Here is a 135408-nt window from a genome sequence, read left to right as displayed (position 1 = left end):
ACTGGCCTCCCGCCCGTGGGCAGAGCTCCCCCGCCGGGCACTGGCCTCCCGCCCGTGGGCAGAGCTCCCCCGCCGGGCACTGGCCTCCCGCCCGTGGGCAGAGCTCCCCCCCCTCCGGGCGCTGGCCTCCCGCCCGTGGGCAGAGCTCCCCCCCCCTCCGGGCGTTGGCCTCCCGCCCGTGGGCAGAGCTCCCCCCCCGGGCACTGGCCTCCCGCCCGTGGGCAGAGCTCCCCCCTCCCAGCCTGCGTGTGGCTTGTGTCCTCGCTGCCAGAGCCGACTGTCTCCTCTTGCTGTCCCGTCCCATTGACCCCCCACCCCGTTGTGCTGCAGCAGGGGCAGCCGGCAGCCCTGGACCTGCAGAAGTTGGTCAGCACTGTGGCTGCTCAGAAGCTCGTCCTAGAAGCTGCGCCAGGTATGTCTGCAGGGCGAAGCAGCCGGCCGCCCTGCTGCCTGCTCAGACCAGTGCTAAGCCTGTGTCCAGCCCAGGGCCTGCTGGGCAGGGTCCCCTGGGAGCTGAGCGCATGTGTGGCTGCCCAGCAGATGCCAGTGCCACCTAGCCGCTTTGCAGTGCTCACAGCTAGGTTGTGTCTCTGCTGTGGTGCACATCCCACGGGCCTCAGAGCACAGAACATTATTCCTCGCATGGGTGGGAAAGGTTAGGTGGCTCATTGCCTGTGGGACGGGCACTCGGGTACTTTGCCCTTCCCCAGTCAGCCCTCGGCCTCTGCAGCTGTGGGTGCAATGTGTCTCGGCTCCAGCCACCATGGACTCCCACAGCAGTGAGTTCCCCAGTTATCATGTGTGACGGCGAGTCGGGGTCCCCTGGTCCTGCAGCCCCGTAGCAGCCAGAACAGACCCCACCAGCCAGTAGAACAGGGGGGTTTATTGCTTCTCCAGGATACAGCATAGATATGTGTGATGTGGCTACCGGAGTCAGGGCCAGGACGCCTCAGACCCCTTGGGTTAGGGTTCCATCACCTCCCTCAGGGTATGTCTACACTACCCCGCTAGTTCGAACTAGGAGGGTAATGTAGGCATACCGCACTTGCAAATGAAGCCCGGGATTTGAATTTCCCGGGCTTCATTTGCATAAGCCGGCCGGCGCCATTTTTAAAACCCCGCTGGTTCGAACCCCGTGCCGCGCGGCTACACGGGGCACGAACTAGGTAGTTCGGACTAGGTGTGGAACGAGGTGTACCAGTAGTTCGGACTAGGAAGCCTAGTTCGAACTAGGAGGGTAGTGTAGACATACCCTTAGACCCTCAGCTTAGGCTGTTTCCTTCATGTTTCCCAGCCAACAACTGCCCAGCTCCCAGCCCTGCCCCCAAACCAGGTGCCCCCCTCCGCCCCCCCCTTTGTCTCTCCCCGGGAAGAGCCTTGTTACCTGCTCAGGCCGGGCCTGGGTGTGTGGGCCGATGCCACGTGGGACTCGCACCTCAGCGCAGGGCCCCGGGCACAGAGCAGACAGCCCCCAGACGTGCAGCTGACCAAGTGGGTCTTCTGCTCCAACACTTCGGTTAGTGCCACAGGACTCCTCGCCGCCTCTGCAGATTCAGACTAACACGGCTCCCCTGATACTTAGCCCCCCGCTGCGCCACAGCTCCCCCTCCGAGAGCGAGCTGAGCAGGGTCACTCCGCTTGTGACCTGGGGAAGGTCGGGGCCCCTGCCTGGGAAGCCTCAGCAGTAACATGGGTGCCCCCCTTGGCTCAGGCCTGCCACGCGCTGCCCTGCAGAAGCCGGCTCCGCCCTGTTCGGCTGCTGCACGGCTGGGAGGGGCCTGCGTGGGCCCCCTCTCTGCGGTGGTACCAGCCCTTCCGCTCCCTTGGGCTCTGGCCAGGGTCTCTCTGGCCGAGGAGCCTTTCTCAGGAAGCCAGGACGTCTTCCACCCCCGACGCTCCATCCAGGGAGGTCTCCCCCTCCCAGAACTCTCTCAGCAAGCCCAGGGGGTCCTTCCCCCTCTTCACCCTGGCTCCATCGGGGAGACCCTGGCAGACCCTCAGGGCACCTCCCTGTGCAGACAGCGGGGGGCAGGTACTCGTCCCAGTCCTGCGGGTGCTGGTGCATGGAGGCCTCCAGCATCTGCTTCAGGGTCCCCTGGAACCTCCCCACCAGCCCCGCTGGGCCGGGCGCCCTACACGGAGGCCCAGGTGAGCCGGGCCCCGTGCGTCTCCCACAAGCACCGGAGCGGGGCCAACGTGAAGTGGGGTCCCTGGTCCGTGAGGACTCCTGGGGGACCCCCCCCCACTGAAAAGGGCCAGCAGTGGGTCTGCCCCCGTGTCTGCTCGCTAGGGGGCAGGGCCAGGGCCCCGGGGCAGTGGGGAGCCGTATCCATGGCTACCAGGGTGTATTTGCTCCCCGTCCGGGTGGCCTGGCCGACAGGCCCCGCTATCTCTAATGCTGCCGTCTGGAAGGGCCCCTCTAGATGGGGTAGGGGCCTCCAAGCACCTTTCCTCCCATCTTGGGCCTTCCCCCCCCTCTGGCAGGAGTCGCAGGCCTGGCCGTCCCGCTGCACGGCTGTAAATATCCCCGGCCAGTACAAGGCCTGAAGCAGCCTCAGCCGGGTGCGCTGAATACCCCGGTGCCCCGCGAATGGGACATCAGGGGCCAGATACAGCAGCTTGCAGCGATACTTTTGGGGAACCACCAGCTGCCTCTGGACCCCCCCATACCCTCCCCTTCCCGGGGGGGGAGCCATTCCCGGAACAGGACTCCCACAGGAATCTCTCCTGGATGCCTCTCCCCAGGGCTGAGCTGTGCCGAGGCCAGTCCAGTCCCTCAGCAGCTGCAAGGAGGGATCTGCCTGCACCTCAGCCTGGAATTCCACAGCTGGGGCAGGGATCGGGACCCCCGCTTGCCTTGTTCTGGGGCTCTAGCCCTGCTGGGCCCCGTGTCTGCTGGGATGGGGCCCTGAGCCCGGGCTGGCTCTGGCTACGGGCGGTGACCTGTGGGGTCCGTCTGGCCACTCCTCTAGGTCACCCCCCATCAGCACCTCCATGGGCAAGTGCTGGTGACCCCCACTTCCTTGGGGCCTCCTTAGCCCCCCATTTCAGATGCACCCAGGCTACAGGCACCTTAAACGGGGACCGTCTGTGCCCCTCAGGGTCAGCTGAGTGTTAGGGATCATGTGGTCTGGGGCCACGATCTCGGGCCAGGCCAGCGTCACCTCCGCCCCCAGGGCCCAGCACCTCCCTGCCACCCACCTGCAGGGGTACGAGGCAGTCGCTCCTCAGGGGCCGCCCTGCCCCACCCGGTACACAGAGAAATCCGCCTCCCGAGGGTCAGACCTCCCAGGGAGGGGCACTGAGCATCCCCCCCCCCAGCTGGGGTTTGCCTGCTGGCCCCTGCCCCAGGGCAGCTTGCTCCTCCCCCAGCCCCAGCCAGTTAACCCTGGAAAGTCTCCGGTCAAGGGACCTGTCCTGGTGCCTGGTGCACTGAGCCCTCTTGTGGCCCCTTTGGCTGCAGCGCTGGCAAGTTCCGACCTGTGGGCCCTTTTGAGCCGGCTCCGCCCGGGTCCTCGCTGCTTCTCGGGGGCGCAGACGGGGTCCTTGCCTCTGGGTTCGCCCCGCAGCTGCCTCTCTCCGTCGCTCAGCCGAGACCCGGTCTCTGCGCGATTCCCTCTCTCCAGGACTCCCGTTCACCCCCGGACCGGCTCTCTGTGGACTCGTCTTGTCAGCTTCCCGGCCTCCTGGGGGTCCTCTGGCCTCAGGCTGGGCGGGCAGGCTCCATAGAACTGCTCCAGCATCATCAGCTTAAGCAGCTCCTCTGCGCTCTGGGGCCCGGCCCCGCACACCCACGTGCGGCAGGATTGCGCCAGGCGGGAGGCCAGATCCACATCGGTCTCCTGTGGCTCCTGCACCCCCCGGAACTTCCTCCTGTGCGTCTCAGGGGTCAGCCCGGACTTGTGCAGCAGGGCCTCTCTGCCCCGTTCGGAGTCGCCTGGCTGCAAATTCTCCAGCTGGTTGAGCCCCCTGCGGCCCCTGATCCAGCAAGGGGGGGAGCTGCTGGAGCCGGTCCGCTGGGGGATCCGGTGCAGCTCACAGGAGCTAAGGAACCGTCCATGTCCCCCAAGAACAGAGTCCGCCAGCCAGTAGAACAGGGATCTGTTGCTTCTCCGGCAGTGGTGGTGCCATATCATTGGGTTTGGAGGGCGGGGCGCCGACTGCACAGCTCGCCTGGGGCGCCAGTTACTGGCAGCTAGTCCAGGGCCGCCCCTGTATCTCCGGGACACAGCCCAGCACAGACGTGTGTGGCTACAGGAGTCGGGGCCCTTGGGGCGGGGGGGTCCACGGCCTCCCTTAGACCCTCACTTCCCAGCCAGCAACTGCCCTGCTCCCAGCCCTGCCCCCCAGCCAGGTGCCCATCTCCCCCCCCCTTTGTCTCCCCCCTGGGAAGAGCCTTGTTACCTGCTCAGGCCGAGCCTGGGTGTGTGGGCCGATGCCCACGTGGGACTCGCACCTCAGCGCAGGGGGCCCGGGCACAGAGCAGACAGCCCCCCATCATGGCAGCGATGGCGGGGCTGGCCTGCCCCGTCCCCCGGGGAGGGGCCTGCGGCCTGACGGCTGCGGTGCTTGTGTTGCAGAAGAGACAGCGCCAGGCCCCGGTGACGCTGCTGTGCCTGCATCCCCCGGGCAGCACAAGGTGAGTCCTGGCCTGCGAGGAGCTGAGGGGCGCCCCAGCGAAGGGCCGGGCTGGCTTTGGGTGTGCCGGGGAGGGCTTGGGGCCAGGCCAGCGCTGGGGCATCGCTGTGCCTGGACGGGGCGCAAGGTCTCCCTGCTGGCCTGGGATTGCTGGTTCTCTCAACCTGCTCCCCCCAGGACGGCGCCCCCACGGGCATGGAGCGGGAAGCAGACGGGTTGGCAGAGGTGCCCTCCTCCGTCACCAAGTCCAGGCCAGCAGCCCCGAGGAGCATGAACCGGTGCACGTACGACTTGGAAGGTGGGAGCCTGGCATCCACCATGCTCTTCAGTAGCCCCATGTGGGGGTAGGGACCTGGGGGACAGAGCACATCCCTGCTGTGTTCAGTGTCGGAAGGAAAGGGGGGAAGCTCTGGGGGAGGGGCGTCTTAGGGCAGGAGGGGGCTGTGGGGTGGGGGAGGGCTGTCTGAGGGCAGGTGTGGGAGGGGCGTCTGAGGGCAGGAGGGGGCTGTGGGGTGGGGGAGGGCTGTCTGAGGGCAGGTGGGGGAGGGGCGTCTGAGGGCAGGAGGGGGCTGTGGGGTGGGGGAGGGCTGTCTGAGGGCAGGTGGGGGAGGGGCGTCTGAGGGCAGGAGGGGGCTGTGGGGTGGGGGAGGAGCGTCTGAGGGCAGGAGGGGGCCTGGGATGGATCCTGGGGTTTCTGGGGCAGCCTGGCTCGGCCCGTGACCCTGCTGTCCCTGGTTCCTGCAGGGCTGGTAGAGCTGCTGAACCGGGCGCAGGGCTGCCGGGCCAACGACCAGCGCGGGCTGCTCTCCAAGGAGATCCTGGTCCTGCCCGACTTCCTGCAGCTCCCGGGACAGGACGTGTGCCCTAGCGAGGGCTCTGAGCAGCCCCACGGCTCCTGCAGGGCCAGCCCCATGCCAAGGGAGGCCGGGGCCACTTGTCCCCGGGATTCAGCCCTGACGCAGCCACCGGTTCCTTCAGAACTGCACTGAGGGGCCACCCTGCACTTCCTTCAGCCTCGAACTGTGCTCAGCCCCGGCCCTGCCGAAGTCCGCCTCCATGAACTGCCCTGGTGGAGTCAGGCAGCGCCACCTCCCATCCCCACTGCTGTGTCGCGGTGCTGTGAGTGGTGCAGCGGCTGCCAGGTGCCACCCACCAGGTGGCTGCATCTCGTCACAAGCACAGCGTGGCCTGTACATGGTGAGCCTGTACGCAGCGTGGCTGTACTCAGCGTTGCCTGTACATGGTGAGCCTGTACGCAGCGTGGCTGTACTCAGCGTGGCCTGTACATGGTGAGCCTGTACGCAGCGTGGCTGTACTCAGCGTGGCCTGTACATGGTGAGCCTGTACGCAGCGTGGCTGTACTCAGCGTGGCCTGTACATGGTGAGCCTGTACGCAGCGTGGCTGTACTCAGCGTGGCCTGTACATGGTGAGCCTGTACGCAGCGTGGCCTGTACGCAGCGTGGCCTGTACATGGTGAGCCTGTACACAGCGTGGCCTGTACATGGTGAGCCTGTACGCAGCGTGGCTGTACGCAGCGTGGCCTGTACAGGGTGAGCCTGTACGCAGCGTGGCCTGTACAGTGTGGCTGGCGGTCACGCTCAAGCACTTTTTGATGTAATATAGCCCCGACTGACGACCTGCCTGGCCCCGAGCTCTGTCCTGCCACTGGGATGCGGCACAGGGCCCTGCAGAGCTGCCTGTGCCTGCACAAGGCTATGGAGAGATGGCAGCTGCCTGGGGCAGGCTCCCAGGGGCGCTGTGCCGCGGGGAGCGGGGTCCGTGCGGTGGCGGCACTGGGGGCGCTGTGCCGTGGGAAGCGGGGTCTGTGCGGCGGCGGCACTGGGGGTGCGGTGCCGCGGGGTCCGTGCGGCGGCGGCACTGGGGGCGCTGTGCCGTGGGAAGCGGGGTCCGTGCGGCGGCGGCACCGGGGGCGCTGTGCCGTGGGGAGCGGGGTCCGTGCGGCGGCGGCACCGGGGGCGCTGTGCCGTGGGGAGCGGGGTCCGTGCGGCGGCGGCACTGGGGGCGCTGTGCCACGGGGTCCGTGCGGCGGTGGCACCGGGGGCGCTGTGCCGCGGGAAGCGGGGTCCGTGCGGCAGTGGCACTGGGGGCGCTGTGCCGCGGGGAGCGGGGTCCGTGCCGCGGGGAGCGGGGTCCGTGCCGAGGGGGTGCTGCCCTGTGCTGTTCTGGGAGCTGCGGGGAGGCTGCTCCTCTGGCTGGCAGGGACCTGCATCCTGCCAGCCTGGGGCCACTGTGGGACCAGCCCCCTGCTGAAGAAGCTGCTTTCAGACTGAGCTGCACCTTGGTCCCAAGGATTGTCCCCCCGCCCCGCCGAGCCGCAGCCCCGGCCTCATCCTCCTGCTCCCCCCGGGCCGGAGATGCCCAGTGCCCGGGGACACGGGCCTGGCAGCACTCCCAGCCCTTGTAACTTTTGCAGCAAGCTCGCTCCCCACTGCAGCCGCCACCTGGGCTCCGCCAGGGTCCGCCCCCTCCCGCCTGCCCCACGCTGAGCAGTGCTGCGGCGCTGGGCTCCTCGGCCTGCGCACTCCAACCGCGCCAGCAAGGAAGGGGCCAGCTGCCCCTGGAGGAGACTTCAGGCCTGGCTGAGACTCCTACGCGCTCTGCTGGGCCCCTCCCTCAGCCTGGGGCATCGGCCACAGGGCTGCTGCTGGGTGAGGACGCCGGGGGCATGGGCTGTGCTGCCCCCTTGCATGCGCAGCTCCCTGCGTGGGCGGGGGCACAGCTGGGATGGAGCAGGCCAGGGCCCCCGACTGCCCTCAAGTTGTCTGGAAACAGCAGCAGAGGGCAGCCCCACACTGCCCCATGGCCTCAGCGCTCCTCCTGCCGGGGACACCGGCCAGCCCTGCAGCCCCTCTTCCTGGAGTCCCTGGCTTCGGCACATCCTCGTCTCCTCGCCCACGAGCTGCTGGGCTCCCGGCGCTTCGGCAGCCCCTGCGCCACCTCTACCCGGCTGCACGCTCTGCACACGGCTCCCATCGCGCCCCTGCGCGCTCGGCCTGGGCCGCCTGGCGCAGCCTCCACAGGAGCCCAGCTGATGCCGTCGGGGCCCTCGCTGCCCTCATCTTGGTACGTGCCGGCCTCCTGCACCGCCTCCTTTGCCCCGGCCTTGTCCTGCTGGCTGTGTACGGCCAGGTTCACTGCCCCTCCCAGCCCTCTCCGCCTGCCTCCCTCCTGCGCCAGCTCTGCCCCGAGCACCGGGGAGCTCCCACGCTGGGCCAGCCCCTCTCTCTGGAGGCGCCAATGCCAGCTCCAGGCCCGGGCAGCCTGTCTGGGCCTTGCCTGAGGCCCCCTGGCAGCAGAGGAAGCAAAAGAGCTTGTCCGTCTCCAGGTCCACCCTGCTCCTGGCATGGAGATCAGCATCTCTGTCCTGGGCGGGTTCCCCTTCTGCACCTGCAGCCTGGAGCCGCGGGGCTGGGCCTGGCACCGCCCGCCTTAGCCAGACTGTGCCAGTGCCCTGGGCTGGGCCTGGCACCCCCCCCGCCCTTAGCCAGACTGTGCCAGTGCCCTGGGCTGGGCCTGGCACCCCCCCCGCCCTTAGCCAGACTGTGCCAGTGCCCTGGGCTGGGCCTGGCACCCCCCCCGCCCTTAGCCAGACTGTGCCAGTGCCCTGGGCTGGGCCTGGCACCCCCCCGCCCTTACCCAGGCTGCGCCAGTGCCCTGGGCTGGGCCTGGCACCCCCCCGCCCTTAGCCAGGCTGCGCCAGTGCCCTGGGCTGGGCCTGGCACCCCCCGCCCTTAGCCAGACTGCGCCAGTGCCCTGGGCTGGGCCTGGCACCCCCCCGCCCTTAGCCAGACTGTGCCAGTGCCCTGGGCTGGGCCTGGCACCCCCCCCGCCCTTAGCCAGACTGTGCCAGTGCCCTGGGCTGGGCCTGGCACCCCCCCGCCCTTAGCCAGACTGCGCCAGTGCCCTGGGCTGGGCCTGGCACCCCCCCCGCCCTTAGCCAGACTGCGCCAGTGCCCTGGGCTGGGCCTGGCACCCCCCCGCCCTTAGCCAGACTGTGCCAGTGCCCTGGGCTGGGCCTGGCACCCCCCCCGCCCTTAGCCAGACTGTGCCAGTGCCCTGGGCTGGGCCTGGCACCCCCCCGCCCTTAGCCAGACTGCGCCAGTGCCCTGGGCTGGGCCTGGCACCCCCCCGCCCTTAGCCAGACTGCGCCAGTGCCCTGGGCTGGGCCTGGCACCGCCCCCGCCCTTAGCCAGACTGTGCCAGTGCCCTGGGCTGGGCCTGGCACCGCCCCCGCCCTTAGCCAGACTGTGCCAGTGCCCTGGGCTGGGCCTGGCACCCCCCCCCCCCTTAGCCAGACTGTGCCAGTGCCCTGGGCTGGGCCTGGCACCCCCCCCGCCCTTAGCCAGACTGCGCCAGTGCCCTGGGCTGGGCCTGGCACCCCCCCGCCCTTAGCCAGACTGTGCCAGTGCCCTGGGCTGGGCCTGGCACCCCCCCCGCCCTTAGCCAGACTGTGCCAGTGCCCTGGGCTGGGCCTGGCACCCCCCCGCCCTTAGCCAGACTGTGCCAGTGCCCTGGGCTGGGCCTGGCACCACCCCCGCCCTTAGCCAGACTGTGCCAGTGCCCTGGGCTGGGCCTGGCACCCCCCCGCCCTTAGCCAGACTGTGCCAGTTCCCTGGGCTGGGCCTGGCACCCCCCCCGCCCTTAGCCAGACTGTGCCAGTGCCCTGGGCTGGGCCTGGCACCACCCCCGCCCTTAGCCAGACTGTGCCAGTGCCCTGGGCTGGGCCTGGCACCCCCCCGCCCTTAGCCAGACTGCGCCAGTGCCCTGGGCTGGGCCTGGCACCCCCCCGCCCTTAGCCAGACTGCGCCAGTGCCCTGGGCTGGGCCTGGCACCACCCCCGCCCTTAGCCAGACTGCGCCAGTGCCCTGGGCTGGGCCTGGCACCCCCCCCGCCCTTAGCCAGACTGCGCCAGTGCCCTGGGCTGGGCCTGGCACCCCCCCCGCCCTTAGCCAGACTGCGCCAGTGCCCTGGGCTGGGCCTGGCACCCCCCCGCCCTTAGCCAGACTGCGCCAGTGCCCTGGGCTGGGCCTGGCACCGCCCCCACCCTTAGCCAGACTGTGCCAGTGCCCTGGGCTGGGCCTGGCACCGCCCCCGCCCTTAGCCAGACTGTGCCAGTGCCCTGGGCTGGGCCTGGCACCCCCCCCCCCCTTAGCCAGACTGTGCCAGTGCCCTGGGCTGGGCCTGGCACCCCCCCGCCCTTAGCCAGACTGCGCCAGTGCCCTGGGCTGGGCCTGGCACCCCCCCCGCCCTTAGCCAGACTGTGCCAGTGCCCTGGGCTGGGCCTGGCACCCCCCCCGCCCTTAGCCAGACTGTGCCAGTGCCCTGGGCTGGGCCTGGCACCCCCCCGCCCTTAGCCAGACTGTGCCAGTGCCCTGGGCTGGGCCTGGCACCACCCCCGCCCTTAGCCAGACTGTGCCAGTGCCCTGGGCTGGGCCTGGCACCCCCCCGCCCTTAGCCAGACTGTGCCAGTTCCCTGGGCTGGGCCTGGCACCCCCCCGCCCTTAGCCAGACTGTGCCAGTGCCCTGGGCTGGGCCTGGCACCACCCCCGCCCTTAGCCAGACTGTGCCAGTGCCCTGGGCTGGGCCTGGCACCCCCCCGCCCTTAGCCAGACTGCGCCAGTGCCCTGGGCTGGGCCTGGCACCCCCCCGCCCTTAGCCAGACTGCGCCAGTGCCCTGGGCTGGGCCTGGCACCCCCCCGCCCTTAGCCAGACTGCGCCAGTGCCCTGGGCTGGGCCTGGCACCCCCCCCGCCCTTAGCCAGACTGCGCCAGTGCCCTGGGCTGGGCCTGGCACCCCCCCGCCCTTAGCCAGACTGCGCCAGTGCCCTGGGCTGGGCCTGGCACCCCCCCCGCCCTTAGCCAGACTGCGCCAGTGCCCTGGGCTGGGCCTGGCACCCCCCCGCCCTTAGCCAGACTGCGCCAGTGCCCTGGGCTGGGCCTGGCACCCCCCCCGCCCTTAGCCAGACTGCGCCAGTGCCCTGGGCTGGGCCTGGCACCCCCCCGCCCTTAGCCAGACTGCGCCAGTGCCCTGGGCTGGGCCTGGCACCCCCCCCGCCCTTAGCCAGACTGCGCCAGTGCCCTGGGCTGGGCCTGGCACCCCCCCCGCCCTTAGCCAGACTGCGCCAGTGCCCTGGGCTGGGCCTGGCACCCCCCCGCCCTTAGCCAGACTGCGCCAGTGCCCTGGGCTGGGCCTGGCACCCCCCCCGCCCTTAGCCAGACTGCGCCAGTGCCCTGGGCTGGGCCTGGCACCCCCCCGCCCTTAGCCAGACTGTGCCAGTGCCCTGGGCTGGGCCTGGCACCCCCCCGCCCTTAGCCAGACTGCGCCAGTGCCCTGGGCTGGGCCTGGCACCGCCCCCGCCCTTAGCCAGACTGCGCCAGTGCCCTGGGCTGGGCCTGGCACCCCCCCGCCCTTAGCCAGACTGCGCCAGTGCCCTGGGCTGGGCCTGGCACCCCCCCGCCCTTAGCCAGACTGCGCCAGTGCCCTGGGCTGGGCCTGGCACCCCCCCCGCCCTTAGCCAGACTGCGCCAGTGCCCTGGGCTGGGCCTGGCACCCCCCCCGCCCTTAGCCAGACTGAGCCAGTGCCCTGGGCTGGGCCTGGCACCGCCCCCGCCCTTAGCCAGACTGTGCCAGTGCCCTGGGCTGGGCCTGGCACCCCCCCGTCCTTAGCCAGACTGCGCCAGTGCCCTGGGCTGGGCCTGGCACCCCCCCGCCCTTAGCCAGACTGCGCCAGTGCCCTGGGCTGGGCCTGGCACCCCCCCGCCCTTAGCCAGACTGTGCCAGTGCCCTGGGCTGGGCCTGGCACCCCCCCGCCCTTAGCCAGACTGCGCCAGTGCCCTGGGCTGGGCCTGGCACCCCCCCGCCCTTAGCCAGACTGTGCCAGTGCCCTGGGCTGGGCCTGGCACCCCCCCGCCCTTAGCCAGACTGCGCCAGTGCCCTGGGCTGGGCCTGGCACCCCCCCGCCCTTAGCCAGACTGCGCCAGTGCCCTGGGCTGGGCCTGGCACCCCCCCGCCCTTAGCCAGACTGCGCCAGTGCCCTGGGCTGGGCCTGGCACCGCCCCGCCCTTAGCCAGACTGTGCCAGTGCCCTGGGCTGGGCCTGGCACCCCCCTGCCCTTAGCCAGACTGTGCCAGTGCCCTGGGCTGGGCCTGGCACCCCCCCCGCCCTTAGCCAGACTGCGCCAGTGCCCTGGGCTGGGCCTGGCACCCCCCCGCCCTTAGCCAGACTGCGCCAGTGCCCTGGGCTGGGCCTGGCACCCCCCCGCCCTTAGCCAGACTGCGCCAGTGCCCTGGGCTGGGCCTGGCACCCCCCCGCCCTTAGCCAGACTGCGCCAGTGCCCTGGGCTGGGCCTGGCACCCCCCCGCCCTTAGCCAGACTGCGCCAGTGCCCTGGGCTGGGCCTGGCACCCCCCCCGCCCTTAGCCAGACTGCGCCAGTGCCCTGGGCTGGGCCTGGCACCCCCCCGCCCTTAGCCAGACTGCGCCAGTGCCCTGGGCTGGGCCTGGCACCCCCCCGCCCTTAGCCAGACTCTGCCAGTGCCCTGGGCTGGGCCTGGCACCCCCCCGCCCTTAGCCAGACTCTGCCAGTGCCCTGGGCTGGGCCTGGCACCCCCCCGCCCTTAGCCAGACTCTGCCAGTGCCCTGGGCTGGGCCTGGCACCCCCCCGCCCTTAGCCAGACTCTGCCAGTGCCCTGGGCTGGGCCTGGCACCCCCCCGCCCTTAGCCAGACTGCGCCAGTGCCCTGGGCTGGGCCTGGCACCCCCCCCGCCCTTAGCCAGACTGCGCCAGTGCCCTGGGCTGGGCCTGGCACCCCCCCCCCCCCTTAGCCAGACTGCGCCAGTGCCCTGGGCTGGGCCTGGCACCGCCCCCGCCCTTAGCCAGACTGCGCCAGTGCCCTGGGCTGGGCCTGGCACCGCCCCGCCCTTAGCCAGACTGCGCCAGTGCCCTGGGCTGGGCCTGGCACCCCCCCCCCCCTTAGCCAGACTGCGCCAGTGCCCTGGGCTGGGCCTGGCACCCCCCCCGCCCTTAGCCAGACTGCGCCAGTGCCCTGGGCTGGGCCTGGCACCCCCCCGCCCTTAGCCAGACTGCGCCAGTGCCCTGGGCTGGGCCTGGCACCGCCCCCGCCCTTAGCCAGACTGCGCCAGTGCCCTGGGCTGGGCCTGGCACCGCCCCCGCCCTTAGCCAGACTGCGCCAGTGCCCTGGGCTGGGCCTGGCACCCCCCGTCCTTAGCCAGACTGTGCCAGTGCCCTGGGCTGGGCCTGGCACCCCCCCGCCCTTAGCCAGACTGCGCCAGTGCCCTGGGCTGGGCCTGGCACCCCCCCGCCCTTAGCCAGACTGCGCCAGTGCCCTGGGCTGGGCCTGGCACCCCCCGCCCTTAGCCAGACTGCGCCAGTGCCCTGGGCTGGGCCTGGCACCGCCCCCGCCCTTAGCCAGACTGCGCCAGTGCCCTGGGCTGGGCCTGGCACCGCCCCCGCCCTTAGCCAGACTGCGCCAGTGCCCTGGGCTGGGCCTGGCACCGCCCCCGCCCTTAGCCAGACTGTGCCAGTGCCCTGGGCTGGGCCTGGCACCCCCCGCCCTTAGCCAGACTGTGCCAGTGCCCTGGGCTGGGCCTGGCACCGCCCCCGCCCTTAGCCAGACTGTGCCAGTGCCCTGGGCTGGGCCTGGCACCCCCCCGCCCTTAGCCAGACTGTGCCAGTGCCCTGGGCTGGGCCTGGCACCCCCCCCGCCCTTAGCCAGACTGTGCCAGTGCCCTGGGCTGGGCCTGGCACCCCCCCGCCCTTAGCCAGACTGCGCCAGTGCCCTGGGCTGGGCCTGGCACCCCCCCGCCCTTAGCCAGACTGTGCCAGTGCCCTGCGCTGGGCCTGGCACCCCCCCGCCCTTAGCCAGACTGTGCCAGTGCCCTGGGCTGGGCCTGGCACCCCCCCGCCCTTAGCCAGACTGTGCCAGTGCCCTGGGCTGGGCCTGGCACCCCCCCGGCCTTAGCCAGACTGTGCCAGTGCCCTGGGCTGGGCCTGGCACCCCCCCCGCCCTTAGCCAGACTGCGCCAGTGCCCTGGGCTGGGCCTGGCACCACCCCCGCCCTTAGCCAGACTGCGCCAGTGCCCTGGGCTGGGCCTGGCACCGCCCCGCCCTTAGCCAGACTGCGCCAGTGCCCTGGGCTGGGCCTGGCACCCCCCCGCCCTTAGCCAGACTGTGCCAGTGCCCTGGGCTGGGCCTGGCACCCCCCCGCCCTTAGCCAGACTGTGCCAGTGCCCTGGGCTGGGCCTGGCACCCCCCCGCCCTTAGCCAGACTGTGCCAGTGCCCTGGGCTGGGCCTGGCACCCCCCCGCCCTTAGCCAGACTGTGCCAGTGCCCTGGGCTAGGCCTGGCACCGCCCCCGCCCTTAGCCAGACTGTGCCAGTGCCCTGGGCTGGGCCTGGCACCCCCCCGCCCTTAGCCAGACTGTGCCAGTGCCCTGGGCTGGGCCTGGCACCCCCCCGCCCTTAGCCAGACTGTGCCAGTGCCCTGGGCTGGGCCTGGCACCCCCCGCCCTTAGCCAGACTGTGCCAGTGCCCTGGGCTGGGCCTGGCACCCCCCCCGCCCTTAGCCAGACTGTGCCAGTGCCCTGGGCTGGACCCAGCCCCCATCCCCCACAGCTGGGCCCTTGCTAGAGCATTTCCAGCAGGGTTCTGGACCTCGTAGCACAGCCTCGGGGAGGAGCCCTGGGATGCTGGGGTGGGTGGCCCAGGCAGTGGGCAGGCGGGCTGGAGATTGGCTGCCAATTGCAGTTTGCAGGAGTGCTCAGCACTGCTGCTTTGGGGTGTTTTTAATGAACGAGCGTCAGGGGTCGCCGAGTTCGTCTGCGACAGAGAAAACCCGCCAGCCGGGGCGGGACGCGCCGGACAGACGAGCAGCTCGCGAGCGTCCGCGGTGCCGCCCAGCTCTTCGCATGAGCCGCATTGAGTGGGCCGAGCCCAGGGAAGCGCGTGATCCCAGCGACGTGTTTTGTTTGTCTCTAAAGTGCAACCAGGCCATTTGCTTAATAAGAGGGACGCACAGGCCGGGACAGACTCTGGCCCCGGGGCCTGCTCTCCACAGTCCGCTCTGGGCTGGCTGGGGCTGCTTCTGGGCCAATGGGGCCCGTGGGCCCCAGGCCATGGCTGAGCATTGCTGTGAGCAGCCCTGGGGGACTAGTGCCATGGCCGGCCAGCAGAGGCAGCCCCAGGCCGGAGCTGTTTGCCCTGGCAGCAGGACACAGGGCAGGTTGTGCCCCCCCCCCCCAGCCCTTGGACTCACAGTCCCAGGGTGGAGTCCGGGGGCTGTGACAGGGCGTCTGCCCCCACTGGCCCTGTAAGGGTTAAACCCAGCTCTGGGCGAGCCTGGAGCCTGCTGCTGGAGCAGATACAGCCAATTCGGGCCTGGCTGGGGCTGTATAAATAAGGATCCAGGCGGGAGGGAAGCAGACACGCAGGCTACGTCTACATTGGCAAGATTTGCGCAAATACTCTTTAATGCAGGAGTTTTTGTGTTCAAGCAAGAGAGCGTCTCCACTGGCATGTGCCATGCGCAAGAGATGTGCCTTGCACTAACGCGTCTGTGCCAGTGTGGACGCTCTCTTGTGCAAGAAAGCTCTGGTGGCCATTTTAACCATCGGGCTTTCGAGCGCAAGAAATTCATGTTGCCTGTCTGCACTGGACTCTTGCGCAAGAAATTCATGTTGCCTGACTGCACTGGCCTCTTGCGCAAGAAATTCATGTTGCCTGACTGCACTGGCCTCTTGCACAAGAAATTCATGTTGCCTGACTGCACTGGCCTCTTGTGCAAGAAATTCATGTTGCCTGACTGCACTGGCCTCTTGCGCAAGAAATTCATGTTGCCTGACTGCACTGGCCTCTTGCGCAAGAAATTCATGTTGCCTGACTGCACTGGCCTCTTGTGCAAGAAATTCATGTTGCCTGACTGCACTGGCCTCTTGTGCAAGAAATTCATGTTGCCTGACCGCACTGGCCTCTTGCGCAAGAAATTCATGTTGCCTGTCCGCACTGGCCTCTTGTGCAAGAAATTCATGTTGCCTGTCTGCACTGGCCTCTTGTGCAAGAAATTCATGTTGCCTGACCGCACTGGCCTCTTGCGCAAGAAATTCATGTTGCCTGACTGCACTGGCCTCTTGTGCAAGAAATTCATGTTGCCTGACCGCACTGGCCTCTTGTGCAAGAAATTCATGTTGCCTGACCGCACTGGCCTCTTGTGCAAGAAATTCATGTTGCCTGACCGCACTGGCCTCTTGCGCAAGAAATTCATGTTGCCTGACCGCACTGGCCTCTTGTGCAAGAAATTCATGTTGCCTGACCGCACTGGCCTCTTGCGCAAGAAATTCATGTTGCCTGACCGCACTGGCCTCTTGCGCAAGAAATTCATGTTGCCTGACCGCACTGGCCTCTTGCGCAAGAAATTCATGTTGCCTGACTGCACTGGCCTCTTGCGCAAGAAATTCATGTTGCCTGTCTGCACTGGCCTCTTGTGCAAGAAATTCATGTTGCCTGTCTGCACTGGCCTCTTGCGCAAGAAATTCATGTTGCCTGACTGCACTGGCCTCTTGCGCAAGAAATTCATGTTGCCTGTCTGCACTGGCCTCTTGTGCAAGAAATTCATGTTGCCTGACCGCACTGGCCTCTTGTGCAAGAAATTCATGTTGCCTGTCTGCACTGGCCTCTTGTGCAAGAAATTCATGTTGCCTGACTGCACTGGCCTCTTGTGCAAGAAATTCATGTTGCCTGACTGCACTGGCCTCTTGTGCAAGAAATTCATGTTGCCTGACCGCACTGGCCTCTTGTGCAAGAAATTCATGTTGCCTGACCGCACTGGCCTCTTGCGCAAGAAATTCATGTTGCCTGTCCGCACTGGCCTCTTGTGCAAGAAATTCATGTTGCCTGTCTGCACTGGCCTCTTGTGCAAGAAATTCATGTTGCCTGACTGCACTGGCCTCTTGTGCAAGAAATTCATGTTGCCTGACCGCACTGGCCTCTTGCGCAAGAAATTCATGTTGCCTGTCTGCACTGGCCTCTTGTGCAAGAAATTCATGTTGCCTGACCGCACTGGCCTCTTGTGCAAGAAATTCATGTTGCCTGACTGCACTGGCCTCTTGTGCAAGAAATTCATGTTGCCTGACCGCACTGGCCTCTTGCGCAAGAAATTCATGTTGCCTGACTGCACTGGCCTCTTGTGCAAGAAATTCATGTTGCCTGACCGCACTGGCCTCTTGTGCAAGAAATTCATGTTGCCTGACCGCACTGGCCTCTTGTGCAAGAAATTCATGTTGCCTGACTGCACTGGCCTCTTGCGCAAGAAATTCATGTTGCCTGTCTGCACTGGCCTCTTGTGCAAGAAATTCATGTTGCCTGACTGCACTGGCCTCTTGTGCAAGAAATTCATGTTGCCTGACCGCACTGGCCTCTTGCGCAAGAAATTCATGTTGCCTGACTGCACTGGCCTCTTGCGCAAGAAATTCATGTTGCCTGACCGCACTGGCCTCTTGCGCAAGAAATTCATGTTGCCTGACCGCACTGGCCTCTTGTGCAAGAAATTCATGTTGCCTGACCGCACTGGCCTCTTGTGCAAGAAATTCATGTTGCCTGACCGCACTGGCCTCTTGCGCAAGAAATTCATGTTGCCTGACCGCACTGGCCTCTTGCGCAAGAAATTCATGTTGCCTGACTGCACTGGCCTCTTGTGCAAGAAATTCATGTTGCCTGACCGCACTGGCCTCTTGCGCAAGAAATTCATGTTGCCTGACTGCACTGGCCTCTTGCGCAAGAAATTCATGTTGCCTGTCTGCACTGGCCTCTTGTGCAAGAAATTCATGTTGCCTGACTGCACTGGCCTCTTGTGCAAGAAATTCATGTTGCCTGTCTGCACTGGCCTCTTGTGCAAGAAATTCATGTTGCCTGACTGCACTGGCCTCTTGCGCAAGAAATTCATGTTGCCTGACTGCACTGGCCTCTTGTGCAAGAAATTCATGTTGCCTGACCGCACTGGCCTCTTGCGCAAGAAATTCATGTTGCCTGACTGCACTGGCCTCTTGTGCAAGAAATTCATGTTGCCTGACTGCACTGGCCTCTTGCGCAAGAAATTCATGTTGCCTGACCGCACTGGCCTCTTGCGCAAGAAATTCATGTTGCCTGACCGCACTGGCCTCTTGCGCAAGAAATTCATGTTGCCTGACCGCACTGGCCTCTTGCGCAAGAAATTCATGTTGCCTGACTGCACTGGCCTCTTGCGCAAGAAATTCATGTTGCCTGACCGCACTGGCCTCTTGCGCAAGAAATTCATGTTGCCTGACCGCACTGGCCTCTTGTGCAAGAAATTCATGTTGCCTGACTGCACTGGCCTCTTGTGCAAGAAATTCATGTTGCCTGACTGCACTGGCCTCTTGTGCAAGAAATTCATGTTGCCTGACCGCACTGGCCTCTTGCGCAAGAAATTCATGTTGCCTGACTGCACTGGCCTCTTGTGCAAGAAATTCATGTTGCCTGACTGCACTGGCCTCTTGTGCAAGAAATTCATGTTGCCTGACTGCACTGGCCTCTTGTGCAAGAAATTCATGTTGCCTGTCTGCACTGGCCTCTTGTGCAAGAAATTCATGTTGCCTGACTGCACTGGCCTCTTGTGCAAGAAATTCATGTTGCCTGACCGCACTGGCCTCTTGCGCAAGAAATTCATGTTGCCTGACTGCACTGGCCTCTTGTGCAAGAAATTCATGTTGCCTGACCGCACTGGCCTCTTGCGCAAGAAATTCATGTTGCCTGACCGCACTGGCCTCTTGCGCAAGAAATTCATGTTGCCTGACCGCACTGGCCTCTTGTGCAAGAAATTCATGTTGCCTGACTGCACTGGCCTCTTGTGCAAGAAATTCATGTTGCCTGACTGCACTGGCCTCTTGTGCAAGAAATTCATGTTGCCTGTCTGCACTGGCCTCTTGTGCAAGAAATTCATGTTGCCTGACTGCACTGGCCTCTTGCGCAAGAAATTCATGTTGCCTGACCGCACTGGCCTCTTGCGCAAGAAATTCATGTTGCCTGACTGCACTGGCCTCTTGTGCAAGAAATTCATGTTGCCTGACCGCACTGGCCTCTTGCGCAAGAAATTCATGTTGCCTGACCGCACTGGCCTCTTGCGCAAGAAATTCATGTTGCCTGACCGCACTGGCCTCTTGCGCAAGAAATTCATGTTGCCTGACCGCACTGGCCTCTTGTGCAAGAAATTCATGTTGCCTGACCGCACTGGCCTCTTGCGCAAGAAATTCATGTTGCCTGACCGCACTGGCCTCTTGCGCAAGAAATTCATGTTGCCTGACCGCACTGGCCTCTTGCGCAAGAAATTCATGTTGCCTGACCGCACTGGCCTCTTGTGCAAGAAATTCATGTTGCCTGACCGCACTGGCCTCTTGTGCAAGAAATTCATGTTGCCTGACCGCACTGGCCTCTTGCACAAGAAATTCATGTTGCCTGACTGCACTGGCCTCTTGTGCAAGAAATTCATGTTGCCTGACTGCACTGGCCTCTTGTGCAAGAAATTCATGTTGCCTGACTGCACTGGCCTCTTGTGCAAGAAATTCATGTTGCCTGACTGCACTGGCCTCTTGCGCAAGAAATTCATGTTGCCTGTTGCACAAGAGGGCTTATCCCTGAGCGGGTGCATCATATTTCTTGAGCACAGGGAGCCCTGATTTCACACAGTAGAACGGCAGGGTTCTTGCGCTGAACTCCCTGCTGGTGTAGACAGGCAGCAAGTTTTAGCGCAAAATCATGCCAATGTAGACAGAGCCTCTGGCTGTGCTTGGGGAGCAGCAGGGAGCTGGGTGCCAGGGAGGTGTCCCAGGGTGTGTCTGGGGAGAGGCTGGCTCTGTCCTCACTCCAGGTTGCAGGGGCCTGAGGCAAGGCTGTGAGCGGATGGGCTGCAGGAGGACAGCCAGGAGAGAAGGCAGCCAGTCCACACCCCTGCCAATGCTGAGTGGCCATTTTAGGCTGCGGGTTGCTCCTGAGGTGGGGCCAGATGATGACTGAGGCAAGGTGGGTACAGGGCGACTGGGGGGTCCCTGGGAGGGGAGGGCCCCAGTGGGTGGGGCACTGCCCTAGGACACTCAAGGGACCAGGGGCTCTGAGGCAGGCGTGGAGATCCCTGCATGACAGTGGGGGGTGCTGTGACGGGCACCTTAAAGACTAAGCTGCTTGCTGTGGGCCGGGGCTTTTGTAGGGCACCGGGGGTTCCCAGGGCAGGGGCGGGCACTGGGGAGGAGCAGGCTCAGGGACAGGCGGAGGAGCCCCCTCCCCACAGTGGGCAGGTAAGGGCTAAAGGGGCCGGGTCTGGCGCAAGCCGGCTTGTGGCTCAGGATAGAAAACTCCCAAACTCAAACCAGCTGCTGGGCTCCTGGAAGTGGGGTGCAGCAGGGCAGCTCTGGGCCAGGGCCCAGCCCACAGGGAGCTTCCCCTCATGGGCCCACAGAGCCAGGCGCAGCGAGACCCCCATGGCTGGGGGGGTCAGAGCCGCCAGGCGCAGTGAGGCCCCCACTGCACGGGGGGGGTCAGAGCCGCCAGGCGCAGCGAGGCCCCCACTGCACGGGGGGGGTCAGAGCCGCCAGGCGCAGCGAGGCCCCCACTGCACGGGGGGGGTCAGAGCCGCCAGGCGCAGCGAGGCCCCCACTTCACGGGGGGGTCAGAGCCGCCAGGCGCAGCGAGGCCCCCACTGCACGGGGGGGTCAGAGCCGCCAGGCGCAGCGAGGCCCCCACTTCACGGGGGGGTCAGAGCCGCCAGGCGCAGCGAGGCCCCCACTTCACGGGGGGGTCAGAGCCGCCAGGCGCAGCGAGGCCCCCACTTCACGGGGGGGGTCAGAGCCGCCAGGCGCAGCGAGGCCCCCACTGCACGGGGGGGTCAGAGCCGCCAGGCGCAGCGAGGCCCCCACTGCACGGGGGGGTCAGAGCCGCCAGGCGCAGCGAGGCCCCCACTGCTGGGGGGGTCAGAGCCGCCAGGCGCAGCGAGGCCCCCACTGCACGGGGGGGGGGGGGTCAGAGCCGCCAGGCGCAGCGAGGCCCCCACTGCACGGGGGGGGGGGTCAGAGCCGCCAGGCGCAGCGAGGCCCCACTGCACGGGGGGGGGTCAGAGCCGCCAGGCGCAACGAGGCCCCCACTGCACGGGGGGGGTCAGAGCCGCCAGGCGCAGCGAGGCCCCCACTGCACGGGGGGGTCAGAGCCGCCAGGCGCAGCGAGGCCCCCACTGCACGGGGGGGTCAGAGCCGCCAGGCGCAGCGAGGCCCCCACTGCTGGGGGGGTCAGAGCCGCCAGGCGCAGCGAGGCCCCCACTGCACGGGGGGGTCAGAGCCGCCAGGCGCAGCGAGGCCCCCACTGCACGGGGGGGTCAGAGCCGCCAGCGCAGCGAGGCCCCCACTGCACGGGGGGGGTCAGAGCCGCCAGGCGCAGCGAGGCCCCCACTGCACGGGGGGGTCAGAGCCGCCAGGCGCAGCGAGGCCCCCACTGCACGGGGGGGGTCAGAGCCGCCAGGCGCAGCGAGGCCCCCCACTGCACGGGGGGGTCAGAGCCGCCAGCGCAGCGAGGCCCCCACTGCACGGGGGGGTCAGAGCCGCCAGGCGCAGCGAGGCCCCCACTGCACGGGGGGGTCAGAGCCGCCAGGCGCAGCGAGACCCCCACTGCACGGGGGGGTCAGAGCCGCCAGGCGCAGCGAGGCCCCCACTGCACGGGGGGGGTCAGAGCCGCCAGGCGCAGCGAGGCCCCCACTGCACGGGGGGGGGTCAGAGCCGCCAGGCGCAGCGAGGCCCCCACTGCACGGGGGGGTCAGAGCCGCCAGGCGCAGCGAGACCCCCACTGCACGGGGGGGGTCAGAGCCGCCAGGCGCAGCGAGGCCCCCACTGCACGGGGGGGGGTCAGAGCCGCCAGGCGCAGCGAGGCCCCCCACTGCACGGGGGGGTCAGAGCCGCCAGGCGCAGCGAGGCCCCCACTGCGCGGGGGGGGGTCAGAGCCGCCAGGTGCAGCGAGGCCCCCACTGCACGGAGGGGTCAGAGCCGCCAGGCGCAGCGAGGCCCCCACTGCACGGGGGGGTCAGAGCCGCCAGGCGCAGCGAGGCCCCCACTGCACGGGGGGGGGTCAGAGCCGCCAGGCGCAGCGAGGCCCCCACTGCACGGGGGGGTCAGAGCCGCCAGGCGCAGGGAGGCCCCCACTTCACGGGGGGGTCAGAGCCGCCAGGCGCAGCGAGGCCCCCACTGCACGGGGGGGTCAGAGCCGCCAGGCGCAGCGAGGCCCCTACTGCACGGGGGGGTCAGAGCCGCCAGGCGCAGCGAGGCCCCCACTGCACGGGGGGGTCAGAGCCGCCAGGCGCAGCGAGGCCCCCACTGCACGGGGGGGTCAGAGCCGCCAGGCGCAGCGAGGCCCCCACTGCACGGGGGGGTCAGAGCCGCCAGGCGCAGCGAGGCCCCCACTGCACGGGGGGGGTCAGAGCCGCCAGGCGCAGCGAGGCCCCCACTGCACGGGGGGGTCAGAGCCGCCAGGCGCAGCGAGGCCCCCACTGCACGGGGGGGTCAGAGCCGCCAGGCGCAGCGAGGCCCCCACTGCACGGGGGGGGTCAGAGCCGCCAGGCGCAGCGAGGCCCCCACTGCACGGGGGGGTCAGAGCCGCCAGGCGCAGCGAGGCCCCCACTGCACGGGGGGGTCAGAGCCGCCAGGCGCAGTGAGGCCCTCACTGCCGGCGGGGGGGGGACACGGACGGACGACAGAGCCACCCAAGAGTACAGGGCCTAGTTCCAGGGAGGGGGTGGAGCTCAGCCCTGGCCGAAGCTTGGGGGAGGTTTGCACCCACATGCCCTCCTCCTCCTCCTGCCCCACTGTGGGGGCCCTTTCAGGGCAGGGGTGGCTCCGTCCCTCCCTGAGTCCCAGCCACCGCAGGGCGCAGGCCCCGAGCCGGGAGACGCAGAGACCCAGCCAGGGGTGGGCAGGTTTATTGCGCGGGCGCCTGGCCGAGGTGGGCCTGGATCCAGGGCAGGTAGCGGGCCACGTTGGTGTAGACGCCAGGCTTGCTCTGCTCTCCACAGCCCACGCCCCAGCTGATGATCCCACGCAGCGTGGCCCGGCCCTGCTCCTCGCACACCAAGGGCCCGCCAGAGTCTCCCTGCAGCACGAGGACAGCTCAGTGCCGGCCCTGCTCCTCCCTCGCAGCCGGGCTGGGCCGGGCCGGCACTGGGGGTGGCAGATGGGGGGGAGCTCCCAGTGTAGGGGGCCCTGCTGGGGGGGGTGGCAGATGGGGGGGAGCTCCCAGTGTAGGGGGCCCTGCTGGGGGGGTGGCAGATGGGGGGGAGCTCCCAGTGTAGGGGGCTCTGCTGGGGGGGTGGCAGATGGGGGGGAGCTCCCAGTGTAGGGGGCCCTGCTGGGGGGGTGGCAGATGGGGGGGAGCTCCCAGTGTAGGGGGCCCTGCTGGGGGGGTGGCAGATGGGGGGGAGCTCCCAGTGTAGGGGGCCCTGCTGGGGGGGTGGCAGATGGGGGGGAGCTCCCAGTGTAGGGGGCCCTGCTGGGGGGGTGGCAGATGGGGGGGAGCTCCCAGTGTAGGGGGCCCTGCTGGGGGGGGGTGGCAGATGGGGGGGAGCTCCCAGTGTAGGGGGGCCCTGTGGGGGGGGTGGCAGATGGGGGGGAGCTCCCAGTGTAGGGGGCCCTGTGGGGGGGGGTGGCAGATGGGGGGGAGCTCCCAGTGTAGGGGGCCCTGCTGGGGGGGGTGGCAGATGGGGGGGAGCTCCCAGTGTAGGGGGCCCTGCTGGGGGGGGTGGCAGATGGGGGGGAGCTCCCAGTGTAGGGGGCCCTGCTGGGGGGGGTGGCAGATGGGGGGGAGCTCCCAGTGTAGGGGGCCCTGCTGGGGGGGGTGGCAGATGGGGGGGAGCTCCCAGTGTAGGGGGCCCTGTGGGGGGGGTGGCAGATGGGGGGGAGCTCCCAGTGTAGGGGGCCCTGTGGGGGGGGGTGGCAGATGGGGGGGGAGCTCCCAGTGTAGGGGGCCCTGTGGGGGGGGTGGCACATGGGGGGGAGCTCCCAGTGTAGGGGGCCCTGTGGGGGGGGTGGCAGATGGGGGGGAGCTCCCAGTGTAGGGGGCCCTGCTGGGGGGGTGGCAGATGGGGGGGAGCTCCCAGTGTAGGGGGCCCTGTGGGGGGGGTGGCAGATGGGGGGGAGCTCCCAGTGTAGGGGGCCCTGTGGGGGGGGTGGCAGATGGGGGGGAGCTCCCAGTGTAGGGGGCCCTGTGGGGGGGGTGGCAGATGGGGGGGAGCTCCCAGTGTAGGGGGCCCTGCGGGGGGGGTGGCACATGGGGGGGAGCTCCCAGTGTAGGGGGCCCTGCTGGGGGGGGTGGCAGATGGGGGGGAGCTCCCAGTGTAGGGGGCCCTGCTGGGGGGGTGGCAGATGGGGGGGAGCTCCCAGTGTAGGGGGCCCTGCTGGGGGGGGTGGCAGATGGGGGGGAGCTCCCAGTGTAGGGGGCCCTGCTGGGGGGGGTGGCAGATGGGGGGGAGCTCCCAGTGTAGGGGGCCCTGCTGGGGGGGTGGCAGATGGGGGGGAGCTCCCAGTGTAGGGGGCCCTGCTGGGGGGGGTGGCAGATGGGGGGGAGCTCCCAGTGTAGGGGGCCCTGCTGGGGGGGGTGGCAGATGGGGGGGAGCTCCCAGTGTAGGGGGCCCTGCTGGGGGGGTGGCAGATGGGGGGGAGCTCCCAGTGTAGGGGGCCCTGCTGGGGGGGTGGCAGATGGGGGGGAGCTCCCAGTGTAGGGGGCCCTGTGGGGGGGGTGGCAGATGGGGGGGAGCTCCCAGTGTAGGGGGCCCTGTGGGGGGGGTGGCAGATGGGGGGGAGCTCCCAGTGTAGGGGGCCCTGTGGGGGGGGTGGCAGATGGGGGGGAGCTCCCAGTGTAGGGGGCCCTGTGGGGGGGGTGGCAGATGGGGGGGAGCTCCCAGTGTAGGGGCCCTGTGGGGGGGGTGGCACATGGGGGGGAGCTCCCAGTGTAGGGGGCTGTGGGTGGACGCAGTGGGAAATCAGCCGTGGCCTGTCTCCCGTGGGTGGGTTCCCCAGAGATGAGCCCGGTGTTTCACCTGGCAGGCGTCGGTCCCCCCCTCCAGGTAGCCGGCACACAGCATGTCCGCGGTGACCCGGGCCCCATGCAGCCCGGGGGAGCAGCACAGCTCATGGGGGACAATGGGGAGCACAGCTTCCTGCAGCTCCCCGGACAGCGCCTCTGCCCCTGCGGGGAAGAGAGGCAGGTGGGCAGCCCCGACCGGCCCCCGGACCCTGGTGCTCCGGAGCCGCAGCAAGGGGCGCGGGCTGGAGTCCACCGGCACCGCGGGGAGCAGCTGGGCTGAGTGGGCGGGGCCTGGCAAAGCCCCCACTCACCTTCGTACAGGTGGCCCCAGCCGGCGATCTCGCAGGGCCTGCTGGCGTTGAGCGGCTCCCGGGGGCTGGGCAGGCAGGCGGGCAGGATGGAGCGGGAGAGCTCGGCACAGCGGCCGGGGGCCTGCTCCCTCAAGCGCACCAAGGCTAGGGAAGCAGCAGGGAGTGAGGCCAGGGGAGGGGCCGTGGTGTTCACCACTGTCTGCCGTGGGGTGGGGTGGGCGTTGCGGGGGATGGGTGGTCACTGATGGGGGGCATGGGCGCAGCAGGGAATGGGCGCTCACCGATGTCGTGGCACGGGGGGATGGGCTCTCACCAATGTTGGGGGGGATGGGTGCAGCGGGGGATGGGCGCTCACCGATGTTGGGGGGATGGGTGCAGTGGGGGATGGGCGCTCACCGATGTTGGGGGGGATGGGTGCAGCGGGGGATGGGCGCTCACCGATGTTGGGGGGATGGGTGCAGCGGGGGATGGGCGCTCACCGATGTTGGGGGGATGGGTGCAGCGGGGGATGGGCGCTCACCGATGTTGGGGGTGGATGGGTGCAGCGGGGGATGGGCGCTCACCAATGTTGGGGGGGATGGGTGCAGTGGGGGATGGGCGCTCACCGATGTTGGGGGGATGGGTGCAGCGGGGAATGGGCGCTCACCGATGTTGGGGGTGGATGGGTGCAGCGGGGAATGGGCGCTCACCGATGTTGGGGGTGGATGGGTGCAGCCGGGGGATGGGCGCTCACCGATGTTGGGGGGGGATGGGTGCAGCGGGGGATGGGCGCTCACTGATGTTGGGGGGATGGGTGCAGCGGGGGGATGGGCGCTCACCGATGTTGGGGGTGGATGGGTGCAGCGGGGGATGGGTGCAGCGGGGGATGGGCGCTCACCGATGTTGGGGGGATGGGTGCAGCGGGGGATGGGCGCTCACCGATGGGGGGATGGGTGCAGCGGGGGATGGGCGCTCACCGATGTTGGGGGGATGGGTGCAGTGGGGGATGGGCGCTCACCGATGTTGGGGGGATGGGTGCAGCGGGGGATGGGCGCTCACCGATGTCGTGCCTCTGGGTGACCTGAGAGTAGTTCTCGTGCAGCACGTAGCTCTGAGCGCCCAGCTCCGCAGAGCCCTGGGTGCTGCTGTTGTAGTGGATCCGCCCCAGCCCCACGGAGATGTGGGAGACATTCGGCCTGCAGGGCATGACCAGTCAGCAGCCAGGAAGGGCCACCCGGCGCGGCTCCCCTCCCCCCCCGGCGCGGCGCGGCTCCCCTCCCCCCCGGCGCGGCGCGGGGCCTTGCCTGTGCTGCAGACAGTGCGCCGCCGTCAGCACCCAGCAGGAGGCGATGAGGGTTCCCCCGCAGAAGCGCTGCCCCAGGTGGAGGGCTGCCAGGTAGGGGTGGGAGGCGGCCAGGGCCACCAGGCCTCCCACAATGCGGCTCCGCGCCGACACGCTCTTCTTGTACTGCTGCCCGCAGGCCTGGGCAGGGCTGGCGCTGCTGCTCGTGGGCACGGCCCCCGCCTGGCCGCCTGCTTCCACAGCCCCTGCGGGGAACAGCCAGTCACTCCAGGCTCCCCCCCCCCCCCCCGAGATCTGCAGACCTACCTGCATGAGGCTCGCAGGGCGGGACGCTGCAGAACTCCCACAGGAGCTGCCCCTCCCTCAGCATGTAGCACCAGGGACGGGTGTCGTTATCGGGGTTCCTGCGGGGAGACCCCCATCAGCGGGCTCCAGCAGGGCAGCCCAGCACTTAGCACCCTGCCTGCCGGCTGCCCGCCCCACTCACCTGCAGAAGGCGTGGCTGCCCAGGCCCCAGCGGCGGGCGTGTGGCATGGAGCGGGTGGAGAACTCGTGGGCCAGCAGGTCGGAGTCCCAGGGCAGGCACTGGGCCCCTGAGAGGGTGGTGTTGGCCATGCCCCGGTACAGGAGCCCGCGCCCGCTGTAGCAGGCCTGCCCCTGGACTGGGGAGGAAAGAGCCCATCAGCGGATGCCTCTCCACGCGGCCCTGCCCTGCCCCCAGGCTCTGGGAGGCCGGCTGCCCGGAGTGCTGCTTCTGGCTCCGCGGCCCCGGCCCGGCCGTGCTGTGCGCCCTGGGGCAGGCTCTGGCTGCCAGTACCTGTGTCGCAGAACGGCCCGAGGTAGCCGCTCGGGCAGCTGCAGACCTGCTCCCGCTTCACTGCCACACAGAGCCCACCGTTGGCACAGGGGTTGGTGGCACACGCTGCGGAGCAGAGACCGAGGTCAGGGCTGCCTCCAGGGGCTGGCACTGCCCAGCCTACAGCGTCCTGCCCCACACCCTGGGCGAGCCTCCCATGTGGGGACAGCTCTCACCGGTGCCGTGGGCTGGCCGGCAGACCGCCTTCCCGCCTGCACAGTGGCACTCCTCCACTCCGGGGGGGCGAGACCGCAGCCACCTCGCTCCGGGGGGGAAATACGCCAGCAGCTGCTCTTCCAAACAGCTCTCTGCAAAAGCTGGGGGGCCAGTGGGTGGATGAGCCTGGGCCCCGCCCAGTCCCCCCTTGCCACCTGCTTTGGCCAGTCCAGCTCCTGCCCCCGGTTCCCAGGGCTGCTTCTGGACCAGCCCGGTGAGGCAGGGCTGGCATGAGGCAGCTGGGCCCGGTAGGGGGCTGTGCATGGGTCTCACGTGTGGGGGGCTCTGTCCTTCAGCCAGGTCCTGCTGCGAGCGTGGCCTTGTGACGGTGCAGCGGGGAGCCCCCGGCCGCAGCCAGCTGGGACTGTCGGGCAGCACGTAGAGCAGGTTTACTGGGTCTCCGGGACGCGGGCGATGGCAGCAGGATGCCCTGGGGGTGGACAGCCCGATCCCTCCTGGGGGAGGGGTTCAAGGGCCCCTGACCCCCCCCCAGCTCATCCTCCTCCCCAGCCGGTCACTCACCCCCCAGGCAGCCCCACCCCTTCCCGGGCCAGGCCAGTGCCTACGAGGCTTGGCTCAGGGGCCCGTCCCCCGCTGGGCCCCACTCACCCACAGAGCAGCCCCCCCACCGCGTCACGGGCCTGGGCTGGCAGGCCAGGGGCTGTGGCGGCAGCTGGCCCGGGCCCCCACCCCCTGCAGTGGGCCGGGCCCACTCACCTTTCTGGCAGTGCCGGCCGTGGAAGGGGGCAGGGCACACGCAGCGGTAGCCGCCCCCGGTGCCCGTGCAGGCCCCTCCGTTCTCACAGGGGTTCGGCTTGCAGGGATCTGCAGACAGAGAAGGCCCAGCAGGCCAGGGGCACTAGCTGGGCTGGGCGGAGCCGGGGGAACCCATGGTGGATCCAGGGCTGGCTTGGTGGGGACCACGCAGGGCACCAAAGCCCCGGCTGCCCCTCGCTGGCAGAGGGGCGCCGGGGGGGAGCTTTCTCCAGGGGGCGCCCAGGGGCTGAGTGGTGGTGCACGGAGCAGTACCAAGCGCCCCGGCTGCCCAGCGCACCCTGCCCCGCCCCAGCCCCCCTCGCAGCCTGCAGGGCGCATGCCGGGGCAGCACTCGGGCATGGGGGCAGCCCCACATGGGCACAGAGGTTCTAGGCACAAGGGAGGAGGCGCCCAGGGGCATGAGCCAGGGTGCACAATACTGGGTAGCCCAGGGTGCCAGCGGGTGCAGCACCCCAGGGGGCTGGCACAGGGAAACCATATCCCTTGCCCCGCAGCGGGTTGTCTGGGCTCCCATTGGACACCGCACCTGTCACTCTCTTGTCCTCCCCACAGAGAGTCCACTTGTGGTCCCAGTCGTAGTTCGGGGTCGTGGCGCACCTGCCAGGAGGCAACAGTGAGGCAGGGCCCAGGGCCCAGGGCAAGCCCGGCCGGCGTGAGGGGCCGTACTGGTCCCAGCTCCCCAGCGCGCTCTGCTCCCCCTGCTCTCTACCTGTGCGAGTCGGGGGCACAGAGGGGGGGCTGTCTGCTCTGTGACCGGGACCCCCCCGGCTGCGCTGAGGTGCGATTCCCACGTGTGTATGGCCCAGACACCCAGGCCCGGCCTGAGCAGGTAACAAGGCTCTTCCCGGGGGGAGACAAAGGGAGGGGGGCGGAGGGGGGCACCTGGCTGGGGGCAGGGCTGGGAGTGAGGCCGTTTGGGACTAGGAAAAACATGAAGGGAACAGCCTAAGCTGAGGGCCTGGGGGCGATGGACCCCCCACCCCAGGGGGCTGAGGCTGCCTGGCCCTGACTCCTGTAGCCACGTCCCGTCTGTGCTGGGCGGGGTCCTGGAGGAGCAATAAACCCCCCTGTTCTACCGGCTGGTGGGGTCTGTTCTGGCTGCTCCAGGGGGGCAGGACCAGGGGACCCCGACTCGCCGTCACAGCCATCCTGCCCTGCCCCCGCAGCCTGCCCGAGAGCGCTGCCGGCTGCCCCCTCCTGGGGCCGGGGCGTGTGGGGCTGAGGAGGGGCAGACGGCTCTCACCAGGGCCGGGGGCCGTGCGGGCCGCCCCACAGGCAGGAATGGTGCATCTTGCGCTGGTAGCGGAAGGGGAAGTGACAGGGCTCTCCATCGGCTGCTGTCCCTGCAAGGCAAGTGCAGAGCGGGGGAGCTGCCCAGGGGGTGGGACGTTTCCCTCCTGCCCCCATCACACCCAGCAGAGGCCAGTTCCCTGCTGCCTCTCCTGCCCTGTGCGGCGTGGGCCAGCGACGCCTCGGCCAGGCAGGCACGCGCCCGGCACCCCCCGCCCCCGCCGGACACTCACCCTCGCCCTTTGTCCTCGGCGGCTTGGCGGGCCGATCCTGCGGGACAGACCCCAGTGAGCATGGGCAACGCGCCAGGCCAGGCCCTGCCTCCTGCCCAGGGCTCCCTGCTCTCTGGGGCCACGCAGCCCTTCCCTGGGGGCCAAGCCAGGCCCCTGCTGTGATAGGAGCCCCCAGGGGCTGCCCCAATCCCTCTGGGCTGAGCCCCCCAGCACAGCGTGCGGGGGAGGGGTCCAGTGGGGCCCAGCAGGGAGAGCTGAGTGGGCCGCAGGCTCTGGGGCGTATCCACACTGGACGGGCAGGCCCAGGAGAGCAGCCTCCTAGCACCAGGGCGGGAGGCTGAGGGGGACGCGCCTGGGCTCGGTGGGCTTAGGAACGGGTCCCTTCGGGGTCACACTTGGGGGGGAGGGGAGGTCCCACTCAGTGGGGCAGGGGCGGGTCCCGTGGGCTCTGTGCTTCACACTGAGTGTGTGAGCCCATAGACCCTCCCCTGCCCCACTCAGAGCAGGCTGGGAGCCAGGGCAAGCCAGTGCCCACTGGGATACTCCGGGGCTGAAGGGTGCACGGAGCAGGAAGGGGCTGGGGCAGAGGGAGGGGACGGGCTCCGGAGCTGGAGGAAGTTGAGGCAGAAAGCTGCTCTGATTCTTGGGGGGAGGCTTACCGGGGGGGCTGCCCCAGGGCTGAGCAGCAGAGCCAGCAGCAGCAGCCGGGCCATCCTGGTGCTGTGAGGAGTGGGGCTGTGCCTGCTCCCAGGCAGAGCAAACAGTCCCCGATCGATCCGGCCCCAAGCAAAGGTCCTCCAGGGCTGGGGGTAGGGGCAGGGTGTACACACGTGTGGGACACAGGGCCAACTGCCGGTTTTACCTGGGCCCAGCACCCGCCTTGCCGTGGCCCCGTGCCCAGGACAGGCCGGTCCGTGGCTGTCTGGGGCTTCTGGCTGGGCCACTCCGCTCGAGTGGCCGCTCCTGGCTGCGCCCGCTATCGTGCGTGGGCGCCCCCCCGGGCAAGCAGCTGGAATGAGAGACGGCGCCAACGCTCAGCCCTTCACGTGCACACGTGGCTGCTAGAAACTGCCCCCGGCCAGCCAGTCCCTTGGCACACACAGAACAGCGCTCGCAGCCACTCTGCGTGGCCACAGCTACTCGGGGGCTGCCCCTGACAGCACAGACCTGAACCCCGACCCTCTTGTCCCCTGTGCACCACACCACTCCCTTCCTCCTTTGCTGCCTCAGTTTCCCCACCAGTCAAAAGAGAGTGCTGGGCCTGGAGGATGAGCTGAGAAAGGGCCAGGGACAGGAGCACAGTCTGTACTGCATGGCTACTGAGGGCAGGCTGGGGCCCCTCCTGGCCCACTGCCCAGCAACCAGACAAGGACTCTGCCCACTGGTTTAGTGAGGAGGGGAGTGACGCTGCCCCCTCCCCAGGGCTCCTTGTGCTGGAGACCAGCTCGCTCTTTGGGGCAGTGGGGGGGGGGCACTGCCAGGCACAGTGCAGACTCCAGGCCTATCCCACGGCCTGGGCAGGGCTGCTGTGTGCAGTGATGGGTGGGTGCCACCTGCCCAACCTCCCTCCCTGTGGCTGTGCGGGCCAGGGTCCCCCTCGTACGCTAGCAGGGCCCCGTCCCGTAGGCCTGGGTGCGGGCGCGCTTGCAAAGGGGCCGTTTCTGCCTTACGGCGACTGGCACGGCAAAAGTTCAGCCTGAGGCCCTGGGCTAAGGCCTTCCGTGTCCGTAGCCCGAGCCCGCCCAAGCCTGCGAGCCAGTCTCTTGTGGGTGGGGTCGGGACCGTGGGCCCTCGACTCCCAGCCCAGGACCCTAACGGGGAGGGGCCTTGGTCTTACCCGAATGGCGCGTGGCAGATCGGCACTCACCACCCCTCTCGGGGGTTTGGCTGCGTTACTGCCCCGTCCTGGGCTGCTTCCTAGGACGCTTAAATGCTTCTGCGGCGCTGCCGCCCGCCGGCCCTGTCGCGGTGCTGGCGGCCCGTTCTCGGGGGCAAGGTGGGGGGGTCGACACCTCTGGTGGGGCCCCGGGCGATCGCATAGTCCCACCGCCGGCCTCAGCTCTTCCGGCCTTGGCGGGGCTGCCAGAGCATGTGCTACAGCACGGGGGGGCGCATCCGCTGATGCGGGGCCGCCAAGAGTGGATGGGCACGCCCCATCACAGTGGGGTCAGGGAAGTGTGGAGACAGCACCCCAGAGGGGGGGACACTCCCCGAGTCCTGGGCCCAGCCTCCGCAGGGGATTATAGCGAAAGAGGGAAGATCTGAGCCCTCACACAAAATGCAGGTTATCCAGGGACGCAAGGGCATGGGGAGAAGAAATTCTTGACTTGCCTCTACCCCGGGGCTAGGAGTGTGGGCAGCTAATCCGAGGTGCTGGAGTGAGTCGGTCTTGCTGAGCCTGGCGGGCCAGGTCACACCGCTGGGCTGGTAAGAAGGGGGAAGAGGGGCAGTAGCACAGCATGGGGCAGGGCCCGCAAGAGCCCACATCACACTAGGAAGGGGACCCGGCGCGCCTGACTGCGCAGGGAAAAGCTGCCCGACCACCCAGGACGTGAGGTGGGGGATGGGTGCTGGAGGGCTCCTGCTGCCAGGACTGAAATGTCCTTGCAAAAGCCACGGTCCCGCATTGGCTAAACGCCAGTCGGGGTTAGTGGGGAAGTGACGACAGCTACAAAACGCAACCAGCGAACACTAGGCCTGACGGGACCTCGAGCCGCCACCGAGTCCAGTCCCTGCCTGGCCCTCACGGCAGGGCCAAGCACCATCTAGACCGTCCTGCACAGGTGTCTGTCTAAGCTGCTCTTGACTATCTCCAGGGACGGGGATTCCACAACCCCCCTCGGCAACTAATTCCAGCGTTTAACCACCTGACAGGCAGGAAGCTTTTCCTCATGTCCCACCTAAGCCTCCCTTGCCGCAGGTTAAGCCCCTTGCTTCTTGTCCTGTCCTCAGAGGCCAAGGAGAACAATTTCTCCCTCCTCCTTGTGACACCCTTTCAGATACCTGAAAACCGCTCTCATGTCCCCTCTCAGGCCTCTCCTTTCCAAACTAAACAAGCCCAGTTCTTTCAGCCTCCCCTCATAGGCCATGTTCTCTGGACCTTTCATCCTTTTTGTTGCTCTTCTCTGGACCCTCTCCAGTTTTTCCACACCTTTCTTGAAATGGGGGGCCTAGAAATGAACATAATACTCCAATTGAGGCCTGATCAGCGCAGAGCAGAGCGGGAGAATGACTCCTCATGTCTTGCTCACAACACTCCTGTTCATGCAGCCCACAATCATGTTTGGGTTTTTTTTGCAACAGTGTCACACTGTTGACTCCTATTTAACTTGTGGGTCCTCTATAACCCCTCGATCCCTTTCTGCCGTACTCCTTCCTAGACAGTCACTTCCCATTCTGAAAGAAAAAATAGGACTATGCAGCACTTTACAAGATATACCATCCTGTTAGTCTGGTCTTGCTGAAACAAAAGACAGGACTATGCAGCACGTTAAAGACTAACACGGCTACATCTCTATCACTATTCTGCTTCCCATTCTGTGGGGCTGTGTCTACATTGGCACCCTTTTCCAGAAAAGGGATGCTAATGAAACACTTCAGAATTGCAAATGCTGCGGGGGATTTAAATATCCCCCGCAGCATTTGCATGAACACGGCTGCCGCTTTTTTCTGGCTCGGGGTTTTGCCGGAGAAAAGCGCCAGTCTAGAGGGGATCTTGCGGAAAATAAGCCCTTTTCTGGAAGATCCCTTATTCCTACTTGAAAGTAGGAATCCCAGGCAAAATAATGAGGAAGTTGATCTAGGACTGGAGGAGTAAAGAACTGAAGGAGGGTGACATAATTAACCCCTATCAAATGGGGTATGGAAATTAGATGCCATCAAACTAACTTGCTATCTTTTTGAGATGAGACTGCACATTTGTTTAATAAAGGAAAGAGTCACTGTAATAGACTTGGACTTTTGCAAGACTTGGCACTACAGAACATGTCGGTTTAAGAAATGGAAAGAGATGGCATTAACATGGCTGCCAAGTCTCAAAATGTAATTGTGAATGTGTACGTAGGTTTCCAGTGAGCCTTTGACAAGGTCCCTCACCAAACACTCTTAAGCCTACTAAGCTGTCATGGGATAAGCGCGACATGAATTGAGAACTGGTTTAAAGATAGGAAACAAAGGGTAGGAATAAATGGTCATTTCTCAGAATGGAGAGAGGTAACTAGTGGGGTCCCCCAGGGCTCTGTACTGGAACCAATCCTATTCAACATATTCGTCATGATCTGCAGAAAAGCTACGTCTATACTGCACCCTTCTTTTGCAAAAGCTTATGCAAATGAAGCACGGAGTAGAATATTGCCGTGCTTCATTTGCATCATTAATTAGGGGCCGTTTTTGCAAAAGAGGCTTTTGTGCAAAAAGGAGCCGTGTGGACAAAAACCCTCTCTTGCGCAAGAGCCGTTCTTCCTCATTTTTGCAGCATAGAAGGGTGCCTGAGGTGGCAAAATTTGCAGATGATACTAAACTAGACCATGTGGTAAGCTGGTTGCAATCACACGATAGGCATTTTAATTTGGCTACATGTAAAGAGAGCAAAGAACGTGAGCCATGATTACCAGTGTGGGGGGGAAGAAACCTCTAGTCTGGGGAGCAGTGACTCTGAAAAGGATTTTTGGGGCATGGAGGACAATCAACTGACTGTGCGCACCCAGTGTGATGCTGGGGCCAAAGGGGCTAAGGTGAGCCTGGCATGCACCAAAAGGGCTATCTTGAGTACAAGGAGAGAGGATGTTTTCCCTCTGTGTTTGTCACTGGTGTCACCATTGCTGGCCTGTGCCCTGTTCTTGGGCTACAGGTCAAGAAGGATGTTGCTAAATTGGAGAGAGTTAGCGAAGAGCTGCAAGAACGGTCAAAGGAGGACGAAGGAGGCCTTGTAGCGATAGACGCAGGAAGGTCAATCTATAGCTGAACCCCGTTTTGCTGATCTAAGCCGGACTGGGGCCAGATTGGGTCACCAACATGTGGGTAATTGGTAGAATGGGAAAATGTGAGCGGCAGTGCCATCTAGAGGCCACAGGAGAGGTCTGCTTCTGGTCCCTGTGCGCTGCTGGTTCAGTTACTGGAGGGAGCTGGGTGAGGGAGGGGCAGAGGAACGGCTCTAATGCATGTAACCGAGCAAAGAGATGGGAAGGGCCTTGGTCAGTCACTGTGCGGGGAGCAAGTAGCCCAGGGCAGGCCCTACACTCTGGCAGACAGAATTGACGCTAGATACAAACAGCTTGGCTGCGTCTAGACTGGCAAGTTTTTCCGCAAAAGCAGCTGCTTTGGCAGAAAAACTTGCCAGCTGTCTACACTGGCCGCTTGAATTTCCGCAAGAACACTGACTTCCTACTGTCTGAAATCAGTGCTTCTTGCGGAAATGCTATGCTGCTCCCGTTCAGGCAAAAGCCCTCGTGTGCAAATGCTTTTGTGCAAGAGGGCCAGTGTAGACAACGCGGTATTGTTTTGCGCAAAAAAGCCCTGATGGCGAAAATGGCGATCAGGCTTTCTTGCGCAAAACCGCGTCTAGATTGGCACGGACGCTTTTCCGCAAAAAGTGCTTTTGTGTTAAAGCGTCCGTGCCAATCTGGACGCTCTTTTCCGCAAATGCTTTTAACGGAGAACTTTTCCATTAAAAGCATTTGTGGAAAATCATGCCAGTCTAGATGTAGCCCTGGAGAGTGGCTGCACATTGTAACAGAGGGAGGAATGGCTGAACATTGTAACAGCACATTGCAACAGAGAGCAGAGACTGTACATTGTAACAGAGAGAGGATGGCTTTACATTGTAACGGAGAGAGGAGTGGCTGCACATTGTAACGGAGAGAGGAGTGGCTGTACATTGTAACAGAGAGAGGATGGCTTTACATTGTAACGGAGAGAGGAGTGGCTGTACATTGTAACAGAGAGAGGATGGCTTTACATTGTAACGGAGAGAGGAGTGGCTGTACATTGTAACGGAGAGAGGAGTGGCTGTACATTGTAACAGAGAGAGGATGGCTTTACATTGTAACGGAGAGAGGAGTGGCTGCACATTGTAACGGAGAGAGGAGTGGCTGTACATTGTAGCAAAGACAAGAGTGGCTGCACGGTGTAACAGAGAGAGAAATGGCTGCACATTGTAACGGAGAGGGGAGTGGCTGCACGGTGTAACAGAGAGGGGAGTGGCTGCACGGTGTAACGGAGAGGGGAGTGGCTGTACACTGTAGCAAAGAGGGGAGTGGCTGCACGGTGTAACAGAGAGGGGAGTGGCTGTACATTGTAACAGTACGAAGGGTGGCTGCACGGTGTAACGGAGAGGGGAGTGGCTGCAACGGCGGATATAGGGCAGGGCGAGCGGGGCGGCTGACCCGGGCCCCGCGCTTCAATAGGCCCCGCACCAGCCCTGCTCACCCTGCCGTGTATCTGCTGCTGCTGCCCTCACTCCCCGGAGCTGCCTCTGCCGCTGCCTTTCTCTGCGAGTCCAGGAGCGACTCCATCAGCCAGTGGCGCGCGCAGCAGCGGCTCGTTGCCAGCGAGGCGAAGGGCGCCGCCTGGCCATGGCGCCCAGGTAACCCGCTGCTCCACCCTCCTGCCCCGCACAGAGAGAGGCTGGGGGTGGCGCGGTTTCTCCCCCCGGGGGAGCCCAGACCCCTTTCCCACCGCGCCCGGGGGCAGAGCGGCCCCGCCCGCCCGGGAGACCCCTTCTCCTCCCGCCAGTCCCCACCTCCCACCACTCCTGGGCGCAGCGCAACCCAGCTCCACAGACAGCCCCCCCACCCCGCCCACACGTCCCTGGGAGCAGGAGGAGTTGGCAGCTGCCCCCGCTCAGCCAGGAGCTGGTGGAGAGGCAGAAATGGTCATTTTGGCCTGTCTGATGAGTCAGACACCCCTGCCCGCTGGTCCTCCCTATGGCCCATCTGTGCGCCATCCTCTACATAGGCGCACCCTTCCTGCCCTCCAACCCGAGTGCCCACACGCTGCCTGCCCCCCAAATCTCAGCATCCACACACTGCCTGTCCACCCCACATCCCAACACCTAATTCTGTTTGGCCCCCCAAGTCCCAGCAGCCGCATGCTGCCTACCCAAAGCTGCCTGCCCCCCAAAGCATCAACACCCACACGCCCCCTGTCCCCCTCCAAGTCTCAACACCCACACTCCACCAGGCTCCCCCCCCCCCCCAAGTCCCAGTGCTGCCTGGCAAATACCAGCCACGGGCAGCCAAAGATAATCTACTGTGAGCCAGGAGCGTTTTGTAGGTCTTTCGATTATAGCCATTGAAAACGACCTGTGTAAAGAAATGGACTTTACTGACATAATTGAAGAATGTGCTGCCAAGAGAGCTAGACAGCTAGACTACACTTAAATACAAATTAAAATGTTTAATTATTAATGCAGAATTGTGTTTAAGAATGAATTACAATATAATTAAAATAAAAATTATCCAACTAAATTAAGTTTCTATCAAATTTACCCAATTCACATGTAATATGAACAATAGCCTTCAGTTTGCACATTTGACTCCTTTTTTCTATTTTGTCTCCAAAGAGGGGCCCAAAATTGTGCTGCCCTGGGCCCCGCAAAACTCTCATCCGCCCCTGAGTGGCTGCACGGTGTATCGGAGAGAGGAGTGGCTGTACACTGTAGCAAAGAGGGGAGTGGCTGCACGGTGTAACACAGAGGGGCGTGGCTGCACGGTGTAACGGAGAGGGTAGTGACTGTACATTGTAACAGTACGAGGGGTGGCTGCACGGTGTAACACAGAGGGGCGTGGCTGCACAGTGTAACGGAGAGGGGAGTGGCTGCAGGGTGTAACACAGATGGGCGTGGCTGCGCGGTGTAACGGAGAGGGGAGTGGCTGTACATTGTAACAGTAGGAGGGGTGGCTGCACGGTGTAACGGAGAGGGGAGTGGCTGTACATTGTAACAGTAGGAGGGGTGGCTGCACGGTGTAACGGAGAGGGGAGTGACTGTACATTGTAACAGTACGAGGGGTGGCTGCACGGTGTCACGGAGAGGGGAGTGACTGTACATTGTAACAGTACGAGGGGTGGCTGCACGGTGTAACGGAGAGGGGAGTGGCTGTACATTGTAACAGTACGAGGGGTGGCTGCACGGTGTAACGGAGAGGGGAGTGGCTGTACATTGTAACAGTACGAGGGGTGGCTGCACGGTGTAAAGGAGAGGGGAGTGGCTGTACATTGTAACAGTACGAGGGGTGGCTGCACGGTGTAACGGAGAGGGGAGTGGCTGTACATTGTAACAGTACGAGGGGTGGCTGCACGGTGTAACGGAGAGGGGAGTGGCTGTACATTGTAACAGTACGAGGGGTGGCTGCACGGTGTCACGGAGAGGGGAGTGGCTGTACATTGTAACAGTACGAGGGGTGGCTGCACGGTGTCACGGAGAGGGGAGTGGCTGTACATTGTAACAGTACGAGGGGTGGCTGCACGGTGTAACGGAGAGGGGAGTGGCTGTACATTGTAACAGTACGAGGGGTGGCTGCACGGTGTAACGGAGAGGGGAGTGGCTGTACATTGTAACAGTACGAGGGGTGGCTGCACGGTGTCACGGAGAGGGGAGTGACTGTACATTGTAACAGTACGAGGGGTGGCTGCACGGTGTCACGGAGAGGGGAGTGGCTGTACATTGTAACAGTACGAGGGGTGGCTGCACGGTGTAAGACAGAGGGGCGTGGCCGCACGGTGTCACGGGGGGGGGGCGTGGCTGCACGGTGTCACGGGGGGGGCGTGGCTGCACGGTGTCACGGGGGGGCGTGGCTGCACGGTGTCACGGGGGGGGCGTGGCTGCACGGTGTCACGGGGGGGGGCGTGGCCGCACGGTGTCACGGGGGGGCGTGGCCGCACGGTGTCACGGGGGGGGCGTGGCTGCACGGTGTCACGGGGGCGTGGCTGCACGGTGTCACGGGGGGGGCGTGGCTGCACGGTGTCACGGGGGGCGTGGCCGCACGGTGTCACGGGGGGCGTGGCTGCACGGTGTCACGGGGGGGGCGTGGCTGCACGGTGTCACGGGGGGCGTGGCCGCACGGTGTCACGGGGGGGGCGTGGCCGCACGGTGTCACGGGGGGGGGCGTGGCCGCACGGTGTCACGGGGAGGGGCGTGGCCGCACGGTGTCACGGGGGGCGTGGCTGCACGGTGTCACGGGGGGCGTGGCTGCACGGTGTCACGGGGGGGCGTGGCTGCACGGTGTCACGAGGGGCGTGGCTGCACGGTGTCACGGGGGGGGCGTGGCCGCACGGTGTCACGGGGGGCGTGGCCGCACGGTGTCACGGGGGGGGCGTGGCCGCACGGTGTCACGGGGGGCGTGGCTGCACGGTGTCACGGGGGGGCGTGGCCGCACGGTGTCACGGGGGGGCGTGGCTGCACGGTGTCACGGGGGGGCGTGGCCGCACGGTGTCACGGGGAGGGGCGTGGCTGCACGGTGTCACGGGGGGCGTGGCTGCACGGTGTCACGGGGGGGCGTGGCTGCACGGTGTCACGAGGGGCGTGGCTGCACGGTGTCACGGGGGGGGCGTGGCTGCACGGTGTCACGGGGGCGTGGCCGTACGGTGTCACGGGGGGCGTGGCTGCACGGTGTCACGGGGGGGGCGTGGCCGCACGGTGTCACGGGGGGCGTGGCCGCACGGTGTCACGGGGAAGGGAGGGGCTGGGGCACGTGACAGCAGCCTTCCGCTCCCCGACAGGCGGGGTGGGGTCGCAGCCTCGCTCCGCCCACAGCCCCGCCCCTACGGAAGAAGGCCGTGGGGCCTGGGGCGCCCTCTCCTATCACCGCTGGCATCGCCGCAGAGTGGCAGCTGCTTCTCCAATCAGGTGCCTGCTCCGCCAAGTAGGCGGGGCCCGCTCCTTCTGGGCTCAGCGCATGACGGGTCAATCCGCTCGAGCGCCGAGATTCCGGGAGGTTGATTGGCATCTTCCTGGCCTATCAGATTGTACTGAATTTCTACGTCCCAGTTTAGCCAATCACCGCTCGCTAACGCGCAATTCTCGGTCTCCGCCCCTCCACCCCTCGCTCGCCTTTGCACCAATAGGCGTGGAGCAGCGCGGAGAGGGCGGGGCCCGTGCGCCGTGCGGCCCAATGAGAAGGCGGCGCGGGAGGAGAGTGCGGGCGGATTGGATAGCCAGGTAAACAGTGGGCGTGGCGAGAGGGCGGGGCGGGGGCGCGGAGCCGGAGGCCGCGCAAGCCCGGCCGGGCAGGAGGCGGCGCCGCCCCGGGCCCCATGGAGCTGGAGAACATCGTCGCCAACACCGTGCTGCTCAAGGCGCGCGAAGGTGGGGGCGGGGCCCTGGGGGGGCGGGGGATCCCGCGGGGGGGGCCGGGGCCCTGGGGGGGCGGGGGATCCCGCGGGGGGGGCCGGGGCCCTGGGGGGGGCGGGGGATCCCGCGGGGGGGGCCGGGGCCCTGGGGGGGCGGGGGATCCCGCGGGGGGGGCCGGAGCCCTGGGGGGGGCGGGGGATCCCGCGGGGCCCTGGGGGGGCGGGGGATCCCGCGGGGGGGGCCGAGACCCTGGGGGGGGGCGGGGGATCCCGCGGGGGGGGCCGGAGCCCTGGGGGGGGGCCGGGGCCCTGGGGGGGGCGGGGGATCCCGCGGGGGGGGGCCGGGCCCCTGGGGGGGGCGGGGATCCCGCGGGGGGGGCCGGGCCCCTGGGGGGGGGGCGGGGGATCCCGCGGGGGGGGCCGGGGCCCTGGGGGGGGCGCCCTGTTCGCATCCTGGCGGGGCACGGCGGTGCTGGGCACGTGGCTGTGGGGGCGCAGCGGGCTGGGGTCGCTGGGGCGGCGCTGGGAGGCCTGGGGGAGGCGGGCAGAGTGGCTGCCGGGGGGGGGGGGGGGAGCTCCTGTTGCACAAGAGAAATTCTGCCGGTGCGATGCCGAGCAGGAAGCTTAACCGCAGCGCGAGCTGCCATGGCTGGGGCGCAGTGAGGGGCCCGCAGGAGGCTGAGGAGAATTGGGGAAGTTCTCGGGGGGGGGGGCTTAGGGCTGTAAGGACTAGTCGACTAACCAGTAAGCAAATGCTTATGGGATAGTCAACATGCTATTCGCCGAGTCACTCCCCTCAGACGCGGCGGGGGGGAGGGTACTTCAGTGGCAGCATAGCTTGAGGCCTGGGGCTAGACCCCGGGCTCCACTCGTCGCTGCTGCTTGGAAATGCCGTGAGCAGCCTGGGGCTGGCTGTGGTGTCCCCAGCTGACCCCGGGTTCCCGGCAGTTCCCCTTTGAATCACACGGATGCATGGTTTAAGAGGACATCTGCGCAATTCAAAGGAGCTCCCTGGGAAACGTTGTGGAGAGCCCAAGATCAACTGGGGAGTCTCCAGCTAACACTGGGCTCCTAGCGGCATGCAGTGGGGCACCGGCCTGCAGCCTTGAGTCAGGGGTTTTCTCTGAGTTCCGCATTTCTCCTTTGAAATGTACAAGAGCCGTAGCAGGGGCTCTTGTACATTTCAAAGGAGGAATGCGGAAGTGCCTGTCCACTAGTTGATGGAAATTCCATTGACTAGTCAAACTGCATTTTAATATCCTTAGGGTGCACGCAGCATTTCAAAGCGGCAGCGCTGTGTGGAGCCCAGGATCAGCTAGTAAGACCCCACCTGGTCCGGGGCTGCAGGCAGGCTTTCACCTTTGAAGTGTAGCAACAGCTTTAGGGCTGTTGCTACTCTTTAAAGGCAGAATTGCCCTATCGACTATTGGAATAGTAGATGCAAAATGCATCAACTATTCGATTAATCAATTAGTTGATACTTAACATCTTTACTAAGGCTACTGTGAGGTCAAGGGAGTGCCTTGAATGAAACATCTTTGCTAGTAAGAAGAGGATGATTGTGCTGGGGAAATCTGAGTCCTGTACCAAAAAGCCAGTCAGAGCTGGTGAGAGGGTGGTGCTCAGCACTGGGACATGGGGTGAATAGTGGCACATACTGAGAGCTGGAGAAGGCTCCGAAGGCCAAGGAGTTGTTAGTGGACACAGAGTAGGAAGAGCCAGTTGTGTTTCCATGACAGGAGAGGGAAGGGAGACATGAATGGATTCTGTTGGGAGTCACTGAGCATGTGCAATAGGTAGGCATGTATCTGAATAGGCTGGGTGAGAGTTACGGAGACATTTGTGCGAAGGCCCCAGATGTCGGTGTCAGTCAGTCAGCCTGGCACTTGCTATCTGGGTTCACAGCCTGGCAGATCCTTCACTGCCGCTGCATGGCCAGGTGCCAGTCGAGAGAACCTTTCCTCCCTTTTACCTGGAGTCTAGGTAAGGGACTTAGCAGGAGGTAGCAAGATTTGTCACCTCAGAGTTGGGTCACTGCGATGAGCTGTACATGGGCTACATTATCAAAGGAGCCTCTTTTGTGTTCAACCCAAACAAGTCTGAGACAAGTGGATATGTTTCACATCCGACCTTGAGAGAGCGAGCCCAGTCCCCTGCTCTCGCCAATCACGGTCAGATCATCCCTGACAGGTGTCTGTCTGTCCTGCTCTTCAATGTCTCCAGGGATGGACATTCCACAACCTCCTTGGGCAACGTATTCCAGTGTTTAACCCCCCTGACAGGCAGGAAGTTTTTCCTAATGCCCAATCTAAACCTCCCTTGTTGCAGTTTAAGCCAATTGCTCCTTGTCCTGTCCTCAGAGGCCAAGGAGAACAATTTTTCTCCTTCCTCCTTGTGACACCCTTTTAGATACTTGAAAACCGCTATCACGTCCCCTCCCAGTCTTCTCCTTTCCAAACTAAACAAACCAAATTCCTTCAGCCTTGCCTCCTAGCTCATATTTTCTAAGCAGTTAGTCATTTTTGTAGCTCTTCTCTAGATCTTCTCCAAATCTTTCTTGAAAGGGAATGCCCAGAACTGGACACAGTACTCCAGCTGAGACCTGACCAGTGCAGAGTAGAGCGGCAGAATGGCTTCTCGTGTCCAATGGAACACATTGCTTTTAAACACAAACGCTTCTCCGGCAGCATCTCACGCTGGTGTTCTGTGGCCTGCGAGGCCAGCAGCGCATTTCCATGGGACATTTATAGTGCTGGCTTTGACCTTAAGCCTGGATTGTTTGGGCTGTTCCTCCTTTAGCGACTGCCTTTCCCCCTGTGTGTTTCCACAGCAGCTGTGCTCTCCTGGGCTACGTCTAGACTGGCATGATTTTCCGCAAATGCTTTTAATGGAAAAGTTTTCCGTTAAAAGCATTTGCGGAAAAGAGCGTCCAGATTGGCACGGACGCTTTAACACAAAAGCACTTTTTGCAGAAAAGTGTCCGTGCCAATCTAGACACGGTTTTCTGCAAGAAAGCCTGATCGCCATTTTCGCCATCGGGGCTTTTTTGCGCAAAACAATACCGCGTTGTCTACACTGGCCCTCTTGCACAAAAGCATTTGCACACGAGGGCTTTTGCCTGAACGGGAGCAGCACAGCATTTCCGCAAGAAGCACTGATTTCAGACAGTAGGAAGTCAGTGTTCTTGTGGAAATTCAAGCGGCCAGTGTAGACAGCTGGCAAGTTTTTCCGCCAAAGCAGCTGCTTTGGCAGAAAAACTTGCCAGTCTAGATGCAGCCCTGGAGTGTACAGGCCCATGGCTTAAGCCAGAGAAGCCTAGGGTAGGGACTTCTGCTGCTAAGTCCTTGACTCCTGACTTCCAGCCTGCTCTGCCAAGTCCTGGACTAGATAGCTTGTCTATTCCCAGGGTCATCATGGGGGGTTTTAGGTGGTGCTGCGCCTACTTTTCATGCTGTCTTCAGTGTTTGAGTGAGCCCTAGAACGTTCTAGCCACTGCGGTTTTGGTGACGGTACGCCCCAGGATGGCGTCCCAGCCCCTCTTTCCTTGGGGCGGCACTTTGGCCCCCATGTGGTGTTTGGTTTTTTGGGTTTTTTTCTCGACAACTCCCCCTCTTTCCCCCCCCCCCAGCTGTTTTTTTTTAAACTCAACAACTTTCCCCCTGGAGTACCGGCACCTTTTTTCTTACAAAACAAAGCTCGGGTTATATCTAAATGCCCCAAATGCCTGGGGTGGCTAAGGAGGGAACAGTGGAGGAAACCCCACCAGGAGTTAGGTGGAAGTCAGTGTTGGAGAAGGAAGGCAACTCCTTTTCTGGTCAGGTGACTGTAGAGAGGAGACTGAGGCGGACAAGCAGCAGGCATTGGCAGCGCTCTCCATAATGGTCTCTCTGCTCTGAGCTGGTAGTCCTACAAGCAGAGAGGCCTCTGTCCCTGGTAGCCCACGGGCAGCATGTGCCTTCTCAGTCAGCATTGCAAGCCACCTGTTCATTCTCCCTCACCAAGCTGAGGGCCAGGAGACCCCTTTCTAATCTTCTCCCCCCTCCCAGTAGGTTTTCTGCCCTGAGCTGCCAGGGCTGGGATGTCTGTCAGGTCAGTGCTTCCTGGCTCACAGTGCAGCTGTGGCCCAGCATGTGCACAGCTGCTAAGGAGCTGCAGCGGTGGCACAGGAGAAACCTGCACACAGTGCCCAGGATTGACTCTCGCCCTTCCCACGGCTGCTCTTCACCACTTTGGCCTTGATGCTCAGAGCAGCTTCAGCCACATTCTCGTGCTGGGCAGTCCCCTCCCCTTGTTTACAATGGCTCCACCTCTCCATCTGCATCCTGTGGCAACTGCCCGGACTCTCCGCCTGCTGGCTGTGCAGCGGGGCGCTGGAGAGGCCGGGGCAGGTATTCTCCTCTGGAGCCCAGCTGGCTTTAGTTTCTTCACTTCCGTCTGAATCTCTTACGCTGTGGATTGCTGCCGGGAGCGCCCTGGGGTGCTTGCTGAAGGAGAGGAGCATTCCAGCTACTGGTGCTGAGGAAAGCCTCCTTGGCAAGAGCCGGGTATGGCTGGCAAGAGGAGGTAGCATAACAACAGCTGATGCACGCAGAGTTGGGAAGAGAAAAACCCGTTGAGGGATACAGCTGTTAGGGACTAGGATGGGAGGTAGTTTACTTCACATCTGCTACTGCTGGGTTTCTTGCAGTTTCCCTCAGGCATCAAGTGTTGGCCTGTCAGAGGCAGGGATGTTAAATATCGGTTAATTGAGTAGTCGAGTAACCTCATGAGATTTTACCGGTTAGTCGACTAGTCTATAGTCCCCGGGGGCGGGGCTGGCAGCTAGTGTACCAGAGGCAGCAGTGTGGGGTGCCAGGAGAGAGTTGGTCCACAAGGGGAGCCAGTTTAAAAACCAGCTCCCCTCATGGACCAGCTGCTTGTCGCCCTGTGCTGCTACCTCTGATAAAGAGGCAACAGCGCGGGGCAGCAGCAGCAAGTCTGGGGGGTTCTGAGCTCCCAGACCAAGCATGAGCCAGAAGTGAGCCGGGCTGCCTCCCCACCCAGCTCCTAAGACACTTGAAATGCAGAGCTGCAGCGGGGGTAGGTCCCGGACCCGGCGGGAGCCAGGCTGCCTCCCCACCCAGCTCCTAAGACACTTGAAATGCAGAGCTGCAGCGGGGGTAGGTCCCGGACCCGGCGGGAGCCAGGCTGCCTGCCCACCCAGCTCCTAAGACACTTGAAATGCAGAGCTGCAGCGGGGGTAGGTCCCGGACCCGGCGGGAGCCAGGCTGCCTCCCCACCCAGCTCCTAAGACACTTGAAATGCAGAGCTGCAGCGGGGGTAGGTCCCGGACCCGGCGGGAGCCAGGCTGCCTGCCCACCCAGCTCCTAAGACACTTGAAATGCAGAGCTGCAGTGGGGGTAGGTCCCGGACCCGGCGGGAGCCAGGCTGCCTCCCCACCCAGCTCCTAAGACACTTGAAATGCAGAGCTGCAGCGGGGGTAGGTCCTGGACCCGGCGGGAGCCAGGCTGCCTCCCCACCCAGCTCCTAAGACACTTGAAATGCAGAGCTGCAGCGGGGGTAGGTCCCGGACCCGGCGGGAGCCAGGCTGCCTCCCCACCCAGCTCCTAAGACACTTGAAATGCAGAGCTGCAGCGGGGGTAGGTCCCGGACCCGGCGGGAGCCAGGCTGCCTGCCCACCCAGCTCCTAAGACACTTGAAATGCAGAGCTGCAGCGGGGGTAGGTCCCGGACCCGGCGGGAGCCAGGCTGCCTCCCCACCCAGCTCCTAAGACACTTGAAATGCAGAGCTGCAGCGGGGGTAGGTCCCGGACCCGGCGGGAGCCAGGCTGCCTCCCCACCCAGCTCCTAAGACACTTGAAATGCAGAGCTGCAGCGGGGGTAGGTCCCGGACCCGGCGGGAGCCAGGCTGCCTCCCCACCCAGCTCCTAAGACACTTGAAATGCAGAGCTGCAGCGGGGGTAGGTCCCGGACCCGGCGGGAGCCAGGCTGCCTCCCCACCCAGCTCCTAAGACACTTGAAATGCAGAGCTGCAGCGGGGGTAGGTCCCGGACCCGGCGGGAGCCAGGCTGCCTGCCCACCCAGCTCCTAAGACACTTGAAATGCAGAGCTGCAGCGGGGGTAGGTCCCGGACCCGGCGGGAGCCAGGCTGCCTCCCCACCCAGCTCCTAAGACACTTGAAATGCAGAGCTGCAGCGGGGGTAGGTCCCGGACCCGGCGGGAGCCAGGCTGCCTGCCCACCCAGCTCCTAAGACACTTGAAATGCAGAGCTGCAGCGGGGGTAGGTCCCGGACCCGGCGGGAGCCAGGCTGCCTCCCCACCCAGCTCCTAAGACACTTGAAATGCAGAGCTGCAGCGGGGGTAGGTCCCGGACCCGGCGGGAGCCAGGCTGCCTCCCCACCCAGCTCCTAAGACACTTGAAATGCAGAGCTGCAGCGGGGGTAGGTCCCGGACCCGGCGGGAGCCAGGCTGCCTCCCCACCCAGCTCCTAAGACACTTGAAATGCAGAGCTGCAGCGGGGGTAGGTCCCGGACCCGGCGGGAGCCAGGCTGCCTCCCCACCCAGCTCCTAAGACACTTGAAATGCAGAGCTGCAGCGGGGGTAGGTCCTGGACCCGGCGGGAGCCAGGCTGCCTCCCCACCCAGCTCCTAAGACACTTGAAATGCAGAGCTGCAGCGGGGGTAGGTCCCGGACCCGGCGGGAGCCAGGCTGCCTCCCCACCCAGCTCCTAAGACACTTGAAATGCAGAGCTGCAGCGGGGGTAGGTCCCGGACCCGGCGGGAGCCAGGCTGCCTCCCCACCCAGCTCCTAAGACACTTGAAATGCAGAGCTGCAGCGGGGGTAGGTCCCGGACCCGGCGGGAGCCAGGCTGCCTCCCCACCCAGCTCCTAAGACACTTGAAATGCAGAGCTGCAGCGGGGGTAGGTCCCGGACCCGGCGGGAGCCAGGCTGCCTCCCCACCCAGCTCCTAAGACACTTGAAATGCAGAGCTGCAGCGGGGGTAGGTCCCGGACCCGGCGGGAGCCAGGCTGCCTCCCCACCCAGCTCCTAAGACACTTGAAATGCAGAGCTGCAGCGGGGGTAGGTCCCGGACCCGGCGGGAGCCAGGCTGCCTCCCCACCCAGCTCCTAAGACACTTGAAATGCAGAGCTGCAGCGGGGGTAGGTCCCGGACCCGGCGGGAGCCAGGCTGCCTGCCCACCCAGCTCCTAAGACACTTGAAATGCAGAGCTGCAGCGGGGGTAGGTCCCGGACCCGGCGGGAGCCAGGCTGCCTGCCCACCCAGCTCCTAAGACACTTGAAATGCAGAGCTGCAGCGGGGGTAGGTCCCGGACCCGGCGGGAGCCAGGCTGCCTCCCCACCCAGCTCCTAAGACACTTGAAATGCAGAGCTGCAGCGGGGGTAGGTCCCGGACCCGGCGGGAGCCAGGCTGCCTGCCCACCCAGCTCCTAAGACACTTGAAATGCAGAGCTGCAGCGGGGGTAGGTCCCGGACCCGGCGGGAGCCAGGCTGCCTGCCCACCCAGCTCCTAAGACACTTGAAATGCAGAGCTGCAGCGGGGGTAGGTCCCGGACCCGGCGGGAGCCAGGCTGCCTCCCCACCCAGCTCCTAAGACACTTGAAATGCAGAGCTGCAGCGGGGGTAGGTCCTGGACCCGGCGGGAGCCAGGCTGCCTCCCCACCCAGCTCCTAAGACACTTGAAATGCAGAGCTGCAGCGGGGGTAGGTCCCAGACCCGGCGGGAGCCAGGCTGCCTCCCCACCCAGCTCCTAAGACACTTGAAATGCAGAGCTGCAGCGGGGGTAGGTCCCGGACCCGGCGGGAGCCAGGCTGCCTCCCCACCCAGCTCCTAAGACACTTGAAATGCAGAGCTGCAGCGGGGGTAGGTCCCGGACCCGGCGGGAGCCAGGCTGCCTCCCCACCCAGCTCCTAAGACACTTGAAATGCAGAGCTGCAGCGGGGGTAGGTCCCGGACCCGGCGGGAGCCAGGCTGCCTGCCCACCCAGCTCCTAAGACACTTGAAATGCAGAGCTGCAGCGGGGGTAGGTCCCGGACCCGGCGGGAGCCAGGCTGCCTGCCCACCCAGCTCCTAAGACACTTGAAATGCAGAGCTGCAGCGGGGGTAGGTCCCGGACCCGGCGGGAGCCAGGCTGCCTCCCCACCCAGCTCCTAAGACACTTGAAATGCAGAGCTGCAGCGGGGGTAGGTCCCGGACCCGGCGGGAGCCAGGCTGCCTCCCCACCCAGCTCCTAAGACACTTGAAATGCAGAGCTGCAGCGGGGGTAGGTCCCGGACCCGGCGGGAGCCAGGCTGCCTGCCCACCCAGCTCCTAAGACACTTGAAATGCAGAGCTGCAGCGGGGGTAGGTCCCGGACCCGGCGGGAGCCAGGCTGCCTCCCCACCCAGCTCCTAAGACACTTGAAATGCAGAGCTGCAGCGGGGGTAGGTCCCGGACCCGGCGGGAGCCAGGCTGCCTCCCCACCCAGCTCCTAAGACACTTGAAATGCAGAGCTGCAGCGGGGGTAGGTCCCGGACTGAGCCAGGCTGTTGGCCAGTCTGCTAAGAATGTTACTGGCAGGGACGGGGCATGCGTGTAGTGCGTAGCATTACCCGGTGAGCTCTTACTTATCGGTTAGTCCGCCCCACTAGTATTAGAGGTGGCTACTGGACTAGTTGAACTGCAGGTGCCATCTGGCCTGATGCTAAAGAACAGCCGGGACCCTGGGGGAGCACAAGCTGAATAGGGACCTGGACCTGCAGAGAAGCTCCACAAGGTGCTTGACAGGTCAGGCTTGGGGCAGAGCCCAGGCCAGGCGAAGGCTCCCGGTCCGCCATGCTGGCGAGGTCCGAAGCGGCAAGCCAAGCGGCCTGGGTCTTGGCTCCGGTGTTTGAAGGGAGATGCTGGCAGCCTTCAGAGGGAAGGCAGTTCTCCAGTGCGCCCAAAGAGGCTCTGCCCCACGCTGACCAGCTTCAGTGGCTGGAGCCTCTTCCTCGCACGTGAGGGAATGGAGCCGCTGCACCAGTGTTGGGCAGCTGTCCGGCAAGGAGCTCAGCCGGTGGCTGCTCTTGGGGGTCCCTGTGATGCCGCTAAGCATGGCCACGGGGTTTATGTGCTGGATCTGGGGGAGGCACCCCTCCCGGGTTGGCAAGAGCTGTGCTTTGAGAATGGACGGTGCTGGCCTGGGTGCTTGGGTGGGCCCGAGCAATAGGCAGCTTTGCCACCTTTCTGCATCCCCCTCTTCTGGGGCCAAATAGCAGAGCTCTGTGGGGGGGAGAGCAGCCTGCCGCCCAGCCCAGCCTGGACCGACACCGTGCCCAGTGCTGCGGGCGGCTGCAGGGACTCCTCAACCAGGAGACAGGAGGGGCGCAGCTGTGGCCCCCAGGCTGCGAAGCTCTCCCCAAGGAACTCCTCACTCTTGCTCCAGAGGCATGGCCTGCTGCTCCCCCTGGAGACTGGGCAGCCCTGGCTCCTTCCTCTGAAGGCAGGGGCTGTTGGCTGAAGTGCCTCCGTGGTTGGCTCGCCACCAGGCTGCCACGTGCTTGCTGCCACTGAGGGCAGGCTACAGGGAGCCAGCGCCCTGCTGCTGCAGTTCCTCCTCTCGAGCAGCCAGGTGGAAGAGTTCTGCAGCTCTCCTCCCCCCAACGCCCGTGTCTGCCCTTCCTGCTCTGGGCCCACCCCCATCGCTGATTGTCCTTGGTCTACCACTGCAGGCTGGAGCTGAGAACAAGGTGCTTCTGGCTGCTTCTGGCTCCTTCCCATCGCTGTTTGCCCTGGGCCTTGAGTCATTTCCTTCCTGGGTTTGTTCGGTTGCACAGCAAAGCTGCAGCTATTGGGCAGGCGCGGTGCTCAGCAAACTCGCATGGGCCCCGGGGCTCCGGCCTGCATGTGTTGGGCGGCTAGACGAGGTGCTCCGGGCTGGGATTCGGCTTTATCCAGGGCTGGCGGGCATGGCCTAGGGCAGGGGTTGCAATGTCTCCTCCGGATGGCTGCCCCCAGCTTTGAGTGTTGGGGAGGGGTGAAGGGAGCCGTAGCTCTCTGCCCCAAAGGAGCAAGCTGAGTCAACAGCCCTTGTGGAGAGCAGCAGTGCCAAGGGCTGGCCAGAGCTGGAGTGCTTGGTCCTGCTCTGAGCCTGGGGATTTTCCATTGGGTACAGTGTCCCCCGTGCCCCCTCCCGCCCCGGGCTCCTGTCCCTTGGCCCCGTCCAGAGGGGTCCTATGGGCTCCCTACTGGCAGGGCAAGGATGTGAATGTTTAATGGGTGAGGCTTACTGGCCACGGTTAACCAGTGGGGCCCCGTGGGGGGGGGTGCTGCTCCCAGCCCAGCTGGAGCAGGCCCAGTCTGTGGCTGGTGGGAAGGTTGGGCACTCCAGCCCAGGAGCAGAGGGCAGGGGACTATTCCAGCCAGGCAGGAGCATGCCCATGGGTAACCCTTGCTGTGCCTGAGTCGGTGGGAGGAGCTGTGCCAGCTGGGTGGGAGGAGAGACGGCTGTGCCGGGGGGTGTCCCACCCTGCAGCTCTTGGACACTTGCTGGGTGCACAGTGCTGGAGTGCTCTCCCTTGGGCTCTTACCAGGGCTGAGGCTGGAAGGGCGCCTGGCACCAGGACCTGCTTTCCAGACACTGACCTACCCTGCTCCCTGCCTGGGCGTGGGTCCCGGTCTGCAGGAGTGCAGGCTGGAGCACCTTGCCCAAGGCTCCCCGGTGAGTCGGCCGCAGAGCTGGGATTAGAGCAGGAACTCTCGTGTCTCCGTCCCAGGCCCTGCCCTTTCGTCCCTGGAGGGGAAGCCTGGGCTCTAGGTAGCCTCACGCCTCGTGTGCTAGGCAGGAAACGTCACAGTGCCAGGGAAACGTTACCCCGCGGCCGGGGATCCGTTCCGAGATGGCGTCGGCGCTCGGCCTGGGAGCTAGAACTCGGCTGACACACACTGGGCGGCCTTAGGTGCTCTTAGGCCTTTCCCAGGCCTGGCTGAGATTCCCCTTCAGTAAATGCAGATAGCGCCTTGGGAATGCTTAGCCAGAGGAGCTCGTGACTTCCTGCTCCTCTCTGGGGGGCCGGAGTAATTTCTCTTTCCCTTAGCAGGAGGTGGGGTCTGTCATGCAGGCTGCCAGCTGCAGCCGGGACTCCGAACCCCAAGGTGCCTTGCCTTGTGACTGTCCCAGTGTGTCTGGGCAGTGGGGTGTGTCTGCTGCCGCGTCTGACGCTGGCTGGGCCTGCTCCTGACTGCCTCGGTGCCATGTCTGTTCTGTCTTCTGCAGGCGGCGGCGGGAACAGGAAGGGCAAGAGTAAGAAATGGCGCCAGATGCTGCAGTTCCCACACATCAGCCTGTGTGAAGATCTCCGGCAGATGCTCGGTGAGGTGGCTGTTTGCCGGGTGCTGAGTGCTGGCCTCTCCCCTCTCGCACGTGGGGTGGGTGGAGACTTGGGGTGCTTATTGGTTACCCGGCTGGCAGTTCATCCATGCTGCTGCTAGCTCTGTCTGATGCATTTGTGAGTCATGTGTCATGGGGTACACTGGGCGCGCTGCTCTGTGGTGGGCCATAGGTCTGCCAGATGTGTGCCGAGCAAGGGGGAGTGTGCAAAGGATGCTTCCTCTGAGCCCCTTGGACACATCCCGCAAGGTCCTTCAGGGCCCCCAACCTCTCCAGGAGGCTGGTGTACCTGGGGGTTCGCCAGACACATCTCACTTGCTTCCGAAGTCTGATAGAAAACCGAGCGCACTCGCACGGGGAAAGGCTGGCTTCCCTTGGCCATGGAGTGCAGTAGCTCTCTTGGTGCAGACGTATCGTCTGTCCGTTCCAGATGCATCGCACCCAGAGCCGTATAAACGAGTCATGGCAGGGAATTGTAGCTGGGACTGACTCCACTAGGGTTTTTATGCAGCCTGTGATAAAATGAGGCAAATCTCTCGCCGAGCTGCTTTAGCCCCCGGAAGGTCTCAGCATCCCGTAGGGGTACGTACCCCTGATGGAGAACCATTGCCCCACTGTGGGAATCCAGACCTCCCTGCCCCTTGGCTCTCTGCTCCAGGATCATCCGTGGCCGTTGCTGGGCCATGGAGTTACGCTTTAGGGAGGTACAACCTCTACTCCCTTTTGTTTTAAACCTGCTGCTTCTTTCTTTAATTTGGTGACCCTAGTGCTGGTGTAGTGGGAAGGAGTAAACAGCACTTCCTTACCTGCTTTCTCCACCCCGCCGTGATTGGCTAGACCTCGGTCATATTCCCCCGGAGTCTCTTTGCCAAGCTGCAGAGTCCCAGTCTGATTCGTTGCTCCTCATGCGACCGGTTCTTTGCATTCCCCTTTTCTGATTCCATTCTCTGTTGAGATGCAGTGACCCCATGTGCTCAGGGTGGGCATGTCGTCCGCTGTGTGTCTGGCTGCTCAGGAACTGGCCCACCCCCTTCCGACAGTGCTTCCTCTGATCACTTCAAAGCAACAGGAGGGTTGGCTGGACCAGGGCAGTCAAGTCATCGAACCAAACAAAAGAGACTTGCCAGGCAGGTGAAAGGGGCTGGCTGGGGGTGTTTTCCTGCAGCCCCGAGCCTCCCACTCCCCCAGGGGCCCTTTTGGAAAGTCTCGCCCCCGCCCCCGATTCACTCGGGCTCAATGCAGGCCTTTCCCCTTTGCCAGGAGCCAGGGGAGAGGGCCCAGTCTGCTGCCTTCCTGGCTCTGGCAAGCAAAAATACCCTGGACAGAATTAACATTTAAAAAATGTTGTTCAAAACAATGTGAACAGCCCTTTAAGAAATCCAAGATAACAAGGAACTTCGTGAACAGCCCTGTGTTAGAAAATCGCTCATTTAAACCAAAGCCGCTCATGAGTTAGGGGCCCGAGCAGCGCTGGGTTCGCAGGCTAGTGCATTTAGAGGCCATAGGAGATCGTCTTATTCTCTCCCTTCTGTAACGGTGCCCAACGTTCTGTTTGATTTTTCGCCGCGGGCTGTTTTCAGAGGGTCTCTCGAGCGGTAATAGCTAGTTCAGCCCCATCATGTGGGGATTCTGGGGTCCCATGTGGACCGGGACGGTGGCACGGGGAGTGGGTGGAGCTTCCTTATCGCAGTGTGAAGTGAGCCACAGTGGCCTACTCCAGCTTGTAAGCTGCTGGCTCAGCCCCCCATGCCCTGCCCAGCCCAGCCTGCTCTCGCTGGGCAGGGAGGGTGCAGCTGCGATTCTGGGGCAGGCAGGGCGTGTGGCTCTGAGGATGGCGGCCGAGCCGGCTCCATGGCCATGCCTGTCCTTCAGCTGGCCTCCGGGTGCTCAGCCCTCTGGCCAGTGGGCTCGGAGAGCAGTGCATTCCATCTGCTGCCGCACTGCCTGTCGACAGGGAACTGTCCCATCCGCTCCCCCGGGCCCCGCCACTGCCTTGCTGGGCTCCATTTTCCGTTCAAGGGCAGCTCCGCATCCTGGCTTCCCACAGGGCTTTCCCCTCTGGCTACAGTGCCAGGTGTAGGCATTCTGATTCCCCACCCCCCGCCCCAGGGGGGTGCTGGCCCCTCGGCATCACTCAGCTCAAACCCCCACGGCACAAGTCGGGCTCTCAGCAGGCCTGCACCGCGCTGGGGCCGTGGGGGCAGCAGGGGTCTGACCTTACCAGTGGTGAACCCTTCACCTTCCCCCTGGCGGAGGAAATGGCGTTGCTAGCGAGGCAGTGGTGGGGCCCCCTCAGCTGGAGCTGCTCTCTGAGCTCTGCACCGCTCCGGAAGCCACAGCTTCCTCAGAAGCAACTGCTGCTTGGGGGTGAACGCCCACAGTGTGTCGGGCGGGGCGGGGCTGCCAGCCCTGAGAGCCGTGTGGGGACCCCTGGCCTGAGGGGCAGTGGAGTGCCTCCTGGGCTCCCCACGCCCATAGTGGGGGAGCATGTCCCTTCCAAAGCCACCGGTGGTGTGAGCAGTGAGGGCCGGCTGCTCTGCCAGCGGGGGACGGAGCCCCTGCGGCTGGCGGGGCCAGGTGTCTGGTCCCTGATGTAGACTAAGGCCCCAAACCAGGGGTGGCCAAGCTAAACCGAGAAGGAGCCGGAATTTACCAGTTCTGTGTCCCCAGTCATGCTCATCTCCCCCTGGGATCAGCTCTCAATGGAGACACTGGAGGGGGAAGCAAGGGGGTGCCAGGCTCAGTGGAGAGGGTGGGAAGTGGCAGGATCCTAGGGGAAGGGCTCTAGGGCAGAGCTGGGGGTTGAGCAGTGAGCACCCTCTGGCCCAGTGGAACGTGGGCACCTGCAGCTCCAGCCCTGGATTTGGTACCAATGCGAGGAGCAGCATAGGCTGGCTGGCCACCCCTGCCCTAGACCAAAGCGAGTCATGGGAAGTGAGCAGCCTGTCAGATGGAGTGGGCAGGAATCTGTTCTCTGTGCACCCCGCCGAACGTTTACCACTGAGCTGAAACGGCCTTGGAGGCTGGAAAAGGAAGCACGCCCCTGCCTGGGGGGGCAGGGCACGGTTGCTGAGCGCTCTGGGAAGCGGAGCACGAGCACGTGGCAAATGCAAAATCCCACCTGTAGGAATGACCCGTCGGCCATGTCTCCCCGGGAGGCGGCTGAGCGCTCTCGCCACGCTTGCGCGTACAAGCGGACATAGTGAGGCGGCATTACCATCATGTCCCGCTCCGGAGCCCACCCGTTACGGAGCAGGCTGGAAAATCGGGAAGGCTGCAGAAGAGCTCCGAGAGCAGCGTGAGGGCAGGAGTTCAGTAGACACAAGCTAGCAAAGAGAAGGGGGGTGCCTGGGCCGTGGCCAGCCCATGTCTCCCTGGGGGATGGAAGACAGACGCCAGCCCCGCTGGGACGTCTGCATAGTGAGGCTACCCACATCAGGTTCCTGGAGGAAACTAGGCCCAACGTTCTAGCGGTGAAGAGAATGGCCCATGGGCCCATGGCAGGCGGGTCGAGCCGGGACTGGCGGTCCGGTCTATGGCCACGCTCTAGTTCCGGGCACCGCAGAGGGGAGATTCTTCGCCTGCATAACCAGCTCAGCCTAGGGAGTCCCAGTGCTCTCGGTTGGCCTGGTCCGTGGACTCGCTTTGCTGAGGAGCCTGAGGGGCGTGTCCTTCAGCAAATCATACAGTGGCGTGAGCTCTCGTGGGCGCGTCCCTACGCTCACTCCCCGCTTTGCGCCCACAGAGCGGGACTATCGCAGCCTGTGTGAGAAGCAGCCTATCGGGCGCCTGCTCTTCCGGCAGTTCTGCGAGACGCGGCCCGAGCTGTCGCGCTGCGTCTCATTCCTGGACGCCGTGGTAAGTGCCAGCTGCCGGCACCGCGCTGCCCCGCTCCGGAGAACCCGGGGCCAGTTGGCCGAGAGCCCTCCCTGCCACCTGCTGTCCAAGGAAGAGCTCGGGAAAGCTTGGGGCTGCCCTGAGATCTGGACTCCCTGGGGGTCTTGTTGCTGGCAGGCAGCCCTGCCACCTCCCTGACCGAGGGGCGCACTGCCAGCCTCGCTCTCTTTGCACAGGCCGAGTACGAAGTGACTCCGGACGAGAAGAGGAGGGAGTGTGGGCAGCACCTGATGGACAGATTCCTGAACCCCCAGGTACAGCAGCGACCCGAGCAGGCTGCTCCCTGCCCGCTGAGCTTGAGGGAAGCAGGTGCCTGCATTAGTGCCTAGGAGAAGCACCCCTCCATAGGGGCGTGCCCGTGTAGCCAGGGCGGAGGGAGCAGAGCCCCTCCCCTGCCCCAGGTACAAATGTGCCTGACGTCACTGTGTCCTGGGAGCAGGCCGAGACCGCTGGTGGGCTCCTGCGGACTCCGTTCTCCGACTGGCGGGGCCCCCGTGTCTGACTCGCTCCTCCTCTCCCAGAGCGTGGCTCACGTGCCTGAAGTCTCCTTGCCGCTGGTGGGCGCCTGTTCTGAGAGGCTGGAGCAGGAGCCAAGCAAGGAGCTATTCAAGGAATCAACCAAGTGAGTTGGGGCAGCGGGGGCCTGGCTAGAGGTTACGCTGGGCAGTGCGTGCTCCCGGAATGGCCCCCGCGGGTGGGCTGGGCCAGTGGCCCTCGCAGGAGCGCTTTGGGTTGTGCCGGGGCTTTGAATCTCGCTGCAAGGGGCGGAACGTAGCCAGCCTGGAGGGGAGGGGGCGTGAGTGCAGCCTGGGGCTGCTCCCCTGCGTTTCAGGGGGCGCTGAAGGCCACATGGTGGATCAGGACTCTGTTCTCGTGTGGCGTACTCCCTGTGTGAGTCCCCGTTGGGCCGTACAGCCCTGCTCGAGGGCGCGCTCTGTCTCGGGGTTAAGCCTGCCTGTGTCTCGTGGGCCACTGCGGGGAGTCCCCTGCCTCTGGCTCCGAGGGAGCAGGCCCGGAGCGACTTCCAGCCGGACCCAACAGGAGGGGTTACTAAGCATCGTGGAGGTTAGGTCCGTAAAAGGCGATTAGCCGGGGGATAAAATGGTGTCCCTGGCCTGTTTGTCGGAGGCTGGAGAGGGATGGCAGGAGACAAATCGTCTTCGGTCCACCCCCTCCGGGGCACCTGGCGCTGGCCACTGTGGGCAGACAGGACACTGGGCTAGATGGACCTTTGGGCTGCCCCAGTCTGGCCGTTCTTATGAACCCAGTCCAGGAAACTCTCTGGGCGCTCAGGCCTGGCCTCCCAGAGCGCAGCACATCTAGGTCCTCCCTGCAACCAGGCGGGCTGTGCCTGCTCTCTGCCCCGTCCAGCAGCTTTCTCCTTCCAGGGGGGCGTCCTCTCGCTGGCCCAGGTGAACAGGTCACTGGGCCCGGGCCCTCCCCCTTGAATGGAACTGGCTGGCCAGGTCACCAGGGTCCCCTCTCCTCAGCCTTTGTCCTCCCACGGGCTGGAACAGGCTGCCTGCCGGTCCCTCGGCTCCTCCCTCCCAGCCATTGGCCTGGGTCCCAGCCGCCAGGCTAGGTCACCTCAGTCGCTCCCCCCGTGCTGGAGATGCAGCGCACCGGCCTCCCTGCCCTCACAGGCATGGTGCTAAGGGGCAGCTGGCACCACGGCCTGTGTGCAGCACCAGCCCACGGGCCAGGCCCTTCCCGGCCCTGCACGTCTGGAGCAAAGGGCCCTCGTGGAGGCAGGGGCACTGGAGCAAAGCCTGGCTGCCCTGGCAGGGCCTGCAGCGACTGGGCGGTGAGCCGCTCTCCTCCGGGAAGCATTTCCAGCAGCCTCCGGCCCACCCCTCTCTCCCAGGCTCATCCATGACTTCCTGAGTGTGGCCCCCTTCGCCGACTACCTCGACAGCATCTACTTCAACCGCTTCCTGCAGTGGAAATGGATGGAGAGGTAAGTCTGACTGCCCGGGGGCTGCCCGAAGGGGCCCTCCAGCCCTTCCTGGCCTTCTGGCTGAAGCCAGGCCGGCGGGAGCAGAGGTGCTGACCCCTCACTCAGCACGGCACCCCCGGAGCCCTGCAGGCCTAGCCCTCTGAGGTCAGGGCAGCCCGGGCCCTCCCCGCCCCCTCTCATCTCATGCCAGCCTCTTCTGCCTTTCCGCAGGCAGCCAGTCACCAAGAACACCTTCCGCCAGTATCGTGTCCTGGGAAAGGGAGGCTTCGGTGAGGTGAGTTGTCAGTGTCCTCACCTGCCTTGGAGTGTGTGGGAATTGGTGCCAAAGCCTCGTCCTGCCAAAGGGCCCTAGGATGGCCTGGCCTTTGCTTTCTGACCTAGCCCCCAGGAAGGACTCCCGTGGAAGATGCTCTCTGCTCTTGCTCCCCATTTCAAGCACATGCTGGACACTGGAGCTGTGCTTAATGGGGAGCAGGGGCTGGCGCGGTGTGCGCTGGGGACAGGCGGTGCTCGGTGGGGAGCGGGGGCTGGCGCGGTGTGCGCTGGGGACAGGCGGTGCTCGGTGGGGAGCGGGGGCTGGCGCGGTGTGCGCTGGGGACAGGCGGTGCTCGGTGGGGAGCGGGGGCTGGCGCGGTGTGCGCTGGGGACAGGCGGTGCTCGGTGGGGAGCGGGGGCTGGCGCGGTGTGCGCTGGGGACAGGCGGTGCTCGGTGGGGAGCGGGGGCTGGCGCGGTGTGCGCTGGGGACAGGCGGTGCTCGGTGGGGAGCGGGGGCTGGCGCGGTGTGCGCTGGGGACAGGCGGTGCTCGGTGGGGAGCGGGGGCTGGCGCGGTGTGCGCTGGGGACAGGCGGTGCTCGGTGGGGAGCGGGGGCTGGCGCGGTGTGCGCTGGGGACAGGCGGTGCTCGGTGGGGAGCGGGGGCTGGCGCGGTGTGCGCTGGGGACAGGCGGTGCTCGGTGGGGAGCGGGGGCTGGCGCGGTGTGCGCTGGGGACAGGCGGTGCTCGGTGGGGAGCGGGGGCTGGCGCGGTGTGCGCTGGGGACTGGCGGTGCTCGGTGGGGAGCGGGGGCTGGCGCGGTGTGCGCTGGGGACTGGCGGAGCTCGGTGGGGAGCGGGGGCTGGCGCGGTGTGCGCTGGGGACAGGCGGTGCTCGGTGGGGAGCGGGGGCTGGCGCGGTGTGCGCTGGGGACAGGCGGTGCTCGGTGGGGAGCGGGGGCTGGCGCGGTGTGCGCTGGGGACAGGCGGTGCTCGGTGGGGAGCGGGGGCTGGCGCGGTGTGCGCTGGGGACTGGCGGTGCTCGGTGGGGAGCGGGGGCTGGCGCGGTGTGCGCTGGGGACTGGCGGTGCTCGGTGGGGAGCGGGGGCTGGCGCGGTGTGCGCTGGGGACTGGCGGAGCTCGGTGGGGAGCGGGGGCTGGCGCGGTGTGCGCTGGGGACTGGCGGAGCTCGGTGGGGAGCGGGGGCTGGCGCGGTGTGCGCTGGGGACTGGCGGTGCTCGGTGGGGAGCGGGGGCTGGCGCGGTGTGCGCTGGGGACTGGCGGTGTGTGCTGGGGAGCGGGGGCTGGCGCGGTGTGCGCTGGGGACTGGCGGTGCTCGGTGGGGAGCGGGGGCTGGCGCGGTGTGCGCTGGGGACAGGCGGTGCTGGCAGATGGGGAATCAGGCGCACAGCTGGATTTTCCTGAGGCAGTGGCAGAGCCGGGTTTAGAACCCAGGTCTTCCAGACTCCCAGTCCCTAGCTTACGCCATTAGCATCCCTTCCTGGTGGTCCATGTGCCAGAGGCTTGTTGGGACCTGGTGACAGGTCTCCAGGAGTCACTGCCATGTGCTCGTTCAGCCGCAGGTAAGCAGACAAGTCAGGTGGGCAGGCCCCAGGGGGCAGCCGCAGGGGAAAGCCAGGGGCCCATCCCGGGAAAGGAGGGAACCTGGTGGCTTGCTGGACTGGCCCTGCACGGGAACAGTTTGCCTCGGGTTGGAGTCGAATCTCTGGGCCCGGGTGTAGGGCTTGGCTTGCCGGCTGACGGCCTGCGCCCTGCAGGTGTGTGCGTGCCAGGTGCGAGCCACTGGGAAGATGTACGCCTGCAAGAAGCTGGAGAAGAAGCGGATCAAGAAGCGGAAGGGGGAGGCCATGGCCCTGAACGAGAAGCAGATTCTGGAGAAAGTGAACAGTAGGTTTGTAGTAAGTACATAGGAGCCACTTTCCCTTTGCATCAGGGCAGAGTGGTGGGCTGGCCAGCCTGCAGCTCGGGCGCCGGCTGTGCTGGAAAGGTGCCCTCTCCCTGCCTGTGCACGAGCTGGCCTGGCAGCAGGCGGTGCCCAGCTGATCCTCGTCCCCTCTAGGCCAGGGCCAGGATCCAGCAGGACCCTGCACTGCGTGCGGGACAGGGCACCGGACTGGATGGTGTCACAGCAGCCGTCTGCCCGGTTTATGGCTTTCTTCCTGCCCCAGCTGGCTAGCATGCCTTTAGGAGAAGGGAGACGTGGCCTATGCAGCTGGCCTCGGACCTGCTGCAGCTTGGGGGCGTGTGGCAAAGAGCTGCTGGGCACTTGTGGTGCACATCCCTGTGCCAGAGGAAGCAGCAATGCACAGTGGGGAGGTGGCTCCTCCAGCTGCCTGGCGCTGAGCGATGCACCAGGTAGGACTGTGGGGTGACCCCAGGCCAGACTCCTCTCCTGCACCACAAGCCCCTTGCCCCAGGTCACAACCTCTCAGACCCCACACTCGCTCCTGCACGCCAGCCCCCTACCCTGCACCCCTCCATAGGAAAGCGCGGCCCTTGGCAACTTACCAAAATCTTGGAGTGCCCCCCCCACCAAAAATCCCCCCCCCCCACACCCGACCTAGCTGTTTGCTGTCCCGGTTTCTTGTGGGTAGCGGCTTTGTTCTGGTCTCTTCCTGGAGGCTTCCCAGCTCCTTGTGGAGACAAAGTAGCTCCAGGCTGCACCTCTGAAAACTGGCGCTCTGGTCTGGAGCACCCGTGGGCCGGCAGCCTGGCCAGGGACAGTGGAGCTGGACGAGCCCCACAGCAGTGCTGGGGCCAGCGACTGGAGAACCCGCGCGGCAGCCCAGAGCCGGGGGGCCGGGAAACCCCAGGTGCCCCCAGCAGCATGGGGCCAGGGGCCGGAGAACCCCCGCAGCCCGCGGCAGCCCAGAGCCGGGGGGCCGGGAAACCCCAGGTGCCCCCAGCAGCATGGGGCCAGGGGCCGGAGAACCCCCGCAGCCCGCGGCAGCCCAGAGCCGGGGGGCCGGGAAACCCCAGGTGCCCCCAGCAGCATGGGGCCAGGGGCCGGAGAACCCCGAGAGCCAGCAGCAGAGTGGAGCTGGGGGCCAGAGCGGGCTGGGACTGGCAGCAGCAGAGAGGGGGCCAGAGCAGGGGCACCTCCCCTGGTCTGGCAAATCCCAGCGAGGTCCTGACCGTGCTGGACCAGGGAGGTCCTCGCTGGGTCTGCGCTCAGTGCGCAGTCAGGAGGGGATCTCCTGGCCGGGCCCACTAGCTGCTGCCCCCTGTAGGGCTGCCAGGTGGTTTAACCAAAAATACCGACACCCCCTCAAAAATGGGGACACGTTTTGTTGAAAATAGTGGGGGGGGGGAAGCGGCAAAGTTGTTGAGCAAAAAAAAAAGGACCCAGTAAGAACAGGAGGGGCTGGGCTCCGCCTCCCCAACAGGCTGCCTCCCTGCCTGCTCCGGGCCGGACAGCTCCCCTGCAGACCCAGGTGAGCGGCGTGGGGCAGGGGGCTGACTGTGCAGGGTTGCCAGGTGGCCGGTTCTGACCCCGACAGTCTGGTATTTTCGCCCCTGGCCGGGAGAAGATCCGAAATCCCAGGCATTCCGACTGTCTGGTATTTTCTGAATGTGTTTACCGGGCAGGAGCCGAAAATACTGGACTGCCCGGGTCCGTACTGGACACCTGGCAACCCTACCCATGGGAGACGGGGCTGCCCTGGCTGGCTGAGGGTGAGCGAGAGTCCCTGGCTCTGGTAGCTGCAGGGTATGAAAGCGCTGGGACCTCGCCGTGCAGGGCCTCTGCCACAGCCTCTGCCCTGTCTCGCAGGTGAGCCTGGCCTACGCGTACGAGACGAAGGACGCCCTCTGCCTCGTGCTGACCCTCATGAACGGAGGGGACCTCAAGTTCCACATCTACCACATGGGCGAGGCCGGCTTCGAGGAGCCGCGGGCCGTGTTCTACGCCGCCGAGATCTGCTGCGGCCTGGGCGACCTGCACCGGGAGAGGATCGTGTACAGGTAGGGGAGGCCTCCCTGTGCCCCAGCAGGGCCCGGCTCTCCCGGGCTGGGAGCAGAGGCCCGTGTTGGGCACAGTTTGCCCTTCAGTGGGTAGTTCACTGACTAGCTGCAGAGGCAAGAAGGCTCAGAGCTCTGCGTTCCCCAGCTCCTCTCCCCTTCCTGCGCCGGGCGGGCCCCGGCCTGGCTGGCGGGAGCAGGGAAGGCCCGAGAGGAGGCTCTGGGTGGGCTTGGCTGCGCTCGCCACAAGAAAAGAGGGACTGGCTGAGGCTGGGCTCCGAGCTGCGGGCCCCAGAGGGAGTGGGCACCAGCAGAGCCTGGGCATGTTGCTAGGACTGAAGCTGCTCCAGGCCATTTCCAATGCAGTCTTCTCCCTCCTGCTCCAGGGACTTGAAGCCAGAGAACATCTTGCTGGATGACCATGGTGAGTTGGGCTGCTGGTAGCAGAGAGGCCAGAGTGTGTGGGGTGCTCTGGCCCCCGGCTTGGCCTGTGGGTGTCTCTTGGGCTATTCTGTGCGGCCAGGGCCGAGCCCTGTGGGCCGGGTCGGGGGCTCCCCGGCGGCGGCCAGGGCCGAGCCCTGTGGGCCGGGTCGGGGGCTCCCCGGCGGCGGCCAGGGCCGAGCCCTGTGGGCCGGGTCGGGGGCTCCCCGGCGGCGGCCAGGGCCGAGCCCTGTGGGCCGGGTCGGGGGCTCCCCGGCGGCGGCCAGGGCCGAGCCCTGTGGGCCGGGTCGGGGGCTCCCCGGCGGCGGCCAGGGCCGAGCCCTGTGGGCCGGGTCGGGGGCTCCCCGGCGGCGGCCAGGGCCGAGCCCTGTGGGCCGGGTCGGGGGCTCCCCGGCGGCGGCCAGGGCCGAGCCCTGTGGGCCGGGTCGGGGGCTCCCCGGCGGCGGCCAGGGCCGAGCCCTGTGGGCCGGGTCGGGGGCTCCCCGGCGGCGGCCAGGGCCGAGCCCTGTGGGCCGGGTCGGGGGCTCCTAATGTGGGGTTCCCATCTCCAGGTCACATCCGTATCTCAGATCTGGGGCTGGCTGTGCATGTGCCTGAGGGCCAGACGATCAAAGGCCGGGTGGGGACAGTTGGCTACATGGGTGAGTATCTCCTGCGACTGGACATCTGGAGGCTTTATGTAAATAGTCCCCGTTTGCATAGAGCCTCCCTCTTCCTGCCCCCCCGTTTCCTTCCTGACCCCCCGGATCCTGCCGAGTGTCTGGCCTGCAGCCTGCCAGTGGGCAGAGGCAGGGTCTCGCCATCTCTCTGCACAGGGGCTCTCAACCTTCCCAGGCGACTGTACCCCTTTCGGGAGTCTGGCTTGGTGTGTGCGCCCCACTGGGACCACTTGCTGCCGCAGTCAGACAGAAATACAAGTGTGGCCGCACGCTGGCACTGGACATGGCTCCCTTCCTCACTGCCACCATAGGATGCACAGAATCCCGCTGGAATACGTTGGGATGTGTGTCAGTGCGCGGGGTGCAGAGAGCAGCATGCAGCGACTTCGCTAGTGCTTTGTGGCTGGGTTACTGGAGCCCTGGGAAGTACCCTGGGGGTACATGTGCCCGGGGCTGAGACCTGCTGGCCGGTGCCGTGCCTCGCTTGCAGCTGCAGGGCGGGCCCGGGCTGGGGGCTGCACGTCTGTGGGCAGAGCCCTGGGAGTCTTTAGAGTCTCCACAGTCCCTGAGACTGCGTGAGCACTGGGCCCGGTGCCTCCCACGCACAGCCCCTGCGCTGCCAGTGAGCCTAGGAGAGAGAAGCAGGGGGGTGCCCCAGCTCTGGTGGCCTCAGCAGGGTGCACAGGGTGAGGGGCGGTGTGTGCGTATGAGTGAGGTGCTGGTTCGATGCTCCCCCGTGAGAGCAGACTGCCCATCTGGTGGTTAACACTGGTTAGATTCACACACCAAAGCGTGGTTCTCACGACAAATCCCTCGGAGCAGCAGCGCGCAGGCGTTTCCAAGGCTGCTCCCCGTGCGCTGTTCTGTCTCCAAGGGGCACCGCCCGCCCTTTGGGAGCTACGCCTGACGGGCCCCAGGCGAAAGGAGCGACGGCGGCTGAGCGTCACAGCAGTGGTGCACGCCAGGTTCAGGGTTCCCCCGCGCCCGGAACACGCCCAGAGGGCTGCGCCCGTCCGCCCTCCGCAGTTACATCACACGCCAGCTCCCAGCCTTGAGCTGGGCAAAGCTCCCTCCAGGCACTGCTGGCCGTAGGCATGCGGCCCCTTGCTGGGATCGCTGCCCAGCGCAGGCTCCGACTAGCGACTGACGCCGCGCGCTGGCCGTTCCTCTCCACCCACTTGCCCACCGGGGCTGGCTGCCCGGGCCCTGCGGCATTGCAGTGGAGGTGGCTGGCTGCCCTTTGCCCGTGCAGCGGCCCGCCTGCCTCTGAGCCCGTCACTGGCTGCCCAGAGCCTCGTGGCTGCACAGGTCTCCTGCCTCTTGGCTGGTCACACGCGTCTCGCTTTTCCTAGCACGACTTTCCTCTTCTGCAAGAGACGGGCAGGGTGCAGAGAGCCAGTGGGCCCAACGGCACCCTGCGTAAGATGGAAACCGCCCACTGCCTGGAGTGCTCCCTCTGGGCTGTCCTGCGAGCGCCGGCTGGAGCCGGGAAGGAGCCCCTGCCCAGCCCTTCGCTCAGGTGCACTTGTTTGCCCCCGCAGCTCCGGAAGTGGTGAAGAACGAGCGCTACACCTTCAGCCCCGACTGGTGGGCGCTGGGCTGCCTGGTGTACGAGATGATCGAGGGCCAGTCCCCCTTCCAGCAGAGGAAGAAGAAGATCAAGCGGGAGGAGGTGGAGCGGCTGGTGAAGGAGGTGCAGGAGGAGTACTCGGAGAAGTTCTCGCCGGGCGCTCGCTCCCTCTGCACCATGGTACCGAGGCCACAGGGGCCCCAGCGAGCAGCGTGGGGGGCGCGAGGGCAAGGGCCGGGCCGGGCGCTCGCGGGACATGAGGCAGCGCATCAGTGGCCTGCTCTGTGCTCCGGCCCGCTCGGCTGGGCTGAGGCTGCTGGGCTTGGCCGGAGGGCAGGGGCTGGCGGGAGCGCTGCGCTCTGGGAGGCTCGGCCTAGCCCGCCAGGGGCCTCTCTGCCCAGCCTCTGTGCGTCTCACGGGCTGTCTGCCTCGCAGCTGCTGTGCAAAGACCCCGCGGAGCGGCTGGGGGGCCGCGCGGGCGCCCAGGAAGTGAAGGGGCACCCGCTCTTCCGACACCTGAACTTCACCAGGCTGGAGGCCGGCATGCTGGAGCCCCCCTTCAAGCCAGACGTAAGTGCCTGCTGGCGGCTCGGGGCCCTGGCCCTGTGGGCGCTGGGGGGCTGCTCTGCTGCCGTGTGACTGTGGCCTCTGCCTCCTTCCAGCCCCAGGCCATCTACTGCAAGGACGTGCTGGACATTGAGCAGTTCTCCACCGTCAAGGGGGTGGAGCTGGAGCCCACGGACAACGACTTCTACCAGAAGTTTGCCACGGGGAGCGTGCCCATCCCCTGGCAGAACGAGGTGGGGGCTGCCTCCTCGCACGCAGGCCTGGCCTCGTCGGGGGGGCTTTTGGGATGCCCCGAGATCCTGTCACCTGGGGGGAGAAGGTCTCGCGCTAAAGCCGCCTCCTCTCCCTAGATGATTGAGACAGAGTGTTTCACGGAGCTGAATGTCTTGGGCCCGGACGGCTCGGTGCCCCCGGACCTGGACTGGAAAGGGCAGCCTTCTCCACAGCCAAAGAAGGGCTTGCTCCAGCGCCTCTTCAGCAGACAGGTACGCTCCCCACCACCTGCCCTGGGCCAGCGCCCTGCCCTGCCCTGCCCTGCCCTGCCCTGCCCAGCGGAGTCAAAGGCAGGAGCCAGGCCTGAGGGCCACCAGAAGACCAATGTCTCCCAGGTGGCACCAACATGGCTGCGCACACATCCCAGGGCAGCTGCATCCCTCCCCTTGGGGCGCAGAGCTTCCTAAGCGCTGGAGTCCTCAGCTGTGTCCCTCGCGCCCGCACGCGCTCCCCTTTCCCTGGGCTTTCAGGCCTGGCGTCCCCCTCTGGAGCTGCCAGGCCTTGCCAGGCGAGCGGCCGCCCGCGCGCTCCCCCCCATCCCCCTCCCGGCCTTGCCAGGCGAGCGGCCGCCCGCGCGCTCCCCCCCGTCCCCCTCCCGGCCTTGCCAGGCGAGGGGCCGCCCGCGCGCTCCCCCCGTCCCCCTCCCGGCCTTGCCAGGCGAGCGGCCGCCCGCGCGCTTCCCCCCGTCCCCCTCCCGGCCTTGCCAGGCGAGCGGCCGCCCGCGCGCTGCCCCCGTCCCCCTCCCGGCCTTGCCAGGCGAGCGGCCGCCCGCGCGCTGCCCCCCATCCCCCTCCCGGCCTTGCCAGGCGAGCGGCCGCCCGCGCGCTCCCCCCCCGTCCCCGTCCCCCCCCTTGCCAGGCGAGCGGCCGCCCGCGCGCTCCCCCCCCGTCCCCGTCCCCCCCCTTGCCAGGCGAGCGGCCGCCTGCGCGCTCCCCCCCCCGTCCCCCTCCCGGCCTTGCCAGGCAAGCGGCCGCCCGCGCGCTCCCCCCCATCCCCCTCCCGGCCTTGCCAGGCGAGCGGCCGCCCGCGCGCTCCCCCCATCCCCCTCCCGGCCTTGCCAGGCGAGCGGCCGCCCGCGCGCTCCCCCCCGTCCCCCTCCCGGCCTTGCCAGGCGAGCGGCCGCCCGCGCGCTCCCCCCCCGTCCCCCTCCCGGCCTTGCCAGGCGAGCGGCCGCCCGCGCGCTCCCCCCCCGTCCCCATCCCCCCCCTTGCCAGGCGAGCGGCCGCCCGCGCGCTCCCCCCCTCCCCCTCCCGGCCTTGCCAGGCGAGCGGCCGCCCGCGCGCTCCCCCCCATCCCCCTCCCGGCCTTGCCAGGCGAGCGGCCGCCCGCGCGCTCCCCCCCCGACCCCGTCCCGGCCTTGCCAGGCGAGCGGCCACCCGCGCGCTCCCCCCCATCCCCGTCCCGGCCTTGCCAGGCGAGCGGCCGCCCGCGCGCTCCCCCCGACCCCGTCCCGGCCTTGCCAGGCGAGCGGCCGCCCGCGCGCTCCCCCCGACCCCGTCCCGGCCTTGCCAGGCGAGCGGCCGCCCGCGCGCTCCCCCCCGTCCCCGTCCCGGCCTTGCCAGGCGAGCGGCCGCCCGCGCGCTCCCCCCCGTCCCCGTCCCGGCCTTGCCAGGCGAGCGGCCGCCCACGCGCTGCCCCCCGTCCCCGTCCCGGCCTTGCCAGGCGAGCGGCCGCCCGCGCGCTCCCCCCCCCGTCCCCCTCCCGGCCTTGCCAGGCGAGCGGCCGCCCGCGCGCTCACCCCCCGTCCCCGTCCCCCCCCTTGCCAGGCGAGCGGCCGCCCGCGCGCTCCCCCCCGTCCCCGTCCCCCCCCTTGCCAGGCGAGCGGCCGCCCGCGCGCTCCCCCCCATCCCCCTCCCGGCCTTGCCAGGCGAGCGGCCGCCCGCGCGCTCCCCCCGTCCCCCTCCCGGCCTTGCCAGGCGAGCGGCCGCCCGCACGCTCCCCCCCGTCCCCGTCCCCCCCTTGCCAGGCGAGCGGCCGCCCGCTGCGCTCCCCCCCGGTCCCCGTCCCGGCGTTGCCCAGGCGAGCGGCCGCCCACTAGCGCTGCACCCTGTCCCCCTCCCGGCCTTGCCAGGCGAGCGGCCGCCCGCGCGCTCCCCCCGTCCCCCTCCCGGCCTTGCCAGGCGAGCGGCCGCCCGCACGCTCCCCCCCCGTCCCCGTCCCCCCCTTGCCAGGCGAGCGGCCGCCCGCGCGCTCCCCCCGTCCCCGTCCCCCCCCTTGCCAGGCGAGCGGCCGCCCGCGCGCTCCCCCCCATCCCCCTCCCGGCCTTGCCAGGCGAGCGGCCGCCCGCACGCTCCCCCCCATCCCCCTCCGGCCTTGCCAGGCGAGCGGCCGCCCGCGCGCTCCCCCCCCCGTCCCCCTCCCGGCCTTGCCAGGCGAGCGGCCGCCCGCGCGCTCCCCCCGTCCCCGTCCCCCCCCTTGCCAGGGCGAGCGGCCGCCCGCGCGCTCCCCCCCATCCCCCTCCCGGCCTTGCCAGGCGAGCGGCCGCCCGCACGCTCCCCCCCATCCCCCTCCCGGCCTTGCCAGGCGAGCGGCCGCCGCAGCGCTCCCCCCCGTCCCCCGTCCCGGCCTTGCCAGGCGAGCGGCCGCCCACAACGCTGCCCCCCGTCCCCGTCCCGGCCTTGCCAGGCGAGCGGCTGCCCGCGCGCTCCCCCCCCCGTCCCCCTCCCGGCCTTGCCAGGCGAGCGGCCGCCCGCGCGCTCCCCCCCGTCCCCGTCCCCCCCCTTGCCAGGCGAGCGGCCGCCCGCGCGCTCACCCCATCCCCCTCCCGGCCTTGCCAGGCGAGCGGGCCGCCCGCTGCGCTCCCCCCGTCCCCTCCCGGCCTTGCCAGGCGAGCGGACCGCCCGCGCGCTCCCCCCGTCCCCCTCCCGGCCTTGCCAGGCGAGCGGCCGCCCGCACGCTCCCCCCCGTCCCCGTCCCCCCCTTGCCAGGCGAGCGGCCGCCCGCGCGCTCCCCCCCGTCCCCGTCCCGGCCTTGCCAGGCGAGCGGCCGCCCCGCGCGCTCCCCCCCCCCGTCCCCCTCCCGGCTTGCCAGGCGAGCGGCCGCCCGCGCGCTCCCCCCCGTCCCCGTCCCGGCCTTGCCAGGCGAGCGGACCGCCCGCGCGCTCCCCCCCCCGTCCCCCTCCCGGCCTTGCCAGGCGAGCGGCTGCCCGCGCGCTCCCCCGCCCCGTCCCCGTCCCCCCCCCTTGCCAGGCGAGCGGCCGCCCGCGCGCTCCCCCCGTCCCCCTCCCGGCCTTGCCAGGCGAGCGGCCGCCCGCGAGCGCTCCCCCCATCCCCCTCCCGGCCTTGCCACGCGAGCGGCCGCCCGCACGCTCCCCCCCGTCCCCCTCCCGGCCTTGCCAGGCGAGCGGCCGCCCGCGCGCTCCCCCCCATCCCCCTCCCGGCCTTGCCAGGCGAGCGGCGCCCGCGCGCTCCCCCCCATCCCCCTCCCGGCCTTGCCAAGCGAGCGGCCGCCCCGCGCGCTCCCCCCCCATCCCCCTCCCGGCCTTGCCACGCGAGCGGCCCGCCCGCGCGCTCCCCCCCGATCCCGTCCCAGCCTTGCCAGGCGAGCGGCCGCCCCGCGCGCTCCCCCCCATCCCCCTCCCGGCTTGCCACGCGAGCGGCCGCCCGCGCGCTCGGCCCCCCGTCCCACCCCTCCCGGCCTTGCCAGGCGAGCGGCCGCCCGCGCGCTCCCCCCCATCCCCCTCCCGGCCTTGCCACGCGAGCGGCCGCCCGCAGCGCTCCCCCCCGTCCCCCTCCCGGCCTTGCCACGCGAGCGGCCGCCCGCGCGCCTCCCCCCCATCCCCCTCCCGGCCTTGCCAGGCGAGCGGCCGCGCCCGCTCGGCGCTCCCCCCCATCCCCTCCCGGCCTTGCCAAGGCGAGCGGCCGCCCGCGCGCTCCCCCCCATCCCCTCCCGGCCTGCCACGCGAGCGGCCGCCCGCGCGCTCCCCCCCGATCCCGTCCCAGCCTTGCCAGGCGAGCGGCCGCCCGCGCGCTCCCCCCCATCCCCCTCCCGGCCTTGCCCACGCGAGCGGGCCGCCCGCGCGCTCCCCCCCATCCCCTTCCCGGCCTTGCAGGCTGAGCGGCCCGTCCGCGGCGCTCCCACCCCCCATCCCCCTCCCGGGCCTTGCCAGGCAGGCGGCCGCCCGCGCGCTTCCCCCCCATCCCCCTCCCGGCCTTGCCAGGCGAGTCGGCCGCCTCCGCAGTAGCAGCTTCCCCCCCCGTCCCCCTCCGGCCCCGCGCGCTCCCCCCCGTCCCCGTCCCCGTCCCCCCCTTGCCAGGCGAGCGGCCGCCCGCGCGCTCCCCCCCATCCCCCTCCCGGCCTTGCCAGGCGCGCGGCTGCCCGCGCGATCCCCCCCAACCCCGTCCCCCCCTTGCCAGGCGAGCGGCCGCCCGCGCGCCTCCCCTCCGTCCCCGTCCCCCCCTTGCAGGCGAGCGGCCGCCCGCGCGATCCCCCCCCAACCCCGTCCCCCCCTTGCCAGGCGCGCGGCCGCCCCCGCGCTCCCCCCGTCCCCGTCCCGGCCTTGCCGCCCGCGCGCATCCCCCCGTCCCCGTCCCAGCCTTGCCAGGCGAGCGGCCGCCCGCGCGCTCCCCCCCCATCCCCCTCCCGGCCTTGCCAGGCGAGTGGCCACCCGCGCGCTCCCCCCCGTCCCCGTCCCGCCCTTGCCAGGCGAGCTGCCGCCCGCGTGCTCCCCCCGTCCCCCTCCCGGCCTTGCCAGGCGAGCGGCCGCCCGCGCGCTCCCCCCCGTCCCCCTCCCGGCCTTGCCAGGCGAGCTGCCGCCCGCGCGCTCCCCCCCCATCCCCCTCCTGGCCTTGCCAGGCGAGCTGCCGCCCGCGCGCTCCCCCCGTCCCCGTCCCGGCCTTGCCAGGCGAGTTGCCGCCCGCGCGCTGCCCCCCGACCCCGTCCCGGCCTTGCCGCCCCGCGCACTCCCCCCCGACCCCGTCCCGGCCTTGCCGCCCGCACGCTCCCCCCGTCCCCGTCCCAGCCTTGCCAGGCGAGCGGCCGCCCGCGCGCTCCCCCCCATCCCCCTCCCGGCCTTGCCAGGCGAGTGGCCACCCGCGCGCTCACCCCCCCGTCCCCGTCCCGGCCTTGCCAGGCGAGCTGCCGCCCGCAGCGCTCCCCCCGTCCCCGTCCCGGCCTTGCCAGGCGAGCTGCCGCCCGCGTGCTCCCCCCGTCCCCCTCCCGGCCTTGCCAGGCGAGCGGCCGCCCGCGCGCTCCCCCCCCGTCCCCCTCCCAGCCTTGCCAGGCGAGCTGCCGCCCGCAGCGCTCCCCCCCATCCCCCTCCTGGCCTTGCCAGGCGAGCTGCCGCCCGCGCGCTCCCCCCGTCCCCGTCCCGGCCTTGCCAGGCGAGTTGCCGCCCGCGCGCTGCCCCCCGACCCCGTCCCGGCCTTGCCGCCCGCACGCTCCCCCCGTCCCCGTCCCAGCCTTGCCAGGCGAGCGGCCGCCCGCTGCGCTCCCCCCCATCCCCCTCCCGGCCTTGCCAGGCGAGTGGCCACCCGCGCGCTCCCCCCCCGTCCCCGTCCCGGCCTTGCCAGGCGAGCTGCCGCCCGCGCGCTCCCCCCCGTCCCCGTCCCGGCCTTGCCAGGCGAGCTGCCGCCCGCGTGCTCCCCGCGTCCCCCTCCGGTCTTGCCAGGCGAGCGGCCGCCCGCGCGCTCCCCCCCCGTCCCCCTCCCAGCCTTGCCAGGCGAGCTGCCGCCCGCGCGCTCCCCCCCATCCCCCTCCTGGCCTTGCCAGGCGAGCTGCCGCCCCGCGCACTCCCCCCGACCCCGTCCCGGCCTTGCCGCCCGCGCACTCCCCCCGACCCCGTCCCGGCCTTGCCGCCCGCACGCTCCCCCCGTCCCCGTCCCGGCCTTGCCACGCGAGCTGCCGCCCGCGCACTCCCCCCGACCCCGTCCCGGCCTTGCCGCCCGCGCGCTCCCCCCCCCGTCCCCGTCCCCGTCCCGGCCTTGCCAGGCGAGCTGCCGCCCGCGCGCTGCCCCCCCGACCCCGTCCCGGCCTTGCCGCCCGCGCACTCCCCCCGACTCCGTCCCGGGCTTGCCGCCCGCAGCACTCCCCCCGACCCCGTCCCGGGCTTGCCGCCCGCGCACTCCCCCCCGACCCCGTCCCAACCGCCCGCCCTCCCTGCCATGCACAGCCCCGTCCTGGCCACGCGTTCCCAGAGTCACGGCCAAGCCTGACCATGGCGGCTCGTGCTGGGCTGGCGGGGTTTGTCGAGTGGGGAGCCGGGAGAGTGCAGGCCACAGCCCCCGAGAGACCCAAGTTCACGCCCGGGACACGTTCTCCGTGGCTGTGACTGGGAGGGCTCGGCTGTGGCATCTGAAAAGCCACCACGCTGCTGCCCAGGGCCTGGGTTGGGGCGGGCCAGCTCAGATCTGCTTGAGCCCCGGGCCCAGGGGGCGCTAGCAGCTTTCCCATGCGCTCCAGGCCAGACGGGCCGGCAAAGCCGTCCCTGCTCTCCTGTAAGCCTGGCTCCTCGGGCTTCCTAGGGCCTCTCTGGGGCCCCTTCTGAGCCGGGTGGGGCCAGGGCCTTCTGGTGCGTGCCGCCAGTCCTCCAGGGGCTCCTGCTGGGGATGCCCACGGTCGCCCTGGCTAGCTCCAGCCTGTCGGCAGGGTGCTACCTGTGCTGGGCTGCAAGCTGAGACCTCCCCGTCCGCCCCATGGCAGCTTGCACCCGGTAGTGCCCAGGGCCTGCCCGGGCCGGGTGTCCGCCCTGGAGAGGAGCTGGGTGGAGCCCATGGGCATGGCCCGGGGGAGGAGCGAGTGGACATGGAGCAGCAGAGCTAGGCCTGGCTACGTGGGAAGGACGAGAAACTGCGAGTGGGCGTCGTGCTGGCCTGGTGGGCGCAGTCAGGCCCAGCTCCGGGGGGAGGGCAGTGCTCCTGCAACGTTCTCCCAGCCCTGCAGAATACGGGTTTCTGTGCCCAGGCAAGTGTGGACGTGCGCCATCTGGAGCAACACAGGCTGCGGCTGCTCTGCTACTCAGCTGGGCAGCCCCGGATCTCTCCTGGGGGCAGCCCCATAGCTCAGCTTGCAGGGAGCCTCGGTGGAGGGCCTGTGAGGAACGCTAGGAAGGGAGTGTTGCTGCCGGAGCCTGGCCCAGCTGGCTGACGGCGGGGGAGAAGTAGCTGGGTGGCAGTGTAGCTTGGGGCCTGGGGGAGGGACTCGGCAGGCAGGCTCTGGAGCGCCGGCCGAGCCCCGGCCTGTGTGTCTGCGTGACCGGGGGCATGTGTCCAGTGCCTGGCCTAGCCGGGCTGCTGCACCGAGCTCCTGCCTAGCAGCTGTGAGGGGAACACGCCTGCCCTGGCTCCTGCTTGCCCGCATGGCTGTCCCTCGGGTGCTGTTCCGCGGGGCTCCTGCCCACTCGCAGCCGGCCCCGGGGCTCCCTGCCTGGTGGGGCACACCGGCCTCACGCCACGTCTCTTCTCTTTCCAGAGGTGAGCAGCCCTCCCCTTGGCTGCTCTGCTCAGGGAAACCCCTGGTGGCCTAGACTCACTGCGGACATGACAGACCCGGGGAAGAGGAGTCGTGTCCTTCAGTTCCCCCCCACTCCGCAGAGCAGATGCTGCTTGTGTGCGAGCCCTTCTCTCCGCTTCCCTGCACTCGCTGCCTCCCCCAGCTTGAGCGGGGCCGCCTTGCACTGCTGACCGCTCGGCCGGGCCCCCACTTCCTCCCTGGGCTGGGCGTCCCAGCTCGGTGTGTGGTGTAGGCAGGGAGCAGGACTGCGGGATGGGCCCAGCTCCTGCTGAGGAGCTGGCTGCCCGGGGGGAGCTGGCAGTGGGCCCGGGGTGGAGCTGGCTGCCCAGGGGGGGAGCTGGCAGTGGGCCCGGGGTGGAGCTGGCTGCCCGGGGGGAGCTGGCAGTGGGTCAGATGGGAGCTGGCTGCCCGGGGGGGGAGCTGGCAGTGGGTCAGATGGGAGCTGGCTGCCCGGGGGGGGAGCTGGCAGTGGGTCAGACAGGAGCTGGCTGCCCGGGGTGGAGCTGGCAGTGGGTCAGATGGGAGCTGGCTGCCCGGGGGGGGGAGCTGGCAGTGGGTCAGATGGGAGCTGGCTGCCCGGGGGGGGAGCTGGCAGTGGGTCAGATGGGAGCTGGCTGCCCGGGGGGGGGAGCTGGCAGTGGGTCAGACAGGAGCTGGCTGCCCGGGGGGGGGGAGCTGGCAGTGGGTCAGACAGGAGCTGGCTGCCCGGGGGGGGAGCTGGCAGTGGGTCAGATGGGAGCTGGCTGCCCGGGGGGGGGGGGGGGGGAACTGGCAGTGGGTCAGACAGGAGCTGGCAGTGGGTCCAGGGCGGAGCTGGCTGCCCCGGGGGGGGGAGCTGGCAAGTGGGTCCAGGGCGGAGCTAGCTGCCCGGGGGGGGGGGGGAGCTGGCAGTGGGTCCAGGGCGGAGCTGGCTGCCCGGGGGGGGAAGCTGGCAGTGGGTCAGACGGGAGCTGGCTGCCCGGGGGGGGGAGCTGGCAGTGGGTCCAGGGCGGAGCTGGCTGCCTGGGGGGGGGAAGCTGGCAGTGGGTCCAGGGCGGAGCTGGCTGCCCGGGGGGGGGAAGCTGGCAGTGGGTCCAGGGCGGAGCTGGCTGCCCGGGGGGGGGAAGCTGGCAGTGGGTCAGACGTGAGCTGGTAGTGGGTCCAGGGCGGAGCTGGCTGCCCCGGGGGGGGAGCTGGCAGTGGGTCAGACAGGAGCTGGTAGTGGGTCCAGGGCGGAGCTGGCTGCCCGGGGGGGGGGAGCTGGCTGCCCGGGGGGGGAGCTGGCAGTGGGTCAGACGGGAGCTGGTAGTGGGTCCAGGGCGGAGCTGGCTGCCCGGGGGGGGAGCTGGCTGCCCGGGGGGGGAGCTGGCAGTGGGTCAGATGGGAGCTGGCTGCCCGGGGGGGGGGGGGGGGAACTGGCAGTGGGTCAGACAGGAGCTGGCAGTGGGTCCAGGGCGGAGCTGGCTGCCCCGGGGGGGGGAGCTGGCAAGTGGGTCCAGGGCGGAGCTAGCTGCCCGGGGGGGGGGGGGGGAGCTGGCAGTGGGTCCAGGGCGGAGCTGGCTGCCTGGGGGGGGGAGCTGGCAGTGGGTCAGACGGGAGCTGGCAGTGGGTCCAGGGCGGAGCTGGCTGCCCGGGGGGGGAAGCTGGCAGTGGGTCAGACGGGAGCTGGCTGCCCGGGGGGGGAGCTGGCAGTGGGTCCAGGGCGGAGCTGGCTGCCTGGGGGGGGAAGCTGGCAGTGGGTCCAGGGCGGAGCTGGCTGCCCGGGGGGGGGAAGCTGGCAGTGGGTCCAGGGCGGAGCTGGCTGCCCGGGGGGGGGGAAGCTGGCAGTGGGTCAGACGTGAGCTGGTAGTGGGTCCAGGGCGGAGCTGGCTGCCCCGGGGGGGGGGAGCTGGTAGTGGGTCCAGGGCGGAGCTGGCTGCCCGGGGGGGGGAGCTGGCTGCCCGGGGGGGGGAGCTGGCTGCCCGGGGGGGGAGCTGGCAGTGGGTCAGACGGGAGCTGGTAGTGGGTCCAGGGCGGAGCTGGCTGCCCGGGGGGGGAGCTGGCTGCCCGGGGGGGGAGCTGGCAGTGGGTCAGACGGGAGCTGGTAGTGGGTCCAGGGCGGAGCTGGCTGCCCGGGGGGGGGGAGCTGGCTGCCCGGGGGGGGGAGCTGGCTGCCCGGGGGGGGAGCTGGCAGTGGGTCAGACGGGAGCTGGTAGTGGGTCCAGGGCGGAGCTGGCTGCCCGGGGGGGGAGCTGGCTGCCCGGGGGGGGAGCTGGCTGCCCGGGGGGGGAGCTGGCAGTGGGTCAGACAGGAGCTGGCCGCCGGCCCGTGGGGGGGGGGGTGAGCTGGCCGCCGGCCGGGGGGGGGGAGCTGGCCGCCGGCCGGGGGGGGGGAGCTGGCCGTCTTCCACTCCTCGATGGTTTCCTGGCTGGCCACGGCCATTGAAGCCCCCCTGCGAGCTGGCCAGTGTGGGGTCGGGCCTCGCCTCGCGCGTGTCCTGGAGACCGTACCGCTGGAACAAAGGGCTCCCCTGTGCGTGCCCCTGCCAGGGCGCAGCGCTGTCCCCCGGCTCCGGCCCGTGTCTCGCCGGCGGGCCTGGTGGGTTGTACCGTGCTCACCTCTGCTTGCTGTGCTCCTCTCCCCTCCTGCTGCCCTCTGACTCCAGGACTGTTGTGGGAACTGCAGCGACAGTGACGAGGAGCCCAGCCGGCTGTAGAGCCCAGCCTGTTCTCGGGCCGCCCGGAGCAGCTGCCCTGCCACGCGGGAGTTGCTGACCGTTTTGCACCCCTGCCGGAGACGCTGGACGAGCAGCCCCAGCCCGATGCTCTGGACTGTCAGCAGCAAGCCCGGGACCAGGGCAGGGCGCGCTGGGCAGAACCCGCGCCTGGGAAGACCTGGCTGCTTCCGAATCTGCTGCTGGGGATTGCTCCCCTTCTCAGCCCTGCGGGGGGAGACCGGATCCCCCAGGCGGGCGGGCGGGGCTGCCAGGAGCGGGCCCAGCGATGCATTCCAGTGGCTGAGCAGCCTGTCTGTCGGCCGTGCACAGCTCTTCGTTTCGTGGGGGAGGGGTCCTCCTGTGGACTGGCCCAGCGCTTCCCACGGCGGGGGCCTGCTGTCTGCTTGCCTGGACGTGTGGACATCTTCCATCGCCCCTCGGGCTGCTGTCTGGGCGGGTCCATCGGCCCAGGAAAGTGCCATGCCAAAGCATCTCCCACTGAGCCCAGCGGCGGGCCCTGTCCGTGTGCCGCTGCACCTGCTGGCCACCTGGCCTCTGCGCTGCAGGCCGGTCCCCAGCCAGGCCAGCTGCTGGCCGCTGCAGGTGAGGGACTGACCCGTGGTCCTGGCTGCCGCTGGGCAGGGCCGGATTAAGGGGGGACTAGCTGGGCAGCTGCCCGGGGCGCCGTGCCTGGGGGCGGAGCCGCGCATGCGTCGTGCGCCCGCTGCCTGGGGTGCAGGAATGGCTCGAGCCGGCCCTGCCGCTGGGGGCTCCCCTGCAGGAGAGCCGGTCCTTGCGCTGCGCTGGCTGGCAGAGCCAGTGGTGCTTTCCTTGTAGCCCTGGCTTTGCGCAGCCTCCATAGGAATGGGCCTCTGCCCCAGAAAGGGCAGTGGGGCCGAGCCTCCACCTGTGCCCAGCCCCCTCCTCCCCAAGCCGGGCCCAGCTGGCTGCTGCGCGCCTGGCCCTGTGCCAGCAGCTTAGCACACCTCACGCTTTCTCCACGGGAATCGGCCATTCAGCAGCCTCTGGGAATCTTGTGCCTTCAGGGGAAGGGAAGGATCGGTGCTCAGGGGCCTGGCTGGAGCCTTGCATGGCCCCGTGGGGCTGCTTTGGCCCTTCCATTTGCTCGTGTCTCCGGGCACCCGGCGGGCTCCTTGCTTGCAGCGCACGGACGGTGGGAATATTTAAACCCCTTTGCACCCTTGAGTGTCAGTTCTGTCGTGTCTTGGCCGTGCACCGGTGAACACAGTGATCGCAACACCCTGCCCGGCCTCGTCCTTCTGCGCCTCGGCCTGCCCCGCCTGGGGAGAGCTCAGCCGCGTGCCGGTGAACACAGTGATCGCAACACCCTGCCCGGCCTCGTCCTTCTGCGCCTCGGCCTGCCCCGCCTGGGGGGAGCTCAGCCGCGTGCCGGTGCCCGCCTCTCCTGGCCAGGCTGGCTCTGTAACTACCCCTCCCCAAGCCTGGGGTGTGTGTCACTGGGCCTGGCTCCCAGCTGTGCCCATGCTCTGTGCATGGGGGGCCTGTCCGGCAGGCACCCCTTCTCCCTTGCTCTGTCCCAGTGGCCAGCGGGTCCCAGGCGCTGCTGGCAGGGAGGCAGCTCAAAGGCAGCGGCACCGGGGGCCTGGCTGTGCAGCCGCTCTCCTGGAGGATCTGGCCTGTGGACAGCTGTACCCTGGGGCACCCCTGTCTCCTGCTGGGGGCTGGCTTGGCCGGGAGCGGAGCCGGGTGGAGGAGGCTGCCTGGGACTGTGGCCCCGCTCCTGCTGAGGCCATGGAAAGGGAATCAATGTGGCCTTGGCCCTGCAGCCACATGTTGGGGGGGGCTGCAGGTCCCATTGCTCTGGAGCAATGCCCCCACCTCTGTGGCCTGCCTTGCTCTGCCAGCTGCCGGGCTAGCCAGGGCAAGCAGATGGGTTGTGAAAGCCAGGCCAGGGCCTGCGCCTTGCTCCTCGGCCTCCGCCAGCCCCTTGCCCTCCCCCAGGGCCCTGCTCAGTGTGTTTGCTGTTGCATTTCACTCGGCTGGAAGCCAAGTGCCCCGTGTGCTGGGGAGGAGCAGGCCCTGCCTGACCCCAGTGCTGGCGGGCACACAGGCTGCGCTAAGGCTGTGGAGGACTCCTGCTTGCAGCCACTGGTGCAACGGGCTGGGCTACGTGGGCTGGCTCAAGGCCCAGCAGCCCTGCCCACCCTGTGGTGCCATGGGGAAGGCCGGGTGGGGAGGAAGCTGCCTGGGCACGGCAGAGGCGCTCGCCGTCCACACTCCCGCTTGGCACTGGGCTGCGAGCCGGCCCAGTCGGCGCTGGCTCTGCCCCAGGGGTGCGAGGTGCCACGAGCCTGTGGAGCACGGCCCCTGCCTGCAGGGAACCAGGCTGCCCCCAGCCTGCCCATGGGGCGGAGGGGCCTGCGGGCTCCTAGACTAGTGCGTCCCACCCCGGGGTACCTGGGGCCAGAAAACCCAGTCACAGACGGGGCCTGGCAACACTTCATTTGAGTTCATTATGCAAATGAACCAGGGCCGAGCCCCACTGCCAGCTCTACCCTACCCCGCCCCAGCCCCCCCGGCTGCTGCCTCTCAGCCAACCAGCGCTGGGCGGGGGCGGGGTCTCCAGCCGCGGAAGAGCGCCCCCTGGCTGCCATCGCAGCTCTCAGGCCATGGGGGGGGATGGCTTGGGGCAGGGGCGAGGGTCCGAGTCTCGCCAGCTCTTCCCTGAGCTGCCTGCTCCCGGCCTGAGGGAGCGGAGCCAGCGCCAGCCCAGTAAGCAGGCTGCCCGCCTGCTGGCCCTTTCGGTGCCCCGCCCCTTCGAGAGGCTGCCCTGCCTCGTGTCCCCGCAGACACAAGCTGCTCGCACAATCCCACGCACCTGCTGCCAGCCCCGGGCTACTGCAGGTAACGCACCTTTCTTGCAATTAAAACATGAATCCCTGGTCATGGCACTTCTAATCTCTCCCTTCATTTCACTGGCTGCTCTGTTTGCTAAGTATTCGTGGATGCTCTTCTGCATTTCCAGCTGCATGATGCTCCCGCTTTTCTCCAACTATTTGCGCTGTTAACTGGTAGCGTGTTCACTTCACCGTGTGCACATGCTGCAGGGTCCCTGCACGGTGAAAGTGCAACAGACATGTCCATACTGTGCTAACATGCATCCCAGAACAACATGGAACTTCAGAGCCTCCGCCTCCGCTGGGTCCCAGGGCTTGTCCAGCCAGTGGCTAAGACAAACAAGGGAGAAATCGAGCCCGCTGCTTATCTGCACTGGCCTGGCCCGTGCGAGCAGGTGTTCATGTGCCAGGTACGTGAAACCTTCATGCTGCGGCCACCAGGCCAGAGCCCATGTTCTGTGCCAGTGACACTCGTCTAAAACAACAGGCGCTAATGGACGGCGTGGCTGGGCTCCGGTTCTGCTCTGTCCCAGGGCTCGCTCGGGTGCGCTCCAGGAGCTGTGGGCATGGTTGACAGAAGCCTTCCCCTCCCCCCCAGTGCTTCCAGGTGGGGAACGGCCCCTCTGCTGCTTTCCCGTGCTCTTGGGAGGAGTCTCCTCAGTGCGGAGGGGTCCTGCTGCCGCCCCATGGCTGTGCCGGCTGACGGGGAAGGGCCGAAGAGGTGCTTCAAGCCGTAGGCCTGCTCCCTCCTCGTCCTGCTTGAAGCAGCGAGGGCAATCGCTGTCGGTGGGGGGCACGCAATGAATGTAGCCACATGGTCATGGGCAGCCCCCTCCCCACTGAAGGAGCTGGGGCGGAAGGGGCGGGGCTGGGGACCAGCCTCACACTAGAGCTGTCTAGGGCTGGAGGCTTTGAGTTAAAAATGCAGAAAGGGGCTTCCGGCTGCCAGCCCCATCCCTGCCACTGCCCGGGGCTGCTGCGGCTCTGTACAGGGTCCACGGCTCCAGCCCCGCCAGGCAGCGCCGCAGCCGTGAGCTGGGAGCCATTTCAATAGGATCCTGATGTCTGAGCCACCGCCCGGGCAGCAGGCTATAAGTAGAAAGTGGCCGGATCCAGTCCTGGCTTAAAGTCGCCACTAACGGAGCATGGAGCACCTGGCTGCCTCGTGTTCCTCTCCCAGGCACTTCAAACTGGCGGGGTGCGGATCCCCTATGGGCATAGGGGAAGGGGGGAGGGCGCCTCCCAAGTAAATTGGCTAACTACAACTAAACTCCAGGGCTACTAGCGGGCACAGGAGCCAGCTGCTGGCGGTAAGAAGGGACTGAGCAGCAGCAGGCCAGCGGAGCCCTGTGCACGCTGCTGTGGGGCTGCTAGGCCGGGCCCAGCAGCCAAGGAGAATAAGAAAAATGGGGCTACCTGCCAGCTCCTGCCTGCTCTTTGCGGTGCGCGGCCAGGGCTGCCCCTCTCCCCTCTGGCAGAGCACGCCAGCAGGTGGCTTGGCTGGGATCAGTAGACCCTGGCGTGAAGGCACCGTTCCAGGGCCGGATGGATACTGCAAGGGGGAACCTGATGGCCAGGCAGGTGTGCACCGACTGGCCTGGCTGGGAGCAGCATTTTCTGAGGAACTTCCGAGCCGCTAAGTGGACGGTTTGTGAAGTCTGATGCTCCTTGAGAACGTTCCCTGCAGCTGTGCTGAAGGGCAGCCAGGCTGGGATTTCTGGGGGAGAATCCGAAGTGGCTGGCAGAGGCGCAGGAGTGGAGACTGCCCTCAGAAGTCTTGCAAAAGCCACATTCCCATGTGGCAACGACCAAGCCTGAGCCATCTTTTGCTCTTCTGCTGGTGGCATCAGACACAGATGATGACAGTGAAGGTGCATTGGCTTGTCATCAAGGAAAACCCATCAGCATGGAGGGTGGCTGACAGGTGGCAGGCCACATGAATCTCTAGTGCAGGGCTGCTCAGCTTTGGAGGCCCCGGGGGCCACAGTGATACTCACGGCACATGCTGAGGGCTGCAACTTAAGTGTGGTTGCACAGACATGCAAATATATGCAAATAGCTGCTTTCACACAGACAGGCATGAATACAAAGATTAAGGCCAGACTGCACAACGCACAGGCCCCATTGAAGTCAGTTCTGCGGATATTAACAGAATGCAACATTGACCCCATTTGGACCCGTCTGACAGCACTGTCAGTGAGCAATGACAGTCCAGGGATTTAACTACTACAGGGCATCTCAACAGAAGACCATTCTAGTTCCTACTTCCCTCCCATGGGCCACGTGTTGAGTAGCCCTGCTTTAGTGCGTCTGGCACATCGATATCTTGCCGTGTTGGCTACAGCACCTGTTCCCGCTTGCAGGCGCCATTGGAAACCAGCGCTGTGCCGCTGCTGGATTCTGATGCGAACATACAGCCCATTGTTGAAACGTCTGTGAAAAGTTTGCACCAAATCGAGTACAAAGTGGCCAGGCGAAGGAGCTGCTGGTGTTTTGCTGGATCTGTTTGTGCCACTCACATGCAGGTGTCAGTTTGCACTTGAAGGGATGAGAACTGGCTCCTACTTGCTTTTCAAATATTTGCTTTTGGGAGACCTCAACTAGGGCTGATCTTAAAAAGCAACCAAAGTCTGGTAGCATCGTAAAGCCCAACAAAACACGTCAATGGGATCAGCCCACTTCAGCTGGCGTGGTTCTGCACATCCAGCGCTCCGGTCAGCTGAAGACGTGGGTGGTGCCCACAAAAGCTCATGATGCCACCGACAGGTTTTCTTAGTCTTGAAGGTGCCACCAGACTTCTGCTTGTTTTTCAGTTTTTCCTGTTACAGATGAACTCGGCTCCCTCCGAAGCGTCTCAACTCGGGCTGTTAACGTTCCGGTATTTGTGTAAACCAGCGGTCACCAAGCAGTAGGACAGGATCTACCAGTAGCCTCTGACAGGTGACCCTGACTGGTTTGGCTGGGAGGCTGTCGAGTACCAGAACTTCAGCTGCTCCTGCCCAGAGCCTCAGAGCTGCCCCGGGAGCCTCCTGCTTGTTGTGCAGGGTGGGGGTGCCCCCTCCCCTGTACCCCATCTTTCCAGAGCTAGGAGGGCAGGACCTCAGTGTAGGGGCAGGGGCATTTGGGTTTGGGGTAGATCCTGGACTGACTTAAATTCAAAACGTGATCTTGTGCTTCAAAAGGGTGGAGACCCTGGAGTAAACCTCCTGTCGTTTTAGCGGCTACACGTTGTCATGCAGGGGGACAGGCTCTTAAGCCAGCTCCCCCCAAGCACCGACTCCCACCTACCCCCATCACTGCTTCTGATACAGAGGCAGCGAGGGGCGTGGGTGAGTGTGTCAGTAAGCCCAGGCTTATCAGATGCTGTAACCAGCAGGCCTTGCCCACCTGACACTGCCCCCACGTGGGGCCAAACCACATGCGAGGGGCTGTGCTCGTCCGGGCAGCCCGGGGGCCAGGGCCTGAGTCCTGCACAGGCTGGTGACAGACTCATGCGACAAACTCCATCTTGGGAGGCCCCTTCACACGGTGAGGGCAACAGGATTCCCTCCACATGGGTTGGGCACAGGGACTGCTGGGGGGGGGGGTTAGAACCTCACCCCTGTGTAAGGAGGGCTGGGGGGCACAGGGAGCACTGGGGTGTCTGAGGGGAGGTGGGGGGATGGGTTATAACCTCTCCCCTGTATAAGGGGGGCTGGGGGGCACAGGGAGCACTGGGGTGTCTGAGGGGAGGTGGGGGATGGGTTATAACCTCTCCCCTGTATAAGGGGGGCTGGGGGGCACAGGGAGCACTGGGGTGTCTGAGGGGAGGTGGGGGATGGGTTATAACCTCTCCCCTGTGTAAGAGGGCTGGGGGGGCGCAGGGAGCACTGGGGTGTCTGAGGGGAGGTGGGGGATGGGTTAGAACCTCTCCCCTGTGTAAGGGGGGCTGGGGGGGGCACAGGGAGCACTGGGGTGTGTGAGGGGAGGTGGGGGATGGGTTATAACCTCTCCCCTGTGTAAGGGGGGGCTGGGGGGCACAGGGAGCACTGGGGTGTCTGAGGGGAGGTGGGGGATGGGTTATACCCTCTCCCCTGTGTCAGGGGGGGCTGGGGGGCACAGGGAGCACTGGGGTGTCTGAGGGGAAGTGGGGGATGGGTTATAACCTCTCCCCTGTGTGAGGGGAGGACTAGGGGGCACAGGGAGCACTGGGGTGTGTGAGGGGAGGTGGGGGATGGGTTATAACCTCTCCCCTGTGTGAGGGGAGGACTAGGGGGCACCGGGAGCACTGGGGTGTGTGAGGGGAGGTGGGGGATGGGTTATAACCTCTCCCCTGTGTAAGGGGGGGCTGGGGGGCACAGGGAACACTGGGGTGTCTGAGGGGAGGTGGGGGATGGGTTATAACCTCTCCCCTGTGTCTGGGGGGCACAGGGAGCACTGGGGTGTGTGAGGGGAGGTGGGGGATGGGTTAGAACCTCTCCCCTGTGTAAGGGGGCTGGGGGGCACAGGGAGCACTGGGGTGTCCGAGGGGAGGTGGGGGATGGGTTATAACCTCTCCCCTGTGTAAGGGCGGGCTGGGGGGCACAGGGAACACTGGGGTGTCTGAGGGGAGGTGGGGGATGGGTTAGAACCTCTCCCCTGTGTGAGGGGGGCTGGGGGGCACAGGGAGCACTGGGGTGTGTGAGGGGGAGTGGGTGATGGGTTATAACCTCTCCCCTGTGTAAGGGGGGGCTGGGGGGCACAGGGAACACTGGGGTGTCTGAGGGGAGGTGGGGGATGGGTTATAACCTCTCCCCTGTGTGAGGGGGGCTGGGGACAGGGAGCACTGGGGTGTCTGAGGGGAGGGGGGATGGGTTATAATCTCTCCCCTGTGTAAGGGGGATCTGGGGGGCACAGGGAGCACTGGGATGTCTGAGGGGAGGGGGGATGGGTTATAATCTCTCCCCTGTGTAAGGGGGGGCTGGGGGGCACAGGGAGCACTGGGGTGTCTGAGGGGGAGTGGAGGATGGGTTAGAACCTCACCCCTGTGTGAGGGGAGGACTAGGGGGCACAGGGAACACTGGGGTGTGTGAGGGGAGGTGGGGGATGGGTTAGAACCTCTCCTCTGTGTAAGGGGGGGCTGGGGGCACAGGGAGCACTGGGGTGTCTGAGAGGAGGTGGGGGATGGGTTATAACCTCTCCCCTGTGTAAGAGGGCTGGGGGGCACAGGGAGCACTGGGGTGTCTGAGGGGAGGTGGGGGATGGGTTATACCCTCTCCCCTGTGTCAGGGGGGGCTGGGGGGCACAGGGAGCACTGGGGTGTCTGAGGGGAAGTGGGGGATGGGTTATAACCTCTCCCCTGTGTGAGGGGAGGACTAGGGGGCACAGGGAGCACTGGGGTGTGTGAGGGGAGGTGGGGGATGGGTTATAACCTCTCCCCTGTGTGAGGGGAGGACTAGGGGGCACCGGGAGCACTGGGGTGTGTGAGGGGAGGTGGGGGATGGGTTATAACCTCTCCCCTGTGTAAGAGGGCTGGGGGGGCGCAGGGAGCACTGGGGTGTCTGAGGGGAGGTGGGGGATGGGTTATACCCTCTCCCCTGTGTAAGGGGGGCTGGGGGGCACAGGGAACACTGGGGTGTGTGAGGGGAGGTGGGGGATGGGTTATAACCTCTCCCCTGTGTAAGAGGGCTGGGGGGGCGCAGGGAGCACTGGGGTGTCTGAGGGGAGGTGGGGGATGGGTTATAACCTCTCCCCTGTGTAAGAGGGCTGGGGGGGCGCAGGGAGCACTGGGGTGTCTGAGGGGAGGTGGGGGATGGGTTATACCCTCTCCCCTGTGTAAGGGAGGAGCTGGGGGGCACAGGGAGCACTGGGGTGTCTGAGGGGAGGTGGGGGATGGGTTATAACCTCTCCCCTGTGTGAGGGGAGGACTAGGGGGCACCGGGAGCACTGGGGTGTGTGAGGGGAGGTGGTGACCAAATTTTGTGGTGACCTTGAGGCTTTTTTTCGCCGCCTCCAAGAATCTTTCCAACCCACCAATGAACATCAGTCTGACCTACCAGATCCCCCCTATCAACACCAAAGGAAAAATAATTCTCTATGGACGCCCCCTGACGGTCGGAATTACAATCTGGATTTCTATATACAAAGCTTCCGCAACAACGCACAGACTGACATTATTCGCAAACGACAACGAGCGACACACAATCTTAGCCGCGCTGAACACCATGCCGTCCAGAGTCTCAAAAACAACCTGGACATTATAATCAAACCAGCTGACAAAGGGGGTGCTGTGGTCATTATGAATAAGGCCGACTATAACCAGGAGGCAACCAGACAACTCTCGAACACCACATTTTACAAACCTCTCCCCTCTGATCCCACCTTGGAATACCAAAAGAAACTACACTGTCTCCTTAAAAGCCTCCCCACAGCTACTCGGGAACAAATCCTCACAGAATCACCTTCTGACCCCCGACCAGGATTGTTCTATCTGCTTCCCAAGATCCATAAACCTGGGCACCCCGGACGTCCCATCATCTCTGGTATTGGCACGCTCACTACTGGTCTATCCAGCTATGTAGACTCTCTCCTCAAACCCTACACAACCAACACCCCCAGCTATCTCCGAGACACTACTGACTTCCTAAGGAAACTACAAAACATCGATAACCTCCCCAATAACACCATCCTTGCCACCATGGATGTAGAAGCTCTATACACCAACTTCACACATGAAGACGGATTACAAGCAATTAGAAACACTATTCCAGAGGACACTACTGCCAACCTGACAGCAGACCTATGTAACTTTGTTCTCACCCACAATTATTTCCAGTTTGAGAACAACTTATACCTCCAGATCAGCGGCACAGCCATGGGTACACGCATGGCCCCACAGTATGCGAATATCTTTATGGCTGACCTAGAACAACGTTTCCTCAACTCCCGTCCCCTTTTACCCCTTCTCTCCTTACGCTACATCGATGACATCTTTATGATCTGGACGCATGGCCAAGAAACACTGGAGATATTCCACAGAGATTTCAACAACCCACACCCCACCATTAACCTCAGCCTGGACCATTCTACACGAGAGATCCACTTCCTGGACACCACCGTACAAATCAACAATGGAAAATTAGACACCACTCTCTACAGAAAACCCACCGACTCATACAGTTACCTACATGCTTCCAGCTCCCATCCAGCACACACCATACGATCCATCATCTATAGCCAAGCCCTTCGATACAACCACATCTGCTCTAATCCCACTGACAGAGACCAGAAGCTTCAGGATCTCTACCAAACATTTATAAACCTCAACTACCCACCCGGAGAAATAAAAAAGCAAATTGAAAGAGCCAGACGAATACCTAGAAACCATCTACTTCAAGACAGACCCAAGAAAACCAACAATAGAACACCACTTGTCATCACCTACAACCCCCAACTTAAACCTGTCCAACACATTATCAATAAACTACAGCCTATATTGGAACAGGATACCATACTCAAAGAGGCTCTGGGAGACAGACCCATAGTCTCCTATAGACAACCACCTAACCTCAAGATGATTCTTACCAACCACCACAGGACATACCACACTAATACCAACCCTGGTACCTTCCCTTGCAACAAACCCCGTTGCCAGCTTTGTCCACATATTCATTCTGCTGATACCATTATTGGACCTAACCAAGTGAGTTATAAGATCAAGAACACATATTCCTGCGCATCCAGAAATATAATCTATGCTATCATGTGCCGAAAGTGTCCGTCTGCTATGTACATTGGACAAACATCTCAGACACTTCGCCAAAGGATCAATGCCCACAAAACAGATATCAGACAAGATCACAAAGAGAAAACAGTTTCTTGCCATTTCAGCCAGAAAGGACACTCTCTCAATGACTTAGCCACCTGCATTCTGCTACAAAGACCTTTTACATCTGCACTTGAAAGGGAATCCTCTGAACTGTCATTCATGTTAAAATTCGACACTTTACACTCAAATTTGAATAAAGGCGCTAATTATCTTACCCATTACAAAGATAGCTTCCCCAATTATCACCTCTAATACCATTAGCTCACAGACATTTACCTCCCCCCCTCCTGTTCTGCAATGTGATTTGTCCTTTTCATATTTGTTCATTTTTTTTAATTGTATCCTTTGGTATATATGGTTGTGACTACTTTCTTCCACTATTTGATCTGAGGAAGTGGGTCTGACCCACGAAAGCTCATCATCTAATAAACCATCTTGTTAGTCTTTAAAGTGCTACATTGTCCTGTTTTTTGTTTCAGCTGCACCAGACTAACACGGCTCCATTTCTACCACTTGGCTCCTTGAGATGTCCCTGGTTCCGCGTGCAAGGCTTGCGCTAGCCCTTGTGGTTGCAGCATTGCAGTGGGAGCTCAGGGTCAGCTTAAAATCCCCTGTGTCCCCCCAAGCCTTGGTCAGGGCCAGTCCCCCCTGCCAAGCAGACATCGTTCACGGTTCTGCGCCGGTTACATTGAGCCACGATGCGTCTCGAGGGCTTGCTCCCCGTTTACTGAAGGATCCGAATCGCTCAGGCAGTGGCCTGGCATCTGCAAACCTGACCAGCGACGAAGGCTTTCTTCTGTGACGCTAATACAAAATGTAAATGGGAAACTTCCAGAGACACTCCGTGAGGACCCTACATGTGGGCCCTTGAAATGGGGCTAGAAGGGGCCTTGAGGTCATCGACTCCAGGCCCCTGCTCCAAGCAGGGCCAAATCAACGTGGCCCATCCGTGGCAGATGTTTGTCTAACCTGTGAGAAGCCCCCGGGGCAGGATGGCGGCGGCGGAGCCCGGTCGGCACAGAGGCAGCACGATGCCCCTTGGACTTTGGCCCATCATCCGCCCCCAAAGGGGTGCGAGGAGGCAAGGAAAGGCCCTGGGCAAGGGGCTCGTCTCACTAGGGCTGCCAGGTGTCTGGTTTGAACTGGACAGTCCAGTAGTTGAGCGTTCTGTCTGGGAAACAAAAGGAGAAAACAGAAACGTCCGGCGTTTTCGAAATACGATGGAATGTCGATTGTGATGTCATGTCAAGCGTGTCCAGCGTTTGGCAACCCTACTTCTCACCTGGTGAGATCGGTGCCCCCCCGAGCCAGTGGCCTGGGAACCAGCGTGTTGCTCTGGTACCAGGGAGGCTGCCGGTTCGTCAGCTGCTGCCAGGGCTGGAGACCTGAGACACTGGCACAAGGGCAAGTGTGGGGCATGAGCCTTGGCAGCAGCTGGGCAAGGCCGGGGGCTCAGCACGCTGGTCTCCTCCCACCACTGGGCTGGGGACGCCTGCGCCCGCAGGCATTCGAACCCCGGGCAGATGCCAGGTCAGCACAGCAAGCCGCACGTAGCAGAGAAACCCCAACAATAGGGGAGGGGGCAGCTACCCCAGGGCCTGGTGATTTCGGAGGGCCTGGGCCTCTGGCCACTGGGCTCTTTCAATGGCCACCGGAGCAGCCCCGTCTCTGAGGGCTGGGTGGGGAGGCTAGCTCCCAGCCCTGCTCCATCCGCCCTTGCCCTCCCTCATGGAGGCGCTGGGCTGGGTACCAAGAGCAGGTGTCCAGGGTCGGCCTTGAGGAAAGGGAGCTGGAGTCTGCAGCCTCGGGCCAGCCCCCAGCGGGGCACTGGAGGAGCAGATGAGGTGCCCCCTGCCCCACCTCTGGGCAGCGCCTTCCAGCAGCTCCTCATGCCCCTCCCATGCCGTGTGGCGTGCTCAGGGCTGCACATGCCGTTTGGCAGCCAGCCAGCTCCGTCCCAGCTAGCAAGGCGGCCCTGGACCCTGCAAGGAAGGCTGGGCACCCTGGGGAGTGTGTGTGCGTGACTGCCCCAGCTGGCACATCCCTGGGGCAGGGCATCCCATCCCGCTGGCTCCGAGAGGCTGAGGCCACAGGAATGGGGGGGCATGTGCTTTGGCCAGGCTGGAGCTCCGTGTCCCCTTGGGCACTGCACCTGCCAGTTGAGCAGAGGGGACCTGCTCCCGGCTCCTTCCCCATCACCCCCCGCCCCCGCCCAAGCCTAGGCCCGTTGTATTCATCCTGCCAGTGGCCTGGGGAGGCCTGTCCCCCCACTGCTCCCATTCCCTGAGGGTACGTCTACACTACAACGTTAATTCGAACTAAGCTAATTCGAACTAACACGTCTAGAACTAAAAACTAGTTCGAATTAGCGTTTTGCTAATTCGAACTAGCAAGTCCACATTGAGTGGACCCTGAACAGGGCTTAAGGATGGCCGGAAGCAGTGCCGGCAGGGCATCAGAGGAGGACTTAGAGCGTGGAGCTGCTGTCTCAGGCTAGCCGAGGGCTGCGCTTAAAGGGACCCGACCCCCACCCCGGACAGACAGTTCTCAGGGGTGCCCCGCTTGCAAAGCAGTCCTGGCTTGGAGTGCCCGGAGTACCCACACTGGGCACATCACACCACTCGGCCATCAGCCCGGCTGCACTTGCCGCAGGCTGCCATCTGGGGAGAGGGGGCAATTGGGGGGCTGCAGGAGAGCTTCCACCCCCAGAAGCCCGCAGAGCCAGCCCAGTCCTCCCCATCGGGGGCTCGTGCCCCATTCCTCCCTCACCTCCTTCCACTTACCCTTCCCTAGCCCCCCTTCCTGATGTACAAAATAAAGATAACGTTTCTTCCAACATTGACTCTGTCTTTATTGAACAAAACTGGGGGAGACTGGGAAAAGGAGGTGGGAGAGGGGAAGAGAAAGGCTGGGAGAGGGGAGGGCAACTAACATGATCAGGGGTTGGGAACAGGTCCCAGATGAAGAGAGGCTACAGAGACTGGGACTGTTCAGCTTAGAAAAGAGGAGACGGAGGGGGGACAGGATAGAGGTCTTTAAAAGCAGGGGTTGGGTGGAGAGGGTGCATTCAGAAAAGTTCTTCATGAGTTCCCATAAAGAAGGACTAGAGGACACCAAAGGAAAGGAATGGGTAGCAGGCTTCAGACTAGTAACAGAAAGTTGTTCTTCACAAGGCAAATAGTTAACCTGTGGAACTCCTTGCTGCAGGAGGCTGTGAAGGCTACAACTAGAACAGAGTTTAAAGGGAAGTGAGATCAAGTCATGGAGGTTGGGTCCATGGAGTAGTCTTAGCCAGGGGGTAGGAGTGGTGTCCCTGCCCAAAGTTTGTGGAAGGCTGGAGAGGGATGGCACGAGACAAATGGCTTGGTCACTGTCTTCGGTCCATCCCCTCCAGGGTCCCTAGGGTTGGCCGCTGTCGGCAGACAGGCTACTGGGCTAGATGGACCTTTGGTCCGACCCAGGATGGCCATTGTAAGATCAGGGCTCAGGGTCAGGGGTCTCAGTGGACCCCCTTGATTTTCATGCACTCCTGCTCCTGGGTGGCCAGGCTGGCAGCTCTCCTGCCCTAACCGGCCGCTTTCCTGTGCCTAGTGCAGAGATCGTGGACAAGGTCCACGATGTCCGCACTAGCCCAGGCAGGTGCCTGCCTCTTGCGGTCCAGGGCAAGCTCCCGGGAGCCGCCAGCAAGAGGGGGTGGGCTGGGGGGCATCGGGTGGGTGGCTCTGTGCCGTGCCAGCTGCAGGGTCTGCTAGCTGGGTGCTGGCAGGCTTGCACCTGGCACGGGCACCGTAGCCAGCCTGTGCCCTTTTAAGGGGTCCGGGGCCGGGAGGGGGGCATAGAGTTTCCCTGGTGTTGGCCAGAGTGGCCACCAGGGAAACCTGGGGAGGGCTAGCCTCCCACTAGTTCGAATTAAGGGGCCACACACCCCTTAATTCGAACTAGTAAGTTCGAACTAGGCTTAGTCCTCGTAAAATGAGGTTTTCCTAGTTCGAACTAAGCGCTCCGCTAGTTTGATTCAAATTCGAACTAGCGGAGCGCTAGTGTAGCGCCTATGAATGTTAGTTCGAACTAACATTGTAGTATAGACAGACCCTGCATGTTTCTGGCTTGCTTGGCCCTGCTCCCTGGCAACGGGGCTGGAATAGCCCCTTGCCCCTCCCCCCAGGCATGTGGAGGGCTCAAGACCCCTCAGCTGGTCCCGTGAAGACCCACTGGGATGGCTGACTGCAGGGCCGAACCTCTCCAGAGCGCCGGGCAGCACCAGGGGGCTGGCAGCCACCATGACAACGGGGGCAAGGCCACCCAGGAGAGGGCACGGCTTGGTGCTCCTACTGCTCAGGGCAGCTGGTACCTGGGGAGCAGCCTCTGCACTGGCCTGTCCCCGCTGGTGCCGCGGAGGGGCGTGCGGCCAAGGGAGGGGAGGGGTCTGAGGAGACGCAGCCCAGGCTCATCCCGCTGGCCTGGCCCTTGCCCAAGTCCGGACAGAGGGAGCTGCAAAGGAAGCGGAGTGGGCCCAGCTCTTCCCGTGCAGGGGACAGGCCGACACAAGGTACCTTGGCTTGAGATATGCTCTCCCGCGGCTTCGTGCCAGGACGTCTGGGTTGGCGCACTGGCCAGACTGCCGGGCCCAGCGGGTAGCGCTCAGCGGCTCCAGGGCAGGCTGGCCGTCGGCTCCTAGCGGCGTGCCCCACGGAGCGGGTCTGGGCTCGGTTTTGTTCAACATCTTTGTTACTGCGCTGGGTGAGCGGATGGATTGCTCCCTCAGCACGTTTGCGGATGACACTAAGCTAGGGGCTGATGGCGCCTCGGGTACCCCCCAACCCTGCACCCCCCCACAGCCAGCTGTGACACCACCAGCCAGTAGAGAATGGCTTCTCAGAGATACAGCCCAGCCCGGGTTCCATGTGGACATGGGAGTAAGGGGGCAGGCCCCTGAACCCGCAGCACTCGGCTTAGTCTGTTCTCTTCATGTTTCCCAGCCCAGACTGCCCCGCTCCCAGCCCTGCCCCCAGCCAGGTGCCGTCTCCACCCCCCTCCCTTTGTCTCCCCCCGGGGAAGAGCCTTGTTACCTGCTCAGGCCAGGCCTGGGTGTCTGGGCCATACACACGTGGGAATCGCACCTCAGCGCAGCCAGGTGGGGACACTGGGTTACAGAGCAGACAGCCCCCCCTACATCACAGAGAGGTAGATACACTGGAGGGCAGGGAGGGTCCAGAGTGACCTGGGCAGATTGGAGGATTGGGCCAAAAGAAATCTGATGAGGTTCAACAAGGACAAGTGCAGAGTCCTGCCCTTGGGACGGAAGAATCCCAAACATTGGTACAGGCTGGGGACCGACTGGCTAAGCAGCAGTTCTGCAGAAAAGGACCCGGGGGTTCCAGTGGCTGAGAACCTGGACATGAGTCAGCAGGGTGCCCTTGTAGCCAAGAGGGCTAATGGCATATTGGGGTGCATGAGGAGGAGCATGGCCAGCAGATCCAGAGAAGTGATTATTCCCCTTTATTCAGCTCTGATGTGGCCAAAGCTGGAGTATTGTGGCCTTTTCTGGGCCCCCCACTATAGAAAAGATGTGGACACGCTGGAGAGGGTCCAGTGGAGGGCGACCAAAATGATTCGGGGGCTGGAGCGTATGACCTATGAGGAGAGGCTGAGGGAGTTGGGTCTGTTTAGTCTGCAGAAGAGAAGAGTGAGGGGGGATTTGAGAGCAGCCTTCAACTCCCTGAAGGGAGGTTCCAAAGAGGATGGAGAGAGGCTGTTCTCAGTAGTAATAGAAATGTAGCCGTGTTAGTCTGATGTAGCTGAAACAAAAGCCAGGCCTGTGCAGCACTTTAAAGATTAACAAGATGGCTTGTTAGGGGATGAGCTTTCGTGGGCCAGACCCACTTTCTCAGATCTCAGGGTATGTCTACACTACAAAGTTAGTTCGAACTAACTTTCCTAGGCACTACACTAGCGCTCCGTTAGTTCGAACTTAATTCGAACTAACGGAGCGCTTAGTTCGAACTAGCTAGTTCGAACTAAGGGCTGTGTAGCCCTTTGGTTCGAACTAGTGGGAGGCTAAGGCTTCCCAGGTTTCCCTGGTGGCCACTCTGGCCAACACCAGGGAAACTCTATTGCCCCCCTCCCGGCCCCGGAGCCCTTAAAGGGCCACGGGCTGGCTACTCACTTTGTGCCAGTTGCAAGCCTGCCAGCACCCGTGCCTGCACAGCCTGCACCTGCCACAGAATGAGCCAGCCATCCGAGGGCTCCCAGCCCTCCACTGCTCCCCAGGACCAGCCTGGCGGCTCCCGGGAGCCTGCCCGGGGGCGCAAAAGGCGGGCGCCCGCCTGGTCAAGTGCGGAGATCGTGGACCTCATCGAGGTTTGGGGGGAAGCCTCCAATGTCCATGACCTCCACACCGGAACGCGGCCGTCTACGGACACATGGCTGCCAGCCTGGCCGCCAGGGGCCACCAGCGCAGCCGGGAGCAGGTGCGCTGCAAAATAAAGGACTTGCGGCAGTCCTACTCCCGGGCTTGCCTGCCAGGGGCCGACCCGGAGGCCTGCCCCCACTTCCATGCCCTGGACCACATCCTGGGGCCTCATGCCGTCCCTGCCCCCCGGGACGTGATTGACCCCGGGGCAGAGGGACCGCTCCTGGAGACGGAGGAGGAGGAAGAGGGCTCTAAGAGCCAGGAGGCTGCCGCCAGCCTGCCCAGGACCCGGGACCCTTGATGCACGCCACAGAGCCGCTCGCCTGCATCGTCAGAGGCCGGGGAGGCGTCCACCTGTGAGTACCCTCGTGTTCCCCTTATGTGTACGGGAGGCTGGGGCAAGAGGGAGCCCCGGGACCGTGCGCCTGGGCCTTGCCCACCACGGAGCAGCAGCTGGGGATCCTGCAGGGGCCCTGGCCTTGCAGAGGGGAGCTGGGTTTCACACACCTGGGCCCCTGGGGAAATTGACCGCTGGTCTTCTTGCACCACAGCTGCAGCACCGGGGCCTGCAGGGCGCACCACACCGCCTGCAGCAGCCGCCCACGCCCGGGCAAGCAGGACAGCCAGGAACCAGGAGGACTACCAGAGGCGGCATCTCCGGTTCCTGGACCGACAGCTCCGTCTCCAGGACCACTGGGTCCAGGAGGACCTCAGGCTGCACCAGAGGAGTCTGGAGGCCCTGGAGGAGCAGGGCCGTGCCCTGCGAGGCCACCTCCAGAGCCTGCTGGACCGCTTTCCATTTCCTCCTCCCCCTGCTCCCCCTCTTGCTCCCCCTCTTGCTCCCCCTGCTCCCCCTGCTTCCGCTCCTGCTTCCTCCACATCCCCTGTCCCCTCTGCCCCCCCCCCCCACAACCATTCCCCACCGACGCCCCCGGACCCGCAGTGTGGCGAGACGGGAGAGGCAGCCGGACTCCCACCCCTGAGCTTTCCTTTCCCTTCCTCCCTTCCCTCCCCTTCCAGCTCCCTCGTCCCAGGTTTCCCCCTCCCTTCTCCCACCTTCATTCCTCCCTCCCCCACCCCAGTTCTGTGAAATAAACAGACGGTTTTGTTTGAAAAACAGGTGTCTTTATTTGACAGTAGGTATGGAGGGGAAAGGGGAGGGGGGGGTAGGGTGGAAGAAGGCCCCAGTGGGGCATGCAGGGAGAGGTCAGTCCTCCTCCTCCTCCACCTGGAAGCTCTCCCGCAGGGCTTCCCGGATCCGGATGGCCCCCCCCGGGCTTCCCGGACGGCGGCGGTGCGGGGCTGACCGTAGTGTCCAGCCATGCGGTCAGCCTCAGCCATCCAGGCTGGCAGGAAAGCCTCCCCCTTCCGCTCACACAAATTGTGGAGCACACAACATGCCGCCACCACGGGAAGGATGTTGTGCTCGGCCAGGTCCAGACGGGTGAGGAGGCATCGAAAGCGGGCTTTCAGTCGCCCGAAGGCCCCCTCCACCACGATGCGGGCCCTGGTCAGCCTGGCATTGAAGGCCGTGTAGGGCTTCATGAGCCACGGCTGCAGTGGGTAGGTGGCATCCCCCACCAGGCACACGGGCATGTCGACGTTCCTGACCCTGATGTGGCGGTCGGGGAAGAAGGTCCCGTCCTGCAGCCGCCGGCACACGGAGGAGTTGCGGTACACCCGGGCGTCGTGTGCTTTGCCGGACCAGCCCACATTTATGTCCGTGAACTGTCCCCGGTGGTCACACACGGCCTGCAGGAGGATGGAGAAGTACCCCTTGCGGTTGACGTAACGGGACGCCTGGTGTTCCGGGGCACGGATGGGGATGTGCGTCCCGTCGATGGCCCCCCCGCAGTTGGGGAAGCCGAGGGCGCCGAATCCCCGGATGACGGCGTCCGGGTCGGCGAGGCGGAACACCCTGCGGAGCAGCACCCGGTTGATGGCCTTGACCACCTGCGTAGAGAGACACAGCAAAGCACCAATCAGTGGGGCGCCCGGGTGGCTGGGAGCGTGCGTGCCCTGGCAGTGCCCCGCGCCCCACTCCCGGAAGCAACCCCCCTGGCGGCGTGTAGTACAGCTGGGACAGCCAGACCCCTCCGGTGCGGGGCGCTGTCGCCTCCTCCCGCCCCCCCCTTTCTCCCTGGGGCGGCCCATCCCCTCCTCGCAGCCCCCCTCCCTCCTGGCTCGGTGGCCAACGAGTGCCATACCTGCATGAGCACCGCTCCGACGGTGGATCTCCCCACGCCGAACTGGTTCCCGACGGATCGGTAGCTGTCCGGCGTGGAGAGCTTCCAGAGGGCGATGGCCACCCGCTTCTGGAGGGGGATGGCGGGTCTCATGCGAGTGTCCCTTCTTTGCAGGGCAGGGGCGAGCCACTCGCAGAGCTCCAGGAAGGTGTCCCTCCTCATCCTAAAGTTCTGGGTCCACTGTCGGTCGTCCCAGCGCTCCAAGATGATGCGGTCCCACCAGTCGCTGCTTGTGTCCAGACGCCAGACGCGGCGGGGCACGCCGGTGCTGGGGCGCCACCGCGGCTCCTCCACAGCCCCCAGGGCGGCCAGGCGGAGAGGCAGGGGGCTGACGTTCCCCAGGTGGTGCCAGGCAGCCTCGAGCCATTGCTGGCAGGCTTGCAGCAGCAAGTCCAGAAAGTGCACCAGAAGGTGCAGGGCGAGCTGTGGCTCCATGTTGCCACCTGCGGCGGCCCCCCCGAAGGGAAGCACTGACACAGACGGGCACAGAGACCGACGCTTTGCTGTCCCTCGGCGAGGCTGGCAAGCAAGCAGGAAAAGCTGAGAACCGGCTGTCCAGGGGGGTCCCTTTAAGCACGAGCCTCAGATAGCCTCAGACAGCAGCCACACAAAGCAACTGCAGACCTGATGCCCTGCCAGAACCGGTTTCAGCCGCCCTTAAATGCCCCCCTGCGTCCAATCAGTGTGGACGGCCTAGTTCGAACTAGTTTTTAGTTCTAGATGCGTTAGTTCGAACTTGTGCTGTACTGTAGACGTACCCTCAGGAAGAGGATCTGGCCCACGAAAGCTCATCCCCTAACAAACCACCTTGTTAGTCTTTAAAGTGCTACATAGTCCGGTTTTTTGTTCACAGTAGTGAGGGATGGCAGGAGCAATTGTCTCAAGTTGCAGTGGGGGAGCTCTAGGCTGGATATTATGAAAAACTAATTCTCTAGGAGGGTGGTGAAGCACTGGGACGGGTTCCCTAGGAGGGAGGTGAAGCACTGGGACGGGTTCCCTAGGAGGGAGGTGAAGCACTGGGACGGGTTCCCTAGGAGGGAGGTGAAGCACTGGGACGGGTTCCCTAGGGAGGTGAAGCACTGGGACGGGTTCCCTAGGAGGGAGGTGAAGCACTGGGACGGGTTCCCTAGGAGGGAGGTGAAGCACTGGGACGGGTTCCCTAGGAGGGAGGTGAAGCACTGGGACGGGTTCCCTAGGAGGGAGGTGAAGCACTGGGACGGGTTCCCTAGGAAGGAGGTGAAGCACTGGGACGGGTTCCCTAGGGCGGTGGTGACGCACTGGGACGGGTTCCCTAGGAGGGTGGTGAAGCACTGGGACGGGTTGCCTAGGAGGGAGGTGAAGCACTGGGATGGGTTCCCTAGGAGGGAGGTGAAGCACTGGGACGGGTTCCCAAGGAGGGAGGTGAAGCACTGGGACGGGTTCCCTAGGGAGGTGAAGCACTGGGACGGGTTCCCTAGGAGGGAGGTGAAGCACTGGGACGGGTTCCCTAGGGCGGTGGTGAAGCACTGGGACGGGTTCCCTAGGAGGGAGGTGAAGCACTGGGACGGGTTCCCTAGGAGGGAGGTGAAGCACTGGGACGGGTTCCCTAGGGCGGTGGTGAAGCACTGGGACGGGTTCCCTAGGAGGGAGGTGAAGCACTGGGACGGGTTCCCTAGGAGGGAGGTGAAGCACTGGGACAGGTTCCCTAGGGAGGTGAAGCACTGGGACGGGTTCCCTAGGAGGGAGGTGAAGCACTGGGACGGGTTGCCTAGGAGGGAGGTGTAGCACTGGGACGGGTCCCCTAGGAGGGAGGTGAAGCACTGGGACGGGTTCCCTAGGAGGGTGGTGAAGCACTGGGACAGGATCCCTAGGGAGGTGAAGCACTGGGACGGGTTCCCTAGGAGGGTGGTGAAGCACTGGGACGGGTTCCCTAGGGAGGTGAAGCACTGGGACGGGTTCCCTAGGAGGGAGGTGAAGCACTGGGACAGGTTCCCTAGGAGGGAGGTGAAGCAGTGGGACGGGTTCCCTAGGAGGGAGGTGAAGCACCAGGACGGGTTCCCTAGGGAGGTGAAGCACTGGGACGGGTTCCCTAGGAGGGTGGTGAAGCACTGGGACGGGTTCCCTAGGAGGGTGGTGTAGCACTGGGACGGGTTCCCTAGGGCGGTGGTGAAGCACTGGGACGGGTTCCCTAGGAGGGAGGTGAAGCACTGGGACGGGTTCCCAAGGAGGGTGGTGAAGCACTGGGACGGGTTCCCTAGGAGGGAGGTGAAGCACTGGGACGGGTTCCCTAGGAGGGAGGTGAAGCACTGGGACGGGTTCCCTAGGAGGGAGGTGAAGCACTGGGACGGGTTCCCTAGGAGAGAGGTGAAGCACTGGGACGGGTTCCCTAGGAGGGTGGTGAAGCACTGGGACAGGTTCCCTAGGAGGGAGGTGAAGCACTGGGACGGGTTCCCTAGAAGGGTGGTGAAGCACTGGGACGGGTTCCCTAGGAGGGAGGTGAAGCACTGGGACGGGTTCCCTAGGGCGGTGGTGAAGCACTGGGACGGGTTGCCTAGGAGGGAGGTGAAGCACTGGGACGGGTTCCCTAGGAGGGAGGTGAAGCACTGGGACGGGTTCCCTAGGAGGGAGGTGAAGCACTGGGACGGGTTCCCTAGGGAGGTGAAGCACTGGGACGGGTTCCCTAGGAGGGAGGTGAAGCACTGGGACGGGTTCCCTAGGGCGGTGGTGAAGCACTGGGACGGGTTCCCTAGGAGGGTGGTGAAGCACTGGGACGGGTTCCCTAGGAGGGAGGTGAAGCACTGGGACGGGTTCCCTAGGAGGGAGGTGTAGCACTGGGACGGGTCCCCTAGGAGGGAGGTGAAGCACTGGGACGGGTTTCCTAGGAGGGTGGTGAAGCACTGGGACGGGATCCCTAGGAGGGTGGTGAAGCACTGGGACGGGTTCCCTAGGGAGGTGAAGCACTGGGACGGGTTCCGTAGGAGGGAGGTGAAGCACTGGGACGGGTTCCCTAGGGCGGTGGTGAAGCACTGGGACAGGTTCCCTAGGAGGGAGGTGAAGAACTGGGACGGGTTCCCTAGGAGGGAGGTGAAGCACCAGGACGGGTTCCCTAGGGCGGTGGTGAAGCACTGGGACAGGTTCCCTAGGAGGGAGGTGAAGAACTGGGACGGGTTCCCTAGGAGGGAGGTGAAGCACTAGGACGGGTTCCCTAGGGACGTGAAGCACTGGGACGGGTTCCCTAGGAGGGAGGTGAAGCACTGGGACGGGTTCCCTAGGGAGGTGAAGCACTGGGACGGGTTCCCTAGGAGGGAGGTGAAGCACTGGGACGGGTTCCCTAGGGAGGTGAAGCACTGGGACGGGTTCCCTAGGAGGGTGGTGAAGCACTGGGACGGGTTCCCTAGGAAGGAGGTGAAGCACTGGGACGGGTTCCCTAGGGCGGTGGTGAAGCACTGGGACGGGTTCCCTAGGAGGGTGGTGAAGCACTGGGACGGGTTCCCTAGGAGGGAGGTGAAGCCCTGGGACGGGTTCCCTAGGGCGGTGGTGAACCACTGGGACGGGTTCCCTAGGAGGGAGGTGAAGCCCTGGGACGGGTTCCCTAGGAGGGTGGTGAAGCACTGGGACGGGTTCCCTAGGAGGGAGGTGTAGCACTGGGACGGGTTCCCTAGGAGGGAGGTGAAGCACTGGGACGGGTTCCCTAGGAGGGAGGTGAAGCACTGGGAGGGGTTCCCTAGGAGGGAGGTGAAGCACTGGGACGGGTTCCCTAGGAGGGAGGTGAAGCACTGGGACGGGTTCCCTAGGAGGGTGGTGAAGCACTGGGACGGGTTCCCAAGGAGGGTGGTGAAGCACTGGGACGGGTTCCCTAGGAGGGAGGTGAAGCACTGGGACGGGTTCCCTAGGGAGGTGAAGCACTGGGACGGGTTCCCTAGGAGGGAGGTGAAGCACTGGGACGGGTTCCCTAGCGGGGAGGTGAAGCACTGGGACGGGTTCCCTAGGAGGGAGGTGAAGCACTGGGACGGGTTCCCTAGGAGGGAGGTGAAGCACTGGGACGGGTTCCCTAGGAGGGAGGTGAAGCACTGGGACGGGTTCCCTAGGGAGGTGGTGTAGCACTGGGACGGGTTCCCTAGGAGGGAGGTGAAGCACTGGGACGGGTTCCCTAGGAGGGAGGTGAAGCACTGGGAGGGGTTCCCTAGGAGGGAGGTGAAGCACTGGGACGGGTTCCCTAGGAGGGAGGTGAAGCACTGGGACGGGTTCCCTAGGAGGGAGGTGAAGCACTGGGACGGGTTCCCTAGGGAGGTGAAGCACTGGGACGGGTTCCCTAGGAGGGAGGTGAAGCACTGGGACGGGTTCCCTAGGGGGGAGGTGAAGCACTGGGACGGGTTCCCTAGGAGGGAGGTGATGCACTGGGACGGGTTCCCTAGGGAGGTGAAGCACTGGGACGGGTTCCCTAGGAGGGAGGTGAAGCCCTGGGACGGGTTCCCTAGGAGGGTGGTGAAGCACTGGGACGGGTTCCCTAGGAGGGAGGTGAAGCACTGGGACGGGTTCCCTAGGAGGGAGGTGATGCACTGGGACGGGTTCCCTAGGGAGGTGAAGCACTGGGACGGGTTCCCTAGGAGGGAGGTGAAGCACTGGGACGGGTTCCCTAGGAGGGTGGTGTAGCACTGGGACGGGTTCCCTAGGAGGGTGGTGAAGCACTGGGACGGGTTCCCTAGGAGGGAGGTGAAGCACTGGGACGGGTTCCCTAGGAGGGAGGTGAAGCACTGGGACGGGTTCCCTAGGAGGGAGGTGAAGCACTGGGACGGGTTCCCTAGGAGGGAGGTGAAGCACTGGGACGGGTTCCCTAGGAGGGAGGTGAAGCACTGGGACGGGTTCCCTAGGAGGGAGGTGAAGCACTGGGACGGGTTCCCTAGGAGGGAGGTGAAGCACTGGGACGGGTTCCCTAGGGCGGTGGTGACGCACTGGGACGGGTTCCCTAGGGCGGTGGTGACGCACTGGGACGGGTTTCCTAGGGCGGTGGTGACGCACTGGGACGGGTTCCCTAGGAGGGTGGTGACGCACTGGGACGGGTTCCCTAGGGCGGTGGTGACGCACTGGGACGGGTTCCCTAGGGCGGTGGTGACGCACTGGGACGGGTTCCCTAGGGAGGTGAAGCACTGGGACGGGTTCCCTAGGAGGGAGGTGAAGCACTGGGACGGGTTCCCTAGGGCGGTGGTGACGCACTGGGACGGGTTCCCTAGGAGGGAGGTGAAGCACTGGGACGGGTTCCCTAGGGCGGTGGTGACGCACTGGGACGGGTTCCCTAGGAGGGTGGTGAAGCACTGGGACGGGTTCCCTAGGGCGGTGGTGACGCACTGGGACGGGTTCCCTAGGGCGGTGGTGACGCACTGGGACGGGTTCCCTAGGGAGGTGAAGCACTGGGACGGGTTCCCTAGGAGGGAGGTGAAGCACTGGGACGGGTTCCCTAGGGAGGTGAAGCACTGGGACGGGTTCCCTAGGAGGGAGGTGAAGCACTGGGACGGGTTCCCTAGGGCGGTGGTGACGCACTGGGACGGGTTCCCTAGGGCGGTGGTGACGCACTGGGACGGGTTCCCTAGGGAGGTGAAGCACTGGGACGGGTTCCCTAGGAGGGAGGTGAAGCAGTGGGACGGGTTCCCTAGGGAGGTGAAGCACTGGGACGGGTTCCCTAGGAGGGTGGTGAAGAACTGGGACGGGTTCCCTAGGGAGGTGAAGCACTGGGACGGGTTCCCTAGGAGGGAGGTGAAGCACTGGGACGGGTTCCCTAGGAGGGTGGTGAAGCCCTGGGACGGGTTCCCTAGGAGGGTGGTGAAGAACTGGGACGGGTTCCCTAGGGAGGTGAAGCACTGGGACGGGTTCCCTAGGGCGGTGGTGACGCACTGGGACGGGTTCCCTAGGAGGGAGGTGAAGCCCTGGGACGGGTTCCCTAGGAGGGTGGTGAAGCACTGGGACGGGTTCCCTAGGAGGGAGGTGAAGCACTGGGACGGGTTCCCTAGGAGGGAGGTGAAGCACTGGGACGGGTTCCCTAGGGAGGTGGTGTAGCACTGGGACGGGTTCCCTAGGAGGGAGGTGAAGCACTGGGACGGGTTCCCTAGGAGGGAGGTGAAGCACTGGGAGGGGTTCCCTAGGAGGGAGGTGAAGCACTGGGACGGGTTCCCTAGGAGGGAGGTGAAGCACTGGGACGGGTTCCCTAGGAGGGAGGTGAAGCACTGGGATGGGTTCCCTAGGAGGGAGGTGAAGCACTGGGATGGGTTCCCTAGGAGGGTGGTGAAGCACTGGGACGGGTTCCCTAGGAGGGAGGTGAAGCACTGGGACGGGTTCCCTAGGAGGGAGGTGAAGCACTGGGACGGGTTCCCTAGGAGGGAGGTGAAGCACTGGGACGGGTTCCCTAGGAGGGAGGTGAAGCACTGGGACGGGTTGCCTAGGAGGGAGGTGAAGCACTGGGACGGGTTCCCTAGGAGGGAGGTGAAGCACTGGGACGGGTTGCCTAGGAGGGAGGTGAAGCACTGGGACGGGTTCCCTAGGGGGGAGGTGAAGCACTGGGACGGGTTCCCTAGGAGGGAGGTGAAGCACTGGGACGGGTTCCCTAGGAGGGAGGTGAAGCACTGGGACGGGTTCCCTAGGGCGGTGGTGAAGCACTGGGACGGGTTCCCTAGGAGGGAGGTGAAGCCCTGGGACGGGTTCCCTAGGGCGGTGGTGAACCACTGGGACGGGATCCCTAGGAGGGAGGTGAAGCCCTGGGACGGGTTTCCTAGGAGGGTGGTGAAGCACTGAGACGGGTTGCCTAAGAGGGAGGTGTAGCACTGGGACGGGTTCCCTAGGAGGGAGGTGAAGCACTGGGACGGGTTCCCTAGGGCGGTGGTGAAGCAATGGGACGGGTTCCCTAGGAGGGTGGTGAAGCACTGGGACGGGTTCCCTAGGAGGGTGGTGAAGCACTGGGACGGGTTCCCTAGGGAGGTGAAGCATTGGGACGAGTTCCCTAGGAGGGAGGTGAAGCACTGGGACGGGTTCCCTAGGGCAGTGGTGAAGCACTGGGACGGGTTCCCTAGGAGGGAGGTGAAGCACTGGGACGGGTTCCCTAGGGAGGTGGTGAAGCACTGGGACGGGTTCCCTAGGAGGGTGGTGAAGCACTGGGACGGGTTCCCTAGGAGGGAGGTGAAGCCCTGGGACGGGTTCCCTAGGGCGGTGGTGAACCACTGGGACGGGTTCCCTAGGAGGGAGGTGAAGCCCTGGGACGGGTTCCCTAGGAGGGTGGTGAAGCACTGGGACGGGTTCCCTAGGAGGGAGGTGAAGCACTGGGACGGGTTCCCTAGGAGGGAGGTGAAGCACTGGGACGGGTTCCCTAGGGAGGTGGTGTAGCACTGGGACGGGTTCCCTAGGAGGGAGGTGAAGCACTGGGACGGGTTCCCTAGGAGGGAGGTGAAGCACTGGGAGGGGTTCCCTAGGAGGGAGGTGAAGCACTGGGACGGGTTCCCTAGGAGGGAGGTGAAGCACTGGGACGGGTTCCCTAGGAGGGAGGTGAAGCACTGGGACGGGTTCCCTAGGGAGGTGAAGCACTGGGACGGGTTCCCTAGGAGGGAGGTGAAGCACTGGGACGGGTTCCCTAGGGGGGAGGTGAAGCACTGGGACGGGTTCCCAAGGAGGGTGGTGAAGCACTGGGACGGGTTCCCTAGGAGGGAGGTGAAGCACTGGGACGGGTTCCCTAGGGAGGTGAAGCACTGGGACGGGTTCCCTAGGAGGGAGGTGAAGCACTGGGACGGGTTCCCTAGCGGGGAGGTGAAGCACTGGGACGGGTTCCCTAGGAGGGAGGTGAAGCACTGGGACGGGTTCCCTAGGAGGGAGGTGAAGCACTGGGATGGGTTCCCTAGGAGGGAGGTGAAGCACTGGGATGGGTTCCCTAGGAGGGTGGTGAAGCACTGGGACGGGTTCCCTAGGAGGGAGGTGAAGCACTGGGACGGGTTCCCTAGGAGGGAGGTGAAGCACTGGGACGGGTTCCCTAGGAGGGAGGTGAAGCACTGGGACGGGTTCCCTAGGAGGGAGGTGAAGCACTGGGACGGGTTGCCTAGGAGGGAGGTGAAGCACTGGGACGGGTTCCCTAGGAGGGAGGTGAAGCACTGGGACGGGTTGCCTAGGAGGGAGGTGAAGCACTGGGACGGGTTCCCTAGGGGGGAGGTGAAGCACTGGGACGGGTTCCCTAGGAGGGAGGTGAAGCACTGGGACGGGTTCCCTAGGAGGGTGGTGTAGCACTGGGACGGGTTCCCTAGGAGGGAGGTGAAGCACTGGGACGGGTTCCCTAGGAGGGAGGTGAAGCACTGGGACGGGTTGCCTAGGAGGGTGGTGAAGCACTGGGACGGGTTCCCTAGGAGGGAGGTGAAGCACTGGGACGGGTTCCCTAGGAGGGTGGTGTAGCACTGGGACGGGTTCCCTAGGAGGGAGGTGAAGCACTGGGATGGGTTCCCTAGGAGGGTGGTGAAGCACTGGGACGGGTTCCCTAGGAGGGAGGTGAAGCACTGGGACGGGTTCCCTAGGAGGGAGGTGAAGCACTGGGACGGGTTCCCTAGGAGGGAGGTGAAGCACTGGGACGGGTTCCCTAGGAGGGAGGTGAAGCACTGGGACGGGTTGCCTAGGAGGGAGGTGAAGCACTGGGACGGGTTCCCTAGGAGGGAGGTGAAGCACTGGGACGGGTTGCCTAGGAGGGAGGTGAAGCACTGGGACGGGTTCCCTAGGGGGGAGGTGAAGCACTGGGACGGGTTCCCTAGGAGGGAGGTGAAGCACTGGGACGGGTTCCCTAGGAGGGAGGTGATGCACTGGGACGGGTTCCCTAGGGAGGTGATGCACTGGGACGGGTTCCCTAGGAGGGAGGTGAAGCACTGGGACGGGTTCCCTAGGGGGGAGGTGAAGCACTGGGACGGGTTCCCTAGGAGGGAGGTGAAGCACTGGGACGGGTTCCCTAGGAGGGAGGTGAAGCACTGGGACGGGTTCCCTAGGGCGGTGGTGAAGCACTGGGACGGGTTCCCTAGGAGGGAGGTGAAGCCCTGGGACGGGTTCCCTAGGGCGGTGGTGAACCACTGGGACGGGTTCCCTAGGAGGGAGGTGAAGCCCTGGGACGGGTTTCCTAGGAGGGTGGTGAAGCACTGAGACGGGTTGCCTAAGAGGGAGGTGTAGCACTGGGACGGGTTCCCTAGGAGGGAGGTGAAGCACTGGGACGGGTTCCCTAGGGCGGTGGTGAAGCAATGGGACGGGTTCCCTAGGAGGGTGGTGAAGCACTGGGACGGGTTCCCTAGGAGGGTGGTGAAGCACTGGGACGGGTTCCCTAGGGAGGTGAAGCATTGGGACGAGTTCCCTAGGAGGGAGGTGAAGCACTGGGACGGGTTCCCTAGGGCAGTGGTGAAGCACTGGGACGGGTTCCCTAGGAGGGAGGTGAAGCACTGGGACGGGTTCCCTAGGGAGGTGGTGAAGCACTGGGACGGGTTCCCTAGGAGGGTGGTGAAGCACTGGGACGGGTTCCCTAGGAGGGAGGTGAAGCCCTGGGACGGGTTCCCTAGGGCGGTGGTGAACCACTGGGACGGGTTCCCTAGGAGGGAGGTGAAGCCCTGGGACGGGTTCCCTAGGAGGGTGGTGAAGCACTGGGACGGGTTCCCTAGGAGGGAGGTGAAGCACTGGGACGGGTTCCCTAGGAGGGAGGTGAAGCACTGGGACGGGTTCCCTAGGGAGGTGGTGTAGCACTGGGACGGGTTCCCTAGGAGGGAGGTGAAGCACTGGGACGGGTTCCCTAGGAGGGAGGTGAAGCACTGGGAGGGGTTCCCTAGGAGGGAGGTGAAGCACTGGGACGGGTTCCCTAGGAGGGAGGTGAAGCACTGGGACGGGTTCCCTAGGAGGGAGGTGAAGCACTGGGACGGGTTCCCTAGGAGGGAGGTGAAGCACTGGGACGGGTTCCCTAGGGAGGTGAAGCACTGGGACGGGTTCCCTAGGAGGGAGGTGAAGCACTGGGACGGGTTCCCTAGGGGGGAGGTGAAGCACTGGGACGGGTTCCCTAGGAGGGAGGTGATGCACTGGGACGGGTTCCCTAGGGAGGTGAAGCACTGGGACGGGTTCCCTAGGAGGGAGGTGAAGCCCTGGGACGGGTTCCCTAGGAGGGTGGTGAAGCACTGGGACGGGTTCCCTAGGAGGGAGGTGAAGCACTGGGACGGGTTCCCTAGGAGGGAGGTGATGCACTGGGACGGGTTCCCTAGGGAGGTGAAGCACTGGGACGGGTTCCCTAGGAGGGAGGTGAAGCACTGGGACGGGTTCCCTAGGAGGGTGGTGTAGCACTGGGACGGGTTCCCTAGGAGGGTGGTGAAGCACTGGGACGGGTTCCCTAGGAGGGAGGTGAAGCACTGGGACGGGTTCCCTAGGAGGGAGGTGAAGCACTGGGACGGGTTCCCTAGGAGGGAGGTGAAGCACTGGGACGGGTTCCCTAGGAGGGAGGTGAAGCACTGGGACGGGTTCCCTAGGAGGGAGGTGAAGCACTGGGACGGGTTCCCTAGGAGGGAGGTGAAGCACTGGGACGGGTTCCCTAGGAGGGAGGTGAAGCACTGGGACGGGTTCCCTAGGGCGGTGGTGACGCACTGGGACGGGTTCCCTAGGGCGGTGGTGACGCACTGGGACGGGTTTCCTAGGGCGGTGGTGACGCACTGGGACGGGTTCCCTAGGAGGGTGGTGACGCACTGGGACGGGTTCCCTAGGGCGGTGGTGACGCACTGGGACGGGTTCCCTAGGAGGGAGGTGAAGCACTGGGACGGGTTCCCTAGGGCGGTGGTGACGCACTGGGACGGGTTCCCTAGGAGGGTGGTGAAGCACTGGGACGGGTTCCCTAGGGCGGTGGTGACGCACTGGGACGGGTTCCCTAGGGCGGTGGTGACGCACTGGGACGGGTTCCCTAGGGAGGTGAAGCACTGGGACGGGTTCCCTAGGAGGGAGGTGAAGCACTGGGACGGGTTCCCTAGGGAGGTGAAGCACTGGGACGGGTTCCCTAGGAGGGAGGTGAAGCACTGGGACGGGTTCCCTAGGGCGGTGGTGACGCACTGGGACGGGTTCCCTAGGGCGGTGGTGACGCACTGGGACGGGTTCCCTAGGGAGGTGAAGCACTGGGACGGGTTCCCTAGGAGGGAGGTGAAGCAGTGGGACGGGTTCCCTAGGGAGGTGAAGCACTGGGACGGGTTCCCTAGGAGGGTGGTGAAGAACTGGGACGGGTTCCCTAGGGAGGTGAAGCACTGGGACGGGTTCCCTAGGAGGGAGGTGAAGCACTGGGACGGGTTCCCTAGGAGGGTGGTGAAGCCCTGGGACGGGTTCCCTAGGAGGGTGGTGAAGAACTGGGACGGGTTCCCTAGGGAGGTGAAGCACTGGGACGGGTTCCCTAGGGCGGTGGTGACGCACTGGGACGGGTTCCCTAGGAGGGAGGTGAAGCCCTGGGACGGGTTCCCTAGGAGGGTGGTGAAGCACTGGGACGGGTTCCCTAGGAGGGAGGTGAAGCACTGGGACGGGTTCCCTAGGAGGGAGGTGAAGCACTGGGACGGGTTCCCTAGGGAGGTGGTGTAGCACTGGGACGGGTTCCCTAGGAGGGAGGTGAAGCACTGGGACGGGTTCCCTAGGAGGGAGGTGAAGCACTGGGAGGGGTTCCCTAGGAGGGAGGTGAAGCACTGGGACGGGTTCCCTAGGAGGGAGGTGAAGCACTGGGACGGGTTCCCTAGGAGGGAGGTGAAGCACTGGGACGGGTTCCCTAGGGAGGTGAAGCACTGGGACGGGTTCCCTAGGAGGGAGGTGAAGCACTGGGACGGGTTCCCTAGGGGGGAGGTGAAGCACTGGGACGGGTTCCCTAGGAGGGAGGTGATGCACTGGGACGGGTTCCCTAGGGAGGTGAAGCACTGGGACGGGTTCCCTAGGAGGGAGGTGAAGCCCTGGGACGGGTTCCCTAGGAGGGTGGTGAAGCACTGGGACGGGTTCCCTAGGAGGGAGGTGAAGCACTGGGACGGGTTCCCTAGGAGGGAGGTGATGCACTGGGACGGGTTCCCTAGGGAGGTGAAGCACTGGGACGGGTTCCCTAGGAGGGAGGTGAAGCACTGGGACGGGTTCCCTAGGAGGGTGGTGTAGCACTGGGACGGGTTCCCTAGGAGGGTGGTGAAGCACTGGGACGGGTTCCCTAGGAGGGAGGTGAAGCACTGGGACGGGTTCCCTAGGAGGGAGGTGAAGCACTGGGACGGGTTCCCTAGGAGGGAGGTGAAGCACTGGGACGGGTTCCCTAGGAGGGAGGTGAAGCACTGGGACGGGTTCCCTAGGAGGGAGGTGAAGCACTGGGACGGGTTCCCTAGGAGGGAGGTGAAGCACTGGGACGGGTTCCCTAGGAGGGAGGTGAAGCACTGGGACGGGTTCCCTAGGGCGGTGGTGACGCACTGGGACGGGTTCCCTAGGGCGGTGGTGACGCACTGGGACGGGTTTCCTAGGGCGGTGGTGACGCACTGGGACGGGTTCCCTAGGAGGGTGGTGACGCACTGGGACGGGTTCCCTAGGGCGGTGGTGACGCACTGGGACGGGTTCCCTAGGAGGGAGGTGAAGCACTGGGACGGGTTCCCTAGGGCGGTGGTGACGCACTGGGACGGGTTCCCTAGGAGGGTGGTGAAGCACTGGGACGGGTTCCCTAGGGCGGTGGTGACGCACTGGGACGGGTTCCCTAGGGCGGTGGTGACGCACTGGGACGGGTTCCCTAGGGAGGTGAAGCACTGGGACGGGTTCCCTAGGAGGGAGGTGAAGCACTGGGACGGGTTCCCTAGGGAGGTGAAGCACTGGGACGGGTTCCCTAGGAGGGAGGTGAAGCACTGGGACGGGTTCCCTAGGGCGGTGGTGACGCACTGGGACGGGTTCCCTAGGGCGGTGGTGACGCACTGGGACGGGTTCCCTAGGGAGGTGAAGCACTGGGACGGGTTCCCTAGGAGGGAGGTGAAGCAGTGGGACGGGTTCCCTAGGGAGGTGAAGCACTGGGACGGGTTCCCTAGGAGGGTGGTGAAGAACTGGGACGGGTTCCCTAGGGAGGTGAAGCACTGGGACGGGTTCCCTAGGAGGGAGGTGAAGCACTGGGACGGGTTCCCTAGGAGGGTGGTGAAGCCCTGGGACGGGTTCCCTAGGAGGGTGGTGAAGAACTGGGACGGGTTCCCTAGGGAGGTGAAGCACTGGGACGGGTTCCCTAGGGCGGTGGTGACGCACTGGGACGGGTTCCCTAGGAGGGAGGTGAAGCCCTGGGACGGGTTCCCTAGGAGGGTGGTGAAGCACTGGGACGGGTTCCCTAGGAGGGAGGTGAAGCACTGGGACGGGTTCCCTAGGAGGGAGGTGAAGCACTGGGACGGGTTCCCTAGGGAGGTGGTGTAGCACTGGGACGGGTTCCCTAGGAGGGAGGTGAAGCACTGGGACGGGTTCCCTAGGAGGGAGGTGAAGCACTGGGAGGGGTTCCCTAGGAGGGAGGTGAAGCACTGGGACGGGTTCCCTAGGAGGGAGGTGAAGCACTGGGACGGGTTCCCTAGGAGGGAGGTGAAGCACTGGGATGGGTTCCCTAGGAGGGAGGTGAAGCACTGGGATGGGTTCCCTAGGAGGGTGGTGAAGCACTGGGACGGGTTCCCTAGGAGGGAGGTGAAGCACTGGGACGGGTTCCCTAGGAGGGAGGTGAAGCACTGGGACGGGTTCCCTAGGAGGGAGGTGAAGCACTGGGACGGGTTCCCTAGGAGGGAGGTGAAGCACTGGGACGGGTTGCCTAGGAGGGAGGTGAAGCACTGGGACGGGTTCCCTAGGAGGGAGGTGAAGCACTGGGACGGGTTGCCTAGGAGGGAGGTGAAGCACTGGGACGGGTTCCCTAGGGGGGAGGTGAAGCACTGGGACGGGTTCCCTAGGAGGGAGGTGAAGCACTGGGACGGGTTCCCTAGGAGGGAGGTGAAGCACTGGGACGGGTTCCCTAGGGCGGTGGTGAAGCACTGGGACGGGTTCCCTAGGAGGGAGGTGAAGCCCTGGGACGGGTTCCCTAGGGCGGTGGTGAACCACTGGGACGGGATCCCTAGGAGGGAGGTGAAGCCCTGGGACGGGTTTCCTAGGAGGGTGGTGAAGCACTGAGACGGGTTGCCTAAGAGGGAGGTGTAGCACTGGGACGGGTTCCCTAGGAGGGAGGTGAAGCACTGGGACGGGTTCCCTAGGGCGGTGGTGAAGCAATGGGACGGGTTCCCTAGGAGGGTGGTGAAGCACTGGGACGGGTTCCCTAGGAGGGTGGTGAAGCACTGGGACGGGTTCCCTAGGGAGGTGAAGCATTGGGACGAGTTCCCTAGGAGGGAGGTGAAGCACTGGGACGGGTTCCCTAGGGCAGTGGTGAAGCACTGGGACGGGTTCCCTAGGAGGGAGGTGAAGCACTGGGACGGGTTCCCTAGGGAGGTGGTGAAGCACTGGGACGGGTTCCCTAGGAGGGTGGTGAAGCACTGGGACGGGTTCCCTAGGAGGGAGGTGAAGCCCTGGGACGGGTTCCCTAGGGCGGTGGTGAACCACTGGGACGGGTTCCCTAGGAGGGAGGTGAAGCCCTGGGACGGGTTCCCTAGGAGGGTGGTGAAGCACTGGGACGGGTTCCCTAGGAGGGAGGTGAAGCACTGGGACGGGTTCCCTAGGAGGGAGGTGAAGCACTGGGACGGGTTCCCTAGGGAGGTGGTGTAGCACTGGGACGGGTTCCCTAGGAGGGAGGTGAAGCACTGGGACGGGTTCCCTAGGAGGGAGGTGAAGCACTGGGAGGGGTTCCCTAGGAGGGAGGTGAAGCACTGGGACGGGTTCCCTAGGAGGGAGGTGAAGCACTGGGACGGGTTCCCTAGGAGGGAGGTGAAGCACTGGGACGGGTTCCCTAGGGAGGTGAAGCACTGGGACGGGTTCCCTAGGAGGGAGGTGAAGCACTGGGACGGGTTCCCTAGGGGGGAGGTGAAGCACTGGGACGGGTTCCCAAGGAGGGTGGTGAAGCACTGGGACGGGTTCCCTAGGAGGGAGGTGAAGCACTGGGACGGGTTCCCTAGGGAGGTGAAGCACTGGGACGGGTTCCCTAGGAGGGAGGTGAAGCACTGGGACGGGTTCCCTAGCGGGGAGGTGAAGCACTGGGACGGGTTCCCTAGGAGGGAGGTGAAGCACTGGGACGGGTTCCCTAGGAGGGAGGTGAAGCACTGGGATGGGTTCCCTAGGAGGGTGGTGAAGCACTGGGACGGGTTCCCTAGGAGGGAGGTGAAGCACTGGGACGGGTTCCCTAGGAGGGAGGTGAAGCACTGGGACGGGTTCCCTAGGAGGGAGGTGAAGCACTGGGACGGGTTCCCTAGGAGGGAGGTGAAGCACTGGGACGGGTTGCCTAGGAGGGAGGTGAAGCACTGGGACGGGTTCCCTAGGAGGGAGGTGAAGCACTGGGACGGGTTGCCTAGGAGGGAGGTGAAGCACTGGGACGGGTTCCCTAGGGGGGAGGTGAAGCACTGGGACGGGTTCCCTAGGAGGGAGGTGAAGCACTGGGACGGGTTCCCTAGGAGGGTGGTGTAGCACTGGGACGGGTTCCCTAGGAGGGAGGTGAAGCACTGGGACGGGTTCCCTAGGAGGGAGGTGAAGCACTGGGACGGGTTGCCTAGGAGGGTGGTGAAGCACTGGGACGGGTTCCCTAGGAGGGAGGTGAAGCACTGGGACGGGTTCCCTAGGAGGGTGGTGTAGCACTGGGACGGGTTCCCTAGGAGGGAGGTGAAGCACTGGGACGGGTTCCCTAGGAGGGAGGTGAAGCACTGGGACGGGTTCCCTAGGGCGGTGGTGAAGCACTGGGACGGGTTCCCTAGGAGGGAGGTGAAGCCCTGGGACGGGTTCCCTAGGGCGGTGGTGAACCACTGGGACGGGTTCCCTAGGAGGGAGGTGAAGCCCTGGGACGGGTTTCCTAGGAGGGTGGTGAAGCACTGAGACGGGTTGCCTAAGAGGGAGGTGTAGCACTGGGACGGGTTCCCTAGGAGGGAGGTGAAGCACTGGGACGGGTTCCCTAGGGCGGTGGTGAAGCAATGGGACGGGTTCCCTAGGGCGGTGGTGACGCACTGGGACGGGTTCCCTAGGGCGGTGGTGAAGCAATGGGACGGGTTCCCTAGGAGGGTGGTGAAGCACTGGGACGGGTTCCCTAGGAGGGTGGTGAAGCACTGGGACGGGTTCCCTAGGGAGGTGAAGCATTGGGACGAGTTCCCTAGGAGGGAGGTGAAGCACTGGGACGGGTTCCCTAGGGCAGTGGTGAAGCACTGGGACGGGTTCCCTAGGAGGGAGGTGAAGCACTGGGACGGGTTCCCTAGGGAGGTGGTGAAGCACTGGGACGGGTTCCCTAGGAGGGTGGTGAAGCACTGGGACGGGTTCCCTAGGAGGGAGGTGAAGCCCTGGGACGGGTTCCCTAGGGCGGTGGTGAACCACTGGGACGGGTTCCCTAGGAGGGAGGTGAAGCCCTGGGACGGGTTCCCTAGGAGGGTGGTGAAGCACTGGGACGGGTTCCCTAGGAGGGAGGTGAAGCACTGGGACGGGTTCCCTAGGAGGGAGGTGAAGCACTGGGACGGGTTCCCTAGGGAGGTGGTGTAGCACTGGGACGGGTTCCCTAGGAGGGAGGTGAAGCACTGGGAGGGGTTCCCTAGGAGGGAGGTGAAGCACTGGGACGGGTTCCCTAGGAGGGAGGTGAAGCACTGGGACGGGTTCCCTAGGAGGGAGGTGAAGCACTGGGACGGGTTCCCTAGGAGGGAGGTGAAGCACTGGGACGGGTTCCCTAGGGAGGTGAAGCACTGGGACGGGTTCCCTAGGAGGGAGGTGAAGCACTGGGACGGGTTCCCTAGGGGGGAGGTGAAGCACTGGGACGGGTTCCCTAGGAGGGAGGTGATGCACTGGGACGGGTTCCCTAGGGAGGTGAAGCACTGGGACGGGTTCCCTAGGAGGGAGGTGAAGCCCTGGGACGGGTTCCCTAGGAGGGTGGTGAAGCACTGGGACGGGTTCCCTATGAGGGAGGTGAAGCACTGGGACGGGTTCCCTAGGAGGGAGGTGATGCACTGGGACGGGTTCCCTAGGGAGGTGAAGCACTGGGACGGGTTCCCTAGGAGGGAGGTGAAGCACTGGGACGGGTTCCCTAGGAGGGTGGTGTAGCACTGGGACGGGTTCCCTAGGAGGGTGGTGAAGCACTGGGACGGGTTCCCTAGGAGGGAGGTGAAGCACTGGGACGGGTTCCCTAGGAGGGAGGTGAAGCACTGGGACGGGTTCCCTAGGAGGGAGGTGAAGCACTGGGACGGGTTCCCTAGGAGGGAGGTGAAGCACTGGGACGGGTTCCCTAGGAGGGAGGTGAAGCACTGGGACGGGTTCCCTAGGAGGGAGGTGAAGCACTGGGACGGGTTCCCTAGGAGGGAGGTGAAGCACTGGGACGGGTTCCCTAGGAGGGAGGTGAAGCACTGGGACGGGTTCCCTAGGGAGGTGAAGCACTGGGACGGGTTCCCTAGGAGGGTGGTGAAGAACTGGGACGGGTTCCCTAGGGAGGTGAAGCACTGGGACGGGTTCCCTAGGAGGGAGGTGAAGCACTGGGACGGGTTCCCTAGGAGGGTGGTGAAGCCCTGGGACGGGTTCCCTAGGAGGGTGGTGAAGAACTGGGACGGGTTCCCTAGGGAGGTGAAGCACTGGGACGGGTTCCCTAGGGCGGTGGTGACGCACTGGGACGGGTTCCCTAGGAGGGAGGTGAAGCCCTGGGACGGGTTCCCTAGGAGGGTGGTGAAGCACTGGGACGGGTTCCCTAGGAGGGAGGTGAAGCACTGGGACGGGTTCCCTAGGAGGGAGGTGAAGCACTGGGACGGGTTCCCTAGGGAGGTGGTGTAGCACTGGGACGGGTTCCCTAGGAGGGAGGTGAAGCACTGGGACGGGTTCCCTAGGAGGGAGGTGAAGCACTGGGAGGGGTTCCCTAGGAGGGAGGTGAAGCACTGGGACGGGTTCCCTAGGAGGGAGGTGAAGCACTGGGACGGGTTCCCTAGGAGGGAGGTGAAGCACTGGGATGGGTTCCCTAGGAGGGAGGTGAAGCACTGGGATGGGTTCCCTAGGAGGGTGGTGAAGCACTGGGACGGGTTCCCTAGGAGGGAGGTGAAGCACTGGGACGGGTTCCCTAGGAGGGAGGTGAAGCAGTGGGACGGGTTCCCTAGGAGGGAGGTGAAGCACTGGGACGGGTTCCCTAGGAGGGAGGTGAAGCACTGGGACGGGTTGCCTAGGAGGGAGGTGAAGCACTGGGACGGTTTCCCTAGGGGGGAGGTGAAGCACTGGGACGGGTTCCCTAGGAGGGAGGTGAAGCACTGGGACGGGTTCCCTAGGAGGGAGGTGAAGCACTGGGACGGGTTCCCTAGGGCGGTGGTGAAGCACTGGGACGGGTTCCCTAGGAGGGAGGTGAAGCCCTGGGACGGGTTCCCTAGGGCGGTGGTGAACCACTGGGACGGGTTCCCTAGGAGGGAGGTGAAGCCCTGGGACGGGTTTCCTAGGAGGGTGGTGAAGCACTGAGACGGGTTGCCTAAGAGGGAGGTGTAGCACTGGGACGGGTTCCCTAGGAGGGAGGTGAAGCACTGGGACGGGTTCCCTAGGGCGGTGGTGAAGCAATGGGACGGGTTCCCTAGGAGGGTGGTGAAGCACTGGGACGGGTTCCCTAGGAGGGTGGTGAAGCACTGGGACGGGTTCCCTAGGGAGGTGAAGCATTGGGACGAGTTCCCTAGGAGGGAGGTGAAGCACTGGGACGGGTTCCCTAGGGCAGTGGTGAAGCACTGGGACGGGTTCCCTAGGAGGGAGGTGAAGCACTGGGACGGGTTCCCTAGGGAGGTGGTGAAGCACTGGGACGGGTTCCCTAGGAGGGTGGTGAAGCACTGGGACGGGTTCCCTAGGAGGGAGGTGAAGCCCTGGGACGGGTTCCCTAGGGCGGTGGTGAACCACTGGGACGGGTTCCCTAGGAGGGAGGTGAAGCCCTGGGACGGGTTCCCTAGGAGGGTGGTGAAGCACTGGGACGGGTTCCCTAGGAGGGAGGTGAAGCACTGGGACGGGTTCCCTAGGAGGGAGGTGAAGCACTGGGACGGGTTCCCTAGGGAGGTGGTGTAGCACTGGGACGGGTTCCCTAGGAGGGAGGTGAAGCACTGGGACGGGTTCCCTAGGAGGGAGGTGAAGCACTGGGAGGGGTTCCCTAGGAGGGAGGTGAAGCACTGGGACGGGTTCCCTAGGAGGGAGGTGAAGCACTGGGACGGGTTCCCTAGGAGGGAGGTGAAGCACTGGGACGGGTTCCCTAGGGAGGTGAAGCACTGGGACGGGTTCCCTAGGAGGGAGGTGAAGCACTGGGACGGGGTCCCTAGGGGGGAGGTGAAGCACTGGGACGGGTTCCCTAGGAGGGAGGTGATGCACTGGGACGGGTTCCCTAGGGAGGTGAAGCACTGGGACGGGTTCCCTAGGAGGGAGGTGAAGCCCTGGGACGGGTTCCCTAGGAGGGTGGTGAAGCACTGGGACGGGTTCCCTAGGAGGGAGGTGAAGCACTGGGACGGGTTCCCTAGGAGGGAGGTGATGCACTGGGACGGGTTCCCTAGGGAGGTGAAGCACTGGGACGGGTTCCCTAGGAGGGAGGTGAAGCACTGGGACGGGTTCCCTAGGAGGGTGGTGTAGCACTGGGACGGGTTCCCTAGGAGGGTGGTGAAGCACTGGGACGGGTTCCCTAGGAGGGAGGTGAAGCACTGGGACGGGTTCCCTAGGAGGGAGGTGAAGCACTGGGACGGGTTCCCTAGGAGGGAGGTGAAGCACTGGGACGGGTTCCCTAGGAGGGAGGTGAAGCACTGGGACGGGTTCCCTAGGAGGGAGGTGAAGCACTGGGACGGGTTCCCTAGGAGGGAGGTGAAGCACTGGGACGGGTTCCCTAGGAGGGAGGTGAAGCACTGGGACGGGTTCCCTAGGAGGGAGGTGAAGCACTGGGACGGGTTCCCTAGGAGGGAGGTGAAGCACTGGGACGGGTTCCCTAGGAGGGAGGTGAAGCACTGGGACGGGTTCCCTAGGAGGGAGGTGAAGCACTGGGACGGGTTCCCTAGGAGGGTGGTGACGCACTGGGACGGGTTCCCTAGGGCGGTGGTGACGCACTGGGACGGGTTCCCTAGGGCGGTGGTGACGCACTGGGACGGGTTCCCTAGGGCGGTGGTGACGCACTGGGACGGGTTTCCTAGGGCGGTGGTGACGCACTGGGACGGGTTCCCTAGGAGGGTGGTGACGCACTGGGACTGGTTCCCTAGGGCGGTGGTGACGCACTGGGACGGGTTCCCTAGGAGGGAGGTGAAGCACTGGGACGGGTTCCCTAGGGCGGTGGTGACGCACTGGGACGGGTTCCCTAGGAGGGTGGTGAAGCACTGGGACGGGTTCCCTAGGGCGGTGGTGACGCACTGGGACGGGTTCCCTAGGGCGGTGGTGACGCACTGGGACGGGTTCCCTAGGGAAGTGAAGCACTGGGACGGGTTCCCTAGGAGGGAGGTGAAGCACTGGGACGGGTTCCCTAGGGAGGTGAAGCACTGGGACGGGTTCCCTAGGAGGGAGGTGAAGCACTGGGACGGGTTCCCTAAGGCGGTGGTGACGCACTGGGACGGGTTCCCTAGGGCGGTGGTGACGCACTGGGACGGGTTCCCTAGGGAGGTGAAGCACTGGGACGGGTTCCCTAGGAGGGAGGTGAAGCACTGGGACGGGTTCCCTAGGAGGGAGGTGAAGCACTGGGACGGGTTCCCTAGGAGGGTGGTGAAGAACTGGGACGGGTTCCCTAGGGAGGTGAAGCACTGGGACGGGTTCCCTAGGAGGGAGGTGAAGCACTGGGACGGGTTCCCTAGGGAGGTGAAGCACTGGGACGGGTTCCCTAGGAGGGTGGTGAAGAACTGGGACGGGTTCCCTAGGGAGGTGAAGCACTGGGACGGGTTCCCTAGGAGGGAGGTGAAGCACTGGGACGGGTTCCCTAGGGAGGTGAAGCACTGGGACGGGTTCCCTAGGGCGGTGGTGAAGCACTGGGACGGGTTCCCTAGGAGGGTGGTGAAGCACTGGGACGGGTTCCCTAGGAGGGAGGTGAAGCACTGGGACGGGTTCCCTAGGGCGGTGGTAACGCACTGGGACGGGTTCCCTAGGAGGGAGGTGAAGCCCTGGGACGGGTTCCCTAGGAGGGAGGTGAAGCACTGGGATGGGTTCCCTAGGAGGGTGGTGAAGCACTGGGACGGGTTCCCTAGGAGGGAGGTGAAGCACTGGGACGGGTTCCCTAGGAGGGAGGTGAAGCACTGGGACGGGTTCCCTAGGAGGGAGGTGAAGCACTGGGACGGGTTCCCTAGGAGGGAGGTGAAGCACTGGGACGGGTTGCCTAGGAGGGAGGTGAAGCACTGGGACGGGTTCCCTAGGAGGGAGGTGAAGCACTGGGACGGGTTGCCTAGGAGGGAGGTGAAGCACTGGGACGGGTTCCCTAGGGGGGAGGTGAAGCACTGGGACGGGTTCCCTAGGAGGGAGGTGAAGCACTGGGACGGGTTCCCTAGGAGGGAGGTGAAGCACTGGGACGGGTTCCCTAGGGCGGTGGTGAAGCACTGGGACGGGTTCCCTAGGAGGGAGGTGAAGCCCTGGGACGGGTTCCCTAGGGCGGTGGTGAACCACTGGGACGGGTTCCCTAGGAGGGAGGTGAAGCCCTGGGACGGGTTTCCTAGGAGGGTGGTGAAGCACTGAGACGGGTTGCCTAAGAGGGAGGTGTAGCACTGGGACGGGTTCCCTAGGAGGGAGGTGAAGCACTGGGACGGGTTCCCTAGGGCGGTGGTGAAGCAATGGGACGGGTTCCCTAGGGCGGTGGTGACGCACTGGGACGGGTTCCCTAGGGCGGTGGTGAAGCAATGGGACGGGTTCCCTAGGAGGGTGGTGAAGCACTGGGACGGGTTCCCTAGGAGGGTGGTGAAGCACTGGGACGGGTTCCCTAGGGAGGTGAAGCATTGGGACGAGTTCCCTAGGAGGGAGGTGAAGCACTGGGACGGGTTCCCTAGGGCAGTGGTGAAGCACTGGGACGGGTTCCCTAGGAGGGAGGTGAAGCACTGGGACGGGTTCCCTAGGGAGGTGGTGAAGCACTGGGACGGGTTCCCTAGGAGGGTGGTGAAGCACTGGGACGGGTTCCCTAGGAGGGAGGTGAAGCCCTGGGACGGGTTCCCTAGGGCGGTGGTGAACCACTGGGACGGGTTCCCTAGGAGGGAGGTGAAGCCCTGGGACGGGTTCCCTAGGAGGGTGGTGAAGCACTGGGACGGGTTCCCTAGGAGGGAGGTGAAGCACTGGGACGGGTTCCCTAGGAGGGAGGTGAAGCACTGGGACGGGTTCCCTAGGGAGGTGGTGTAGCACTGGGACGGGTTCCCTAGGAGGGAGGTGAAGCACTGGGAGGGGTTCCCTAGGAGGGAGGTGAAGCACTGGGACGGGTTCCCTAGGAGGGAGGTGAAGCACTGGGACGGGTTCCCTAGGAGGGAGGTGAAGCACTGGGACGGGTTCCCTAGGAGGGAGGTGAAGCACTGGGACGGGTTCCCTAGGGAGGTGAAGCACTGGGACGGGTTCCCTAGGAGGGAGGTGAAGCACTGGGACGGGTTCCCTAGGGGGGAGGTGAAGCACTGGGACGGGTTCCCTAGGAGGGAGGTGATGCACTGGGACGGGTTCCCTAGGGAGGTGAAGCACTGGGACGGGTTCCCTAGGAGGGAGGTGAAGCCCTGGGACGGGTTCCCTAGGAGGGTGGTGAAGCACTGGGACGGGTTCCCTATGAGGGAGGTGAAGCACTGGGACGGGTTCCCTAGGAGGGAGGTGATGCACTGGGACGGGTTCCCTAGGGAGGTGAAGCACTGGGACGGGTTCCCTAGGAGGGAGGTGAAGCACTGGGACGGGTTCCCTAGGAGGGTGGTGTAGCACTGGGACGGGTTCCCTAGGAGGGTGGTGAAGCACTGGGACGGGTTCCCTAGGAGGGAGGTGAAGCACTGGGACGGGTTCCCTAGGAGGGAGGTGAAGCACTGGGACGGGTTCCCTAGGAGGGAGGTGAAGCACTGGGACGGGTTCCCTAGGAGGGAGGTGAAGCACTGGGACGGGTTCCCTAGGAGGGAGGTGAAGCACTGGGACGGGTTCCCTAGGAGGGAGGTGAAGCACTGGGACGGGTTCCCTAGGAGGGAGGTGAAGCACTGGGACGGGTTCCCTAGGGCGGTGGTGACGCACTGGGACGGGTTCCCTAGGGCGGTGGTGACGCACTGGGACGGGTTTCCTAGGGCGGTGGTGACGCACTGGGACGGGTTCCCTAGGAGGGTGGTGACGCACTGGGACGGGTTCCCTAGGGCGGTGGTGACGCACTGGGACGGGTTCCCTAGGAGGGAGGTGAAGCACTGGGACGGGTTCCCTAGGGCGGTGGTGACGCACTGGGACGGGTTCCCTAGGAGGGTGGTGAAGCACTGGGACGGGTTCCCTAGGGCGGTGGTGACGCACTGGGACGGGTTCCCTAGGGCGGTGGTGACGCACTGGGACGGGTTCCCTAGGGAGGTGAAGCACTGGGACGGGTTCCCTAGGAGGGAGGTGAAGCACTGGGACGGGTTCCCTAGGGAGGTGAAGCACTGGGACGGGTTCCCTAGGAGGGAGGTGAAGCACTGGGACGGGTTCCCTAGGGCGGTGGTGACGCACTGGGACGGGTTCCCTAGGGCGGTGGTGACGCACTGGGACGGGTTCCCTAGGGAGGTGAAGCACTGGGACGGGTTCCCTAGGAGGGAGGTGAAGCACTGGGACGGGTTCCCTAGGGAGGTGAAGCACTGGGACGGGTTCCCTAGGAGGGTGGTGAAGAACTGGGACGGGTTCCCTAGGGAGGTGAAGCACTGGGACGGGTTCCCTAGGAGGGTGGTGAAGCCCTGGGACGGGTTCCCTAGGAGGGTGGTGAAGAACTGGGACGGGTTCCCTAGGGAGGTGAAGCACTGGGACGGGTTCCCTAGGGCGGTGGTGACGCACTGGGACGGGTTCCCTAGGAGGGAGGTGAAGCCCTGGGACGGGTTCCCTAGGAGGGAGGTGAAGCACTGGGACGGGTTCCCTAGGAGGGTGGTGAAGCACTGGGACGGGTTCCCTAGGAGGGAGGTGAAGCACTGGGACGGGTTCCCTAGGAGGGAGGTGAAGCACTGGGACGGGTTCCCTAGGGAGGTGGTGTAGCACTGGGACGGGTTCCCTAGGAGGGAGGTGAAGCACTGGGACGGGTTCCCTAGGAGGGAGGTGAAGCACTGGGAGGGGTTCCCTAGGAGGGAGGTGAAGCACTGGGACGGGTTCCCTAGGAGGGAGGTGAAGCACTGGGACGGGTTCCCTAGGAGGGAGGTGAAGCACTGGGATGGGTTCCCTAGGAGGGAGGTGAAGCACTGGGATGGGTTCCCTAGGAGGGTGGTGAAGCACTGGGACGGGTTCCCTAGGAGGGAGGTGAAGCACTGGGACGGGTTCCCTAGGAGGGAGGTGAAGCAGTGGGACGGGTTCCCTAGGAGGGAGGTGAAGCACTGGGACGGGTTCCCTAGGAGGGAGGTGAAGCACTGGGACGGGTTGCCTAGGAGGGAGGTGAAGCACTGGGACGGGTTCCCTAGGAGGGAGGTGAAGCACTGGGACGGGTTCCCTAGGGCGGTGGTGACGCACTGGGACGGGTTCCCTAGGGCGGTGGTGACGCACTGGGACGGGTTTCCTAGGGCGGTGGTGACGCACTGGGACGGGTTCCCTAGGAGGGTGGTGACGCACTGGGACGGGTTCCCTAGGGCGGTGGTGACGCACTGGGACGGGTTCCCTAGGAGGGAGGTGAAGCACTGGGACGGGTTCCCTAGGGCGGTGGTGACGCACTGGGACGGGTTCCCTAGGAGGGTGGTGAAGCACTGGGACGGGTTCCCTAGGGCGGTGGTGACGCACTGGGACGGGTTCCCTAGGGCGGTGGTGACGCACTGGGACGGGTTCCCTAGGGAGGTGAAGCACTGGGACGGGTTCCCTAGGAGGGAGGTGAAGCACTGGGACGGGTTCCCTAGGGAGGTGAAGCACTGGGACGGGTTCCCTAGGAGGGAGGTGAAGCACTGGGACGGGTTCCCTAGGGCGGTGGTGACGCACTGGGACGGGTTCCCTAGGGCGGTGGTGACGCACTGGGACGGGTTCCCTAGGGAGGTGAAGCACTGGGACGGGTTCCCTAGGAGGGAGGTGAAGCACTGGGACGGGTTCCCTAGGGAGGTGAAGCACTGGGACGGGTTCCCTAGGAGGGTGGTGAAGAACTGGGACGGGTTCCCTAGGGAGGTGAAGCACTGGGACGGGTTCCCTAGGAGGGAGGTGAAGCACTGGGACGGGTTCCCTAGGAGGGTGGTGAAGCCCTGGGACGGGTTCCCTAGGAGGGTGGTGAAGAACTGGGACGGGTTCCCTAGGGAGGTGAAGCACTGGGACGGGTTCCCTAGGGCGGTGGTGACGCACTGGGACGGGTTCCCTAGGAGGGAGGTGAAGCCCTGGGACGGGTTCCCTAGGAGGGTGGTGAAGCACTGGGACGGGTTCCCTAGGAGGGAGGTGAAGCACTGGGACGGGTTCCCTAGGAGGGAGGTGAAGCACTGGGACGGGTTCCCTAGGGAGGTGGTGTAGCACTGGGACGGGTTCCCTAGGAGGGAGGTGAAGCACTGGGACGGGTTCCCTAGGAGGGAGGTGAAGCACTGGGAGGGGTTCCCTAGGAGGGAGGTGAAGCACTGGGACGGGTTCCCTAGGAGGGAGGTGAAGCACTGGGACGGGTTCCCTAGGAGGGAGGTGAAGCACTGGGATGGGTTCCCTAGGAGGGAGGTGAAGCACTGGGATGGGTTCCCTAGGAGGGTGGTGAAGCACTGGGACGGGTTCCCTAGGAGGGAGGTGAAGCACTGGGACGGGTTCCCTAGGAGGGAGGTGAAGCAGTGGGACGGGTTCCCTAGGAGGGAGGTGAAGCACTGGGACGGGTTCCCTAGGAGGGAGGTGAAGCACTGGGACGGGTTGCCTAGGAGGGAGGTGAAGCACTGGGACGGGTTCCCTAGGAGGGAGGTGAAGCACTGGGACGGGTTGCCTAGGAGGGAGGTGAAGCACTGGGACGGGTTCCCTAGGGGGGAGGTGAAGCACTGGGACGGGTTCCCTAGGAGGGAGGTGAAGCACTGGGACGGGTTCCCTAGGAGGGAGGTGAAGCACTGGGACGGGTTCCCTAGGGCGGTGGTGAAGCACTGGGACGGGTTCCCTAGGAGGGAGGTGAAGCCCTGGGACGGGTTCCCTAGGGCGGTGGTGAACCACTGGGACGGGTTCCCTAGGAGGGAGGTGAAGCCCTGGGACGGGTTTCCTAGGAGGGTGGTGAAGCACTGAGACGGGTTGCCTAAGAGGGAGGTGTAGCACTGGGACGGGTTCCCTAGGAGGGAGGTGAAGCACTGGGACGGGTTCCCTAGGGCGGTGGTGAAGCAATGGGACGGGTTCCCTAGGAGGGTGGTGAAGCACTGGGACGGGTTCCCTAGGAGGGTGGTGAAGCACTGGGACGGGTTCCCTAGGGAGGTGAAGCATTGGGACGAGTTCCCTAGGAGGGAGGTGAAGCACTGGGACGGGTTCCCTAGGGCAGTGGTGAAGCACTGGGACGGGTTCCCTAGGAGGGAGGTGAAGCACTGGGACGGGTTCCCTAGGGAGGTGGTGAAGCACTGGGACGGGTTCCCTAGGAGGGTGGTGAAGCACTGGGACGGGTTCCCTAGGAGGGAGGTGAAGCCCTGGGACGGGTTCCCTAGGGCGGTGGTGAACCACTGGGACGGGTTCCCTAGGAGGGAGGTGAAGCCCTGGGACGGGTTCCCTAGGAGGGTGGTGAAGCACTGGGACGGGTTCCCTAGGAGGGAGGTGAAGCACTGGGACGGGTTCCCTAGGAGGGAGGTGAAGCACTGGGACGGGTTCCCTAGGGAGGTGGTGTAGCACTGGGACGGGTTCCCTAGGAGGGAGGTGAAGCACTGGGACGGGTTCCCTAGGAGGGAGGTGAAGCACTGGGAGGGGTTCCCTAGGAGGGAGGTGAAGCACTGGGACGGGTTCCCTAGGAGGGAGGTGAAGCACTGGGACGGGTTCCCTAGGAGGGAGGTGAAGCACTGGGACGGGTTCCCTAGGGAGGTGAAGCACTGGGACGGGTTCCCTAGGAGGGAGGTGAAGCACTGGGACGGGGTCCCTAGGGGGGAGGTGAAGCACTGGGACGGGTTCCCTAGGAGGGAGGTGATGCACTGGGACGGGTTCCCTAGGGAGGTGAAGCACTGGGACGGGTTCCCTAGGAGGGAGGTGAAGCCCTGGGACGGGTTCCCTAGGAGGGTGGTGAAGCACTGGGACGGGTTCCCTAGGAGGGAGGTGAAGCACTGGGACGGGTTCCCTAGGAGGGAGGTGATGCACTGGGACGGGTTCCCTAGGGAGGTGAAGCACTGGGACGGGTTCCCTAGGAGGGAGGTGAAGCACTGGGACGGGTTCCCTAGGAGGGTGGTGTAGCACTGGGACGGGTTCCCTAGGAGGGTGGTGAAGCACTGGGACGGGTTCCCTAGGAGGGAGGTGAAGCACTGGGACGGGTTCCCTAGGAGGGAGGTGAAGCACTGGGACGGGTTCCCTAGGAGGGAGGTGAAGCACTGGGACGGGTTCCCTAGGAGGGAGGTGAAGCACTGGGACGGGTTCCCTAGGAGGGAGGTGAAGCACTGGGACGGGTTCCCTAGGAGGGAGGTGAAGCACTGGGACGGGTTCCCTAGGAGGGAGGTGAAGCACTGGGACGGGTTCCCTAGGAGGGAGGTGAAGCACTGGGACGGGTTCCCTAGGAGGGAGGTGAAGCACTGGGACGGGTTCCCTAGGAGGGAGGTGAAGCACTGGGACGGGTTCCCTAGGAGGGTGGTGACGCACTGGGACGGGTTCCCTAGGGCGGTGGTGACGCACTGGGACGGGTTCCCTAGGGCGGTGGTGACGCACTGGGACGGGTTCCCTAGGGCGGTGGTGACGCACTGGGACGGGTTTCCTAGGGCGGTGGTGACGCACTGGGACGGGTTCCCTAGGAGGGTGGTGACGCACTGGGACTGGTTCCCTAGGGCGGTGGTGACGCACTGGGACGGGTTCCCTAGGAGGGAGGTGAAGCACTGGGACGGGTTCCCTAGGGCGGTGGTGACGCACTGGGACGGGTTCCCTAGGAGGGTGGTGAAGCACTGGGACGGGTTCCCTAGGGCGGTGGTGACGCACTGGGACGGGTTCCCTAGGGCGGTGGTGACGCACTGGGACGGGTTCCCTAGGGAGGTGAAGCACTGGGACGGGTTCCCTAGGAGGGAGGTGAAGCACTGGGACGGGTTCCCTAGGGAGGTGAAGCACTGGGACGGGTTCCCTAGGAGGGAGGTGAAGCACTGGGACGGGTTCCCTAAGGCGGTGGTGACGCACTGGGACGGGTTCCCTAGGGCGGTGGTGACGCACTGGGACGGGTTCCCTAGGGAGGTGAAGCACTGGGACGGGTTCCCTAGGAGGGAGGTGAAGCACTGGGACGGGTTCCCTAGGAGGGAGGTGAAGCACTGGGACGGGTTCCCTAGGAGGGTGGTGAAGAACTGGGACGGGTTCCCTAGGGAGGTGAAGCACTGGGACGGGTTCCCTAGGAGGGAGGTGAAGCACTGGGACGGGTTCCCTAGGGAGGTGAAGCACTGGGACGGGTTCCCTAGGAGGGTGGTGAAGAACTGGGACGGGTTCCCTAGGGAGGTGAAGCACTGGGACGGGTTCCCTAGGAGGGAGGTGAAGCACTGGGACGGGTTCCCTAGGGAGGTGAAGCACTGGGACGGGTTCCCTAGGGCGGTGGTGAAGCACTGGGACGGGTTCCCTAGGAGGGTGGTGAAGCACTGGGACGGGTTCCCTAGGAGGGAGGTGAAGCACTGGGACGGGTTCCCTAGGGCGGTGGTAACGCACTGGGACGGGTTCCCTAGGAGGGAGGTGAAGCCCTGGGACGGGTTCCCTAGGAGGGAGGTGAAGCACTGGGATGGGTTCCCTAGGAGGGTGGTGAAGCACTGGGACGGGTTCCCTAGGAGGGAGGTGAAGCACTGGGACGGGTTCCCTAGGAGGGAGGTGAAGCACTGGGACGGGTTCCCTAGGAGGGAGGTGAAGCACTGGGACGGGTTCCCTAGGAGGGAGGTGAAGCACTGGGACGGGTTGCCTAGGAGGGAGGTGAAGCACTGGGACGGGTTCCCTAGGAGGGAGGTGAAGCACTGGGACGGGTTGCCTAGGAGGGAGGTGAAGCACTGGGACGGGTTCCCTAGGGGGGAGGTGAAGCACTGGGACGGGTTCCCTAGGAGGGAGGTGAAGCACTGGGACGGGTTCCCTAGGAGGGAGGTGAAGCACTGGGACGGGTTCCCTAGGGCGGTGGTGAAGCACTGGGACGGGTTCCCTAGGAGGGAGGTGAAGCCCTGGGACGGGTTCCCTAGGGCGGTGGTGAACCACTGGGACGGGTTCCCTAGGAGGGAGGTGAAGCCCTGGGACGGGTTTCCTAGGAGGGTGGTGAAGCACTGAGACGGGTTGCCTAAGAGGGAGGTGTAGCACTGGGACGGGTTCCCTAGGAGGGAGGTGAAGCACTGGGACGGGTTCCCTAGGGCGGTGGTGAAGCAATGGGACGGGTTCCCTAGGGCGGTGGTGACGCACTGGGACGGGTTCCCTAGGGCGGTGGTGAAGCAATGGGACGGGTTCCCTAGGAGGGTGGTGAAGCACTGGGACGGGTTCCCTAGGAGGGTGGTGAAGCACTGGGACGGGTTCCCTAGGGAGGTGAAGCATTGGGACGAGTTCCCTAGGAGGGAGGTGAAGCACTGGGACGGGTTCCCTAGGGCAGTGGTGAAGCACTGGGACGGGTTCCCTAGGAGGGAGGTGAAGCACTGGGACGGGTTCCCTAGGGAGGTGGTGAAGCACTGGGACGGGTTCCCTAGGAGGGTGGTGAAGCACTGGGACGGGTTCCCTAGGAGGGAGGTGAAGCCCTGGGACGGGTTCCCTAGGGCGGTGGTGAACCACTGGGACGGGTTCCCTAGGAGGGAGGTGAAGCCCTGGGACGGGTTCCCTAGGAGGGTGGTGAAGCACTGGGACGGGTTCCCTAGGAGGGAGGTGAAGCACTGGGACGGGTTCCCTAGGAGGGAGGTGAAGCACTGGGACGGGTTCCCTAGGGAGGTGGTGTAGCACTGGGACGGGTTCCCTAGGAGGGAGGTGAAGCACTGGGAGGGGTTCCCTAGGAGGGAGGTGAAGCACTGGGACGGGTTCCCTAGGAGGGAGGTGAAGCACTGGGACGGGTTCCCTAGGAGGGAGGTGAAGCACTGGGACGGGTTCCCTAGGAGGGAGGTGAAGCACTGGGACGGGTTCCCTAGGGAGGTGAAGCACTGGGACGGGTTCCCTAGGAGGGAGGTGAAGCACTGGGACGGGTTCCCTAGGGGGGAGGTGAAGCACTGGGACGGGTTCCCTAGGAGGGAGGTGATGCACTGGGACGGGTTCCCTAGGGAGGTGAAGCACTGGGACGGGTTCCCTAGGAGGGAGGTGAAGCCCTGGGACGGGTTCCCTAGGAGGATGGTGAAGCACTGGGACGGGTTCCCTATGAGGGAGGTGAAGCACTGGGACGGGTTCCCTAGGAGGGAGGTGATGCACTGGGACGGGTTCCCTAGGGAGGTGAAGCACTGGGACGGGTTCCCTAGGAGGGAGGTGAAGCACTGGGACGGGTTCCCTAGGAGGGTGGTGTAGCACTGGGACGGGTTCCCTAGGAGGGTGGTGAAGCACTGGGACGGGTTCCCTAGGAGGGAGGTGAAGCACTGGGACGGGTTCCCTAGGAGGGAGGTGAAGCACTGGGACGGGTTCCCTAGGAGGGAGGTGAAGCACTGGGACGGGTTCCCTAGGAGGGAGGTGAAGCACTGGGACGGGTTCCCTAGGAGGGAGGTGAAGCACTGGGACGGGTTCCCTAGGAGGGAGGTGAAGCACTGGGACGGGTTCCCTAGGAGGGAGGTGAAGCACTGGGACGGGTTCCCTAGGAGGGAGGTGAAGCACTGGGACGGGTTCCCTAGGGCGGTGGTGACGCACTGGGACGGGTTCCCTAGGGCGGTGGTGACGCACTGGGACGGGTTTCCTAGGGCGGTGGTGACGCACTGGGACGGGTTCCCTAGGAGGGTGGTGACGCACTGGGACGGGTTCCCTAGGGCGGTGGTGACGCACTGGGACGGGTTCCCTAGGAGGGAGGTGAAGCACTGGGACGGGTTCCCTAGGGCGGTGGTGACGCACTGGGACGGGTTCCCTAGGAGGGTGGTGAAGCACTGGGACGGGTTCCCTAGGGCGGTGGTGACGCACTGGGACGGGTTCCCTAGGGCGGTGGTGACGCACTGGGACGGGTTCCCTAGGGAGGTGAAGCACTGGGACGGGTTCCCTAGGAGGGAGGTGAAGCACTGGGACGGGTTCCCTAGGGAGGTGAAGCACTGGGACGGGTTCCCTAGGAGGGAGGTGAAGCACTGGGACGGGTTCCCTAGGGCGGTGGTGACGCACTGGGACGGGTTCCCTAGGGCGGTGGTGACGCACTGGGACGGGTTCCCTAGGGAGGTGAAGCACTGGGACGGGTTCCCTAGGAGGGAGGTGAAGCACTGGGACGGGTTCCCTAGGGAGGTGAAGCACTGGGACGGGTTCCCTAGGAGGGTGGTGAAGAACTGGGACGGGTTCCCTAGGGAGGTGAAGCACTGGGACGGGTTCCCTAGGAGGGTGGTGAAGCCCTGGGACGGGTTCCCTAGGAGGGTGGTGAAGAACTGGGACGGGTTCCCTAGGGAGGTGAAGCACTGGGACGGGTTCCCTAGGGCGGTGGTGACGCACTGGGACGGGTTCCCTAGGAGGGAGGTGAAGCCCTGGGACGGGTTCCCTAGGAGGGAGGTGAAGCACTGGGACGGGTTCCCTAGGAGGGTGGTGAAGCACTGGGACGGGTTCCCTAGGAGGGAGGTGAAGCACTGGGACGGGTTCCCTAGGAGGGAGGTGAAGCACTGGGACGGGTTCCCTAGGGAGGTGGTGTAGCACTGGGACGGGTTCCCTAGGAGGGAGGTGAAGCACTGGGACGGGTTCCCTAGGAGGGAGGTGAAGCACTGGGAGGGGTTCCCTAGGAGGGAGGTGAAGCACTGGGACGGGTTCCCTAGGAGGGAGGTGAAGCACTGGGACGGGTTCCCTAGGAGGGAGGTGAAGCACTGGGATGGGTTCCCTAGGAGGGAGGTGAAGCACTGGGATGGGTTCCCTAGGAGGGTGGTGAAGCACTGGGACGGGTTCCCTAGGAGGGAGGTGAAGCACTGGGACGGGTTCCCTAGGAGGGAGGTGAAGCAGTGGGACGGGTTCCCTAGGAGGGAGGTGAAGCACTGGGACGGGTTCCCTAGGAGGGAGGTGAAGCACTGGGACGGGTTGCCTAGGAGGGAGGTGAAGCACTGGGACGGGTTGCCTAGGAGGGAGGTGAAGCACTGGGACGGGTTCCCTAGGGGGGAGGTGAAGCACTGGGACGGGTTCCCTAGGAGGGAGGTGAAGCACTGGGACGGGTTCCCTAGGAGGGAGGTGAAGCACTGGGACGGGTTCCCTAGGGCGGTGGTGAAGCACTGGGACGGGTTCCCTAGGAGGGAGGTGAAGCCCTGGGACGGGTTCCCTAGGGCGGTGGTGAACCACTGGGACGGGTTCCCTAGGAGGGAGGTGAAGCCCTGGGACGGGTTTCCTAGGAGGGTGGTGAAGCACTGAGACGGGTTGCCTAAGAGGGAGGTGTAGCACTGGGACGGGTTCCCTAGGAGGGAGGTGAAGCACTGGGACGGGTTCCCTAGGGCGGTGGTGAAGCAATGGGACGGGTTCCCTAGGAGGGTGGTGAAGCACTGGGACGGGTTCCCTAGGAGGGTGGTGAAGCACTGGGACGGGTTCCCTAGGGAGGTGAAGCATTGGGACGAGTTCCCTAGGAGGGAGGTGAAGCACTGGGACGGGTTCCCTAGGGCAGTGGTGAAGCACTGGGACGGGTTCCCTAGGAGGGAGGTGAAGCACTGGGACGGGTTCCCTAGGGCAGTGGTGAAGCACTGGGACGGGTTCCCTAGGAGGGAGGTGAAGCACTGGGACGGGTTCCCTAGGAGGGTGGTGAAGCACTGGGACGGGTTCCCTAGGAGGGAGGTGAAGCCCTGGGACGGGTTCCCTAGGGCGGTGGTGAACCACTGGGACGGGTTCCCTAGGAGGGAGGTGAAGCCCTGGGACGGGTTCCCTAGGAGGGTGGTGAAGCACTGGGACGGGTTCCCTAGGAGGGAGGTGAAGCACTGGGACGGGTTCCCTAGGAGGGAGGTGAAGCACTGGGACGGGTTCCCTAGGGAGGTGGTGTAGCACTGGGACGGGTTCCCTAGGAGGGAGGTGAAGCACTGGGACGGGTTCCCTAGGAGGGAGGTGAAGCACTGGGAGGGGTTCCCTAGGAGGGAGGTGAAGCACTGGGACGGGTTCCCTAGGAGGGAGGTGAAGCACTGGGACGGGTTCCCTAGGAGGGAGGTGAAGCACTGGGACGGGTTCCCTAGGGAGGTGAAGCACTGGGACGGGTTCCCTAGGAGGGAGGTGAAGCACTGGGACGGGGTCCCTAGGGGGGAGGTGAAGCACTGGGACGGGTTCCCTAGGAGGGAGGTGATGCACTGGGACGGGTTCCCTAGGGAGGTGAAGCACTGGGACGGGTTCCCAAGGAGGGAGGTGAAGCCCTGGGACGGGTTCCCTAGGAGGGTGGTGAAGCACTGGGACGGGTTCCCTAGGAGGGAGGTGAAGCACTGGGACGGGTTCCCTAGGAGGGAGGTGATGCACTGGGACGGGTTCCCTAGGGAGGTGAAGCACTGGGACGGGTTCCCTAGGAGGGAGGTGAAGCACTGGGACGGGTTCCCTAGGAGGGTGGTGTAGCACTGGGACGGGTTCCCTAGGAGGGTGGTGAAGCACTGGGACGGGTTCCCTAGGAGGGAGGTGAAGCACTGGGACGGGTTCCCTAGGAGGGAGGTGAAGCCCTGGGACGGGTTCCCTAGGGCGGTGGTGAAGCACTGGGACGGGTTCCCTAGGAGGGAGGTGAAGCACTGGGACGGGTTCCCTAGGAGGGAGGTGAAGCACTGGGACGGGTTCCCTAGGAGGGAGGTGAAGCACTGGGACGGGTTCCCTAGGAGGGAGGTGAAGCACTGGGACGGGTTCCCTAGGAGGGAGGTGAAGCACTGGGACGGGTTCCCTAGGAGGGAGGTGAAGCACTGGGACGGGTTCCCTAGGAGGGAGGTGATGCACTGGGACGGGTTCCCTAGGGAGGTGAAGCACTGGGACGGGTTCCCTAGGAGGGAGGTGAAGCACTGGGACGGGTTCCCTAGGAGGGTGGTGTAGCACTGGGACGGGTTCCCTAGGAGGGTGGTGAAGCACTGGGACGGGTTCCCTAGGGCGGTGGTGACGCACTGGGACGGGTTCCCTAGGGAGGTGAAGCACTGGGACGGGTTCCCTAGGAGGGAGGTGAAGCACTGGGACGGGTTCCCTAGGAGGGAGGTGAAGCACTGGGACGGGTTCCCTAGGAGGGTGGTGAAGAACTGGGACGGGTTCCCTAGGGAGGTGAAGCACTGGGACGGGTTCCCTAGGAGGGAGGTGAAGCACTGGGACGGGTTCCCTAGGGAGGTGAAGCACTGGGACGGGTTCCCTAGGAGGGTGGTGAAGAACTGGGACGGGTTCCCTAGGGAGGTGAAGCACTGGGACGGGTTCCCTAGGAGGGAGGTGAAGCACTGGGACGGGTTCCCTAGGGAGGTGAAGCACTGGGACGGGTTCCCTAGGGCGGTGGTGAAGCACTGGGACGGGTTCCCTAGGAGGGTGGTGAAGCACTGGGACGGGTTCCCTAGGAGGGAGGTGAAGCACTGGGACGGGTTCCCTAGGGCGGTGGTAACGCACTGGGACGGGTTCCCTAGGAGGGAGGTGAAGCCCTGGGACGGGTTCCCTAGGAGGGTGGTGAAGCACTGGGACGGGTTCCCTAGGAGGGAGGTGAAGCACTGGGACGGGTTCCCTAGGAGGGAGGTGAAGCACTGGGACGGGTTCCCTAGGGAGGTGAAGCACTGGGACGGGTTCCCTAGGAGGGAGGTGAAGCACTGGGACGGGTTCCCTAGGAGGGAGGTGAAGCACTGGGACGGGTTCCCTAGGAGGGAGGTGAAGCACTGGGACGGGTTCCCTAGGAGGGAGGTGAAGCACTGGGACGGGTTCCCTAGGAGGGAGGTGAAGCACTGGGACGGGTTCCCTAGGAGGGAGGTGAAGCACTGGGACGGGTTCCCTAGGGAGGTGAAGCACTGGGACGGGTTCCCTAGGAGGGAGGTGAAGCACTGGGACGGGTTCCCTAGGGGGGAGGTGAAGCACTGGGACGGGTTCCCTAGGGAGGTGAAGCACTGGGACGGGTTCCCTAGGAGGGAGGTGAAGCCCTGGGACGGGTTCCCTAGGAGGGTGGTGAAGCACTGGGACGGGTTCCCTAGGAGGGAGGTGAAGCACTGGGACGGGTTCCCTAGGAGGGAGGTGATGCACTGGGACGGGTTCCCTAGGGAGGTGAAGCACTGGGACGGGTTCCCTAGGAGGGAGGTGAAGCACTGGGACGGGTTCCCTAGGAGGGAGGTGAAGCACTGGGACGGGTTCCCTAGGAGGGAGGTGAAGCACTGGGAGGGGTTCCCTAGGAGGGAGGTGAAGCACTGGGACGGGTTCCCTAGGAGGGAGGTGAAGCACTGGGACGGGTTCCCTAGGAGGGAGGTGAAGCACTGGGACGGGTTCCCTAGGAGGGAGGTGAAGCACTGGGACGGGTTCCCTAGGAGGGAGGTGAAGCACTGGGACGGGTTCCCTAGGAGGGAGGTGAAGCACTGGGACGGGTTCCCTAGGAGGGAGGTGAAGCACTGGGACGGGTTCCCTAGGAGGGTGGTGAAGCACTGGGACGGGTTCCCTAGGGAGGTGGTGTAGCACTGGGACGGGTTCCCTAGGAGGGTGGTGAAGCACTGGGACGGGTTCCCTAGGAGGGAGGTGAAGCACTGGGACGGGTTCCCTAGGAGGGAGGTGAAGCACTGGGACGGGTTCCCTAGGAGGGAGGTGAAGCACTGGGACGGGTTCCCTAGGAGGGAGGTGAAGCACTGGGACGGGTTCCCTAGGAGGGAGGTGAAGCACTGGGATGGGTTCCCTAGGAGGGAGGTGAAGCACTGGGACGGGTTCCCTAGGAGGGAGGTGAAGCACTGGGACGGGTTCCCTAGGGAGGTGAAGCACTGGGACGGGTTCCCTAGGAGGGAGGTGAAGCACTGGGACGGGTTCCCTAGGGGGGAGGTGAAGCACTGGGACGGGTTCCCTAGGAGGGAGGTGAAGCACTGGGACGGGTTCCCTAGGAGGGAGGTGAAGCACTGGGACGGGTTCCCTAGGGCGGTGGTGAAGCACTGGGACGGGTTCCCTAGGAGGGTGGTGAAGCACTGGGACGGGTTCCCTAGAAGGGAGGTGAAGCACTGGGACGGGTTCCCTAGGAGGGAGGTGAAGCACTGGGACGGGTTCCCTAGGGAGGTGGTGTAGCACTGGGACAGGTTCCCTAGGAGGGAGGTGAAGCACTGGGACGGGTTCCCTAGGAGGGTGGTGAAGCACTGGGACGGGTTCCCTAGGAGGGTGGTGAAGCACTGGGACGGGTTCCCTAGGAGGGAGGTGAAGCACTGGGACGGGTTCCCTAGGAGGGAGGTGAAGCACTGGGACGGGTTCCCTAGGAGGGAGGTGAAGCACCAGGACGGGTTCCCTAGGGAGGTGAAGCACTGGGACGGGTTTCCTAGGAGGGTGGTGAAGCACTGAGACGGGTTGCCTAAGAGGGAGGTGTAGCACTGGGACGGGTTCCCTAGGAGGGAGGTGAAGCACTGGGACGGGTTCCCTAGGGCGGTGGTGAACCACTGGGACGGGTTCCCTAGGAGGGAGGTGAAGCCCTGGGACGGGTTCCCTAGGAGGGTGGTGAAGCACTGGGACGGGTTCCCTAGGAGGGAGGTGAAGCACTGGGACGGGTTCCCTAGGAGGGAGGTGAAGCACTGGGACGGGTTCCCTAGGAGGGAGGTGAAGCACTGGGACGGGTTCCCTAGGAGGGTGGTGAAGCACTGGGACGGGTTCCCTAGGAGGGAGGTGAAGCACTGGGACGGGTTCCCTAGGAGGGAGGTGAAGCACTGGGACGGGTTCCCTAGGGCGGTGGTGACGCACTGGGACGGGTTCCCTAGGGCGGTGGTGACGCACTGGGACGGGTTCCCTAGGGCGGTGGTGACGCACTGGGACGGGTTCCCTAGGAGGGTGGTGACGCACTGGGACGGGTTCCCTAGGGCGGTGGTGACGCACTGGGACGGGTTCCCTAGGAGGGAGGTGAAGCACTGGGACGGGTTCCCTAGGGCGGTGGTGACGCACTGGGACGGGTTCCCTAGGAGGGTGGTGAAGCACTGGGACGGGTTCCCTAGGAGGGAGGTGAAGCACTGGGACGGGTTCCCTAGGAGGGAGGTGAAGCACTGGGACGGGTTCCCTAGGAGGGTGGTGTAGCACTGGGACGGGTTCCCTAGGAGGGAGGTGAAGCACTGGGACGGGTTCCCTAGGAGGGAGGTGAAGCACTGGGACGGGTTCCCTAGGGCGGTGGTAACGCACTGGGACGGGTTCCCTAGGGCGGTGGTGACGCACTGGGACGGGTTCCCTAGGGCGGTGGTGACGCACTGGGACGGGTTCCCTAGGGAGGTGAAGCACTGGGACGGGTTCCCTAGGAGGGAGGTGAAGCACTGGGACGGGTTCCCTAGGGAGGTGAAGCACTGGGACGGGTTCCCTAGGAGGGAGGTGAAGCACTGGGACGGGTTCCCTAGGGCGGTGGTGACGCACTGGGACGGGTTCCCTAGGGAGGTGAAGCACTGGGACGGGTTCCCTAGGAGGGAGGTGAAGCACTGGGACGGGTTCCCTAGGGAGGTGAAGCACTGGGACGGGTTCCCTAGGAGGGAGGTGAAGCACTGGGACGGGTTCCCTAGGAGGGAGGTGAAGCACTGGGACGGGTTCCCTAGGGCGGTGGTGACGCACTGGGACGGGTTCCCTAGGGAGGTGAAGCACTGGGACGGGTTCCCTAGGGCGGTGGTGACGCACTGGGACGGGTTCCCTAGGGCGGTGGTGACGCACTGGGACGGGTTCCCTAGGGCGGTGGTGACGCACTGGGACGGGTTCCCTAGGGAGGTGAAGCACTGGGACGGGTTCCCTAGGAGGGACGTGAAGCACTGGGACGGGTTCCCTAGGAGGGTGGTGAAGAACTGGGACGGGTTCCCTAGGGAGGTGAAGCACTGGGACGGGTTCCCTAGGAGGGAGGTGAAGCACTGGGACGGGTTCCCTAGGAGGGTGGTGAAGCCCTGGGACGGGTTCCCTAGGAGGGTGGTGAAGAACTGGGACGGGTTCCCTAGGGAGGTGAAGCACTGGGACGGGTTCCCTAGGGCGGTGGTGACGCACTGGGACGGGTTCCCTAGGAGGGTGGTGAAGAACTGGGACCGGTTCCCTAGGGAGGTGAAGCACTGGGACGGGTTCCCTAGGGCGGTGGTGAAGCCCTGGGACGGGTTCCCTAGGAGGGAGGTGAAGCACTGGGACGGGTTCCCTAGGGCGGTGGTGACGCACTGGGACGGGTTCCCTAGGAGGGAGGTGAAGCACTGGGACGGGTTCCCTAGGAGGGAGGTGAAGCACTGGGACGGGTTCCCTAGGGCGGTGGTGAAGCCCTGGGACGGGTTCCCTAGGGCGGTGGTGACGCACTGGGACGGGTTCCCTAGGAGGGTGGTGAAGAACTGGGACGGGTTCCCTAGGGAGGTGAAGCACTGGGACGGGTTCCCTAGGGCGGTGGTGAAGCCCTGGGACGGGTTCCCTAGGAGGGAGGTGAAGCCCTGGGACGGGTTCCCTAGGGCGGTGGTGACGCACTGGGACGGGTTCCCTAGGGCGGTGGTGACGCACTGGGACGGGTTCCATAGGGCGGTGGTGACGCACTGGGACGGGTTCCCTAGGAGGGAGGTGAAGCACTGGGACGGGTTCCCTAGGGCGGTGGTGACGCACTGGGACGGGTTCCCTAGGGCGGTGGTGACGCACTGGGACGGGTTCCCTAGGAGGGTGGTGACGCACTGGGACGGGTTCCCTAGGGCGGTGGTGACGCACTGGGACGGGTTCCCTAGGAGGGTGGTGACGCACTGGGACGGGTTCCCTAGGAGGGTGGTGACGCACTGGGACGGGTTCCCTAGGGCGGTGGTGACGCACTGGGACGGGTTCCCTAGGAGGGAGGTGAAGCACTGGGACGGGTTCCCTAGGAGGGTGGTGAAGCACTGGGACGGGTTCCCTAGGGCGGTGGTGACGCCCTGGGACGGGTTCCCTAGGGCGGTGGTGAAGCACTGGGTCGGGTTCCCTAGGGCGGTGGTGACGCACTGGGACGGGTTCACTAGGGCGGTGGTGACGCACTGGGACGGGTTCCCTAGGGCGGTGGTGGAGTGTCCATCTCTAGAGGGTTTTAAGTCAGCTTGGCAAAGCCGTGCCCGGGCTGATTGAGTGGGGTTGGTCCTGCTTTGGGCAGGGGGCTGGACTCGCTGACTCGCTGCCAGCCCTGGGATTCTATGCAGGGTATAGTAGATGAATGCTCCAGCCCCATTAGTAAAGGCCCTACTGTTCCTTGTCTTTCTCTTGCTCCTAATGTATTTCAAGACCCTCCTCTTCCCGACCTTTGGTCTTGGCGAGGTGGAACTCCTTGGGGTTTGGCCTCGCTGGTTTTTCCTCTCCTAGTCTCGGGCCCCAGATTCCCACTTTTTGTAGGATTTCTTTGTGAGTGTTCTGCCTGCTCCTGGCAGTCCCGCTGCGTGCCAGGCGGTGGCAGCTGTGCATTTCCTGCAGATGGTGCCCTGTTTGCAAGGGCATGTGGAGATCGTGCTGCGAGCGGGCGGGCCAGCTGCTCCGTCGATACAGCGCGGCGGCCGCTAGTGAAGAGTCCGTCCTCTCCCCCTGCCAGGGCTGTCCCGGGTAGGGCTTTGGTACTTGACCCCTCCTGGGCGGAGCCTGTCTCCTCCTCTGTCTCTGCAGCTTTGCTTCGCATTCATGCCCCTGCGCTCCCCCTTAGAGGCCTGGGCTTGGCTTTAGCTGCCTCTGGCCTCGGAACCAGGGACACTCTTGGGCCTTGAGTCGAGTGAAATCTGGTACCAGCCAAGTCATCTCAGCGCGTCTCTCCCTGCGGGGGTATTGCCCCAGGCCCTGGGCAGTGCCTGCTGTGACATGCTCCACACGGGCCTTTCCCTGTATTGTACTGGGGCGGGGGCTCTTCCAGCCGCGGGTGGCGCTGGACAAGCCTGTGAGCCTGCAGCTCGCACCCTGGCTGCACTCCCTCCACCGACCTGTCGCTTGGCGCGCCCTGCACGACTGCTGTGGGGGCGGAATGGCCTGGTGGGGGAGGGGCTGGACCCTGGGTTGGCGCCTTGCCAGGGGCCCGTCCCTTCAGCACCTCTTGCTGCGCCGTGTGGTCCCACATGCCTGGAGCGAGTGGCTGGTATCTTGGGCTCCGTTGCCATGGGAACAGGCCAAGGTAGTGCTTTCTTGCCAGGAAAAGGAGCATCTCAGCTGAAATCCCAGGAATTTTCTGGGCTGCAGCCTGAGGAACCCCCCCCCCAGCCGGCCCTGGGCATCACCTGTCCCCCTTGCAGGCCGCCATCCCGGGGCACGGCCAAGGGGGGTGCCCGGTGCCCCACGGAGAGCCGCAGCACAGGGGCAGGGGGCTCACGACTGAGCTGCACCAAAGAGCAGAGGCCAGGAGCCAGGGCTAGTGGACAACAGGCGGCTCGTGGCAGGGCGGGAGGGGCTGTTCCTGGGGGGGTCAGTGGGCGGCAGGGTGGGAGGGGCTGTTCCTGGGGGGGTCAGTGGGAGGCAGGGCGGGAGGGGGCTGTTCCTGGGGGGGTCAGTGGGAGGCAGGGCGGGAGGGGCTGTTCCTGGGGGGCCAGTGGGCGGCAGGGCGGGAGGGGCT

The 135408-nt window shown here is 65.4% G+C and overlaps 3 protein-coding genes across 11 annotated transcripts; 2 read left to right on the top strand and 1 right to left on the bottom strand.

The window, feature by feature from the left end:
* The first annotated feature begins 151 nt into the window (after positions 1–151).
* Positions 152–6273, top strand: LOC142824242 (regulator of G-protein signaling 14-like). The gene is made up of 4 exons (XM_075915999.1): positions 152–412; positions 4581–4639; positions 4816–4936; positions 5383–6273. The coding sequence occupies exons 3-4, from the start codon at positions 4834–4836 to the stop codon at positions 5625–5627; spliced, it is 348 nt and encodes a 115-aa protein (XP_075772114.1). The 5' UTR covers positions 152–412; positions 4581–4639; positions 4816–4833; the 3' UTR covers positions 5628–6273.
* Positions 6274–22618: 16345 nt separating this feature from the next.
* On the bottom strand, positions 22619–30489 carry F12 (coagulation factor XII). 2 transcript variants are annotated; one of them, XM_075916000.1, is made up of 14 exons: positions 30358–30485; positions 29699–29735; positions 29419–29518; positions 28702–28772; positions 28116–28223; positions 27359–27499; positions 27144–27248; positions 26814–26988; positions 26633–26730; positions 26328–26571; positions 26083–26219; positions 25045–25188; positions 24747–24895; positions 22619–22804 (listed from the first exon to the last, which is right to left on the bottom strand). In XM_075916000.1, exons 1-14 carry the CDS (start codon positions 30409–30411, stop codon positions 22634–22636), a joined length of 1734 nt encoding a protein of 577 aa, XP_075772115.1. In that variant the 5' UTR covers positions 30412–30485; the 3' UTR covers positions 22619–22633. The 2 variants fall into 2 exon arrangements, with proteins under 2 accessions (XP_075772115.1, XP_075772116.1); XM_075916001.1 differs by lacking the exon at positions 27359–27499 and having other exon boundaries at positions 30358–30489.
* Positions 30490–39875: 9386 nt separating this feature from the next.
* On the top strand, positions 39876–78004 carry GRK6 (G protein-coupled receptor kinase 6). Of its 8 annotated transcripts, XM_075916009.1 has the most exons (17): positions 39876–40001; positions 51238–51333; positions 55097–55209; positions 55425–55502; positions 55770–55870; positions 57113–57205; positions 57416–57479; positions 59236–59376; positions 61251–61441; positions 61825–61862; positions 62431–62520; positions 64080–64288; positions 64544–64678; positions 64771–64908; positions 65026–65160; positions 72356–72357; positions 75021–78004. In XM_075916009.1, the coding sequence occupies exons 1-17, from the start codon at positions 39950–39952 to the stop codon at positions 75127–75129; spliced, it is 1785 nt and encodes a 594-aa protein (XP_075772124.1). In that variant the 5' UTR covers positions 39876–39949; the 3' UTR covers positions 75130–78004. The 8 variants fall into 8 exon arrangements, with proteins under 8 accessions (XP_075772124.1, XP_075772120.1, XP_075772119.1 ...); XM_075916005.1 differs by lacking the exon at positions 72356–72357; XM_075916004.1 differs by lacking the exon at positions 75021–78004 and having other exon boundaries at positions 64080–64231; positions 71588–73061.
* The last annotated feature ends 57404 nt before the right edge of the window (positions 78005–135408 follow it).

Source organism: Pelodiscus sinensis, unplaced genomic scaffold (genome assembly GCF_049634645.1).
Source record: "Pelodiscus sinensis isolate JC-2024 unplaced genomic scaffold, ASM4963464v1 ctg167, whole genome shotgun sequence".
NCBI lineage: Eukaryota > Metazoa > Chordata > Testudines > Trionychidae > Pelodiscus > Pelodiscus sinensis.
Note: the sequence above shows the minus strand (reverse complement) of the source record. Positions and strands in the feature narration are given on the sequence as shown.

Coding starts and splice junctions, on each gene's coding strand:
- LOC142824242 (XM_075915999.1), top strand. CDS start 4,834: ATGGAGCGGGAAGCAGACGGGTTGGCAGAGGTGCCCTCCTCCGTCACC. Junction 4,937..5,382: donor GTGCACGTACGACTTGGAAG/GTGGGAGCCTGG, acceptor TGGTTCCTGCAG/GGCTGGTAGAGCTGCTGAAC.
- F12 (XM_075916000.1), bottom strand. CDS start 30,411: ATGGCCCGGCTGCTGCTGCTGGCTCTGCTGCTCAGCCCTGGGGCAGCC. Junction 26,572..26,632: donor GCCCTGCGAGCCTCATGCAG/GTAGGTCTGCAG, acceptor TGTTCCCCGCAG/GGGCTGTGGAAGCAGGCGGC. Junction 22,805..24,746: donor GGGGGACCGACGCCTGCCAG/GTGAAACACCGG, acceptor CTCGTGCTGCAG/GGAGACTCTGGCGGGCCCTT.
- GRK6 (XM_075916002.1), top strand. CDS start 39,950: ATGGAGCTGGAGAACATCGTCGCCAACACCGTGCTGCTCAAGGCGCGC. Junction 55,210..55,424: donor TCTCATTCCTGGACGCCGTG/GTAAGTGCCAGC, acceptor CTCTTTGCACAG/GCCGAGTACGAAGTGACTCC. Junction 65,161..71,587: donor AGCGCCTCTTCAGCAGACAG/GTACGCTCCCCA, acceptor GCCCCATGGCAG/CTTGCACCCGGTAGTGCCCA.